This window comes from Dysidea avara, chromosome 9, assembly GCF_963678975.1.
Source record: "Dysidea avara chromosome 9, odDysAvar1.4, whole genome shotgun sequence".
NCBI lineage: Eukaryota > Metazoa > Porifera > Demospongiae > Dictyoceratida > Dysideidae > Dysidea > Dysidea avara.
In genome coordinates, this window is record NC_089280.1 from 21620884 (window position 1) to 21765062 (window position 144179).

Sequence of the window (144179 nt, forward strand, 5' to 3'; positions counted from 1 at the left end):
GCAATATGTAATGAGTTACTTTTAAAAAGTAATTGCCCCAACACTGCTTGCAGACGTACTAGTGGACATTTATTCCCTAATTCAACCATGGGTATAGGCTGAAGTAGGGATTTACAATGCCCACTAGTATATCTACTTCTGCAGGTGTAGCTATAGGTAGGGTTGGGCGATATTAAAATTCACACATGCGATTGTTGCCTAACTCAATCAATGCAATTATTGCAATATTGCATCAAATGTGCAACACATTTACACAATATACTATGACACTATCACAATCACATATTGTACAAACTGTGTATACTATAAAGTACAAACTTAATTAGAAATAACAGAAGATTCACTTCTCTTTTAGATAAGAGTTATTAGAAATTAAAATGTTAACATGTAGTAGTATTTAAGGAAGGTTCTTTGCAAGAAAGGTAAGTGTGTTGACCTTTTCAGGTAATAAACGGCTCCGTAATGCATTAGTAATGTATCCTGACTTGCTGAAAAGTCTCTCAGAAGGGACACTGGTCCCACATATCCACAAGTATTTCTTTGCTAAGGCTGCTAGCACAGGTAAACGTTTTGCTTCATGTTTCCACCATTCCAAAGGATCAGAATCCATATCATCAACTACTGGTAAGTCTAAGTATCTAGTTATCTCAGCTTCTACCCTTTCTCGTGGACGCAGTGGTGCTCGACTTTGACCTTCAGAATCATTGCTAAAATTTTTTGTTAAAATAGCACCCAAGCCTTTTGCAACTGTGGTATCAATGTATTACATTCTCTGTTGGTAAGGGCCTTATAAGTCCACAATTTGAGATTAGAAAGTTCAGGAGCTTCCCTAAACAGCAGTGGAACACCACTCTCCTTTACTCAAAATTCTTTTGATGTGGTAACAGAATGTATATAATTAACAAATTGTTGTTAGCAAATCAACAATTCAGCACTCTACTTTATTATGCTTGGGGAAGCTCTAGCCAGAGAATTGGTGGCATGTATTATGATATACATGTATTGTACTTTCAGGTGGCCAAGCAGGAACAGTGATTAATAGAGGTTACCAACATGTCAATGGAGGACGTGCACGTGATTTGAGAAGGGCTATGGATCAAGGTGCACGCTTTTCAATCAGAACTGCTTGGACCAATCTAATCACACTTTCTAATGGGTTAAACATTGCAGGGGTCAGATATGATGACACTACAGTGCCATGGGACATTGCTTCTCTGGTCAAAGGTACATAGGAATATCCAATTGAATACTCTAGTTATATACTTTCCATAGATAAATATAAGGCTCAAAGAATGATTGAAGACTTAACGGAACATAAAAGGATGGTGCTTGAGATTGCAAATATATATTTGAGGAAGACAATTAAGCAAAAAAAGTTAATATAGTACTGTTTTTTATCACATAATATTACGTACTACTTACTTTATCAATATTATTATTCTAGTTCATTTTAATGCATGTATATTATTTGTGTGTACAAATCATTATTGATATTAAATAGTGTGAAGTTTTGCATATACTTTGTTACATAATATAGTCTGTGTATAATTTGGAGAATGGTAAAACAAAACACTATAAGTACTTATTTCTTACATTATACTATTATATTGGAGAAAATTCGACCACGTGTCTGCCCATTGTGCTGACCTCAGTTGGATTCCTATAGAACATTACCAAACGTTATGTGCTAGACCCTCCTATACTGTTTGGTACTTATTCAACTTGGTGTCCTTCAACATATGCTAATGTTGACAGACAAAATTGATGTTAATGAAATAGATAGTACTTCAATTTGACTATTATACACCCCGTGCACTCAGCATACATATGACCAAAAGTTCTTATCATTGTTTCTAGCAAGAGTCCAAGGAGTGTTGAGTATATATGTATAAACTTGTTCTGCACACAATAGTATATAAGTCAATAATGAATTGTCTTGTTAGAGGCTTGGTGTGTTTACTACATAGCTGTGACAGCAGCATGCATGTAGGGGTGGATTTAACAGGTTCTTTATCCCCCCTCCAAAAATTGTTCTTTATCCCCCTCCAAAATTGTTAGTATGTCACTTGTGATGTAAATATCATGAATTAGAATATCTCATCATCAAAGGACACTTTATCATCCTATATTCGTGCAAATTAGCTACACAGATGTTATTTTATTAATCTTTATCATGTGATTACTGAGCACATGTGCCATATTTAATTAGTTAACTTTATATATGAATAATTTAAATTTTATTGCTTATATACCGTGAAGTGTTGGATTATTCACAGCTACTTGGACCTTTTTAAAGAACATACTTTCTATTGAAATAGAACATCATGTAGTGACTGTACAAATACTATAGGTTGGTAGTTTAATTATTTATAAATTGGGAGGGTGTATTTTGACTCTTCCTTTCTGGATTGGCAGTTACACTTCTTACCTCACCATCAACATGTCAACTAGCTATGTCACGAACCATCAGTGGGGTCCTCACTACAGTGTACCGAAATACTTATAATACAGAAAGTCTCAAATTTGATGAGCAACTCAAAAGATAATACAACAATACAACTATTCCTTGATCAGATTTTCCAATTTCAAATTGGAATTTTGGATACATGATATGGTGGATATATAGCTACTGGTTAGTGAGGGATAGTGCTGATAGTGCACAGTGGACATCTATCAATGTCATATCTTTAATAATTTCTTCAAACAACTTGTTCTGGGAGATCTATACAGATTTATATATAAGGGGGGATGTAGCTATGTTATAGCAGATTTTGGCTGAATCTATATACGTAGCTAGCTATATAGTTAAAAGTGACCACTCAGATTGGCTGTGTTCGTATTCACTCATTTATCTGTGTATAACAATAGGCTGGTGCTTTGGATTCATCTAGTAGATGTTATTTCCTAAACAAAAGTGTGGGCCATTACCTAACCTGCATTGATTTGATTTGATTTTTATTTTAACCTCACGGTAATCAACATAGCCGTTCTTCCTTACCAGAGCATTACACACATCCAGAGTTCACACAGTACAATTAACAAAACAGCTAAAAGTGCTATGACAAAGAGACAAGGTGACATATACAGAAATAAATTCCTATGTAACAACAGGTCAAAAACAGTGGTTGGCTGAAGTTTGAGCCGGATATTACACCTTTTTCTGCATCTGATAGAGTTATCATAAAGTGTTTAGCTTATAACTACCTGCAGTACAGCAGCCTTTACCAGGCTAGTGCAATGGAATTTGGCTGGAATAATTATAATGATTTTATTGAATTCGCAAAATTTATTGTCAGATTCGCAAAATTTAGCAGTACACGCACGTGATTGCAAAGGAGGCGTGATACCTCCGACGTGACGATACGAGATCTAGAGCAAACGACGAATGGCCAGACCTATACCTCAAGAAAGTAAGCACTGTACTGTCGTGTTTTTACCGGTGTATGTAACTAGTATCTGTGGGTGATCAGGCTGCTTGGTAAGCGCATACAAAATTACGAATTCTTTTCATTCCGCCGCCTACTACAGGTGGTATATATATATACATATATCCGAGCTGGTTTGGGCGAGAAAGCTAGTTTGGCATCTATTGAGTATACAAGAGCGCAGCCATGTTAGTGTCCACACACAGGAGTTCCCTGGCACTCTGATGCATGGTAACCCCAACATTGTTTTAGTCCAAATTGATTCTCTAGCTGTTTCTCATCGTCACTAATTCAAGGGGGTGACACACAGGCACTCACTGTAGGTAGATCTGCGACCATGGTCACTCCACCCTCATCTAGTACACACACCCTGCACCATACACATTCATATTGGTATGTAGCTGCCAAGCGCGGCTATCAGTTTACTTAATACCATGTAGAAAGTACCACTAGCTTACAAACCACAATATACGAAACTATGCCTACTACAAAACAAAGTCTAAATATAATAATTCCTGACCTAGTAGAGGGTGGGGGCCTGCACAGTGCAAAATTTTAGACTCTCTGTGCCCAAGTGAGCCTAAGGGAAAAAACCCAATGAGCTTTACACTTTTTTTTGTGCCCATCAGGAAAAAACCTAAGTGCAATTCCACCCTCTAAAACAACAAAACTGTACTGTATGCATCCAGTCAACAAATTCAGCACCTTGATAATCATAATGGTCGGTAAGGATACCAACAAACAAGTCAATCACAAGTACATTCATCATCTCTTACAAGGGCGGGTGGGTGGGGGTAGCCTACACTTTGAAATACGCAGTATAGAATTGACAAGCGTTCGCACCTTACACATTTAAATACCCTACTACCCGCACGTGCCAGGCACGTGCAACAACTTCCAATTCCGGTTGGAGGTTATTTTCTGTCTAATTCACTTTGTTCAACCGACAGAAAATATACATCTCTAAGTCAAAGGTCAAGACCACCAAATTTGTGCCAAGTCAACGGTCAAAGGTTTTTCAAGCCACGATCAAGAAGTACTGAAATACCATTGCTAAGTTGCAGGTCACACACTGGAAAAGGCTCTTAGTCACAGGTCAAAACGGAATTTCAGCTGGTCAAGACTTTGACCGCAGTTTCAGATCTACCTATAGTGGTTACCTACGTGACAACCCCTTGCTAATTTCAGGATGAGGCCGGGCCGGGATATTTCATTATGAATTACGCTCCTTTTGTACAAGCCAATTTAACTACATGATTATAGTATAATACAAAACATAAAATAACCAACTTAGTGTATTAATTGGATAGTTAGAGTAAGCTATCTGTTCTCAAACAACCCCTATTCTCGGATGCTCGTTCTCTTAAACTACCCTCCCAATTCTGATCCTTTTTGTGTTATACACTCCAAGTCCCTACAGACTCTGAAAAAAAAATCTTAATCCATTTAATTTTTCACTGAATGACATGCCATCCAAAGTGACCATTTGAAATTATCTGTTGTCGTACAATTTGATCTATTCTCAGATATTCATCCACAATCTTAATAGTGGAATAGCAGACTATAGTACTGTTAGTGCCATTTTATAGTCCTGCCCTCCAGTTAAGAAACTTGATCTATTCTCAGATATTCATCCACAATCTTGCTAGTGGAATAGCAGACTAGTGCTGTTAGTGCCATTTTATAGTCCTGCCCTCCAGTTAAGAAACTGAAATAATTTTGGAGTAGTGTAATGGAAGTGACAACGAAGTACACAAAGTGTATATTATCGGACACTTAATCAATAATATGACTGCATAAAATTGAAAATAGGTTTGATAGGTAGTAAAGTGATAGTAAAAAGTGTCTATAAAACTAATGACAAGTAAGCTAGATAGTCAACTAGCAGCTACATAAAGCTAGCTACAGTACAACCAGTGCAGATGTATGTAAAATCAAACTTTTTAGCTAGAGTATAATATATACTTTTATTCCAGCACACTAGTGTTTCCATTCTTTGCACCTCTCACACTGTACCCAAGTGGTTGATTGTGAATATTCACGCTATGACAGATTACATAATTTTTTCAGCCTTTCAGCCTTCCTGCAAGACCAGTTTTTTAAATACCAGTAGCCTTCCTAACTTTAACAGCAACAGCGTTTTGGTCAATGGGATATATCCTCACGGTTCTATAATATTCAAGGATGTCATGGTACCTGTCCAGGATTCATGAAGTAATTGACAAAATACAAATCAATTTACAACTTTTCCAGGGTTTTTTTACCATGATAGCCATAACACACATTTGACCATTGTGATTTTAATGGTCCAAAAAATCCTTTGTCTAGAGGTTGTGTGAAGTGAGTTGTGTTAGGAGGGAACACAACAAAAGGTTTCAGCTATTTCACATATTGTTCCAGGGTGGTAATGGGAAAGAATGGTCATCCATGAGTAAGAGAACTGGTCTTGCAGCAGGTGTATAATGCAAAAATAGTTATCAAACCATTTGTCAAATCAGTACTGGACAATCCATCCACTCTGACAGAATCCATAGATTGTACTAGGAATTTCAGTGGCTAGCTCAATAGGAAATGTTTGTTGATCAAATATTACCATTGGTGGTAGGCTATTCCCTAAGCATTCACACAAGCTAATGCATGCTGTAGTTGTCCTTTGTCTCCTGTACAATATGCAGTCAGATTTTTTATCCTCTTATCAAACACACCCTTTGACTCAAAGGAAATCCTAAATTAAAGATTTACCCTAACAAATTGTACTCTTGAAATGTGGCTTCCACTGAGCAGATCAAAGTATTGATCCATTACTTCTTCATCTGTAGCCCTTGGGACAAAGGCACTGGAGTCCAAGGGCGTAGGAGGTGGTGCGACAAGTGAGGCAAGAGCCTCACCACATTTTGATCCAATTTTTAGAAATATCCGGAAATCGTATTGCTAGTGTTGCGGAGCATAGCATACGCGTACTTTTGATTTATGCTAGAATACGCATCGGTAAGAACCGGTAGGATTCAAAACTCAAGGACTGTTAGGCAATATAAGTAATCGTTTGAGGCAAGAAAGCCTTAACCTTTACAGTCACGCACGAGGGTCACGCAAATGGTTTTCGATTCAACACGTAGCGTGATTACCTGGGAGGGATTCCCCAACTCAGCCAGGTGCGAGGCCGCCACGTGTACAAGGATGTCATTGTCGAAACTGACTGTTAAATGGTTGACTCCAATGATTGGAGAAGAACCTCACCACCCAGCGATTTCTTTTACCTTTCCCCAGTGCGAGTTTGGACAGAAGACGGTAACTAGTAGCAGGGAAGTATGCCCAGAAATGGTCCAAAATGCACTCTCAGATTAGCTAAAATTCAAAAATTTCCTGGGGGGGGCATGCCTCCAGACCCCCCTAGAATAAGCTGCTTCGGCAACTCTTATAGTACATAATTTACCTAATTTAAGCTATACGATTGCATGGGGTCTTCAGAGACTTGGATTTGCCTTACCACTTAAAAAAATTCTCCTACGCCCCTGGAGTCTGAGTGTAATATGCCTCTTAATTATGAGAACTAAACTTATGTAAATTTTTAGAATACAATTGATTTATAGAATAATGGAATTTTTGGCTTGCGTACAATACCCTGGATGAGACACAGGAAACCAATTTGGCAGGAATGGCCTTTGCTGAGGGCCTTTTAGAAGAATTTGAAATGAGGGATAGGCAGCAAGCTAAAATTGTCACATCAAGGTATACTTGTAATACGTCCATAGCCAAGTAGAGTTTATGTAATTTGTGCTGCCTTTGAAGGTATGACTTTCTCTGTTACGTCAATCCTTCTTTAAAGACATCATCCTGTGAAACATAATATTATTACTAGTATTTAAAAAAATGTTAATTTAAAAAATGAAATAGGGATCTATGCAATATAAAGTAGTGAAACAAGAGATGAATGATGGTTTTACAGCATAGCTCAGTGGGAAGTCCCTACTTTAGCATTGAACAAAATAATAAAAACTAATGTGCCAAAGTAGGGACTTTCCCACTGAGCTATGCTGTATTACCATCACTCATCTCTTGTTTCACTACTTTTTATTGCATAGATCCCTACTTCATTTTTAATTTATAATACTAGTTTGTTTAGTTTTTTTGTTGTGGCACAGTTAGCTACAATGTAACTTGTGCATTAGTCCAGGCAGATACCATCACTTATAAATATTTTGCCTATTTGCTCAGTGAGAAGTGGAGTTTCCCATATTCTGTGGTTATGGGCTGGCTTTGCTGTAGTTTGGAATTCTCCTTGCTGCGCTCTTTAATAGTGTGCATCAGGGGATCGCGTTCTAGATCCAAGCATCCCTGTGTGCCTCCAGCTGTTGACCCTGCTGTTGCTGAGGGGCACCTGTCTCTTTTAGAACAATAATGTTTTTATATTGTGCTTGCTTCTTTTTCTTATAAAAATATGTCTACCAGAACAATGTAACTTGTAACTGTTCTATCATACATGACTGTTGTATTAGAGTGACTGTTGTATTAGAGTGTATCTTGGGTCAGCTAAGGGGTGTGCAGCTAGACCAATAAGGGGGTGCAGTGATCTTGTTAAGTATAGCAAGATTGTTAAGGGGTGGGGTCTCCGTAATCTATTGCTATTAGTCCACCTACATCTTTATTTGAGGGGCGTGGTCCAAACCTATTGCGAACGAGATCCCGATCGTGAAGTTGCAGATATCTAGCTAGTGTACCTTTTATAGTAGCGTCAGGAATGAAGCGCTTCTGAAATCCAGCTCTGAAATAGTTCTGTGGAATCTAAATATGCTGCTGAAAGAAAGTGTTGATACGGAAAATTAATGCCTTGATATGGTTTCGTTGGATGAAGAAGAAGACAAGCAGTCTGATTGAAGATAAAAGAAAAGACAAGGCACAGAGGGCCTACACTTGTCGGAACCCCAAAAGGCACATCCTACTGGTGAGTTTGTTATTGTGGCGTAAAATGGTGGCCTTGCGCTGCTTTGTTTGGTCTCTAGCCTTGCGACTGTGATCAGGCAGTGAGGCAGTGAGTCTAAAATTCGAGTTTTAGTGATTTTTTCCCGGCCACCTGTAAGTGTTTTGTTATGTTTAATGCTGTATTGTATATTATAAGGACTAGTACTATTCCGTAAAGGTGAATTTCGTCACGTAAAATGTCTCTAGGATGATTTTTAAAGGCAGAATTTTTGGCTGCGCTTGAAATTTTCACCACGATCCCTACATAAACGGTACTACCGTACCTTTTGATATATTTCTGGAGGGTTGCCTCTGTCTTTAAGGGTGTCTGTACTGGTAGAGGAAGCAAGAGTGTCAACTGGTCAGGTTGACTCTGTATAATACTCAAAGAGGTGCTGATCATGAATGATAAAGCATCTTGCTAGTGTTCCTGTTTGATGGTCATGCATGCAACCATACTAAATTAATCATTTTTATGAGGCTTGCCATGCACACTCTTATTCTTTGTCATCGGTAGTGCTTGGAAGTATGTTCTCTGACCCAAACAAAATCTTTAGGCATTTTCATCTGTAAGGATTAACTGAATATGCTTTTCCCATTTAAATAGGGATTGTCCTATATAAAATTAATGATGTTAGCATGTTTGGCATTATTCTATTAATCTTCTTGTCACACTGGGGCTGACAGGGTGATGTTCTAGTTTTGTGAATAGTTAGAGTTTATATGTCTTCATAAAATGTGGTTTAAATTGTTAACCCTAATCAGTGTGCAGTTACTTAGGTATACAAAATCTCATGACTGTTTCTTACCAGTGGTTTAAGTATAACTATATACATTTACACATTTGCATACTTTTGCAGACAATATTTGCTAAAATGTAGGACTGCTATCAAGCTTTTCTGTGTTAAATTTTCATGCTGGCTTATACCTGTACAATATGTGGGCATGTCTCCTCATAAGCCTCCGGACAATAACACACAATGCCATATATTTATTACTGTTCATAAAATATCTTTTCTCTAGGCTGGCAGTTTACCATAAGCTTTCCCTTTATGAGAAAGTGCTAATCATTAAGCACTGGCATGGAGGAGAAGGCTGGACAACTTGTCAATAACTGTTTTGCCCTGCTTCCAAAATGGTGGTGTGTTATGCAACCAAGAAAGTTGGTGTGCCTCACTATGGTATATTTACAGGAAGAAAGAAACCGTGATTTTCATGCATGCATAGCTCTGTGATCCCCTCGTCACTTTTGCTGTGGAACTGCTTGACAGGTAGGGCATGCCACACAGCTAATTTAAGAGAAATCATTTCAGCCATTTCGAGTAAAGTTTCTTTTTTTCTTTCTTTATGAAGGAGGCTAAGATTTTTCTCCTCACACATTTCACAAAAAAATACCATACAACACATCTCTGCTTTAAATTTGGAGAAAATAAGAGACGTATAAAGCTTTGGTCACAGACTGCTTCTCAGAGTAACTTGATAATGGTTAACCATCATAAAAGTGCAGAGTAATAGCCACAGAACTTTAAGAAAAATACCAAACTAATGTATAATTGTGTATTTAGAATGATCCCAGAAGCAAAAAAGTGCACTAGAAATGTGCCTAAGATTTGAACCATACCTAAACAATCAAACCCTTGCCCATTACTTGCCTCCCTTAATATTTGTCTTTATAAATGCACATACTTTAAGCCTACTTAATAATAAAAGTTTATGATTAAAATAGACCTACTAATGGAAGTTCTAGATGCTTCTAGAGCATTCTGTGTGCTATGTATTAGAAGTATTCAGATATGTGCGCTCTATTGGAGTGCAAGAAAATTACACAAATAGCCAAATTAAAATGACTGCATTTTATCCAAATTGTGCATCTGGCAAAGTCAAAGTAAGTTAGTAGCAACGCTATATGACTATTAGTTTTATAACATTACCCCGTGCAAGTATGCAATGCTGGATTTGAGAGCTGTGTTTTTGGGTGGTGTAGCAATCTAAAATGGTGATTTTTGGCCTTGGTAAGGATCTAGTTTTACGGGAATCATTGGTGCACTGTGTGGATGGCTTACTATTGTTGGCCAAATGTTTCTGAGTTAATTTTAGCCACCAAGAGTAATATTCCTTTTGCCACTAAGAATCCATCAATTGTGTCTTGGGAGTTCAATCATAGCCAATAATCTTGACATGCATTTTGAAGCCCCCTTCACCCCTACGTGAGTGCTTGTGATACTACTGCATTCATCACATTTTCAATTATTTTTGGTGGGGAAATCTAAAAGCAGTTACAAGTACTGGGTGTGCTCTGAAAGGTATACAATAAATCGATGCATCTCTGGTGTAAATTTCATATGCATGCTCACTCATCTTGGTAAGTTATAATGGCTTGAATTCTTTAAAACTGTTTATGCCATGCAGATGTGCGATTTGGATTAGATGATGCAATGCAACTGCAACTACTGTCTTCAGTAATCGTCATAACAAACCACAAATCTGGCCAACTTCTGGGGACTTATAGAAAAAGAAGTGAAACCCTTACCCTTACCAAAAGCAACCAAACTGTGAGAAAACAGCCTCGTATCATTATTATAATTGATTATCATTAATGTCACTGCAGCAATTTCTTGATCACCACCTTCACTTTTTAATCCTACTGGTTTTAAAGGATGCACTCTTTTTTGGCTGGTGAAATGATCTTTTATTGAATAACAACTTTATAAAATACTTGATATGCTGGACATTGTTCATTTAGGTGATCAATCTGGTATAAATGTTTTCTACTTAATCTTCATGTTATATAGTGTATTAAATTTATATAGTGTAGGATATGTAGTTATAATTATGTGATGCAGCATTAATTTAATTTTAATGTAATAGGAACTGAAAAACCTGCTCGCAAGTATTTGAAGGATGTCAGATCATTATTTGCCAAAAACTGGTATGATCTTGGTTTGGAATTATTAGAGCCAGAAGATGAAAGCAAATTAGATGAAATACAAACTGACAAGGGTGGAAATGTTAATGATTGCTGTGTTGTTATGTTATATTTTTGGCTTCAAAAACAACCCAATGCAACCTGGAACCAGTTGATAGAAGCTCTGAGGTCACCTGGTATTGATCTGAATAATGTGGCTTCCAAGATTGAAGGAATGTTGAAAGGTGAACTAAGAAATCTTTATTATATGAATGCTGAAAATCGAGCCTGTTAAGGAAGAGTAAAATACTTCAAGCATCTTAGCAGTCTTTTAGCCCTATAATTTGTGTTTGCAGTTTACTTATTTGTAGCTACAATATTTCATTTGTATAGATTAGGTTTACTGTGTGACAGTATCTAGTCTGTTTTATGCCAAGCAGATACTTATACATACCCAAACATTCCTTTAGGCACATGTGACTATGCGAGATTATTTTGGCACAACTTTCTGCAATGTAAATGGTAGTTATTAGTCGCAGAGGTCAGGGGTCCATGTGGATATGTGACTATACATTAAATTTGTCTACGCAAACTTGCATGACTCTTGCTACAAGTATTCAATTACGTATCTGCTCATATGTTGAACGGTTAAATGGCTTTGTAAAACAAGTTACAGAATGCAGATATTCCATTCCAGTAGTGAGATAAAACCTGTTAAAAATGATGGAGTGTAGTTTGTACCCACATGCCCAGTTTTCACAGGTCATGTCATGTGTTATGGCAGGCTTAGGATCTTGTTGCTCTATCATGGTGGTAAAATCAGCCCTGACGTTGTAGATAGAGTTTGAAAAGGGCTTGTTTAAGCCTTGAACCCGCATAGTCCAGAAAACTGAATCTAAACTTTATAAATGCTCATGCTTTGCTCAAAATGCTGTAACTTTTGAAGCATCCATCCTGTATGGCTATGCAATTTGTGTCACTGCACTTGTGATGTAATAAGGATTAAAACGATACCTAGGGTTTGACCCTAACGCTAAATGGTGAGGCCAAAACTAGCCATGTAAATAATTTTTTGATTAGGAAACACGGAAACCCTTTACTTACCTTTATAAAATGATCCATAACTTGATGATGGTTGCCCCTATCAACTTGTGACACATTCTGTTTGCTCCACCACTAAATTTTCTATCAGGCCATAATTATATAACCCACGTGATTAAACCCACAGTCAAATTTAAACATGTGGCAAGAATTTTGAAACACAGAAATGTGAGTCTCTGTTGTTCATCACTTCATAACAAGTAAGTCGTTGCAGTTACAGTGTTCATTTAAACTTCTCCTAGTAGCCCAGTAAACAGACTTTCAAATAATATGTTGTTTTAGGCTATAAGAATTAAGTTACTCCACCATGCATGCCATTAACACCCATTCCCCAAAGTTCTTTAAGAGTTAAAAAAAAGCATGCATACACATTTTGCTTCCAAAATTTATTTTTCTTAAGATGAAGTTCACTCCACTAATACAGCCCAATAATTAGACACCACCAAGCCAGTAATGAAAATTTAGAGTGTGCTTTTAGTCCCACAGTCTATATATAGCTTAATATGTCTGACATTTCTTTGATATGGTATACACAGCATTCTATCCCACTGAAGCCCTACATCAAAGTAAAAAAATAGGAGGATATGGTAGCTAAACCCCAGGAATGGAAGTTATAAACCCCAGAGGTCAGAATCCTTAAATATGAGGGACAAGTTGATTTACACATTCAGTTGGATCAAAGGAAACAAGAAGCCATACCATATATTAGTTACAACAGAGCAAAATTGTACCATACACAGCTTTACTAGCCTCATTGTAGTTCTTTATGAAGTTAAATGCTAAAATTAAGTTAGGGTATTAAAAGGTATAAAAGGGTATTAAGCTATATACAGTGGTCTCTCGATTATCCGGCCATTGATTAACCGAACTTTCGGTTATCCGAACTGTAGCAATGACTGCTCTATTGGTGTGCGTTCTATTAGAGTAATTGAGCAAGGCTCTGTATATAAATGAATGGGCTTTGATTATCCGAACTTTTCGATTATCTGAACACACCCAGGGCCCAATGAGTTCGGATAATTGACGGACCACTGTACAGACAATTTTTTGAGTGAACTTTTTTCATTAATAGTGTACTTTTAATCCCACAGTCTGTGCAGTGGTCCCTCGATTATCCAAACTCATTGGGCCCTGGGTGTGTTCAGATAATCGAAAAGTTTAGATAATCAAAGCCCATTCATTTATATACAGAGCCTTACTCAATTACTCTAATAGAACGCACACCTTATATATAAAATACTCTAATAGAGCAGTCATTGCTACAGTTTGGATAACCGAAAGTTCGGTTAAAGTTCGGTTAATCAATGGCCGGATAATCGAGGGACCACTGTATATAGCTTAATACCCTTTGATATGGTATACACAGCATTCTATCCCACTGAAACCATAAATCAAAGTATAAAAATAAGAGGATATGGTAGCTAAACCCCGGGAATGGAAGTTATAAACCCCAGTAGGTCACAATCCTTAAAGGACAAGTTGATTTACACATTCAGTTGGATCAAAGGAAACACGAAGCCATATCATATATTAGCTGCAACAGAGCAAAATTGTACCATACACAGCTTTACTAGCTTCATTGTAGTTCTTTATGAAGTTAAATGCTTCAAAGTGTGGGAATGAAGGTATGTCATAAAACATTATCAACACCTCAATTTAGCAATTGTCACATTGTTCACAAAGTCAAGTGCTTCAATAATTCACCAATTGCATTTCAGAAAAGTTCATTACATTAATAATAAAGGGTTGTATCCATTCACTGGACTGGTCTACTGGACTCAAAAGTTTTTACTGTCTTATAGCCACAGAAGTGTTTTAGAAATCAACACCATAATACAAACACCATGTGCTGTTTACACTGCTAATGAATTTGTCCATTTTCTCTTGCCATCTTTTGTAAAATCAAACAATACGGTAGTACCGTTTTAGTAGTGATTGCCTTGAAAATTTCCCAAAATTCTGCCTTTAAAAATCATCCTAGAGACATTTTACGCAATGAAAATTACCTTTACGGAATAGCATTAGTCCATATAATATATATCTAATCCAAAACAGCCAAGCTGTAAAAAAAGAGTGCGGCCCTGAGAAAGGCTATGGTGAAAAAAGATGTGAAATCCAAGGTGGCGGCCAAGAAATGGCTGTGATGGTAGGTTAATGGTAAAAATTTTAATAACGACAATTCAGGTGAATTTTGCGCCAATTGACCAAGCGGCACCAAATTCACCTGAATTGTTGTTATTAAAATTTTTACCATTAACCTACCATCACAGCCATTTCTTGGCCGCCACCTTGGATTTCACATCTTTTTTCACCATAGCCTTTCTCAGGGCCGCACTCTTTTTTTACAGCTTGGCTGTTTTGGATTAGATTTCACTTCTTTTTGTATTTGTATACCCCAAAGCCGGCCTATGGCTGGCTTTAGGGCTTTTAACCTGTCATTTTTTCTTTACTACAGGAAGAAGAAAAGATGAAGCAGGATGATTTCTTAGTAGCTGACCTCTCTGCAAGGTGATCCTTCTAGCTGATCTCTCTACCGGATGACTTGCTTGTAGCTGAACTTTCTACAGGGTGATTTGTTTGTAGCTGAACTCTCTACAAGGTAACTTCTTCTAGCTGATCTTTCTACAGGGTGATTTGTTTGTCTCTACAGGGCACTTTGTTTGCAACTGAACTCTCTACATGGTAGTTTCTTTGTAGCGGAACTCTCTACAATGTAACTTCTTCTAGCTGAACTCTCTACAGGGTGACTTGTTTCTAGCTGAACTCTCTACAGGGTGATTTGTTTGTCAGGGGCGGATCCAGAGTCTGGAAAGAGGGGGGCACCTTGCTGAAAAAAAGTTGAAGAGCAAAAAAAAAAAAAAAAGGTCACAACAATAATAGCTAGTTATCCTTTACCAAATATATTATATCACGTATGTTATGTAAAATAAAATCCTATTTATAGCTTCCTAAGTAAGCTACACTTCCCCATGAACACTGTGACTGCTTTATTAGAGTGATTGGTGATTGACTCCTCTACTAGAGTATCTCGATCTTATATACATTTTTTTAAGGGAGGGGGGGGGGGCACGTGCCCCCCCCCCCCCCTGGATCCGCCCCTGTTTGTAGCTGAACTCTCTACAAGGTAACTTCTTCTAGCTGATCTTTCTACAGGGTGATTTGTTTGTCTCTACAGGGCAATTTGTTTGCAGCTGAACTCTCTACATGGTAGTTTCTTTGTAGCTGAACTCTCTACAATGTAACTTCTTCTAGCTGAACTCTCTACAGGGTGACTTGTTTCTAGCTGATCTCTCTACAGTGTAACTTGTTTCTAGCTGAACTCTCTACAGGTTGATTTATTTGTAGCTGAATTCTCTACAAGGTAACTTCTTCTAGCTGATCTTTCTACAGGGTGATTTGTTTGTAGCTGAACTCTCTACAGGGTGATTTGTTTGTAGCTGAATTCTCTACAAGGTAACTTCTTCTAGTTGATCTTTCTACAGGGTGATTTGTTTGTCTCTACAGGGCAATTTGGTTGTAGCTGAACTCTCTACATGGTAGTTTCTTTGTAGCTGAACTCTCTACAATGTAACTTCTTCTAGCTGAACTCTCTACAGGGTAACTTGTTTCTAGCTGAACTCTCTACAGGGTGATTTGTTTGTAGGTGAACTCTCTACAAGGTAACTTCTTCTAGATAATCTTTCTACAGGGTGATTTGTTTGTAGCTGAATTCTCTACAGGGCAATTTGTTTGCAGCTGAACTCTCTACATGGTAGTTTCTTTGTAGCTGAACTCTCTACAATGTAACTTCTTTGTAGCTGACCTCTCTGCAAGGTGATCCTTCTAGCTGATCTCTCTACCGGATGACTTGTTTGTAGCTGAACTCTCTAGAGGGTGATTTATTTGTAGCTGAACTCTCTACAAGGTAACTTCTTCTAGCTGATCTTTCTACAGGGTGATTTGTTTGTAGCTGAATTCTGTACAGGTGATTTGTTTGCAGCTGAGCTCTTTATAGAATGGTTTCTTTGTATAGCTGAACTCTCTACAAGGTAACTTCTTCTAACTGAACTTTCTACAGGGCAATTTGTTTGTGGCTGAATTTTCTACAGGGTGATTTCTTTGCAGCTGAACTCTATACATGGTGGTTTCTTTGTAGCTGAACTCTCTACAAGGTGACTTCTTCTAGCTGATCTCTCTACAGGGTGATTTGTTTGTAGCTGAACGATCTACAAGGTAACTTTTTATAACTGATCTTTGTACAGGGTGATTTGTTTGTAGCTGAATTCTGTACAGGTGATTTGTTTGCAGCTGAGCTCTTTACAGAATGGTTTCTTTGTAGCTGAACTCTCTACAAGGTAACTTCTTCTAAATGATCTTTCTACAGGGCAATTTGTTTGTGGCTGAATTTTCTACAGGGTGATTTCTTTGCAGCTGAACTCTCTACATGGTGATTTCTTTGTAACTGACCTCTCTGCAAGGTGATCCTTCTAGCTGATCTCTCTACCGGATGACTTGTTTGTAGCTGAACTCTCTACAGGGTGGTTTGTTTGTAGCTGAACTCTCTACAAGGTAACTTCTTCTAGCTGATCTTTCTACAGGGTGATTTGTTTGTAGCTGACCTCTCTGCAAGGTGACCCTTTTAGCTGATCTCTCTACTGGATGACTTGTTTGTAGCTGAACTCTCTACAGGGTGGTTTGTTTGTAGCTGAACTCTCTACAAGGTAACTTCTTCTAGCTGATCTTTCTACAGGGTGATTTGTTTGTAGCTGAATTCTCTACAGGGCGATTTGTTTGCAGATAAACTGCTGAACTCTCTACAATGTAACTTCTTCTAGCTGAACTCTCTACTGGTGGCTTGTTTCAAGCTGATCTCTCTACAGGGTGACTTGTTTCTAGCTGAACTCTCTACAGGGTGATTTGTTTGTAGCTGAACTCTCTACAAGGTAACTTCTTCTAGCTGATCTTTTTACAGGGTGATTTGTTTGTAGCTGAATTCTCTACAGGGTGACTTGTTTCTAGCTGAACTCTCTACAGGGTGATTTGTTTGTAGCTGAACTCTCTACAAGGTAACTTCTTCTAGCTGATCTTTCTACAGGGTGATTTGTTTGTAGCTGAATTCTTTACAGGGCGATTTGTTTGCAGCTAAACTGCTGAACTCTCTACAATGTAACTTCTTCTAGCTGAACTCTCTACAGGGTAATTTGTATGTAGCTGAATTCTCTACTGGGCGATTTGTTTGCAGCTGAACTCTCTACATTGTAGTTTCTTTGTAGCTGAACTCTCTACAATGTAACTTCTTCTAGCTGAACTCTCTACGGGTGGCTTGTTTCTAGCTGATCTCTCTACAGGGTGACTTGTTTGTAGCTGAACTCTCTACAGGGTGATTTGTTTGTAGCTGAATTCTCTAAAGGGCGATTTATTTGCAGCTAAACTGCTGAACTCTCTACAAGGTAACTTCTTCTAGCTGAACTCTCTACAGGGTAATTTGTTTGTAGCTGAATTCTCTACTGGGCGATTTGTTTGCAGCTGAACTCTCTACATTGTAGTTTCTTTGTAGCTGAACTCTCTACAATGTAACTTCTTCTAGATGAACTCTCTACGGGTGGCTTGTTTCTAGCTGATCTCTCTACAGGGTGACTTGTTTCTAGCTGAACTCTCTACAAGGTGATTTGTTTGTAGCTGAACTCTCTACAAGGTAACTTCTTCTAGCTGATCTTTCTACAGGGTAATTTGTTTGTAGCTGAATTCTCTACAGGGTGAATTGTTTGCAGCTGAACTCTCTACATGGTAGTTTCTTTGTAGCTAAACTTTCTACAATGTAATTTCTTCTAGCTGAACTCTCTACAGGATGACTTGTTTCTAGCTGATCTCTGTACAGGGTGACTTGTTCCTGGCTGAACTCTCTACAGGTGATTTGTTTGCAGCTGAACTCTCTTACATGGTGGTTTCTTTGTAGCTGAACTCTCTACAAAGTGACTTCTTCTAGCTGATCTATCTACAGGATGACTTGTTTCTAACTGAACTCTCTACAGTGTGATCTGTTCATAGCGGAACTTTCTACTGGGTGATTTGCTTGCAGCTAAACTCTTTGCATGATTGTTTCTTTGTAACTGAACTCTCTACAAGGAAACTTCTTCTAGCTGATCTCTCTACAGGGTAATTTGTTTGTAGCTGAATTCTCTACAGGGTGATTTATTTGAGCTGAACTCTCTACATGATGGCTTCTTTGTAGATGAACCCTCTATAAGGTACCTTCTTCTAGCCGATCTGACTACAGGGTGACTTGTTTGTAGCTGAATTCTCTACAGAATAACTTGCAATGTAAGATTACTGAGTAAATTATAAATGCAGCTGAATGCTTTATTAGGGTGACTGTTCTATTAGAGTATCTCGATCTCGCATTTGCTGCACGTAGTTGCCTTTCGAATCATAACTCAGTGATTTGTAATCCGATTCTTCTGTACTACTGCAAGGACTTTCTATGATGATTATTCCAGCTACATACTGATTTTCAGCTCGTTGATCTAAGCGGTTTGCCTGGTAGACACGAAAACTAATACTTTTTTTATTCATAAAAATCGATCGCGTAATTTTGACACAGGTTGGGTTTTGTGTCATATCTCCATGGTCTTTATCCCGATTCCTTTCAAACCACAAAAAGGCACTCCTACGATGGTTGCTCCATCTACACATCAATTTTCAACTGATTCCTCCAAGCGGTTTACCCTGTAGGCGTGACAGACCTTCGACCTTATTTTACGCAAATAATCGGTCATAACTCCGTGAATGTTCATCGGATTCCTACCAAAGTTGGTACGGAGATCCGCCTTAATGAGCCCTTTAAGTGTGCCAAATTTCAGCCCGATCCGAGCACGCATTCGTGTTTTATGGCGGATTTTGCGAAGTGTGCGAAATGAAGAAGAAGTAGAAGAAGAAAAAAACGAAGAAATTAAAACGAAATTTTGTTCGCTCGTATCTCGGAAATGGCTGGAGCGATTTTCTTCAAATTTGGTGTGTAGACTCCCCTAGCTGGCCGGCACCTCTCTACCAAATTTGGTTCCAATCGGATAAGGGATCACAGAGCTACATAGGTGTAAAAATTGCATTTTCTTTCTTCCTGTTAATATACTCACGGGTGGCACGCCGGCTTCTTGGGCCGCACGACACACTACCGTGTGTCTTGATTTCTTTCTTCCTGTTAATATACTCACGGGTGGCACGCCGGCTTCTTGGGCCGCACGACACACTACCGTGTGTCTTGATAAAACAAACATTAAATATAACAAAACACTTACAGGTGGCCGGATATAAAATTTTTAAAACTCACCAAAACTCGAATTTTAGTCTCACTGCCTCACTCACTGACCACAGTCACAAGGCTAGAGGCCAAACGAAGCAGCGCACGGACACCATTTTACGCCACAATAACAAACTCACTAGTGGGGTGTGCCTTTTGGGATTCCGACAAGTATAGCCCCTCTACGCCTTGCCTTTTCTTTTATCTTCAATCAGGTTGGGCAAAATAATTGTTATAGCTAATGTGCCTTTCCCACTGAGTTATGCTGTAACACCATCATTTATCTCTTGTTTCACTACTTTTTGTTGTATAGATCTCTACTTCATTTCCAAATTTACAATTTAAAAAAATACTAGTTTGTTAAGTTTTTTTTAGTTGTAGCACAGCTAGCTGCAATGTAACTTCTGACTGTTCTATTAGAATATCATACATGGCTGTTGTATTAGAGTGACTGTTGTATTAAAGTATATCTTGAGTTAGCCAAGAGGCTAGACCAATAAGGGGTGAGGTCATTTTGTTTACTGTTAAGTAAACAGCTATATAGATTGTTAAGAGGTGTGGTCTCCATACTCTATCGCTATTAGTCCACCTAGATCTTTAATTGAAGAGCGTGGTTGCGAACCTATCGCGAACTTAACTTCCATGGCTCACTGTACTACAAGAGTGCTTACCACACAAAAACAGCCAAGCTGTGAAAAAGTGGTGCAGCCTTAATAAGCTTGGGTGAAAAAAAGTTGTGAAATCAAAGGTGGCAGTAAAGAAATGGCTACAATGATGTTAATGAAACTAAATTTTAATAATGGCAAAGGCTGCACCATTTTTTCACAGCTTGGCTGTTTTTGTGTGGATTTCACTTATTTTTGTATCTTATAAGGCCCCTAAACCAGCCTATGGCCAACTTTAGAGTTCGTTTTTACTCCGCATATTTCTCTTTAGACACAATGATGACTACTGAAGGCAGACTTGTAAATGTATTTTTATTCAATATTTGGTAATATTCAAATAGAGTACACATTTTGAGGACTTCTAATAGAACGCACATAGAATGGTTAGAACAACCTAGAATTTCCATTGGTAGATCTATATGAAATATGACCATCTCAGCAAAAACCCCACTTGTTCGCACAAGCATGCGTATTGAGAAAACAAAATTTAAAAATAATTCATAAAACTACGCATGCTACAAAGAAAAAATACACAAGTTTTTATTGGGCTAGTGCTCAAAGAAGGAAGACTCAAATCAATTAAAGCTATATACCATCTTATTTGCCTGCGCATGGAGAGTTCGAAAAGTTTTGTTTCGTTTCTGTAGCCTTAATAGTATGCATGTCACGTGCGTTTGTTTATGATGCAGTAAACATAAACAAGATCGTCATCATTTCTTCTACTAAAACGCCTTCATATCCATATGTGCAAGTGACTACAGGGCTAGTACTATACCTTGACTGATGTACTAATCCATGGTGAACATTTTAAGCCAAATTGCAACATTATAGACTAATCCAAACAGACGTTATGGCTGCGAATGTAAGTACTTGTAGTTTATTTTCAGTATAGTCACTGTACAAATTGATTATCTTGCTCTTCCTACTGTCTAGCACTATAATTCCAAAGCTACTCACCACAGAAGGATGAAACTTTAGTGATCCACTCCTTGGACACTGCAGATAATGCTGAGAAAAATTCCAAAGTTGTGTGAGCAAGTTGGGTTTTTGCTTAAACGGTCACAAATTATAAATGTTTACCAATATAAGCAGATTTAAACTAGAATATTCATTTATAAAATAGAAGTAAACAGGCAAGATAGCAGTGGTTCAGTAGTTAGTTAAAGATCTAGGTATGCAGGTCCCTTGTTCAAACTCTGGTAAAGAGTTTTTTGACATTTTGGGGACCTTTTTACCCCGCAGTGAATAAAAAGGTCCCCAAAATGGACCTCTAAAAAGGTTACCTCTATTAGAGTATCTTGATCCCATGATTTTACACTTATTTAGTTTTTGCTTATAACTCTGTAGCTATAACTCCACTGTTTTTCAACCCATCAAAAGGTACTGTTACGATGATCAGCCTATGTACACACCAATTTTCAAGTTATTCCTATGCTCAGTTTACTCTGTAGCTGTGAGCAAATTTTGATCTCTTTTACGCAAATAAACGTTCATAACTCCGTGGATATTTATCAGATTCATAGCAAACATAGAATGTTAATTCACCTTTATGCACTCTTTATTTGTGCTGAAGTTTGCAGCAATTGAGTTACATATTTGCTTTTTATAACAATTTTTTGCAAAGTGTGCAAAAAGAAATCAAGGCCCCGGTAGACCCCCTTTGGCTTAAGAAGAAAAAAACGAACAAATTAATTGAAATTTTAAATGTATATATCTTGCTAATGGCTGGTATGAATTTAATCAAATTTTCTGTGTGGCCTACCCTACCTGGTGGACAGCTATAATGCAAAAATGGTGTGCTGTGGAGAAGGGGCCATGGAGCTATGCATGTTTGAAAATGCTATTTTCTTTCTGTGACATACTGGATTTTTTGGCCAAACAACACAATACTGTGTGTCTTGATTTGCTGTGGCATTCATGTGCCCACTAATCAAGGACAACTCTATTCATTTAACTGAAAGTTGGTCACATCCTTATATGCACAAGCCGACACAATATGTGAATGGCATTGGGAAAGGATACCTTTCCACACATTTTACATACCAGCAAACAAAATGATGTAACAGTTGACTCGTTATACTGATTAACTTGTTCTTGGTATCAAAATTCAGCCAAATACTGTAGCTACACTCATGAACAATTATATGTAATGATACAAAGGTTATGTAGCTTCAAAGGTTTAAAAATGGGTCAAAATGTTGGGCCTAATGCATTTCGTGGACTGGAATCACAGACTGGACTCGCGGACTGGACTCATAGAATGAGCTGGAAACAGCTTCTTAACAATAATCCAAGCATTATCTATCTCTTGTAATGCTGGGCACACCATTATCGAGCTATATCTGCTGGTACTGCTCTTCCTCAAAGGCTGTGCGTGCACTAATTTATTAGAATATTTTAAAAACTTGTGTACTATATAGTAGTGATAGAGGCTATTGTTGTAGCGTAGGTTCATTCTGTTGTTGCTCCAGTACTTAGCACTAGTGTTAAGCTTCAGTAATGAGCCAGTAAATATTCTTAGTGTCATAGCCACACAGTCTCGTGCCACCCACCTACTCAATATCAAATCAGTAAGTTTATACCAATCTGCAGTTGTGCATTCACCATAAATTATGGCTAAACTGTGTGCCTACAAAGCTATGGTTCACCTACTGTCATGCGTTTTTGTAAATATTGTAATCATTTAGGGCATGCATAACCAGCAGTACCAGCAGATGTAGCTTGATAATGGTATGTCCAGCATTACAAGAGATAGATAATGCCTAGATTATTGTTAAGAAGCTGTTTCCAGCTCAGTCCGTGAGTCCAGTCAGTGAGTACAGTCCGTGAAATATATTAGGCCCAAATTTTGTATGTGAAAAGGTACCCTGTGAATGTACATTGTTCTCAAAAAGTTGGCTTTGTGCAATCAGTACAGTATACATTGTATTAAAGTGTGCATGATCTTTCATTATGCATTATGTTGTCCACAACAGAGCCATCACCTATCCAGGTTCTCCAACAACCTCCACAATCATCCCAAGGACCATTTCAATCTTCCCAAGGACCATTTCAATCATCCCAAGGACCATTACAATCATCCCAAGGACCATTACAGTCGTCCCAAGGACCATTACAATCTTCCCAAGTACCATTACAATCATCCCCAGGACCATTACAATCATCCCAAGGACCATTACAGTCGTCCCAAGGACCATTTCGTTTATCCCAAGGACCATTTCAATTGTCCCAAGGACCATTACAATCACCCCAAGGACCATTTCAGTCTTCCCAAGGGCCATCACAATCACCATATCAATCATCCCAAGGACCATTTCAATCGTCCCAAGGACCATTTCATTTGTCTCAAGGACCATTTCAATCATCCCAAGGACCATTACAATCATCTCAAGGACCATTACAGTCATCCCAAGGACCATTTCAATCATCCCAAGGACCATTTCAATCATCCCAAGGACCATTTCAATCATCCCAAGGACCATTTCAATCATCCCAAGGACCATTTCAATCGTCCCAAGGACCATTACAATCACCCCAAGGACCATTTCAGTCTTCCCAAGGGCCATCACAATCACCATATCAATCATCCCAAGGACCATTTCAATCGTCCCAAGGACCATTTCATTTGTCTCAAGGACCATTTCAATCATCCCAAGGACCATTACAATCATCTCAAGGACCATTACAGCCGTCCCAAGGACCATTTCAATCATCCCAAGGACCATTACAATCATCTCAAGGACCATTACAGCCGTCCCAAGGACCATTTCAATCATCCCAAGGACCATTACAATCATCTCAAGGACCATTACAGTCGTCCCAAGGACCATTACAATCATCCCAAGGACCATTTCAATCGTCCCAAGGACCATTTCAATCACCCCAAGGTTTTTTACAACTTCCTCAACAACCTCTACAGTCACCTCCTCCAAGTCCAGTGAGCTTTTCTCCAACTGAAAATATTCAAACAGCATTTACTAAGCTCTCAGCAGCAGTGACCACAGCAATCACAAATACTAATTTTCTGACATTACAAAGAGCAGCTGTGGAGACAGCGCAATCTCCATACATGGCTCTCAAATCTCACCAGATTATTCCTATTCTTATGGAAGCTCAATCATTTCAGAATCTTTGCACTTCATTGGCCAAAAGTCCTTACTGGAACTTCCTGGACACTAGAATCTTGGAGGCAATGGCAGCTGCTTCTTTGATACCTGCTGTACAAGAGTCTATTGAGAACTTCAAGAAAACATTTTTTGGCATGACCTTAAGTGAGGCAGCTCCTTATTTTCCAGTGCGTGTACGTCCTAAACCAGATCACACCATAATGAGAGAAGTTCTTGACAAGGATCCTACTAAAATAACAATTGGAGACTTACATAAACATAGATTCTTTATAGAGATGGAAATAACCAAGAAACCAGATTCATGTAAAATATCTTGGATTGTAATTGGGTCAGTAATAATTGAATGGCAAATTCATGTTGATCTTGTATATCAAGCTCATTCTGCCTTGGAGAGCAAACTATCTCAGCTTGCACTGCAGTCAGTCACTCACTTATCCATCCCTGAAGTAATACGGTGGGCAGAGCTACCTATCTTTTGGCGTGGACAAGAAGTTACACATATTGGACCATTTGAGGACCTCATGGGAGTACCATCGTACACCTTGCCAGAGGGACTAGAATGGACTACACTTAGTTTTGATGACATTGACGAAATTATGAACTTGTATGACAGCACTTATAAAATTATGTACCAAAATGCTCTTCCATGGAACTTTAAACATCCTGACTATAAAAAGGAGTTTGTGTTTGGTGTCAGAGAGTCTTCCAGTAAGAAACTAGTGTGGGCAATCTGGTGTGTACCATATCACATAAGTATCAAAGAACAATCACTACCAGTAGTGGAACTACAACAACAAGGAATATACTATGGTGGTAAACAGGATGAGTTGTACAACGCTGTGACCAGAGAAGCAATGAAAAGGCTTAAATCAGTTGGAATATCACAGTCTGTAGTATCACTGACAACACCAGAAATTATTAGACCCACAATTACTTTTACCCTCTGGGTTTACAATTTTTCACTCCCATCACATCCTCCTCTTCTCTACAACTCTCCACAAACAGCTGGTTTAAGAAAAATGACACCAGAGGATGTTCCCAACGCTTTAACCCTCACCAACCAATATGCTTCAAAGTTTGAGATTGGACAACTCTTCCAAACTGAAAAAGAGTCTTTGCACTACTTCTTGTGCCCATCTATCCCAGATTATATGGTCACATACGTTGTTGAGGACCCTGTCAATGGTAACATAACTGACTTGTTTGGATTTAGGCTGCACACATTTACTGACATGAATAACACGATGATGAAAAGTGCTACAGTGTCAGCCATAGTAAACACCAAGTCTCCTACAAGACAACTCATCACTGACTTACTATTGTGTGCAAAGCAAGAAGAAGTTGATCTACTTGGAACTCAACAGTACGGACTTGCTAGTAGAAATTTTGAGAACTTGTTGGTACATGATTATCAGTATGAATACTGGCACATCTATAACTACAGTTACCCTGAAGTGGACGAGGAGAGCTGCTGTGTGTTTAGCTACCAGTAACAGGTTAAAAGGAGTTTTATTAGTTTTGCTATATACTATGAGAATTAATTTTGATAGCTAGTTTTGCATGTTTGTAGTTTTGATTAGTATTATATAATAATAGCTATTACTTTGTGTGGGCATGTATTGTGTTTAGCTAAATATTGTAATCCCTCCTGTGCACTATTTAGGCCTGTGTCAGATATGCCAGCATAATGCTAGCATATTTCAAACTATCCAATGAAAAGAGATTAATACTCCCTAATAGAGCAGTCAGCAGAAACTATTGTACACCAGACATGGGTCAAGCCTTAAGCACTTGTACTTATAAGCATCTTAAACACTTGTTTTGAGGTGCTTAAAAGTATTTGTTACTGTGCAGCATTTGTGCTTTGTGCTGGTACTTAATTCAAAGTGCACATTTTAAAGCACAAAAGCTGCCAGCTCTTATCAAAAGTCTTTGATCCAATGAGCTTCTCATTTAACATCCATAAGGTGCTATCAAATGTGAATAATTGTTCTATCAGGTGTACTTGTAGAACAATTATTCAGTGTAGTAGGGAAAGTCTTCAGGCCTGAGAGGTGCAGATTGAAAGATGAAACTTTTACCGATTGATGTTTGTTCATTGTAAAAATAGTACTTAAAATGCATGCATCATTATGTATGTTGATATAAGTTTGTTAATAAAGGAATTAAGTAATTATATCAAGCACTTAAATAGTGCTTCACATAATTGTACTTGAAGCATTTACTCAATTGCAGCATTTGTGCTTGAACTTGTACTTAAGCATTTATACAAGTGCTTGAAAAGTGTTTCAAGCCCTTGACCTACCCCTACACACGTAGATACTCTCTAATAGAACAGTTATTTTGTAGTGAAATACTCTAATAGAGCATTCACTGATTAAAATTATAATTGTAAGAAAAGTTGTTAACCTAGGAGCATACTGCAAGTATAATGGGAATGCTGAAGAGTATAATAGGTGAAAATGTTTGGGAAATTCCCAAAAGCAGTTGAGAAAAAATTTTGAACACATTCGACTCAGGCCTACTACTATTATTGCTGATTGTACAATCATGATTCACTGTAGTACAACTACAACAATATTCATGTCCACTGCATCATGCTATGCAGCTATGACAAAGTTGCAGTTGGATTGGATGATTTAGTTGTTTCATCATCACATGCATTTTTGAGACACAGAGTGTGGGGAAAACTACTACAAGATTTCATGCTGTCTGTTTAATTTGATAATAGCACTAGGAACAGAATTATTAGTAAACCCCAGGACAACTGTCATTGAAGTTGGATTGTGATGCCAAACTATAATTTTGTTGGAAATAAAACATGACTGCATGTATAGCTACTCTTTATGATCTTGAGTGATCACTTAATTTAATCCTCATTGCTCCGTGTGGTGTTGAAGTCCTATATAATCTCTTATGGCTAATATCTTGAGGAGGCCTTGCCAGACTATAACTAGAACAGATTACTGATGACAAAATCTGTGACAGTACTAGTATATACCAATGCATAGTGAAATCTCATTAATAGGGCCACCTTTGGGACCCACAATAAGTTGCCTTATTAGTGAGGTAGCCTTAATAACGAAAACCTCATTAATTTGGCCATAAACAAAGCGGCCTTATTATCAAGGTTTTCATCACCTGGCTATAGTTGCTGTAACAGCTACATACCGTAACATACGTATACTACAGGTTTCATCATAACACACAGATAGGATTATTCATTATTTGAGGGATAATGGCTGCTAAAAGCATGAAGCACATTGCTAAACTATTGGCATAGCTTTTGGCAGGTACTCAGGAGCAGCAACACTTGCAGTGATACATTGACTGTCAGTTCAGCTGGCTCCTGTATTAAGGGAATATTGTTAGTTTTACCAGTTTGGTCTTGCAGTATGTAGCCACTGGCCTTAATAATGAGGTGGTCCTACTCAAATCAATGGAATATAGTATGGAAGATACATCTGGATTTTCTGGGCCTGGTCACTATAACAAGGTGGCCTTACTAATGAGGTGGCCACTAGGGGGGTTTCATTGTATAAACTTTTATATCTCTACCAGCTAGCATATCTTCAGCCAGGCATAATTCAACTGTGGTTAGTATTATACTTACCTTTGTCCTCTTTGAGGTATGATCCATTTCTTTCTCCATGCACTCAACAAAGTAATGTAGAAACCTTTTGGTTTAGAACACTTACACTTGTGCATCTCGAAGTTTGATGAATAGTTACAGGTTGATGAGGTACTCTTATTATGGTATATACACACTATCAGTTACCAGTATAGTTCTTGTTGGAGGCTCTAGCTGACACCGAACTTTCACATATACAATTATAATTTTATAACATCAAGGAGAAATTATTTTGGTTGGAAATGCTTAGTCACTCTGAAGATGCATTTGGGTTTGATTATGGCTGTCCAACACTTACTGTTGCAACAGAATAATACTGTAACATGATATGGTAGAGATAAAGTGGAGGCAATAATTGTATAGTTATAACTGTCCAGTTTTTGTGTTTATTAACTTCAAGCAGTCTTCAGTATCATCCTTTGTAATCAAATAAATGTCAAGAATTTGAAATTGTTCTATCTAATGTTTACAAAATTACAATTACATGAAACAGTCAAATCAAGGCTTGTAATATAGTACAAGATAGTGTATATAATTTATCACCTAGATGATAATACCAACTTGCAATTGAAATTGCTAAGAAATCAAGCACATAGCTATTGCCTAACCACAGTCGAGTAATGCATTGCTGAAGGAATCAGTTAGTCATGATCAGTTAGCAGAAAATTCAGTTACATAAAATTCTACAGAAATTTGTTGAAAGGGTTTGGTATCACTCTACGTGTTGACTATTTTGGCCTATACCTAACCAACACTTAAGGAGGCTATTTTAGGGCAATGGTTGTGGCTAGAAAGCCCATAATATATGCAGTGCCTTATCCAATTGCAACTTTATTATTGCTGCAGAGCCATTGCTATATTAGGCAGTGTAGCCATGTGACTTCTAACAACATACAAAATAACTACCTTACAGTTTTCATTTTTAACCTAATCCCTTCATACGCTTTGTATTAAAAATAATAGGGCCACTTGTGGGACCAAGAAACATGGTCTCAGTAATAACCTGGTTTTACTGAAAAGTTGTATTTGAGACATGACTTAGCTAGTCTCAACAAAGATATAATAAAGTTTCACTAAATTAGCTGCAACTGTCAACAAAAAAAATTTCAAAGTAACAATTGTTGTGTCTGTCTGCAGATTTACACAGTTAATTAATACAAAATGTGCAAAAGAAACAACTGGCTGAGAACCTAAATCAAATGCAGGTAAACACTATATACACACAATTCGAGACATAGTCTTCTCAGATGAACAGTAATGTCAGTAGACTCAAGGACATCACCATCAAGCTGTAGGCCATCATTGCTGCAACACCTCCGCCACCTCCTCCATTATTATTATTGTCACCAGTATTGGGGTCAGTTGTACCATTCAGAGTTGCAGGTATCTGTAGGTCGCACGTGTCACAGTAATATTATGCTTTTAACACATCATACACATGAACATTCTGGAGAACAATGGATCCTCAGTTATCTGAATACCTTTGTTCCTAAGAATTTTTTTTTTTTTGGGATAAGCCTGTTGAGTATTATGCTAACAGAATGCACACTTTGATAAACACCCTATTTGAACAGTCATTCTTTGCAAGTTGTGTAACTAGTGTTTGGGACGCACATTTTAAATTGTGTACAAACGTCAATAAAATGTTCAGTTCATCTAACATATAAACAGAGACATTGTAATTCCATGCCTATATAGATAAAGATTACTTAATTGTGACCGGTTCTACTAAAACCAGACACAATTGCACATTATTAAAAATTCTTGTATATTAAATATTTACAATCTACTTAGCCAAGTGTATGCTCTGGCAACGTTTCAGCCTCATATGGAATAACTTTGGGAGTTATAGGTATCCCAATAAAGCAGCACCAGAAAGATCAAATTTTTATAGCAAGTATAGGGAAAAACTCACAGGGTGCTTGCTAAAACAGTGTAACTTATGAGCAGAATGACATATGAAGTGTAAATTGAATTAAAGTCTATAATATAGCTGATATCTAGAGAGTTATATACAAGAACCAATGTACAAAATTCTGTGAAAACTTTACAATAAAGCTCCTTTGACCTCCTTCAAGGTATGTACCCACCTACTGGCCAGATCTATAGATAGTAATCATATACATAAGGTAGAGAACACAGTGATCATGTTTTAAAGCTTCTTGTGTACCGAGTTAAAGGTTCAGGAACACTTCTATGTACATATGTACATCTATATGGAAACGCATGCATAAATTAGACCATATAAATAGACATGTTTATAGCTTAGTATACGGTGGTCCCTCCATTATCCAAACTCATTGGTGTGTTCAGATAATCAAAAAGTTCAGATAATAGAAGCCCATTTATTTATATACAGAGCTCAATTACTTTAGTAGAACACACACTTTAGACAAATACTCTAATAGAACAGTCACGTTCACAGTTTGGATAATCGATGACTAGATAACTGCATTTAGGTTCTATTAATATCACTTACCACATCACACATTCCGGGATTATCAATGCCACACCCCTGAAACACATCATCAACAGAAATTGGCAGATTAATGACTTGCCTGGAACAACAATAATATAACTCAACAAACTATTTTTCTATGTGACTGGATCTGCAAAAAACCCGACACAATTGCACATTTTCCAAGTTCCTGCAATGTTTATTAAATATTATAATCTACTTAGCCAAGTATATGTTCTGGCAGTTTCAGTCTCACATGCCAATAGCTTCCTGAGTTACAGCTCTATCAAGTTGCAAAAGCAGAAAAATCAATTTGTACAGCAAGTATAGAGAAATTAAATTACATATACTTACTAAAACAGTCATAATTTACAACCAGAATGACATATGTAGTTGAAATTTGCTTTGCAATTAATAGGGGAATTGATTACTGGGTAAGTTTGTCCTTGAATAGCCTATCTTCACTACAAAGATGAAATAAGTGCAGAAAAGCTAATCGCACACTATCGTTTCAACATAAGTAAATGAACGTCCATAATTTGCGTATTCTTGGTGTATTACAATGAAACAAAGATTTATGAAAGTAGACAAATAAGATGATATCCAGGGGGTTGCCTTTCTTCACTATGAACAAAGCATTTACAGAATTTTTAAAAATAATACACAAGTATTTCACACATTGTACTGTAAATTTAAGCTTGCATGAATGTGCCAGACTCTTGCAGACCCAGTCACTTATTGTGTATAATGTTATACTTACAGTCCAGCATTAGCTAGTTCAAAAACACAACATCCAGTTCGGCTGATAGCACTTCGGATCACCTACAAAAATACAATTATAGCAGTAAAGCAATTATTGGGGCGAGCCTGAGCGAGCCCCACACTAGCGAGTCGCCCACGTAACTTTCGTCTCAGCGACCATGCCCAAAAAACCACAAAAGAAATCGGAAAGAGACCCTGAAATAAACGGACTTAGCGTGAAATAAACGGCGTAAATCACAGCACTTCCATATATGTTCGTCTCATCGACCATGCCACGGAGAAATATACGACGTAGATTACAGCACTTCCATTTATGTTTGTCTCATCGACCATGTCACGGAGAAATATACGACGTAGATTACAGCACTTCCATATATGTTCGTCTCATCGGCCATGTCACCGAGAAATATACGACGTAGATTACAGCACTTCCATATATGTTCGTCTCATCGACCATGTCACGGAGAAATATACGAAGTAGATTACAGCACTTCCATATATGTTCGTCTCATCGACCATGTCACGGAGAAATATACGACATAGATTACAGCGTATGAAACACGTGTATCAGCGCGTGAATATGAAAATCACCTAAGGTTGGCTAAATGAATGCAGAAGAACGGCTTAGAAGAAGGAGACAGCTGTACAGATTGAGAAGGGACCGAGAAACACCAGAAGAAACTGAAGAAAGACGATGGAGAAACCAAACAAGATATGCTCGGCAAAGGGACACAATCTTGCAGCAGAGAAGGCAGAATTAGTATGTAAAATAATGAATCAATCACACAACAATAACATTGTTTGCTTGCTTATGCTTTACGTTGTGTTATCAGATTTGTATATGACCACTATTGCTGCTATGCATACTCCCATTAAATATGTTCAGGCTCGCCCCACGATGCTGTTTGCATCTGTCTAGTTATATTATCTGACGCCATTCACATGGGGTTGCAGGACAGGTTTAAAGAGTACGAAAGACTAACATGTTTGGCATAGTAAATTGTGTTGTTTAAATTATTGCATATTTTGATCTTTTGATATACAAGGATGAGGGTTCCTATTTTTGTCACAAAGACCCTTCTAAATTTGGTAATAATTTTAACTAAAATATATTAGAAAATGCATCAGAAAGTATTAACCCTTAAAGCCGCATGGGTTAATCTATCGGCCATTTTTTTAAAGTACGTAAAATGCATAAATAATACTAGTAACGCATGCTTAAAGAATGGCTTCTAAACAGCCAATACAGACAAGCTTGTCTAATGTTATTAACTGAAAATTTTATATCAATGGATAGTTTATTCAATCGGCTCCTTAGACAAGTGTAAATAATCATTTTCTAAAGGTATTAACAAGTTGCTTTCGTGTTTTGTGACAGTTTATATTCACAGTGAGTTTAGACCTTTCGCTTTTACCAAAGGGTAAAATCCTAGGTACTGTTTTATTCCTTACTGGCATCATGGATAGAATGATACAAATTGTGTAGCGCTTACTGTATGGAAGTTACAGTGCTTTTGTTTACAGTAATGCATTATGGTAAAATTATTGCCCTATGCATTTCCAGTGCATAGACCAATATGGCTTTAAGGGTTGAGTACATGACTGCTCCATTAGAGTATCTTGTGGGGCCCTCTCCTTAAACAAAAAAAAATGGAGGGGCTCTAGTCCTGTTGGCCCCTGTTACTATGGCTATGGTGGCACAACTTTTTATAATAATAATAAAAAAGTGACTATTGGGAGTTCAGGCATCCCCAGCAAGTCAGCTTTGACATCGTAGACAAAGCGGTTTGTTAAATTTAAAAAACACTAACTGCAATACTGGTTTTAGAATAAAATACAAAATTCAGTCCAGTCCAGTGATTTGACTCTACCAGTCAAAGGAACTGGACACAAGGGATGTATGCAATCCCATGCATTGTACCTACTGTGGTATGTCACAACAGGTCAGGCTGTACCATACGATAGAAAAGTTTGACGAATTTGACAAATTGGTTACACTTGTCGAATTTTATTTTGTCAAAGGTCAATAATTGCTCCCAAGTCAGTTTCTATGTAGATATGTGATTTCTTGCATTTCATCAAATTTTAATTCGTCAAAACTGATCAATTGTGAATTTGTCAAATTCTCCTTTTGCAATATTGTCTGTCGTATGGTAGTGATGTCAAGCCCTTAGCATTAGTCATCATTGAGTTACACTTATCTTCTAAAGTCATAAGTCAGTCACTAAAAAATTCCACTAAATACAAATTTAATTTAAAAAAAGACACATTTAGGCTTGATTACACTTAAACAATATTGCAAGGTGCCATGAAGCAGGGCTCGAAATAACATTAACAGCTCTATGTATCAAGATCACTTCAATCACACAAGTGCATCATTTATGTACACACTTCAACCCAAAGGTGAACAAAAACTAAAAGCTTTAACTTTATCATACAAACAGAATACTGTACTTCCTTGGTTAAATAATTGGTAGCTGCACTTGAGTGGTACTACAATCAATTTTACATTTGAATTCATTGCTTTGGCATTAGAATTTGGCATTAGAATAAGTCCGAGATGTAGCAGCTGCTACAAGATGTTGTTCAGGTACAACTGTCAACAACTCTTTATAAGGTGATAATTCTTCCACTACAACTTCTTTAGCATTAGTAGCAGCTGTACTTCGCCATTAGTAATGGGCGTGGTCACTCGCTAAAAAGCTAATGAATCTGCCAGACAGCTATCACCTTGGTACGTGTAACCAGCTTCAATTACCTTCTGGTGTCTCAAGTGTAACTCGCCATGGCAAAAATGATTCACTTTGTGGTGAGTGGTTGTTTTCTTGAAGACAACTTAATCTAATCAAAAACAGCCAAGCTGTAAAAAAAGGAGTGCGGCCCTTGAAAAGGCTATGGTGAAAAAAGATGTGAAATCCAAGGTGGCGGCCAAGAAATGGCTGTGATGGTAGGTTAATGGTAAAAATTTTAATAACGACAATTCAGGTGAATTTTGTGCCAATTGACCAAGCGGCACCAAATTCACCTGAATTGTCGTTATTAAAATTTTTACCATTAACCTACCATCACAGCCATTTCTTGGCCGCCACCTTGGATTTCACATTTTTTCACCATAGCCTTTTCAAGGGCCGCACTCCTTTTTTTACAGCTTGGCTGTTTTTGATTAGATTTCACTTCTTTTTGTATTTGTATATCCCAAAGCCGGCCTATGGCCAGCTTTGGGGCTTTTTAACCTATATATTTTTCTTTACCACAGGAAAAGAAAAAGATGAAGCAGATTTTATAAATAGTTTAACTCATTCTGATTTTATCAGTAAATGTACACATTATATATATAATGCATATATCAAGAGTTCATTATATTATGAACTCTTGCATATATTTATTACATGTCAATTAATCCCCACAGGATAATTTGCAGCTGATCTCTCTACTGGGTGACTTGAAATGTAGCTGAACTCTCTACAGGGTGATCTGCTTGTACGTAGATGGACTCTTTACAGGATTCTCTCTACAGGGTGACTTGACTCTAGCTGAACTCTCTGCAGGGTTATCTGTTTGTAGCTGAATTCTCTACAGGGTGATTTGTTTGCAGCTGAACTCTCTACAAGGTAACTTCTTCTAGCTGATCTGTCTACAGGGTGACTTGTTTCTAGCTGGTTTCTCTACAGGGAAATTTGTTTGTAGCTGAATTCTCTACAGGGTGATTTGTTTGAGGCTGAACTCTCTACATGGTGGTTGCTTTGTAGCTGAACTCTCTAAAAGGTGACTTCTTATAGCTGAACTCTCTACAGGGTAATCTTTTCATAGCTGAACTCTCTACAGGATGATTTCTTTGTAGCTGAACTCTCTACAATGTGACTTCTTCTAGCTGAAATCCCTATAGGTGATTTGTTTGTAGCTGAACTCTCTACAAGGTGATACTTCAAGGTGATCTCTCTACAGGATGACTTGTTTCTAACTGAACTCTCAACAGGGTGATCTGTTCATAGCTGAACTTTCTACTGGGTGATTTGTTTGCAGCTGAACTCTCTACAAGGTAACTTCTTCTAGCTGAACTCTCTACAGGGTGACTTGTTTCTAGCTGATCTCTCTACAGGGTGACCTGTTCATAGCTGAACTTTCTACAGGGTGATTTGTTTGCAGCTGAACTCTCTACATGGGAGTTTCTTTGTAGCTGAACTCTCTACAATGTGACTTCTTCTAGCTGAACCCTCTACAGGGTGACTTGTTTCTAGCTGATCTCTCTACAGGGTGACTTGTTTCTAGCTGAACTCTCTACAGGTGATTTGTTTGCAGCTGAACTCTCTACATGGTGGTTTCTTTGTAGCTGAACTCTCTAGAGGTAACTTCTTCTAGCTGATCTTTCTACAGGGTGATTTGTTTGTAGCTGGATTCTCTACAGGGTGATTTATTTGCAGCTGAACTCTCTACAAGGTGACTTCTTCTAGCTGAACTCTCTACAGAGTGATTGATTGTTTTTGCAGCTGAATTCTCTAAATGGTGGTTGCTTTGTAGCTGAACTCTCTAAAAGGTGACTTCTTCTAGCTGAACTCTCTACAGAGTGATTGATTTTTTTGCAGCTGAACTCTCTACATGGTGGTTTCTTTGTAACTAAACTCTCTACAGGGTGATTTGTTTGTAGCTGAACTCTCTACAGTGTGATCTGTTTGCAGCTGAACTCCCTACAAGGTAACTTCTTCTAGCTGATCTTTCTACAGGGCATATTTGTTTGTAGCTGAGTTCTCTACAGGGTGATTTGTTTGCAGCTGATCTCTCTACATGGTAGTTTCTTTGTAGCTGATCTCTCTACAAGATGACTTGTTTCTAACTGAACTCTCTACAGTGTGATCTGTTCATAGCGGAACTTTCTAATGGGTGATTTATTTGCAGCTGAACTCTTTGCATGATTGTTTCTTTGTAACTGAACTCTCCACACGGTAACTTCTTCTAACTGATCTCTCTACAGGGCAATTTGTTTGAGCTGAACTCTCTACATGATGGTTTCTTTGTAGCTGAACTCTCTATTAGGTATCTTCTTCTGGCTGATCTGAATACAGGATGACTTGTTTGTAGCTGAATTCCCTACAGAATAACTTGCAATGTAATATAATTGAGTAAATTATAAATGCAGCTGAATACTTTATTAGGGTGACTGTTCTATTAGAGTATCTCGATCTCGCATTTGTTACACGTAGTTGTCTTTCGAATCATAACTCAGTGGTTTGTAATCCGATTCTTCTATACTACTGCAAGGACTTTCTATGATGATTATTCCAGCTACATACTGATTTTCAGCTTGCTGCTCTAAGCGATTTGCCTGGTAGACACGAAAACTAATAGATTTTTATTCATAAAAATCGATCGCGTAATTTTGACACAGGTTGGGTTTTGTGTCATATCTCCATGGTCTTTATCCCGATTCCTTTCAAACCACAAAAAGGCACTCCTACGATGGTTGCTCCATCTACATATCAATTTTCAACTGATTCCTCAAAGTAGTTTACCCTGTAGGCGCGACAGACCTTCAACCTTATTTTATGCAAATAATCGGTCATAACTCTGTGAATGTTCATCGGATTCCTACCAAAGTTGGTACAGAGAACCGCCTTAATGAGCCCTTTAAGTGTGCCAAATTTCAGCCCGATCCGAGCACGCATTCATGTTTTATGGCGGATTTTGCCAAGTGTGCGAAATGAAGAAGAAAAAAATGAAGAAATTAAAATGAAATTTTGTTCGCTCATATCTCGGAAATGGCTGGAGTGATTTTCTTCAAATTTGGTGTGTAGACTCCCCTAGCTGGCCGGCACGTCTGTACCAAATTTGGTTCAAATCGGATAAGGGATCACAGAGCTACATAGGTGTGAAAATTGCATTTTCTTTCTTTCTGTTAATATACTCACGGGTGGCACGCCGGCTTCTTGGGCCACACGACACACTACCGTGTGTCTTGATTATGAATTCTTATGGCAACGCGATGAATTCTAATGTCAAAGTGACAAATCCAATTGCCAAAATGATGAATTCAGTTACCAAGGGGACAAATTCATTTGCCAAACTGATAAATTCGATTGCCAAAACCTGTAAAAATAGGGGCATAAACATTGTTCTTGAACATTGAGTAGTTGAATACAGTAGTTGTTGCATCAATTTTAAACCATGTGGGCATGTGCCTGGTTTATTGAAATTGTTTTGTAAAAAACGTGGTGTGTGTGTGTGTGTGTGTGTGTGTGTGTGTGTGTGTGTGTGTGTGTGTGTGTGTGTGTGTGTGTGTGTGTGTGTGTGTGTGTGTGTGTGTACCTACCTACGTTTGTTTGTCCGTACGTACCCACGTGAGCAAAAACTTTTAAAATGGTAAAAAGCAGTCAGAATGCCAGAAAAGAAAGTTAAATTAAGCCTGAATTAAACTCTTATGAGATACGGGTATGGTAACTCTTCATATACTTTGTGAATGGTCTTCTCTTTCAGTTTTATAGATGTGTAACAACTGTAAAACAACGTTGAAGGCCTCTTAGGCTACCAGTGATAACGTATCCTTCGAGTTGAAAGGGGGCATTACCTGTGCTTACGTGAACAAAAATTAAAGGCAGCTTTGAGGCTTTCTCTAAACAATTCACGTGAGAAAACACAATAGACACACTATAAAACAGTTTAGAAGATACTTCTGTGTGCAATTTGTGGTTTAAAGTGGTTTGTTATAGTTACGCTTCCTTAGCAGTGCATAGGAACATAATTACCGAATTACAAAATAATTCATGAATTACAAAATAAGCTAAATTACAGTATTTACAAATCTAACTATCTAGCTGAATTAATAATAACTATAGCATGATATAAACTAAATTATATACATGGTTGATTAATTATAACCACAAATATGCTATACAAAATTCTAACTAGCTTAACTACCAAACTAAGTACTTTAACTACAAAACTAGCTACCTTAACTACAAAACAACCTTAATTAATAACTTAGTTCAACAAGTCTGTGCCATCTTCTGGGCATAAGCCATAATGCCTCAGGATCACTTTGGCATTATATCGCCAGAGAGTAACTGACAAGCGCTGAAGCAATTGTTTCCTTGCTAACTGTCTGGGAATACCACTTTTAACAGTGGTACGGTCGGCAATCGTGGATAAGGTTGATAAAGCAAAGGGTGTCCAAACACCAAACGACTCGCAAACCAGGGGAAAAAATTCATTACCATGGTTGTTAACAGTTTCCAAATAATGGTCATCCTTAGCCTCCTCACCGGCAGCAGCAGCTATCCCAGCCTTAGATGCAGCAGCGGAAATAAAGGAAGGCTGAGTTGTACACCTGACAGAGAGGTCAAAGTAAGCAGGACGGCCTAGAGTAAAATCAGGATGGTAAATGTCCCTAGGATGAGATTGATCAGAGGCAATGCTTTGCTCACGGAGAACACCAGGGTGATTTTGCAGTAGAGCATGATGTACTATAGAAACAAGAGCATCATGGCGTTGGATACATAGTGGGCCATGAGAGCAACCAAGAAGATGGTCACTAAACTGATCTATGACAGACAAACATGTACAAAGTGGTAACAATGGGAAAAGAGGAACACCCAACCATAAACGGACAGCGATAACCAACTCATGTGAAGAAAAGGCCAAACCCAATGTTGGTTGAGGGATGGCCTTCAGCCAGCCACTGCTGACACCATAAGAGTGAGCAACAGCACGTAAACGAGCCTGGTCACGGATTGTGGAGGTGTTGAAAATGCTTGCAAATAATTGATCATCAAGGGAAGTCTGTAAGTCATTTTGGGAAGATAAGTTAGAAGGCAAGATGGATAGACTTTGGAAATAGGAGATGGCATAATTTTCACCTGGAAAAAAGGAAGTCACATCAAAATTTGGTACTAAACGGGACACCAAAATCTGGGCTGAATTACAGGAACCCAAAAAAGGCTGGATGTGAAGAGCGTTGGGACTCACGCAAACCCAAGCCTCCTAACCGGAATGGCAAAGTAGCTTGAGGCCAAGCATTATCAGAGATGCTACAGCACAAAATCCTACTAAGACAGTTGTGTAGGTTGATTAATTATCGATTTAGTTAGAATGGGATAGTATTAATTGCATGGGCGCCTGGTTTTTAGAGGTAACATAATAAGGTTAATAAATGCCACAGCATTTAACCATGGTATACATACTGCATACAGATTATGTCAGTACCTGTTTACATTGATCACTGCATGACAAAGTAGCTGAGGCACAAATACCAACTGGATCTACTAAAGACTAAAAGAAAACTATTATCATTAACATACTTGAAAACATAATGCTTGTGTGCTTGGTGCCTTCTCTGTGTGTGTGTGTGTGTGCGTGTGTGTGTGCGTGTGTGTGTGTGTGTATGTGTGTGTGTGTGTGTGTGTGGTGTGTGCGTGGTGTGTGTGTGTGTGTGCGTGGTGTGTGTGTGTGGTGTGTGTGTGTGGTGTGTGTGTGTGGTGTGTGTGTGTGGTGTGTGTGTACGTGGTGTGTGTGCGTGTGGTGTGTGTGTGTGTGGTGTGTGTGTGTGTGGTGTGTGTGTGTGTGTGGTGTGTGTGTGTGTGGTGTGTGTGTGTGTGTGGTGTGTGTGTGTGTGTGTGTGTGGTGTGTGTGTGTGTGGTGTGTGTGTGCATGCGTAACAAGTACAGATTAAGTCACACAGATATAGAAATTCTTACAAAGGAATCCTCAAGGGCATCTAGCACTCCAGTTTGCTGAATAGCAAGGCAGCTTCCTCTATTATTCCTAGCACAGCCAAACTCTGAGACGAACACCCTTATCTGAGTAGCATCTTCTTCCTGTGCACATGGAGAATACAAGGTAGCTTATAGAAGTGATACATGTGCAATACATGAGTGCCAGAAGGTAGTACCTTAGATAAATAATTGTGTGGAGTGGGCAATCTACTCCATTACTGTAGTGGACAGGACTATTGACATAGCACAATCTCATGAGTTAATTAACAGATGGATAAATGAAGTACTGTATTTGACTAGTTAATAGCCATGGGTACTATAAGTTTCAGCAAGGAAAATTCTACGGCTACTATGGGTTTGTGCAGTAGCAGCCCATGGCATTTATGATTTACCAGTAACTGACTTGTTTAATCACCCTTTAATACTATCATTCATTTTTAAACTTCTTTCAAAAATGGTATTTCCTGGCTCAATACAACTCCTTTGCCTGGTTTCTGCTTCAAACATGTCTTATCAACACTTGCATCAGTATTAACCTTATCAAGATACAAGGCGGGGCTCTTATGACAATAATTCTAGGCAGTGGAGCGGCTACTATCTGGGGGTGGCTATTATACGAGCCGTGACTATTAACCAGTCAAATACAATGGTAGGTGAGGCCACATTGGCAAATAGTACCTGTACATGTTAGCTACACGGCTGTTAGTTACTGCTTTGAAGCTGCCTGTTTAATAGCCTACCATAGCCATAGCATTGTACAGCTATAAAAATAAAATAAAAACAGTTCAGGCTATAGTTAACTGACTCTATCAATCAGCAAGTCCAAATCAGGCCAATTAAATGAACGGAAACTGCTGAATTCAGATTATAGGTGTACACCTTATAAAGTGGAATGCCAAGCACAATACAGCAAATTCATTGAGCAAATTACTCCCAGTCTGCTTGCATTGTGTATAATAGAGTGGCTATACTGGCTCCTCTGCCATTAATAACCTATACCACAAACTGAGTTCTGCATATTTATATTTATTTACACAATCTGCATTCTCGTGAAAGTTAAACAACTTTATTAGTCATTCAAATCTATTGTAAATCCAGCTATTTTGTATCCATGCAAATCAACTAACCATGCAGCAACTTGCAAACGTTAGCGTTGTGTGCATGTCAAATTGCTTATCATTGCATTTTTGATTGTCTTACTCGGTAATGGGATTAGCCAGGCTGCTTGTATTACAAATATTTTCAGTACAATAAAACCCATCTAATGAGATCACGGTATAATAAAAGTTACCTTTTCAAATTGGTATGTAAGGACAAACCAGTAAACGTGTTGTCACCTGGCACTACGGATCTGGAGATATGTTTATTCAATTTCCCTGAGGGTTTTGCACAGTAGTGCTTCATTGTAAATGTGCATAATAGTGATCTGCGATTTATTGCTTGACAACTTCAGATGGCTACATTTAGCAGGGCAATTTGTAAAATTATTATCACGGTTATTCCCTAAACCTAACTCTAAAGTAGGGAAAATATAATCTATAGTCCCATTTTCTATAGCAGGGCCACAAATATTACCTTGATTAGCACACAAACCAGGTATAAAAATGAAGTTTGTACCTAATGAACAACTTAAGTAGCTTTGACTTCAATTTGTACAAAACAAGGCAGCAGTGAATAGCTGTGTAGTAACTTAGTCTTTGTGTGACAACATGTGGACTTTAGGCTATCATTATTATAGTACAATGCTTGTTTCCTGTCACCCAATGGAACAAAAACTGATGCAGACAGGAGGTGGCTAATTATACACTTCACTCTCGTTATTTCAGGCTCTGACTACTGATCTTGAAGGCTATACCCTGTTTGAATAAGACTGGAGGGACTTCCGCTCTTATGTTTGTATGCACAGTTAATGTATTTACCGTAAAACTTGGCCACTCCTCCTTCTATCATGAAATAGCGCATTCACATGATCCAAATATAGTCAAATTAAAATTTCATCAAGAAGCAAGGAAGGCCAATATTGCCCATAACAATTCAATAAAGAGCTTGCAGAACAACTCGCATGTTTCATTGGTTAACTCATTAAGAGTTATCTCATAGTTTTTGCCCTATGGTGAATGCAGTATGCAGCAGCTAAAGTGATAACAACAAATTCGCACAGAGCTGCACAAGACAACTACAGCAACCCTTTGGTACTCCGAGGGTTAATGAAGCGATTACTTATAACAGATATATTACATTACTAAGAACTATACTGCATCGCATTTGTCCTTAAACTCTAAATAAACATGCATCAAGTAGAAACAATGTCATTATTAAAAAAACACCGATGATCAAATGCACCACACACACACACACACACGCTCACTTACATTTAAACATGTTGTTGAGTACCTTTCCAGACGCTCCCTACATCCAATAATACCACAATACGATAATAAAAGATTATTCGCCTCTCTGAAGCTGAGTCTTGCATTGCGATCAGTAAGGTCAGAATTTAGAATAACAATTGCAGCTTTGGAGCAGAAATCTTCAGGTCCAAACAGATTCACACTTTCCAAATCACAAGATGATAGTTGCTATAAGAAGTAGATATACACAGTGTATAGCAATAAACTATAAAAGGATGACTGCTACACCTACAAGTGTGTCATTGATAAAACTGCAGTAACGGATAACCGCAGTGACACGCCGAGGACATCCTGAAATGGCTGTCATTGGATCAAAGATATTATCAAAATCAGAATTAGCAGCTAATTCCATTCGTACTGCACTTGCACAATTATCATTTGGTCCATACAATGCTTGAACAGCTGCAGAGCATTGATTAGGAGGTGGAACAGTTCCATTCTGTAATGAAATATTATAGATGTATTGACAACATGCACGCACACGCACACGCACACGCACACACACACACACACACACACACTTACCTGACAAAACATTGGGGGTTGAATGCTACAAAGTTGAAAGTAATCTCTAACAGCAACTGCGTATCCAAACTGTATAAATTCGCTACAACAGTGAACACTGTAACAATGGCTTCTCATAATACTTTGTAGAAGTACACACAAAGGATTTGCAATTTAATATAGAAACTTTTTTGACACATGAATATAGGCAAACAATATAGGCAAACAATGCTTAGAACTTGGCTAATGCAGTTTCAGGGTAATTTCAATTGGCCACAATGCAATGTACGTATCTGCTATTCGGATATTAAAAAAAAAAAAAAAAAAAAGGATGGACGGATTCACCTCAAATTTGGAATGGGAGGTGCCCTACCCTGTGGGAGTTTCCACAGCAAAAATGGTTATTTTCCATCCTTCCATTATCGAGCTATGGATGCATGAAAATGGCCTTTTCTTGGTTCCTATAAAATACACACTTGCCTGTCGCACATCCGCACTAGCTGTACTTGGCCGCACGACACACTATGGTGTGTCTTGATATATCCTTGTTTACCTAGTTGTACAAAACCTTCTTCTGCATTACGTCCCATATCATGCCATATCTCACTGCCATAGGTAGTGATAAGTATTTGCTATCATACACTTCAACAAGTGACTAGTGATAACATTGTACATGAATATTTGAATTGCACCTCTTTCAAGCACTATGCAATTGTTTGTTGCTGCCACCAGTGTTGATTGCAATCCTTTCTTACGAGGACACTTTGAATAAATTTTGCTTGGGGTACACAGAATTTCTCCTATCATACAGTATGATAGTAGCTGTACTAGAGGTGTACCGATAGGGAAATTTTGAACCGATCCGATATACCGATATAACTAAGTGTAGCTATTTATATTTGATATGCCATGTTCAACTTTATTTACTACTGAAGAGACAGTCTTAAGATTATTGGCTATGCTTGGTTACCCATGGTGGTGTGGCCTCTATTGATAGCTCAGACTATAAGGCACCCACAAATATTTTAATGGCTTGTAGAGATGGCTAGTTGTTTTATGCTGTTCTCTTGGTTCATCTTATTGCTGTTCCCCAGGCCCACCACTATGAGTGTTTGTTGTATGATTGGTAAGCTTTGTGACAACAAAACAGCAAGTATCCATGCACTTAGATGGCTTCGCATTGCGTACTGCTTTTAGACAAGGAAGATAACTACTGTTTCCCGCCCTTATTAGCTAAATAATAGAGTTTATAATGTGGCTTGATCATTGGACAGTGTCCTCAAGATGGTTCAGTTGTATATCGGTGTATTGTATCGGTTTTTAGCAGCAATATCGGCTCCCACCAATATAGTAGAAATGTCTGTATCGGTATATCGGTACACCTCTAAGCTGTACAGTAGGGACCACAAAGGAGTAGGCGTGGCCCATGGAATAATATCACCCAAAAACCAGCCTCAATTTTCCCTTACAACAATGAAGCAGTATTGGTGAGGTAAAACTAGCCCAAACAAACTTTCAGATTGACCCAAAATGCTTTCAACAAGTTGCTACAGAATTTTAAATTTTTTTTATTCAATGGAATTTTCTACTGACTGACTGATGCCTTCAGACAAGCGTAACTCGATAACGGCTAAGGGCTTAATTTTTTCACTGTTTGACATCGCTTCGGCCTGACAGGTGTCTTTTGGCATACCGCAGTACGTACAATGCATTCTTCATGGACTTACCAGTGTTCTCCTTCGTGTCCGATTCATCTTTGCTGACAAGGAAAGGTGTCAATTTGGCACGAGCACGTGATGGCTTCCCTTCGAAAGGGAAATCATCCTTAATTTTCATCGTGGCTATTTTGATTGCAGAGGTGCTTTTCAAACAGTTCTTGATTCGTACTGCTGTGTAATGGGTTGAACATAGCTGACAATGAAGCGTAATGGATACTTCACTTTTCAGATGATAATTGATATAGCTGGGGCGCACAGTGCCTTTTCAGATGCAGTATGCATGGGTTCACCATTCACAATAAAATTATTTACAAAAAAAAGTTAACAAACAAGTACACAAAAAAATTTGGAATTTTCAACTAGAGTAGGGACCATAGCACATCAATAAAAAGTACTGAAACAAGTTGGAGTAGTCCATGATATTAAATCACTGTAAAACAATAAGAAGTCTTATATCCCTACTGTGCAGATAACACTTCTTATTGTTTTACAGTGATTTAATATCATGGACTACTCCAACTTGTTTCAGTACTTTTTATCGATGTGCTATGGTCCCTACTCTAGTTGAAAATTCCAAACTTTTTCGTGTACTTGTAATATGTATATGGGAAACATTTGCATACCCTATGCAAAATTTCTCCTATAGTATAAAGGGATGTTGCTTTGATGTAGGGGTACACTATTTTAGTACAAGCACTCCTCTTTGTATAGAAGAATATTTTGCATAGGGGTACGTCTATATATATATATATATGGGGTGCGATTTTTTATATTTACCCTATTCAAAACACACATCCCTTCCCACATACACAAGTTGACACCAACTGAAGGTACACATTTTCTAGGGATGGAATGCATGTGAAAAGGAGAATGACAACTTACTTATCAAGTGTTGAATCAGCAAATCTAAGATACTCACTGTAGCAGCATCCCAACTGATCGATCAGCATAGTAAGGTTCTGAAAGGACAACACAAACTCTGTATTCAAGGGATATGAACATATGTCACGATACAGAACTAACTGTAACATTTGCAAATAAAATGCATTTTATTACTGCGATGCAGTTGAAACAGGGGGTTATGAAAACCCGGACTGGACCGGACCGGACCAACAGTCAATTCTCCAGGTAAACAAGATTAGCCATGTTATAAATATTTACTGCTATTTACATCCTCTATAATGCTTATATACCACTCACCTTGCAGCAACTCTGCCAAGCATGCGATCGTGATGATTGAGCAACACAAAGTATCCACTGTAGAACAACTAACTAAACTAAAACACTTACTAATGTGCTTTACTACATGATCGCTACAAAGCTACGTGTTCTGCTGCTGCTGTATTTGCATAGAACTGGCACACACGAGTCGCTGTCCGAATTTATTAGAGTCGTGTTGTGCAAAGTGATTGAAACTAAACTAGCAGTTAAAATGTCAAACTTGTCTCGAAATCCATTTGGCGATAGATAACACATGGAGTTAAGCAAGGTAGACAGTACTTAAATTATTTCAGGATAGATTTCTAGAGTGAAACGCATGACTCAAGTGGCTGGCACTTCATACAAACCTTCAAACCTCAGTTTACTTTGGGGTTGGCATGTCCACCACTAAACCATCAACATATACCTTAATTAAATTCCAAATACCATATGTCTGGCCTCCCCCACATCATTATATTATATCATGATACATCAATATAAGTGATTGGCTATATCACCACCTTGTTATATCGATACTATCAATATAACGTGGCAGCACTAATATATATATATATATATATATATATGTGCACATACATACACTGCATGTACAGACATACACACACATGCATGCATATACAAACAAACACAATACAAACAAATACAATACACACGCACTAGGGCATGAACGAATGTCGAATGTTCGTCGAATGATTCGAATGTAGTAAAATTCAAATGGGCCGACTAAATTCGAATGGAAAAGCCAAGATTCGAATGTTTGCAAGCGCGCGCGTAATCGAAATCATGACATCACTATCAAAAAATGTGACGATGATAAATGGTGGAAGGCCACGAAAATAACCTTGAGGAAAATGACACCTCGAATGACACTGATACCACCAACTTCAGCCGAAGAAAACAATCAGATGTACGGGAATTCTTCGTGAAAAGGGGGCAGAAAGCCTTGTGTAAAGTCTACGCTTATCACGGAGGAACCAGTAATTTGTGAGACCACTTGATCCATGCTCACCCTTTAAAGTTGCATCCACTAAAGGATCAACCTTGTCTAAATGTATATTTATCAAAAGCTAAGTGCCCGGAGGGTCGTGCAAAGAGAATAACAGAGCACATCGCTGACATGGTTGTACGCGATCTTCGCCCAGCTGCCATGGTAGAAGGAATAGGGTTTTAGGTTCTTATGAAATATGTTGAACCTGGATATCGTGTGCCATCCGCTACACACATTGCTGTAGTGGCAAGAAGGAAGTATGCAAATGGAAAGGCTGCCATCAAAAATTACCTTCAAACAGAGGTGGAGTTCTTTGCTTTTACAACAGGTATTTGGATCAGTCGAGCCTATGATGCTTATTTATCACTTACCTGTCACTTTATTACCAGCAGATGGAATATGGTTACCTGTGTTCCCCTGAGCACCATACAGCAGACAACATTGTTGAGAAAGTGCAGCAGGTGATGGCAGATTACGGTTTGGAGAAGAAACACCTGCTACCAGTGGTACATGACCAGTGCTCAAACATGGAGTTGGGTGGTGACAAATTGCATGAAGAGACTGGTAACTGTCAGAGCTACAGTTGTGCTGCACATCGGTTGCAACTTTGTATTGAAGAAGGCTCGAGTCTCATTGCCATTTCACAAGCTTTAGGTGCAGCAAAGAAGCTAGTAACACACTTTCAGCACAGTGCTCTTGCCACTGCTGAACTCAGAAGACGACAAGAAGCAATGTCTGTTGAACCGAAGAAGTTGCAGCAGGCCTGCATTACTAGATGGAATAGTACATTGTACATGATACAGAGTATACTGCACAACAGGTGGCCTCTGACTGCAGTGCTTGATGATGAGAGTGTGACAAAATGTCAGTATCGATACCTACAGTTGTCACCAGCACATTGCGTCATTCTGGAGGATTTGTCAAAGGTGTTGAGCATCTAGAGGTTGCTAGTGTTCCTTAGTGAAGAAAATAATGTGTCAATTTCTGGTGTGCTGCCAATTGTACATGGGCCGATTACGAAACTGGAAGTCAATCATGATGATTCTTCCTGCATTAAGGAATTCAAAACAAAGGTTTCTATTGCTTTACGATGAAGATGGGGGCTCGACTATTTAAACCCTACTGAAATACTAGTGCTAGCAAGTGCTATTGATCCAAGATTCCGTAACTTGAAGTTTTTGGATGACGAGCTGAAGGTTGATGTTAGATTTGAGATTACAAGGCTGATGAAAGAATTGACGGAGTCAGCAGACTCAATACATGTTGCACCAGTTTAGTCGCCAAGCAAGAAGACTAAAACTGCACTTGACATCCTTCTTGGTGAAGAAAGAGATGACAATCCTTATGATGATTGTGAAGATGAAGTCAGCCAGTATTGTGCTGAGAAAGTGGTTCCCAGGAATACAAATCCCTTGCAATGGTGGAAGATGAATGAACTTAGATTCAAACACTTGTCTAGAGTGGCTAGGTCTATTTTATGTGTGCCGGCTACATCAACAGCAAGTGAAAGGCTGTTTTCAACAGCTGGGCTTACAGTGATCAATCTACGAGGCTGTCTTAAACCTGAAAATGTAGATGCGTTTGTTTTTCTAAATAAAAACTTCCAACTGTTGGCTGACTTGTTACTGAACTCTTGACTCGCGTACAGTTATACTACCTTACCTTTTTAAGATTTGGACTTTCTGTAGACTTGATTGTGACTTGAAGTAACTATATAAGAGGTGTCTACTTGTACATGTCTTTTTTATCACTTGTCAAAATATTTACAATAACTATCACAATAAATTATAGTACTGTATATTACAAAAATTGACGTGTGATGGGTGTTTGGTGTATTTGGTAGAATTTTAACATTCAAACATTCGTTAAGGATTTTGAGAGAATGTTCGAATGTTTAAAATCAACATTCGTTCATGCCCTAATATGCACATGCACGCAATACATGTAACACACACATGCACACACACACGCACACACCTGCTAAGTACCAATAACTTACTTGCATACAGGATGGTGAGCACATCCCAAATAAGTACTGTGAGCTACAAGCTGTTTGAACTCCCATCTAAACATGAATCATAACAATACACTAAAAATAGTGAGTCTGATGAGTGTCACACTTAAGCGTTATGTAATAGTTGTATCATGGGTCTGAGTGATTTACCTGATATGTACACCCAAGCTAGAGGGCAATCAGGGCCGCGAGCATGGGTGCACATATCAGGCAAATCACGAGGGCACGTGATACAAGTGATATGTACCATGCCAACTGCAGGCTAAGAGTTTGCAGGCGAGACTGACCACTGAATGTATTATATAGACCAATTTGTGAAATTCATTTGTGAAATTTGATTATGGGACAGCAACTAACGTTCTGACTACGTTTGTTAACATGAACAGTCAAGCCCTAAGGGTACCACAGAAAAGTTTAATTAAGTGATTTTACAAGTACATTACTACCCAAGTGCAACATCGTGAGCACTAATTAAACGTGATTAAAAAATTGCTTGAAAACGGGGCATGGCAGCCATTTTGCTCGCAAGTTTTCATCCTTCCAGTTGAGGGATGAAGACTTGCAAATGAACTGGATGCCACACCCCTTTTCAGTGAGTTTTTAATTGTGCGCAATTGTTGATCACGACATTGCATTTGGGCGGTACCGCATTTTAAAGCCACTGCATTGTTTTACAGACTGTTCACAACATTTAAGCTCACTGTAGTGCATTTATCTCATGTTACTTGAAAAGTGGGCGTGGCCCATATTCGAAAATGCTGTGAACCACTTGTGAATATGCTATAGCATTAGTTCTCACCTTAAACCAACGTTTCTCAACTCATAGGATGGCAAGGGTGACAAATCGCTTCCGCCTGAGTGCTGTAGGATGCAAAATCAGATGCATGGTTTTCATCACGTGACCAATAATTAATTCCCACAATCTATTTCAACTAGAGTTTTATATAAAGAAATTAGCAGTACTGTTCTCACATCAAGGCCATGGTACATTTAAAATGTACTACAGCCAGCCATTTAAATGCACCATGGGTTTATAAGATGCGTACCCTGAAATTTGCCTTTGAGGTTCGGTGGCTTTATGGTACATAAGAAACAGTGTCCTACTCTCTCATATAACTTGTAGAATTATATGCAGTATAAGAATAAATAAAATACTAATTCATGTGGTTTTTGCTGTGTAACAATAAAATCTGGCTTGCTTGACACACACACTACCTGACAGCTAAGCCTTCACTGAAAACAAGAGCATGAATTTCTAACTCTGCTGTGGGTTAAGACAAGCCATCCTCACAGGACATTCTGTAAGTTTTATATCTGTGAGATAGTGCTAACACTAACAATTGTTGTATTCTGGAGGTCATAAACTACATGTCTTTTCCATTACAAAATAACTTGATGCTACAGCACAATTCTATGAGAGTAGCCCTTTTTCTCTATGTCCAGTACCACACTTACCAAACTTTGGAGAACTTGCATGTGACCTCCAGCTGCTGCCACCCTATCAAAACATCGTTCCGTCATATTATCCGGTAGTGCAATACATCCTAACAGTATTGCACTAGTTTGTGCTGTAATCTGAAATAATTTTATGTAAATAACACTTGGTACATGTAATACAAAAACCTTAATATTGTATGGATACTAAGTAGTTCTGTGTATAGTAAGGTTAACAATATGTATGTAACATAATTTGGCGATTCGGCCAGTAGTCACCAGCGTCAATGGGTTAAATTAATTAAACATAATCACTCCATCCAACTCATACATTAGCATGCTCAGCTTTGGTTGAGAAAACATCCAAGTGCTTAGTGACAGGCTTCTCAACATCACATACTACAGTACCAAAACACTCAGTAAATGACCCTAAATGTTAAACATGCTTTATAGTTCATGGAAATAACACTTCTTTTGTAAATGTGAAATAATTTTACATCATCTGAATGTTGTCATTGTATCAACAACAGCTTGCATAATGACACCACAAACCGAAGACACATCATAATTCAGCAACAACCACAAGCCAAAGTTGATATTGAAATCAGACCAGTAGTGGTGCACCTGTTGATTTAGAGTCATTTTACATGATCAACAAACTCCTACTAGTAGGGACATCAAACTGTATGCCACCAATACTACACCTAAAAATGTAGTTACGTGTAACCAGCCATTATGTTTTATGAGTAGGCAGGGAAAACATTGAAAGTAACTCCAAACTCCAATAGCCATCTTATAGTAATTATGTGCTTAATGGATCAAATTCAAGTGCATAAACATATTATACATCAGTCAACAGTCAGCACCACACACAAGTCTTTAAAAATTGACCCCAAAAATCCGCTGTAAATACTACTTTGATGTATTTGATCCATGGGTGGTTTGTCTGTTTGCCCAATAGGCTATGCCCAGTTTGTTTGCACAAAGGCGCCAACTACCGTGTAGATCAACCAAATGACCACAGCCATATAAGGCTACTAATTCAATCACTTTTAAACACATTACTATTTTAAGTTTGTACCAATAGGTCAACTTTGTTCCACTGAAAATGAAACTTTCGCTTTACTTCTAACCGAGTTTCAATTTGACCATTGACATAATATAACCTATAGCTACGTATAACACTGTACTTCACACTCGCTTACCGTTTCGTTTGATTGACAAGCGGCAGCATAATGCATTAGGTCGGTTCGACAAGTCTCATTTACGCACAAAAGTTCAATTGTATCATTGTCCACCATTCCACCAGAAAGAGTTTGTACTGCAGCATTTACAAACGCTACGTAACAATCGAAATTGTTGGTTTGGAAATCAATTGTGGCGTTTTCGCAATTGAGTAGTCCATTGGCCACTATCGAATAAGTCAACACACCAAGAAGAATAAGCAGCTTCATGTTTCGCAAAAGCACTCCAGCGCAAACAAGCACAACTGTAACACAAAGCAAAAAAAAAAAAAACTGCTGATAAAGCACGTGTTATAAAATTACTCACGTGACATTATGATTTAAGTAATTACTTCCTGCGTGGGGAGTCACCCGAATTTGGTTTCCTAGCAACCCAGTGACAACTGAACTGAAGAAAACTACTGATTAATTTCTACTTATGTGTGGTGCCAGACTATGGCTAAAGGTCACATAATTATAGCTTTTATTCCTTAAGCTTCCCAGCAATTCTCACATTTCCTTTTTTCACTACATGCACCATCAAAGATGGAATGAATTAATTTCATGTTTCAGATCAGAAGTCATAATTATGTGAGTGGGTGGTTCATTTAATATTCATACAGAGAGATAGTAGCTAGTTAATGGTGAAATTGAACTTGCCGGCTTGACATTAGATCCTCCTACTGTCTTTACGTGTCATGCATGTGATCATTTTGCACACCCTATACAATCTGTGAAGCATTTTCATTGCAGTGCTTCCACTTAACACACTTGGTGGAATCCATCAGCTCAACAGTACGCATATGGATCCTTATCATGTTTTCCCATTTATCGTTCCATTTATATTTGTTAACTGATCAAGTGTCCCCAGACAATGTTACCATATTCCTATACAGGCTGAATGTCAGATTTGTATATATACATATATATATTAGTGTTTGTATTACTTTAGTAAATTAGAATTATAGCTTTGTATACTGTGTTGTATAATTATTACACTGTAAATTACATGATCAGTGATATACCGTATAGCCTAAATATTTCAAGGTTGAGCAATGTTGCTAAAAATAAAATTTTCACAGATTTGCAAACACTTCCAAAATGTATTAGACTATATGGAGGTCTAAATGTTTCAAGGCTAAAATTTTCAGATAACCCCAAAACTGCAAAATCAACAAATATTTCCCCCCTCAAAATATTTAGGCTATAAAGTACATACTTCTGAGTATGGTGATCATACTGTATACCATTGGTATATGATTAATTCATATACTTTTGTACTTGTTTGTGATTTGCATTTGTATAGCTAGTTGCTCTGATAAGGTCACAAGGAAGAAAGGGTTTTGCCGATTACCAAGAGGGTAAATAATACAAAACAGTACTGCATGCCAGTGCATGACAGAACAAGCAGTTTTAGTGACATTACATAGTAACTTGAAGTCATAGCCTCTGATATGTATGTACACACATAAGCTAGCACATGTAGGAAGCTAGCATGAAATACAAAAATAAAACTTTACAATTTAAAACATTACATAAGATCGATGCTAATTTTTTGCATCAGCCTGACATGGTACACCATAAAGGTTTTTGTCAACATCTTCATGAACGACTGGGGATATGAATTCTGAGGAATATACCGGGTTAGTATAGGTGTCATCATCATATAGAACTTTTGCTTTAGCTGCTGCTGCAACTGCTTCAGCATTATTGGTAGCTGCAGGAAGTTCTTGTAGAGAAAAATCATATCTTTGTTTCCTTCGATACCTTCTCACCATCACAATCACTACTATTACCACCAGTAGTATTAGCATTAGCACTGTATAAAGAGTACAAGGATGGTATCATTTTATGTGGCAAGTACTTACCTATAATGGCTGAAACTGTACTGATAATCGGTGCTGTATTTGAAGATGAAGAACTATTCTGTGAAGTATTAAAAAAAAACAAGCACTACATAAATAATGAAACATTTAATCAAATGTGTAAAGTAGTTGCTATGTGAGTTTCAAATTTATTGTAGGTAATGTAATTTTTCCACACAGTCACACTTCCATTATAAAATTATGGCAATTAATTTGTCCTACATGTGGTTTACACAGCAACACAACCATATGCTTTGGGGTAGAATATGTGTGGCCATCAAGCGTAACATTTCTTGTGTGAACTGAGTTGTATAACAACATGTTATTATTCAATTTGTACATGCAATGCTTATGTCAGGAAATGAGGCAACAATATGTACAACAACAGACTTATATACGTATGTATCATGGCATGCCAATGTATCGTGTACATGTCTACAGTATGTACATGGCTGCCCATTACTTTAAAGAGCAACACAGCATGCAGTACATTAACTAGATGAAAAGATAATCAACTGGCTTCTCATCTATAAATTATAAAACAGACACATGACCAAGTTACATGTTATGTGCTATACGCACGCACGCACGCACGCACGCACGCACGCACGCACGCACGCACGCACGCACGCACGCACGCACGCACGCACGCACGCACACACACACACACACACACACACACACTTATACGTCATTACTAGGGAAGAAGCTAGCACAGAAGAGAATTATTTGAAAGGTTTGCAAGCCCAAATGTGCAACAAGTCAAATGAATACAATTTGTGAATAACAAATTATAAACTTGTAAGACCAATTCTTAGTTTGTTTCTAGCTTTACACATGCCACATGCTATATACATGGTAGAGAGATCTCATTTCGTTTTGTACTAGTTCATTATTCATTAAGATGGGAGAGAGACAATACTCTGCCTGTCTATTATACCTCTCACCATGCAAAAGTTAAACTAGTCAGGTTACCATGCAGTATTCATTTTTTCTGGTGAATTAAAATGTATATATTCACAACTGAAACTATCAAACTGTCAGAACTTTACAAAGATTTCAGATCACCCTATGTACATATGCTATAATATGATCACATGTGTTTTTTGCTTTTGAATAGAAGCAAATGATGGATAGTCTGTTAAACAGTACAAATCTAAATGTTCTGAAGTGGCAATATCAATTTTATGGTCAATGGTAGTGCAATTGAATGAAACATAAACCATAAAAGCAGTCAGCATAGACATGTATAGACATAGACATGTCTATACATGAATAGCCAAACCAAATACGTACATGCCCTTAAAAACCTTCCTTATGTTTTATGAACAAGTACATGTGACTACAAAATTCACTATCTTGTTAATGGAAATGACTTACAAAACAAATAACATGCTGACTATGTGTAGCCACCTCATGTACTTAACACAATAGAAATATATAACATCTGTACTTATATGGAGCCCACTATCAGCAAGATATTGTCTAGAACAATGCCATTAGTCAATACACTTTTAAAAGCTCTTCAGCCCATGTAGTCATTTAACCAAACAGCCAAGTAGGTGCATGGGTGGTCAAACAGGTAGGTAGGTAAGATACACAGCTAGTGTACTATCAAGGTTTAAAATTTAATAATCTTACCATGAATAATGGTCTTTAGCTTGAGTTTTCCAACTATTAAAAGGCAAGTGAAGAATGCAAACTAACACCCTTTGTCATTTGCTGTACAAAGGAAAACATGCAACTTAAATATTCAACATATATAATTTTTCTCTGAAAAAGAATTGTTTGATAGTATACCATGTAAGCAGAAATATTGGTGAGCAGAATATTTGGTATTGCTTAATAATTTGTATTTGGAAAGAGTTTGATTTGACGAAATGCATGTCTGAGTCCCATGTGGTGGCAAATCATGTAGCTAGCTACATGGCTTCTCATTTACAAAGATGTATAGATGCTACCCTAATTGGTCTGCATACTGGAGAGACTCTTTCATATAACACAGAGGACAGAGATTTATTCAATGTATAGCCAGGACAGCAAAAGGAAACAAAGTGATTGGGATCTTTCTCTGTGCAAGTAGCTATGACCTCTGCTGCATGTATCTTCCCTTCCTTCCAGCAAAAGAGTAGGACTTTTAAGGTTACGGAATAGTTTAAAATGCATGGGCGGAACAAATTACAAAACCTGCTTTAAACCAAGCAGGGATAAATAATTTCAACAACTGTGTTGTGTTAGCAATACAACTAATTGTGCTTGTTTGTTTTTACTACAGAACAACGACTGTTCTTGGGTGTGTGGTCCACAATAGAGCGATGTTTATAAAAATGCGCCACCAAAAATCAGACTAACAGATTACTGAATCCTTATAATTTCAACACAAGTGGCTAAACAACTAAAATATCTAGGTCCTGTGGAAGCGATTTTTAAAGTTACTGGTAGTATAGACGTTTTATTGAACTTTTAGTAGTTTTTTTCGGGTGAAACAAGCTCTTTGAAGGCTTGTAACCGAGTCACTGGGGAGAAACACGCCAAAAACGCTTCCACAGGACCTAAAAAAATTAATATACAGTATCACTATGCCCCAGAAAAGCCAATAGAGCCTACAGCTTTTGCTGTATTTGGCGGCGGAAAAACATGGTAGTGACAGCTGGAGCTGAGCGATGTACGGGCTGGCTTACTTGTGTTACTACAACAAATTGTAGTGTTCCACCTGCCTCAAACTACACTGTAGCTACATAAAAACATTAAATATGAATAGTTTCACCTTCATTTAAAACTTTTCATGCTGCTAGACTGGTTTTATGGGCTTCTCAAAAAGTATCGATAGGTATTCAAAATTTTAAATGATTGCCTGTGACTATACCGTAACCTTAACCTGCGACATTACAGACAGTCATAGAAACCACAGGCTGAGGTTCAGTACATCTAGATACAGCACCTTGCTTCTTGCTTGATCTCTGTCAATAGTGGAGATCATAGCTACTTGCATGGAGAATGTTCCCAATCACTTTGTTTTCTTGCTGCACTGGCTATGGATTGAATAGATTTCGGTCCTCTGTTTCACATGAAAGTGTCTCTTCAGTATGCGGGTCAATGAGATAAGTATCTATACATCTTTGTAAACGAGAAGCCATGTAGCTAGCTACACAATTTGCTACCATATGGGACTCAGACATGTATTTCATCATGCCAAAATATGGTATACTAACAAGCGATTCAGAGAAATTATATTGCATGTTTGTCTTTGTACAGCAAATAACAAAGGCCATAAAAATAGTTTACATTTTTCACTTGCCTTGTAATAGTTGGAAAACTTAAGCTAAAGAAAATTAAAGATAATAAAATATGGTGAGATTTTGATTTGGCGATTTTGTAAGAGTCTGCCAATTTAAATTCCACACCAAAAGTTCTGTCATACGGTATATACATAGATCTGATTCTACTGTTAGCCTTTCAACCACAAACACTACCTTTGAACAAACAACCATTAATGCAGCGCACATTTCTATTGACTCGGTATTAACAACCACCACCACAAACGACTGCAATAACTCAAGTATCAGACACATAAGTTGTGTCAAGGCATAAGCTTTTTAGGGCATAAAGCATCCATTTCACCAAATGTGACCCAGTCTGGGAAAACTGGTCTCATCACCTATTTAAAAGTATCAAAAAATTCCGGTTTTAAATATTTAGTGTGTTGTAGCTAATTTTCACATGTTTTACGCCAATTTTTTACCTTCCAGAGCATCCACTGTGCAAGTAGCCAAGAACTAAGTTTCCCACCATTTTAGATAGTTTATAAACCAAGGTTGACTGCATCAGGTGAGCTGCAAAAGGGGTGGGGGGCGGGGGCCTGGAATGCGGGCAAGATGGTGTTCAAAAATTGAAAGGGAAGGCATAGGGATGAATTAAGCCAAGTTTTGGCCATTCAGGTCTCAAAATTAAAATGAAAGGAAATTCACAGCAGAGGTACTTATTCAACACCACAGAGCTGTACAGCCACATACAGTCATCCCCAGGCTGACCAGAGCTCCATTAAGGCCCCACACCGCACGTACGGATCGCCACTGGGCTTGGGAAAAGCAGCCAGCAAAACCAGACCACTTAAGTCTAGCTGATTTTGATTGTGAAATTAGATAGTTTATTTATGTAGTTTTGTGTCTTGGGTGAAAAATTGAATCTGCTGACATGGGCAATAAGACCAGTTTTTTCAGACTGGGTCACAAATACAGGTCAACCCTAGCTCACAGTAGATACCTTCCCTTATTCAGATATCATTATGCTATGTTTAACAGGTAAATCTTAGAGTCGGGTTTAGCGCTTGTAGGGTAAAAATTAGGGTGGCAGCTAATATTAGTAGTAAGAGTAAAATAACGGAGAAGTGGCTTAGTAGGTAGTTGCCTGCATGGACTATAGGTCCCAGTTCGGACTCAAGATTTATCCAGACTGATTTCACCAGTAATCTTAGTTTTTGTTGGTCGGCGTCAATAGCTGTTTTGTAGCTTCTAATTGCCATTGGTTGGTACCAATATTCTTACTGTTATCAGTAACGGTGGCTTTGAATAAAATCATAACTACTATTTGAAAACGGCTGTTTGGAAAGAAAAGAATATTAGGCATAACCAAAACTTTTGGTTTTTACAACTTGTAATAGCTCAAACTTTGTAATTGTTCGTTATTTATAATCTATAACTTAACACAAAAAGATATTCATAGACCAGTAAAGTTACTCTAATACAATAGTCAACTACATGTCTTCCAGTCTTAACAGGGGCTGTGAAAGTGGTAAGGCTCAGTCCAAAGGTAGCTTGTCTAGGGGGATCTGGGGGCAAGTTCCCCCAGGAAAATTTTGAAGAATTTTACATTTTAAAATGCTAGCTATTTGGAGGCAATTTTGGGCTGCAATACTGTGAGCAAGGTGCCGGCTAGCCGCAACCTGACAAGTATTCAGGGGATAAAACTGGATACTGACCAAAAAGCACCACACTGTTTAAATCTTAAAACTTATAACTATTTGAGTTTATTAATTAAGAGAGAATGTTTCCAAAGTAGTCACAAGAGAAACAAAGCCAAAGATAAATATAATGGTAATTATTTTTATAGGCACTTCATACAGATGATGTAGACATGAAGCGGTTTTGGGTGAAAGACAGGTTAGATGAATGTTGTTTCTGTCAATTGTTGCCATTAAATAAATGCTATATAAGTATTACTTAAGTTTTGGTTTCATCAAGTTTGAAAGTGTTTTTTTTTTTTTATTTCAGCCAAAAAGTGATCAGGCTCTGGCCTCACTGGTCACACCTACTCTGACACCCTTGCTTCCAATACTTAGGCAAATGTAAATTGAAAGCATCATTGAAGATAAAAAAGCAGCATTAATCCACATGTTCAGTGATCAAACCAATATCATTCATGCAATGCAGCCCTACAGATCACCACATATTAAAGCTGCCGTATATATAACCCAGATTATAATCATATGACTTGATTTCTACATCGCTTTGGCCTGAAACTTGCCTTTTTGCCATGGTAATTGTATGATGAGTCCAAACTTACATGCTATGAGTATGTCACAGCACTTTCAATAAACATACCAGACATGTGCACAAAACGGTACATGCACAAAACTGAAGCAAAAGCAAAGCATTCAGCTGCCATATAAACGGTCATGCCCACTCAGTTGACTGGGCAACCTGTACACCATTCAGGTGCCTAAGAGCTAATAAGTGCTGGCAAATCTTGCTAGGGGCCAGAACTCGTACCCTGCAGGAGGCTGTAACATGCTTCATAGATGCAGGCATGTGTGCCTAAAGTCCCATCTGAACATCACCTGTTATGCGAGACATGGACAGTTGGCATTTGCCTTCCTAGTTAATACCAGGTCCCCATTTAAACAGTTGGGTAGAAGACTGGAGCAATGTGAGTAGTATGGTTCAAGAAAACAACAACTACAGCAACTGGGCATCAGGAAACTTGTGATTACTACCAGGCCGACACTTTACCACTTAGCCGTGATGTCTCACATGCACGCACATGCACACTACACTACACACACACACAACATGCCATAGAAATCTTTAGCAGTGAATAACATGCAACATGATAATCCTACTCCATTTCATGGGCATTACAGCAGCAGATTAATGCATCATGAAACATCTTGTGATCTCCAAAAAAATTTCGACCCATCCAATCCCAACACCACAACATCAATATTTTAATGCACAGATCCATGCATCATGCCTCCTAGGACCCTCAAAAACCTTCTTTGATTATGCCAGCACATTGTGTGACTCTCACACTGCAAGGTTTGTATTATCCATACTTCCTGTGATGTGACAACTAGGATTTTGTACCAATTCTAAATCTGAATTCATCTTTGGCTGACAATCATGCAGACCTATACATTGCAGGGTAACGATGCACATGCAAACAAGTCCCCCTTTTAGCTAATCTTTCAGTCTTACGAGTACACAGTTATTGTCATATGGCTACTTACAGTGATGAAAATTTTGATGCCAAAATGCATTGCAGTAATTTGCCATACTGTTTAGATTACCTTATCTGTGTTAGCTCCACTGGCTGCTGTATCAGGCAGAGGGGTACTGTCACTTGGAATTTCATTAACTAAAATTATAAATATAAGTATTCACTTAATTTAGTTGCATACAGTATTAAATTTAGACACATCAGCAAAAAATTGCTACATGTGTTTATGGTCACATTAATAGAGATAACATACCTATGCCTGTGCAGCTGTGACCATCATCATTGAGAAGATAGCCACCTGCACATGTACAGTAATGGCTACCAATTGTATTAGTACAATTGTGTTGACATCCTCCATTGAAGTCAGCACATTCATCAACATCTATATAGTCATAATGAAATCCATGGTTAGCATGTGTACATGTAATCACACATATTATACCATACACATTACACACAATGGCTCACTCTCCACACAGATACACACGCATGCACACATGGACACAGACACACCACACACACACACACACCATTACAGCTATGACCATTCAATCCCAACAAGTGACCACTATGACAAAAGCACTGATAACTGCTGACACTGTTCTTACAAACATGCTGACATCCTCCATTAGAGTCTACACACTCATCAACATCTCCATGGTAAATAACAACATCACAATGACATCACCTACACTACTAATGGTCACATACCAATACAAAAGGTTGGATCATCATGATGTAATCGATACCCATCATCACATGTACAAATGAAGCTTCCAATAGTGTTCCTGCACCCGTGATTACATCCTGATGTATTTTGTAAACATTCGTCAATATCTGAACAAAAGACAGCAGAATCTTATAGTTGTAAACTAAATATTCTGTCCTTTGAACCTTCACAAGTGACTCCATCCTCTTGTAGCTCGTATCCAGGGAGACAGTCACATTCAAATCCTCCAGGTAATTCTATACACTCTTGTGAACAGTTATGGCTTCCAATGAGACATTCTCCAACATCTACAGCCATAAATGGTCAGGCATAAATCACCTAAAAATAGCCTCAAAATTCCTCTACTGAATGACAACGAAGTGTGGGAGTTAATTGTTTGTTTGCTTAAAGAAAATGAAGCCATTGATTACTGAACAACATACTAAGTATGGCTACAGTCTAATTATAATAAGCTGGTTATATAATTACATACCAGTACAGGTGTGACCATCTTCAGTCAACTCATATCCATCCCAACAGGAACACTGATAAGATCCATCAGTGTTATCACATGTTTGTGTACATCCCCCATTATCAGTTTGACATTCATTAATATCTGAATACATCATGATATGTGTGGTAATATAGCTACTGTACACACTATCATATTAACCTTCACAAGCTGTGCCATTAGATTGTAACTCATATCCGTTGTCACAGGAACAGTAAAAAGATCCAACAGTATTATTACAAGTGTGTTCACATCCATGAGGACCATTACATTCATCAATATCTGATACAGATAATAGTGAAGTAGTTTACTGTTGCGTGTTTAGTACCTTGTTCACAGTTGTTACCAGTCCATCCGGGAGCACATGTACACACATCTGGTGAACTGCATGTTCCTCCATTGAGACAACCTCCAGAACAGAGAGCTATAAAAAACATAAACACATGGCACTTGTAATGTCTCTGATTATAATACATTTGTCTTGATTTGTAATGTGAAACCAAATGTGTTGGGTGGACAATTATTCAATCAATACCTTGACATGATGGGGGTTCACCGACATAACCAGAACAACATCTTGACTCAGCAGAATAAGATGCTAGTGGATAATATGAAGTGTATGCTTGCCTGAAGCTGGCAGATCTAATAATCACAATATGTTCACATAAAACATTACAATAAATTCTACACTAACTCACTTGCTACGACTACAGCGTCTCAACCAGAGAAATCCACAGCCATACGAGGAATAGACAGCACGATATGCAACACGGTATGTAGTTCTTGAAGTTACAGTATAGGAGGCTACACTTGTGTAGCACACTCTAAATAAAAACCATCCATGATCACAGTAAATAGGTATAAAAAGTATTGTCCATGCATGCCTTTACTTCACATACAACTTGTGTCATTATACGCATGTGTGTAAATGTTGCTATTCCAGATTACAAATTATAACCTGGATGTGACCTTATGCAACTAAAAACGGTACCATGTAGTAGTTACAGCCTGCCTTGGCATATTAACTTAGGAACGGTTAGAGCTAACCCATACCTTAAGACATCAGTAAGGTACTTATAAAGTAGGCTAGAGGGCTGTATAGTAGCTAAGTGGTTCAATTGTAAAGAATTTTAGAATACCTGTTTGCAATGCTATAAGTATAATTTGAATCTGCTATAGCTACCCAAGCCCAAAATAATCATGTATGTCACACTTGGGTATTGACAAGATCTACAATCATCTACTTGACAGGGGCTATTTGTGGCTCAAAAGCTGCACAGAAAAGGATAAGTCAAAGTTATGTAATGTGCATTTTAATTTATAGCCTAACTGATATATCTTTAGTAGCTATTTCTCTTTTGTGGTCTACCATTTGATTAAAATTGGCTTACAATCCAATCTGTAGTCATAGCTACCATTAACTTTCTGTCTGAAAAAAAAGCATTATCAAAACTGCTCCTAAATCCAATCTAGGCTTGCACAACTCATGACCTTGGCAGCTATACCATGTGCATACTAACTTGTGTGTAAGTGTATATGTGTTGTCATGTAGCTATGTATGGTACTGCTCAAGTGTAATGTTGTCGTGCGAGAATGTGAGTGATTAAAAAATGAGCTAATTAAAGGGCGTGGCACCCATTTCGCATGTGAGTATTCATCCCAAACAAAACAAGATGAATACTCACAAGCAAAACAGGTGCCACGCCCTTTAATTAGATTTAATTGCTTGCACTCTTGCGAGATGACATTACATTTGAGTGGTACCATACCTACTCAGTATATTAATCATGCAATCCCTAGTAATAGTTTGCTTGTACTCGTATAATAGGCACACAGAGTTCACTCCATAACTCTACAACGCATGGTGCATGTGATCAAAGTATTGCTTAGCAACATCACCTCTATGTGCATTGTTCCTATTTTAATTTCAACGAGAAATTCAACCACTAGCTGCTGGAATGTATGAGTTAGCCTCTTCTTTTTAGTTATACGTGGCCCGCTGAATAAAAAAACTGACTAGTTTGCATATATCTGTTATTTAGCAAACACACTAAGTAAAAAGTACGAGCATATTTGTGACCGGGCCTGCAAAAATAGGGGTCGTGGGCACAAATTACTGAAATGGAATATTTCCATTCTGTATCTTAATTGTATCATATAGCCAATTCAATGCTTAATAAAGGTGAAAAATTGTTTGGCCAGTCATAAAAAGTTTGAAAAAGCTGTGTGCTCACATGCCCTATTTTTGCACGCCCAGTCACATTTTACGCATGTTTTAATTGCTTCTGTAAACAATAAAACCATACTCTTCATGGGGAGTAAGAATATCTGTGTACCATAAAGCAAATGTGAGTTATGTGTGTTTGCTTGTATAGCATAACGTTATCGTTGCCATTTCTTAGCTTGAACAGCCTGCTTGTTTGAATGCATGGGTACATATAGGCCAAATATTGTACCTTGATGAATTCCCCAATTCATAGTGAACACAATGAGACAAGTTCCAACTCCATAGCCTGTTGTACTTGTGACATAGGAGCACCTTATGGCTGTAAGTTTATGGTTGTAAGTTTATGGCTGCCACTGTACAAATTATGTTTTGCTCTCCCTGCTGTCTACCACTATAACTCCAAAGTACTCACCAGATAAAGCTGAAGCTTTAACAGCCCCATTGAATTTTGCCTCTAGACAACAAAGAAGTCAGAAAATGAAGTTTGAGAAAAATGCGAACTAGTTGGGCTTTTGCTCAACAGGTCACATCTATAAAACTGCAATACATATAGCTAGCAACGAGGGGTCACCAACAGCTTGGGACTCTCGTACACTGTCCAATTAGAAATCCATTAAATATTTAGAAATCCTGATATATGGAATCATCTATTAAATCGGATATTTTTTGTTTCCGTTTGCTCACAATGGGTGCAAGTGGATGTAGCTAAGAGTTATGGAGTTATTAAAATTACTGTATTAATTAATGACTTGTCACGGCAACTAAAATCAGAACAAAAAAGGCTTTGACGATGACAGGGGTAGCTACAACAACTATTTAGAACAATTGACTGCCAAGTGTTTCTGCACAAAGGACACTTGTACTCTTTTCAAGGTTCCCGTGGTCCCCCGTTGTCTACTGTCCAGTTTCATGCACAAGTAGAAGTGAAAACATCTTAATAAAGACTGGATTACTGGACTGGACTACTGGATTCAAGTTTTTTTGTTTTCTTGCCTTTTATCACCAGACTTTAAAAAAGCGTCTTAGAAACTGACACTATTCATCATGAGACATAAATCTTGTAGCTATATTGATCACACGCTAAAACCTTAGTGCAGTTTGTTGTCGAAAATAATTTGCCTACTGCTAGCAATGTTTCAAGCACTGCGCAATGTTAACACTTAACATTGCTAATGCATGTCCGTCTTCTCTAGCATTCTTTTGTAAAATAGCACATCATATATACGTCTAACCATGCAATTAAATAAAAATTGCTTGTAGCCTGTGCATTCATTCTAGGTTTGCCACTTGTGTAAATAGCAACGAGTATGCAGTGTTTCATAAAAATAATTGCTTCCCAATGCACACACTTTCAAACAGGAAGGTAAGGTTATACACATTTGCAAAAAATACAGTGAGTATAATAAGAGATCAAACCAAAGTTATAGCACCTTTTTTCAAACATATATACTTTAATACAACATCTTTAAACAGGCTATAGGACTATATAGGTGTCCTACAGACCTTTGGCACTTGTGCTGTAAATTAAGCCTTAATGAATAAATTTAAAAAAAATAGACTACAGTTAGCTGTATTTGCCTCTTTTTCTAAAATATGCAAGACAAGACATGAAGAGCCCTAGCTCTATGTGTGGCATACAACTAATTATGTAATCACTTGTAGTGGTTGATAAATGAGTTTGTGGTTGAAAAAATGTGTTTGGGCAAATTTTATGTGAGTCCAGTAGTCCAGTCCAGTAGTCCAGTCCAGTAATCCAGTCCGGTAGTCCAGTCCAGTGAATGGATACACCCGACCAGTAAGGCATACATAGCTATCTAAAATGCTAGTCTTGCAAAGCCAGAAGGCTACCCAGGTCCAGGTCCAGTCAAGTATTTTTTCTCCTTTCTGCAACCTTTTAGCACACTTTATATAAATAACATCTTTAAACAGACTGGTGCCCTACAGACCTTCAGCACTTGTGCCGTAAAGCCTTAATAAAAACTAATGTCCGTTTGATTCCACATGGGGTACTTAGAGATAATAAGTCACTTTCTAGGGTTCCTATGGATACAAAAGCATGAAATTAACGAGAAAACATCCTGACTACATGGCAGACTCCTGTAAGCGTTCGAGCATAAATCTGATGGCTGCAGGATAGAGGCTGCCCAAGTCCAGTCATGATTTTTTTCTCCTTTCTACAACATTAATTGGATGGCTGTAGGTTTGAGGCTGCCCAGGTCCAGTCATGGATTTTTTCTCCTTTCTCCATCTTTTCAAACACACTTCATATAACATCTTTAAACAGGCTGTAGGACCAGGTGTCCTACAGACTTGTGTCGTAAAGTATTAATAAATAAACTTTTAATATGTTGTGTAGCAGGAAATCAGAAACATGTTTTTCAAGCTTGTTGAATGCAGAAAAAATCCCAAACCAGATGATGACTTCATCCACAAACAACTTGCAGTCTATGTCTGAGGAGCCACATAGCCCTGGATCCAGGATTTATAATACAGAATTTTAAATCTAGCTGGACATTCCAATACAGTAATGCATTACTTGCCATACATGGCAGTTGTTCTCCCACCTAAACCGCCGGCAGTAGATCAGCCCATTCGATAGCGAGTGGCATGGTGTGATTGCATGACGATACATAGTTGGACAGCACGAAAATTTTACATGTTCAACTAGTGAAGCTATAAGCAAGGCTATTATTGAGTATACAAGTGTTGTAACAACGTACGAACACATAATAACTAAATTAATACACTCACTGTGCAGAGACGACGTAGACTGTCCCTACAAGGGCAAAAAGAAGCTGAAAAACGACTGACTTCATCCCGAGCGATAGCGCTCTTTGTCAGATCATATACGGGCCAAGTCACTGAAAGGACTAAAAGGACACCACGCACCAAAATAATCACAGCGTACAAACCGGGTACAGACACCTCACACTGCAGCTCACACTCAAACTTTATAAGGTTTCCCACAGGATTTCACACTGTAGCTACACTGCTACACACCTCGCGCATTTATTGACGCGCAACATAGATATGTGTACATAAATTATTATACTATTGTTGTAGCTAGTAACTTGAAAAAGTAGCTTTGCATATAGCTATACCAACGAGTTATGTAGCTATACGTAGCTATATGCTTACTAGCTCAGCTGTAGCTGGACAATTCATTAAATTTCATTTCAATGAATTTGCAATGGGATTACATAACTAGTTTTTTCATGGCCGGGACTTTTGATGGAATTTTACTGAAGTATAGCATCTAATTTCTTCAACTCACTGAAATTTGTCCATGATATACATGGTTGCAGAAAAACTCAATTGAAGATTAGCTATGTGATATCAATGGTTTTTGAGCTTGTATATGTCGGGGTACTGCTATGTCCTGAATTTTGCAGCAGCCACCATACTGCATGCATATAGCTACATATTATATGTTTCCATGACCACAGTGTTGCTGTCCTTCTGGAGCAATCTTAATTAGTTAGGAAAGTCTGTGTTAACAGAAAGCTGGCTATAGCTACACTGCTTACACTTTAGATTATGATGTAAGTAAATTGAAGTAAGAGATGGATACAAGCTGCTTGTTGCGATCTTAGCTGCCAGGTTAATAGGAAGTACCATGAGATGGTACTATAGTTCGCTTTAGAATCCATTAAATCTGTGATGCCTGTGTATTATATACAGGGCCGCCCAGAGAAATTAAGGGGCCCAGGGCAAAGAGTTAAAGTGGGGCCCTTGACCCAAGTTGTAAGGTGAAGACCAAAAAAAAAAAAAAAAAAAGGTCACAACCTGCTGGCAATGACAATAACTACCCATCACCAACCATATCTCCTTATCTATAAGCTTGCTACACTGCTCCTCTGAAGAATACTGTGACTGCTCTATTAGAGTATTTAGATCTGACTGCTCTATTAGAGTATATCGATCTTTTAAACAGGTATTCAGGGGGCCCTTCATGGGGCCTCATGGGGCCCCTTTCAGGCTGGGGCCCGGGGCAAAATGCCCCAGTTGCCCCCCCCCTGTGGGCGGCCCTGATTATATAATAGGTATTTGCCTAGACTGCAAGCTGTCTGTGGATCAAGTCACTGCCTGGCCTGGGATTTTTTTTCTGCATTCAGCATAGTTTTCAGTTACAGGTTTCTGACTCCCTGCTTCACAGGCTTACTGTTAGCCTCCTTGCCAGGTCCCTAGAGGGATAGTTGTCTAAAATAATAACCTACACACTTTGGGACCAAGCAAGTTTGGCCCAGATTTTTTTCCTATTCAGAGATGCATGAAGCCAAGCTTGAAACTTTTCACCCAGTAAAATTTTCCTCCACAAAAGTTTGGTGCATTGTGCATGTTCATGCAACTGATATGTGACAATTAACTGGATTTATTTTGCAGTCATTAACTTCAGTGCGTAATACCCTAAGCTTGTAATTTACTTAATGATGTGACTAATAAAAATTATTTAATTCAGTCCCTACATGCATTACCCCACATGATGTTCAAGTGTTGTTGATGGCCAGTGAACATTGATTTGAAGGTGTCCTAATAGATAATAGTTGATCATTTTGTATAATTAAGAGATTACCTCAAAAGATAATCACGTTTTGTCACTGGACTTGACCACTCCATTAAAAGAGTATTGCACACTTCTGACTGTTCTGTTATGATTAAACAGTTTACTCTCAATAATATTTACTGTTGCAGCTTGTTAAGCAATCAAACAATTTACAACATTTATGTTATTTCAAACAGATATAAAGTTTGTGGTTTTTCTAACAAACAAAATCTGCATAACAGAAAGTTCCCAACACAAGTGTTATCATTCTAGTTGTAGAGGGCATCATACAAGATTGATACCAATGATAAAAAAGTGGGTTGGTCAAGTCTGAACAGTAACCCATCAAAAAGGTTAAAGCACATTTGATATTGAGAGGAATCTTTATATCACAAAATTAAATGAAATTATTACAAATCATGCAATATTTATCTCCTAAAATAATTGATCTTTCATTGTTTATGATCGGTCATGTGACCAGGAGCATGTCCTGAATTTGGCTGCCACCAATGCTGTTGTCCCTGAGGTACGTTTCCATGACTACGCTGTTGTTGTTGAGGGGCAGATCTCGGTTGAGGTAGTCTATGTCGACCTAAAGCTCTTCTAACCTATACAGAAGACATATTGAACTCAAGATGAAGTTAGAGTTGGATAAGTGTACTCACCTGTTGTGATCTTGGCTGTGGTTGATAGGTGGTAGGAGGAGGAGGAGGAGGCATATGCTGTTGGAAAGAGAGGAGGTTCACTGTATCACATTATCTATTGTATGTAATATTTAAATGGAAACACAGATTGGTATGCTACTACTTGCAGTATGTTTCCACATGTGTGTGTGTGTGTGTGTGTGTGTGCGTGTGTACTAAAATAATATGTAACTATATTATTGGACATCAAGTTTTATTGCTTACATAAGTGATGTATTATGTAACATGTCACTATGTTTGAATGCGCACTTGTGTATGTCATAATGTCAACATGCGTATGACTATTACCTGCATACCACCAGCTGACATGTGTTGATTAACTTCTTCTGATAATTCACTAGTGGAACTAGTCCTGGATAACTGTAACAGTGAGAATGTACGTGAACAAACAAATTGGACTTTAATAATCACTTTACAGAGAACAGAAATTTCAAGAAATATACCTATTTGACCGGTTAATAGCTGCGGCTCGTATAATAGCCGCCTCCAGATAGTAGCCACTCCACAACCTAGAATTATTGTAATAAGAGCCGCCCTCAGATAAGAGCTGCGGCTTGTATCTGAACGTACTGTTGGCAAGTGTTGATAAGACACATTTGAAGCAGAAACCTGGCAAAGGAGTTGTTTTAAGCCAGGAAATATCGTTCTTGAGAAAAGTTAGAATGAATGACAGTATTGATAGATGATTAAACAAGGTCAGTCATCCGTGAATCCGTATAAATGCCGCGGGATGCTGCCACACAAGCCCATAGTAGCCGTCCTCAGATAGTAGCCGCAGGATTTTGCTTGCTGAAAGTTATAGTAGCCGCAACTATTAACTGGTCAAATACGGTGTATGTGACTCACTGAGCGAAAACCAGCCATTTTTGCAACATTCTATTTTGCTATTAAAACGTATTGAATAAACTGGGTAAAAATATGCATGCTAGTTCATTGGGAGTAAGAAAATCTTTGTTTTGAGTTTGTACAGCATATGGCTCATGAGTTATGGGCGCTTATGTACGATGCGGTAGAAATAAAGTTTATCATCGTCATTTATTGTTGAAATGACCTTCTTTGCCACACGAAGACGTACAGGGAAAACACTATACCTTGATCGATGTACCAGTTCATGGTGAACAGACTGAGCCAAACCCGTCTTCATAGCTCGTGAGTTATGATCAATTAAGTAAGCGCCTGTAATTTATTTGCCGTATTGTTGCTATATAAATCAAGTTTATTCCTGTCTCAACTGTCTATCGCTATAACTCCAAGACTATTCATCACAAAATGCTGAAACTTTGGCTGTCCACTCCTTTGTTTCTATAGATAACAGAGAAGCAATAAAACGGAATTTAAGGAATTTGGGAAAATGGTCGGTTTTTATTCAGCGGGTCACATATGTAATCAAGAGTTCATATATAAATGTACTGAGGAAAGTATCCTACTCAGGGCATATCATGAAGTTATGACGTAATGACAAGGTGTTTCGGCTTGTGATGTACATGTAGCCATAAAAGTACAAGAATTGTTAGTATTTTGCCACACTCACAAGTCATATTTGAAAATGGCCTGACAAGAAATGCCTACGCAGTTGTCTAAAGGTACTCTCATAGTTCATTGAGAAATGCTGAGAGCTCAAGTTAGTTCAGTTGCTAGCAACATTGTTATGCTGTTCTATCAATATTATGTACAATTAATGACACCATTTTCAATTACACAGCATCATTACTTCACGATATGCCCTAATAGGATACTCTCCTCAGTATATATATATATATATACACTATAAACCCTTGATGTAATTAAATGTATAGACTTCCCAATTGGTTAATTTATGCACCCACTATGTTTTCATATGGAAAATTTGTTTGATGCCTTATGACCTCAACACGTGTGGGTGAAAAGTTCCCAAAATTGTTCCTAGATAAAATTAGAGACTTATGCAAGAAATTTTTATCCCTCAAAAACCAAATCAGATTTTCAAAAAATTTTCCCGTACAATACACACGAATGGGAATTGATCTCTACACTAAAGAAACCTCCATACCATAAATAAATGAATACAGCGGAACCTCTTTATTAGGGTAGGGCTCTATTTTCTAAGGTAAAATGTATTAGACTAGACCTGTTGATACTACTTCCAATATTTTGTTAATCTTAAAAAACTAACCGACTGTTCATCACCAGTTATATTAAAGTGTGCTCCACTGGCTGTGTTGCTACTGAACATTGATGGATTGAAGAACTAAAAACCACAATACAATGATGCATGATAGATATACTGTATAGATAGTCATATCTCACCTGAGGCTGTCCATAACTGCTTGTGTCACTGCTACTATAGGAAATACAAATAATAAGTACCATCCAGTACAGTAGTACAGTATAGTAGGGGATCACAAAGACGTATGCTTTCCTGCCATAAAGTATCACTCAAAAACCAGCCTCACCTTTCCTCACGATGGCTAGGTAGCACTGGATAGACATAATCATACCCAAATGTTCCTTCAAAAGTCAACCCAAAACGCTTTGATGAGTTACTGCAGATAAATTTTATCCAACAAAATATTCTACTGACTAACTGATACTTTTAGCTCGGCTATGATAAACACTACGGGCTTGATTTCTTCACTGTTCAACATTACTTATGCCTTATTTTGTCCACCACAACAGTTACAATTGCATCATGGACTTAGGTTTGTCCTTCGTGTCCCATTTCTTTCTCCACAACTGTGTGGGTGTTAATTCGTAGGCAGCAATTATGGCTTCTTGGGTTGGCCATTACGAGAATCATCTGCAATTTTCGTAGTGAGTGGAGAGGTGCTTCTTGTACTATTCTTTATTTGTAGCGCTTTATAAGTACAAGCAATTTTAAACTAAAGTTAGGGACAAGGTAGTATTGCTGTAATAAAAAGTACTGGACCAGAGTAGTACGTAATGTCCAGATACTGTAAAACAATAAGAAGTGAATATCCCTACTGTGCATTTTACACTTGATTGTGAATCTTTTTTGTCCACTATTAAAATGCTAGCTAGCATCACATATGTAATACAATTCAGATATGTAATACAATTCACATATGTAATACAATTCTAGTTGATCATATTCATGAGTGAGATCATGAACTTCAGAAATCATGATTCTAATAATTATATTCACAAAAGCACAAGGGCTGTCTACTTACATTCCAGCTGCATCTACTATGATACACATCAATGGCATCAAGGTCTGGCGTAGCCACCACTAGACTATTTCACTTACATGCAGCTACGCCAGACTAACTCACAACAATAGTCTACTTTCATACATACATACACTTTCATTCTATAAGCAGTTAAAGCAGGCAACATCTCATATACAACAGAGAACAGCTCACTGAACTATGTATTCCAATATGTTGGTGTAATAATATTGTGAAACATGCACACCAGGAGATCGAAGCCGTACTGTGCTATGGCCGCCATAGTATAAGGGAGGATAAAAGTAAGACAATAGCACACGTACTGTATGGTTATCAATATGTCAAAGGTTTCTTATTCGAAGCATTTCTGTGAAAGAAGTAGGGCCACAGCTGTAGCCACTTGTCCACTACGCTTGACTGTACACATCAGGTAGGCAGTAGAAAAGTTAATATGTTGTTTTATAATTCTGCAGCAACTTGATGAAACTGTTTCAAGTTGATCTGAAGGCAATTTTGGACTAGATTTTACCTAACCAATACTGTCATGTCGTCGTCATGAGGGGAAATCGAGGCAGGTTTTTTGGGCTGTTAGTTACACATACATTGGTAAGCTTTAATATCAGGTAGGCATCCAACTTCATTAGCAACCCAGTGCATAATATGTACAGTATGCTTTCTTACCTTTTATCATGGGCCATGCCTACACCTCTGTCGTCCCTACTATACAGACAGTACTATCGTACTGTATGATAACAGGAAGAACATAGCTGAAAACAAAATGGCCACTTCACTATTCAGTAATTGAGGGTCAGGGTGCATGTTCAGTTGCACAATCAATAAATCTAGCGCCATTCTTTCCTTTGATGCAGTATGCGTTGGTTCACCGGTAAATGAACAAACAAGTACAAGAAATTGTACATTTGAGAAGGGATGATAAAAATAAGAAGTTATGAATCAAGGGAGGCCATCTAAGTACTTCACATGTAATCCATGACCATACTATTGACAGGGTGTATTGACTGAAAAACGTGCACTGCACATTAGGGCTGAGCGACACTGCCATTTTAGTATCATGATCAATACTAAAGCCACTATTCATGATACTGAATAGTTTACGATACTTACAAATAAGTCAATCATAGCTGGTGCTACATAGTGTATTCCTCAGTATTCCTGCAGGAAGTCTTTAAAAGTAGCATCAAACTAGCCACTGTCATCCTTGTTTACAGTAACAGTTATTGTAACACATGCTTTGAAGTTAAGTTATGGTGTTCACACCTCTCTTCAGGGGTAACCAGGTTATGACTTACAAGGATTCTTGAGCCTAGTACAGCATAACAAATGGATTTTTAATGACAATAATGTACAGGCATGGTATCACGATAGTTAATAACAAAATATGGCGATATCAATACTTTCAAAATATCGCGATATATCGATAAAACGGTAGTATCGCTCAGCCCTACTGCACATGTACATGGCCTCTCACTAGTTTCATGACTTTTATTTCAATGATCCCTACTCAAAGTGAATTAGTAAAGAGAACATTTGGCTTGTTTCAATTGTCTGTGTGTCTCGATTAAACATAAGAGTGTCAATGTGAACATGCATATGCATGCATTTGTGGTGTGTGTGTGTGTGTGTGTGTGTGTGTGTTGATGGCTTGTATGTGTGTGTGTCCATAGTGTGCATGTATGTGTGTCCATGACACATGGAATCAATTATGAATATGACAAGGAACAGAATGAAAAAAAGAAAGAACACAAAGTAACACAAGTTTTTGCCCAGTACACAGTTTAATGTACCTTGGTTGGCTGCTGCTAACACCAAACGTGTAGGATGTTTGTACTGAGGAGGAAATGGCTGTGCTTGGTAGAGATTGTTGGTATCCAGTAGACAATGCAACTTGCTGTACTTCACCAATAGGTCCCTGCTGTTGCTGTTCTTGTGGATGGAGAAAGTTTTGATGTTGCTGCATTTGATTTTGTTGCTGAATATGATTTTGCTGCTGCTGCTGCTGTTGTTGTTGCCACATGTAATCATGGCCACCTAACTGTTGTCCAGCATTTAACGGACCATTTGATTGTTGTTGTTTAGCTGGTTGTGTGTCATCCTGCGTCACTTGTGTTGTTCCTTGAGGAGCACTTGGTTGTGACTGCATGTTGCTATCATCAAGTGTTTCTAGACTACTCTGCGTTGACCCTTCAGTGAACTCTGTATTAGTGGCAGCTGTAGGACAATAAACATCATTGTGTTAATACATGCCACACGAACACACACACACACACACACACACACACACACACACACACACACACACACACACACACACACACATGGTGTACTAGGCACAAAGAAGTTCCCAGAGAATACAGCAGTGTTGTTAGCAGCAATTGGAGGTGCCATCGGTAACATGGAGGCGGGAGGAGGTGGAGCATTACCAGAACTACCAGATGGCTTCAAGATGTTCACATACTCACGACCACCTGTAATCAAACAAAATAACAGTATCCACAAGCTTCTCTTATTTAATTTCAAGATTCTTTATTGGTACACAGCAAACTAAAAGTCAGACTATTCTTGGATGCATGTAATAGAGTAACCACTTAGTAAGCATGAGGTAGTTCTACTGCGCAGTCCACACTGCTGTCATATACAAACACGGAGATTCGTATTCAATAGCCTTACTTGATTTTTTCACCCTTCGTGAATATTTATTCTGATCTGGTGAAACCATAGGAGGAGGATTACTGCTAGTATCATCAGTATTGGTAGTAGTGGTAGAGGGCACGGTAGGTGGCATTCCTGTTGCAATTGGCTGATTGGTGCTGGTTGCAGGTGTTGAGCCACTCCCCCTCAGCTCAGTATCACTGGGTGGTGCTGCAGGACCAGCATCAACCTGTGAATATGTCACATTAAATGGACATAGCACTAGAACCACTTTAGTTGATTGTTGGTTCAGATTGCACGAATAAGTTATATTTCATGACCTCATTAATTAAGCCATCTCAATATAGTGACAATGACAAGTAGGTCCCAATATTATAACTAAGATGTACTTCATGACCTCATTACATGTCAAGTGAAGTCCCAAACATAGCTGACATGTATTTTGTGGCCTCATTAATAAGACCACCTTATTACGGTGACCATGTCAAGTAAGTACCAACATGGCTAATATAGCCCCATTTTTGTTCCATGGTATGTTCCGCCGGAAACCCAATGGTAGATTATCCATTTCTTGTAAATAAAAAAGTCGAACTAGACTCACCTCATCATCAGGGTCTGTATTAACCCACTGTTTGCTGGCCTCGTCCCATACAATCTATGAATGTGACATGTACTGGGTCTATACTTTGCCATCGTATGAATTGACTGACCTTCTTTTTTCGATCATCCGGTAAGTGTATTTCGCCTTTTCGTTTGGGTAACAAGGAGGAGATAAAATTTCCAATTCCCCAACCACCACCAGTGCCGGGCTTTTCCTATAATAATTAGCTTCTTAAAAAAACAACTACTAAAATGACATTTATTTAGTTACTTTGGTTTCATCTTTCTTTTTCTCTGTCTTAGCATCTTTATCTTCTGTTTTGTTTTCTAAAAAGTTAAAATATTACAGTATACCTACAATTTAAGGTTACGGTATAGTCACGGGCAATCATTCAAATTAATTTGAATGCCTATTGATACTTTTTGAGAAGGCCATAAAACCAGTCTACTGAGTCTAGCAGCCTGAAAGGTTTAAAGTGAACACAAAGCCCATGTTTTTATGTCACTACATTGTAGTTTGAGGCAGGTGGAACACTACAAGTTGTTGTAGCAAGACAGGTAAGCCATCCCGTACATCGCTCAGCTTCAGTGGTCACTACCATGTTTTTCTGCCGCCAAATGCAGCAAAAGCTGTAGGTTCTATGGGCAGTTCTGGGACATGGTAATACTGTACATTAAATTTATTAGGTCCTGTGGAAGCGTTTTTGGCATATTTCTTCCCAGTGACAGAGATACAAGCCTTCAAAGAGCTTGTTTCACTCGAAGAAACTACTAAAAGTTTAAAGAAATGTCTTCACAAACAGTAACTTAAAATATCGCTTCCACAGGACCTAGATATTTTAGTTGCTTAGTTACTTGTGTCAAAATTATAGGGATTCAGTAATCTGTTAGTCTGGTTTTTGGCGGCCGTTTTTGAAAAAAACATCGCTCTATCATGGACCACACACCCAAGAACAGTTGTTGTTCTGCAGTATAAACAAACAAGTACAAATAGTTGTATTACTTCCCAACAGGTTGGTGAAATTATTTATCACTCGCCTGGTTTACAGCAGGTTCTGTAATTTGTTCCGCCCACACATTTTAAAGTATACTATAACCTTAACTTAACTGACTATCTTTACCAACAAAACATTTAGTAACATATCACAGACAAGGCACCTTTACTTATCTCCTTTTCTGATGATAATTTCTTTTCTTGTGTGCTAGGCTGAGTTGGTGGTTGAAATGGTACAGCTTGAGACACACCAGCTGTAGAATGGGTGACAGCTGGCTGCATGGGACCTGAAGACGTTAGGAAGCTGTTTGACATAGGGTGTCCTGTAGGAGGGTACAATCCGGCAGGTTGTTCAGAAGTAGCAACAGCACTGTAGTTATACGAGGCTTCACTAACACTTGGTACACTTGATAAAGTCTGCTCACTACTGTGACCTGAGACTTGGAGGTTAAAGTTTTCATTAGCTGGAGGAACTTTGGTGTCTCCATGAGAGAAAGGTGGAGCACTAGTAAACATCTCTGTATTGTGTGAAGTGATATTACTCAGTTGTCCACCTGTAGCAAACTGATTGGTGACATTATTATCAGTGTACATGTAGTTGGAACCACCAAACTGTGGTACTGTGTTACCAGGTGGAGCAGCATTAGTTGCCTGTTGCGCATATTGACCTCCAGACCACTGAACGGTACCATCATCGGCAGAAACAGCAGCAGTAGCTACGGTACCTGTAAAGTTACTGTATGGTGCCATAGTTGTAGTAAGTTGATTAGTAAACTGTCCTCCAACATTGGATGACATTGGATTACCCACTGACAAAGGAAACTCTTGCTGTTGCTGTTGGTGCTGTTCCTGTTGTACTGCATTAAACTGCATGTATTGATCTTGTGCTAATGTAAGATGAGCATTGTCTGGTTCATCTACTCCTCTATGATCGACAACATCACTTGATACAATTCCTTGAGCACTTGCAGTAACTATTGAGGAAGCAGCAGCAGTAGACATTGTTTGTGTCTGGGTGATGAATGCTTGGTTAGGATGAAGGAAGTTGCTACTACAAGTTTGGATGTTAGGTAGTCCAACTGTTGGTGGGTTTTGTTGATGGCCACTAGCTGTACTGAAGGTTGGGCTGACTTGTGAACTCCGATTTGAAGGTGTCCTGATAGCATAAGTCTAAACAATAAGCAAATAAAAATAACAGCAAACAGCTGTGTGTGTGTGTGTGTGTGTGTGTGTGTGTGTGTGTGTGTGTGTGTGTGTGTGTGTGTGTGTGTGTGTGTGTGTGTGTGTGTGTGTGTGTGTGTGTGTGTGCATGCGTGTCTGTTTGGGCTAACCTGTCCTATCCGCGGGTCATTAGCTATTCCCTGCAGTTGCACAATCCACGAAGACACTTCATTCTCTACCAATCCAGCTGGACTATTCCAATGATGCAACTTGACAGAAAACTAAAACCAGAAGAACAACAGACACCATTATATATACGTTTCAACATGACTCCTTGCATACCTCGGTCAACAAGTGAATAAGACTTGCTGAGAAAAGGTCCGGCTTCTTGGACACTTGTTTAGAAATAGACTCACAATATTTTAATGCCTATGGTAGAGACATGAAATGTACAAACATCTCTTGAAAATGGACAAGGGCAAACCTTATCAACAATGCCTGCTTCCACAAGTCTGAAAGCATGAAGAAGTTTAAGAGTCTGAAAGTGGACCAGAGTACCTTCATGTTTCCCCAGACCCAACGCATACTCATAAATCTGTAGAACACAAATAAATAAATAAAATAACAGCACACACAGTCCACATGGTAACAAAAGATTATGTACAGTGGATACTTTATTATCCAAACTATTCCTCAATTGAAGTATTTTGTAGCCAGTATGTTCTAGAGTAAAATGTAATGTAGGTGGGGGTTACTATTCAGTGGACTGGACTACTGGACTGGAACACTGGACTGGACTACTGGACTGACATATTTTTGGTTTTTGCACATTCTGTGGTTGGATTTACGGAACCTTGCTAGTAAGCACCCTTAGGGCACCTGCAGCCCACTTCTAAATGCTGAAGACGAACAGTGGAATACGCGAAAACTGTCTCTTAATAATTTCGCTGCTGTTTATTATGCCACTATACAACACTTATTCCTTACCCTGGTGTGTAGTAATTGAATGTGACAGCAATAGTTAACCAGCAATCAACTAGCCAGTAGACAATAACTTTCAAGATATCCTTAGAGCAAGCTTGAGGAGCAAGCGAGCCTCGCCAGCATGGCCAGACCTCTAGACTTGCCTCTAGTTCGGTGCAGGGGAGTACCAATTAGAGATTTTTCAGTATAGGCACTTATAATCTTTAATAGATAAGCCCCTGCACTGAGACAGAAGTCTGGCAGCGAGACTAGCTTGCTTGCTCCTCAAGCTTGCTCTAAAGATATAACTCGAAGGATACCGTCTACTGGCTAGTTGATTGCTGATTAACTATTGCTGTCAAAATCAATTCCCTGCACTGCCTGCAGCATTACTACACACCAGGGGGGTAAAAAATAAGTGTTGTATAGTGGCATAATGAACAGTAGCGAAATTATTAAGATAAGAGACAGTTTTCGCATATTCCGTTGTTCGTCTTCAGCGTTTAGAAGTGGGCTGCAGGTGCCCCAAGGATGCTTACTAGCAAGACTCCATAAATCCAACCATATAATGTGCAAAAATCAAAAATATGTCAGTCCAGTAGTCCAGTCCACTGAATAGTAACCCCCAATGTAGGTTCTGTTTTACATACCTACAACAAAACAGCCAAGCTCTAAAAAAATAAAATAAAAATGGTGCAGCCCCCCAAGAAGCTATGACAAAATCAAAAGTGGCGGCCAAATTAACATCATTGCATACTTTTGCTTTCACAAAACTTTTCACCATGGCTTTTTTGGGGGCCACACTTTTTTTCACAGTTTGTTCATTATGGTACAGATTAGGGCTGAGCAATACTACCGTTTTAGCGATATATCGCGATATTTTGAAAGTATCGATATCACGATATTTTGTTATTAACTATCGTGATACCATGCATGTACATTACTGTCATTAAAAATCCATTTGTTATGTAGTACTAGGCTAAGAATCCTTGTAAGTGATAAAGTCCACCCACCTGGTTTCCCCTGCAGAGAGGTGTGAACACCACAACATAACCTCAAAGCATGTGTTACAATAACTGTTACTGTAAACAAGAATGATAGTGGCTAGTTTATCACCTATAAGGACTTCCTGCAGGAATGTTGAGTAATACAGTATGTAGCAGCAGCTATGATTGACTTACTCATAAGTATCGTGAACTATTCAGTATCGTGAATAGTGGCTTTAGTATTGATCGTGATACTAAAATGGCAGTATCGCTCAGCCCTAGTACAGATATCACTTCTTTTTGTGTGTGTAAACCTCCTATCTTGCCTATAGCTGGCAAGGGGCCTTGCTTTTATCTGTCTAGTTTCTCTTCTACAGGAATAGCTAAGTGGGATAGAAGAGAAACAACTTGTTGTGCTAATTGTCAATTTTTATTATGAGGTAAATGTGTATTTGTTCACTGAACATTCTATAAGGGTGACTGTTCTATTAGAGTGATTGCTCTATTAATTACAGTATCTCAATCACATTAGTGTAATAAAAAATATTAATTTAAAAATGAAGTAGGGTTCCAGTGATAAAAAACAGTGGAACAAGAGATGATGGTAGCTATGAGGGAAGATGCTTAGCTACTTGGCATTGTAGCAATGCGAGAAAATCCCTACTTTGTCATTTTTTAATCGCTGGAACCTTTTTTCATTTTTAAATTATTGCACTAGTTTGCTAACTTTTTGTTAGAACACAGCTATGAAATACACATGTGGCTGTGACTGCTGTATTAGAGTTCTCGCACTGCTACTGTAATGGATGTGGCACAACGCCTTGTTTTCCTATGGAGCTAAACTGTTGTCGTGACATGTTCTGATTGAAGGGGAATGCAGCGTAGCTGTTACAGTCTCAGCTTAGCTGCTACAGTCTGTGAAGCGCCTCAAATAGTTTCATGGCATTTAAATATGCTCTTCAACAAAAGTGTCGATAAGGAAAATTAATGCCTTAGTATGGTTTCCATGAAGAAGAAAATGACCATTTAACTGAAGATAAAAGCAAAGTGCAGAAAGCAGGCATTCGTCGGAACTACAAAAGGTACATCCCACCAGTGAATTTGTTGTTGTGGCATAAAATGGTGGCCGTGTGCTGCTTCATTTGGCCTCTAGCTTTGCGACTGTGATCAGGAAAGCAGGCAGGCAGTCAAACAAAATTTCAAGTTATGGCGGTTTAAAAAAAAATTCAATATCCGGATGCCTATAATTGTTTTCTTGTTTTTAATGCTGTAATTGATGCTAAACAGAGCACGACTATTCCATAAAGGTAATTTTTGCTGCGTATGATATTTCCATGATGGTCTACCAAACAGTATGACTGTACTGTTTGATACACATGTTAGGCTTTTGCATTATAACTCCATACTGTTACTCCAATATATTTGCAACCACAAATGTGTTTAGTTATGGTGAATCAACTTTGTTACTATTAGCTATTTCCTGTAAAATCCATCATTTTTTATGTGTCTCCATCATTGTGCTTTGTTTTTTTTTTTGTTATAACTTCATAGCTGTTACTTTGATTTCTACAAAGCCACAAACGGTTTGAGGTTAACTGGTTTACCTATCCATATACTGATTTTCAGCTTCTTCCCATAAGTGATTTACTCTGTAGTATTAGTGTTCGTTTCGTGATTAATTGCAAATAACTCCACAACTGTTTATCGTATTCAAACCAAACTTGGTACCAAGATAGGCTTTTAATCACCCTTAATGTGTGCCAAATTTCAAGGCAATTGAACAATATGTTTAAGTTTTGTGTCAGCTTTTATAAGTGTGTGAAGAGATGAAGACAAAAAAAGGAAAGACATAAAGAAATTGAGCTGATTTTTGAAGGTAGGAATGCCAGGAGCAACTATACTAAAAATTGGCAAACTGGACTAATTCATTGAGATTTTTTTGGCTCATACAAATTGAGTACCACTGCATTGTACAGCAGAAAAAGATTAATAAAAGAAAGTGAAGAAAATGCAAATTTATACCAACTTATGTTAAATTTTCCATTGGAAGTTCAAGAAGTAAGGGAACATTTCAAAATCTATCAAACTCCCAGACAAAAATTTCCTTCACAAACACTAACTCAAGGTTAACCATTTCTTTATAAGGACCCTCCAAATGAAGACTATAAATGTCTTTTTAAAGATTTCTATATAACACATGGACAGTCATATCAATGGACTGACTCAAGGACAGACAGACAAACACAAGGATATACACAAAAGGGTGGACAAAGTCAGACATACAGTACCCGTGTACACAAACAAAAGGACATACACACAAACACACAAGATGGACAAGTACTGACCTCAGTTTTCCACAATATTGATGGATCTTGTGAGGACATGATTGATTGGTGGGTATGGTCAATGCCAAGGAGGGAAAATTTACACTGGGTGTCGTCCCATTGGCTGAGTTGAGCCCCACCCACATGGTAGCAAATGTGAGCAGCAGACAAGTGAGTTCGAGACACTAGGAAGATAGGTTATATACGTACAGTGAGTAACAGTGACATGTACACACACACACACACACGCTACACTACACACTATGCATGCACTACAGTACATCACACACCACATACACTTACATAAAGAATCTCCTAAGGTGATAATAGAATTATTAACATGATCTGGTGAAGATGAAAGAGACTGGTTAGACATCATCATAGCAAGATGTGACCGCCAATTGCCTGCCCTCACCAAGCCCTCTGGCTGTAAGGAAACATAATGTTACTAGCGCACTGCAATTGTACTTTTTTTTCCCAAATGACTGTTCTATTAGGGTGTTTTGCCACATGCTATGACATGCACTCTACTAGATAGTAAATTTGTGTTATGCACTATATAGGATACTTTGTATGTGTAGTGTATGTGTGTGTGTGTGTGTGTGCGCGCACGCGCGCGTGTGTGTGTACGCGCGTGTGTGTAGTGTGTATGTGTTGTGTGCATGTAATCACTGTGATGAAATAGGAATGGATGGTATTGCATTTTTGAAGAATGGTACGGTATTAGGAAAAAATACTTCGGTATCACTAAATACCTTTTAATTTCACTCTTAAAAACATGGGTAAACTATTATTTACACTTATACCCACACTGTGCTAGTAGTAAAAGTTATCTTAATTAAAAGGAAGTATCCCAAAAAGTAAAATAAATAAATAAACAAACAAACAAACACATAGTCCGTAGTGTAAATTACCATGGTTATATGGGGCTTGACTTCATGTATAGCCACTAAACCACCAAAATTTTAATTATTACTTTAAATGTGGCATTCAGTATTTTTAGAAAACCCACATTGGTATCTGAAAAATGCCTTTATTAATCGCTAATACCTAAATGCCTCCCAATCCTATGATGCAGTACAGAAGTGTACAATAGTGGGTATACATGCATGATTACAAATGGCAACTACACAGTACACACCTTAACTGCTGAAGGTGTACGTCCCAACATCAGAGTGTAGTAGGTGTTCAATGGATCACTAGTCATCATACTGGCTGTGAATCTGTTGACTACGTATGTCCGACCTTGTTCCTCCATGCCGCTAGCCAGCATTAACGCGTGACCCCACAATGACCTGCTACAAGCATATTCCAAAGCATCCTGTGATGGATGAACGAACACACGTCATCACAATACATTACACATACATACTACACAAACACCTACACACTTCTGGGTATACACATAGTGCACAAGCATGACATACATATACACACACAATGGCACACTACTCACCTTTCTTCTTCCTTCCAGCAGAAGCTTACGGTAGCCATCCAAGGAGGTAGCAGGATCTGGTGTGGGTTGAATAGCCAGAAATTGTGAAGAAGGCTCCTCATGGAGTAACAGATCAGTGATATCACTTGGTACCACCACCTGGTTAGCAGACACATACACACAGTACATGAACAGTGGAATAAGTGTGTTGGACTATTATATATACCAGGGAGTGCACTTTTACAATGTGTAAGGAATAATATGCTGCGTTGATGAGCACGTGTGTGTAGTGTGTGCATTGTGTGTGTGCACGCGTGCGTGTGATCTCAGGATAGCTGGCTTCAAGTTCAAGTGTGTGTGTGTTGTGTATGTGTTTGTGTGCGTAATTCTTAGAACATTCACTATTCCTCTTACCCCATTTTGCCTACACAATAACACCAACAGCTTCCACAACAAAGCCTCATCGGGATCATGTACTGTTGCCACTATAGACAGTTCATCAGTTTGCTGTTCATCTTCATCCCTACTGCATGACTCAGCCTGTCTGGTGGCAAATCGGACTACTTCACTTTTTGACGTATCTCCACTGAGAATAGATAACACATGGAGAACCACTTGACCACAACATCAGACACACCAATATGTCACACTATTTATTACAGCATGTACTATCACAATGAAATTTATGTACACACTACAAAAAAAAAAGAAGAAAAAAAGTGAAGATGTATTGAAAACTTTGTACACAAATATTGGGATATTCTACTTGATGAATAGTGTGGAATGAACACCCACAATCAATTCTCGTAAGTGAGCATACATAAGAGAACACCCAACAATCAAACCCTTGAACATTCATAAATTCAAAGGTCTGATCTGTAAAGAACAATGCAAAGTTTCACAGTGCAAAACTTATCAATATAGCAAGGAATTAATGGTAGGCACAATGTGTCCTTTATAAAAGTACTGTCTACAATTCATGCAGGAGTGGTGGTACTCTCAAGTATCATACTGTTGAATTGAACATTTTCAATTGTCAAAATTTTCACTCCCTGCTATACAAGCTTTCGGTAGGCCCCTAGCGGTACAGTAGTCAATCAATACTTACACAATGAGAGGGCCTGGGAAGGACTGCACTGCCTGACGGAATGACACCAGCTCTGGTGTATTGACCTATTAAACAGGACACAAGTTATGACACATACAGACACTGTTACATAGCATGAGTCACACTAGTTACTACACAAATAAGACAACTACTTTATATTCTCTGCCAAACAATTTGCTAGAGGGAAACCTCACTAGCTACCATGTCTTTAAAAAGTGACCATGAGCAGGTCCAGGTGTACTTCATGAACTAGACCACCTCATTATAAGTGACCATGTCAAGTAGGCCCAACATCACTAAGATTAACTTCGTGACCTCATTACCATGACAACCTTATCATTGTGAGGCCACATTGCTTGGTGTGATATGTGGTTGAAGTTTCACTGTAATTGTATACATGTGCCACATGTATTCACAAAGTGATGAAACAAACTTATATAAACAAAGCAAAACAACATATTAACACTAGAACTGTAAACACCACTGAAAAGTTTCATAATTTCATAGGATAACAGAAGTACACAAACATGACACACACTGCATTTACACATGTACTATGTTATGCTACACACACACATGCGCGCACGCGCGCACACTACACACATAGACAGACACACTACCTGTACACGGTTAATCTCAACACTGCGGTGATCATGAGATGGTGTTACAGATATTAATTGACCTGCTCCACTAAACCGAGCCACCACATGTGGGTGAGCAAACATTAGAGGTGTCTCCCGTGCTGGTATGACAGCTACAAAAATCACCTTATTAAAACTGGTGTGTTATGAGCACACTACAAACACACAACTATTTCTCTATAGGGTACAAGGGTGTGAGCAGAATATGCTTATCTGTTGGATAATTATATTAGGGTAAAGAAATTATATTAAATAGGCTCTTACATGACTGAAGCCAAATCACTACACACGAACTATATTATTATGGTTAACAGGTGGTACTATGATGATATTATATTATTATTATTATTAAAATGGAATTATGGTGGTCTTTCAGTTTCTATACTTAGTCTATAGAGAACAAAGATTTACTGGGGAGTGCTTAATAGTACAGGGAGTCACCCTTTTAATAAGACCACCTCAATGTAACTGTGTGTGTGTGTGTCAAGTAGGTCCCAAGTATAGCTTAGGTGTACTTCAATGACCTCATTATAGTAACTATGTTAAGCAGGTTCCAAACACAACTAAGGTGTACCTTATCAACACATCATTTAGTCTTAACCCTATTAAGAACCCATAACCCTGAGGTTCAAACTGACTTACGTTCAGCTGGTTGAACTGGGAGCTCTGGTTGCTGCTGATACTGATTGTAGTAGTAGCTAACTTCACCATCAGTATAGCCACCACCGGTCTGGTTTGCATATTGCTGCTCAGTGGGGTATGCCTCAGGATACTGCTCTGAATACTGGTCAGGATATTGTCCATCATACTGAGTGGTATCAGGGTAAGGAGGATACACAGGTAAATTCTCATCACCATAAACATTGCTGGCTTCAAAATGATCCCTCGGGCCATAAATAGCAGATGCCTCATGAGTAGTGGCTGTAGTGGTAACATGTGCTTCTGTTTGCGGTTGCTGATGTGGATATTGTTGCTCAGTTCTTTCACCATATTCTCTTTGGTCTGTGTAGTGCGAGGTGTCATCGTGATAATACCTCTGAGTATTGCGATCTTGGTAGTACATGTATGAGTCTGCATCTACTGGTCTTCTGTCATAAGCATCTCTACTGTGCCTTCTATCTGGATAGTCTTGATATTCACCATAAGACGCAGGGGGATATCTACGACTATCATGATAATGTGGCTGCTCCCTTCCATAATGTTGATCCCTTTCGTGATAGTATCTGTCATCTTCATAGTAGTAAGGATCGTCTGTGTACCCTCGTTGGTGGTATCTGTGTGGCTCAGGTCTACCTCTGTAGTAATAGTAATCGTCATGAGGGTGGTAGTAATCGTAGGGCATTCTGCTGTGAGGTCTAGATGGGGGATAGTAGCCTCTATCATCTTCCATGTACTGCCCACCACCTCCACGGTGGTATCGATAGTCATAGTCAAACTGTGATTGTTGATCCGCATGACGATGGTCTTGATAATGGTACGGTTGTTGATGATCATGGTGCGGTTGCAGATGATCCCGATGCAGTTGTGAATGATCATGATGTAGCTGCTGATCATGATGTAGCTGTTGATCATGCAAATGTTGACTCCTCTGTTGATTTCTCTCTTGTAGTTCATCCCTACTAATGGCATGTTGTTGGTGCTGGATTTCTTGTTGTTGAGTTGAAGATGTCACAATAGGAACAGATGAAGGTAAAGAAACATGGCCATCTTCTTGTTTAGGAGTGCTAGTCAATGTTGCTTGGGTGACAGGCAACCTACTCACAGCTGGGTTAGCTCTAGGGGTAGTCAGTATTTGATTGTCCATACTGGTTGTAGTGACAGGATCACTACTAACAGAAGTTGTAGCTTGAGTGAACAGTGCTACAGGTGCTTTAACTTTATGCTCCAGTGTGCTGGTAACTGCTGGCAGAGATGTCTTCTTCTCATCAAAACTTTTCGGTGATGGCAATACTATCTTGTATGGTGAAGTGAGGATTGCAGCATCGGGGCTACCCAGTAAAGATGAAACACTCTGAGCACCAGATGAACCATGCAATTGATGCTCCTGTCTCTCACTACTAGTTGCAGGATACTCAACAAAAGCAGATGTTGGAGACTGTGTCACGGGTGATGTTAAAAACTGCCGCTCGATGGCATCCCCGGCTTGCTCCATGGCAGCATTATTTACTGCAACAACATTACCACTTTTTGGCTGTCTTTGAGTGGTAGTTGTGGAGGTGTGCTCGGCAGCAATAGATTGTGGAGCATTTGACTGTGACAAGGAGATGGATGATTGTAAAGATGGTGCAACAGTTTGTGACACAGCCGCTGGATTAGAAGAATATGAAGTAGGGTGTACCACAGTTGAGGACACAGGATGGGAAATACTTGACTGTGATGGGGGGACAGAATAGGATAAAGTTGTCTGTGGTGGGGGTATATTATTTGGCATGATTGGCTGCGATGTGGACATAGTCTGTGACACAGCTGGCAATGACGAGGACACAGTATGTGTCATAGACAATTCTGGTGACAGTACAGGTTGTGACACAGTTGACTGTGGTGGGGGCATAGTGAATGGCATAGATGTGGACTCAGGATTTGACACAGCTGGTAGTGAAGAGGACATAGTCTGTACCATAACCAACTCTGGTGAGAGAATGGGTTGCGACATGGTTGACTGTGGAAAGGACAAAGGATGTGACATAAACGAAGATGTAGGGTATAGCGAAGTTGGTAACAAAGATGATGCAATGCTTGCAGTAGACACTGGCAAAATTGGTGGCTGTGGTTCCGATTGTGATGTGGACACAGGATGAGACATAGCAGGGAGTGAAGCGGACATGAGTGGGGGAACAGTCATACTTCCTACCACACAAGTTGTTGGAAACATCTGTGCTCCAGTTTGCAAGCTAGCAAACAAATCAGTGACTTGTGCAACATTTGTGTTTACCATCTCATCACTAACAGGCTGTGTAGCTAGTGTCTGAGGTATCCCACCAGCCATACTGCTCACATTAGAAGGATCTGTTACCGCCAAACCAAAATCTGCATTAGTTTGTAAAGTTGGACTAGGTTCAGACGGTTGAAAGACATCAGTGGCAGACACGGTTCTGCTATTAGGCAGCGTCATGCCATGAATCTTGGACTGCTCCCCATTGGCATTAGTTAAATCAGCATTAGTGGGCAGAGATGAAAAGTTGGTGGGTTGGGCTGCAGCAAGTTGTTGCTGATCAATCACAGCATTGGTAAAACTGTTAGTAGAGCCTAGTGATGAGTAATTTCCACCAGCACTAAGAAATTCATCGGCAGCCTGCCCAGAAACTATATCAGCATTCGTTAATACATTAGTGTGTGGCGTATCTTGAATGTAAGTATGAGCATTTGTCTGTGGAAGAATACCAGACTGAAGAGATGCCAAAGGAAGGTCTGCATTAGTGAGTGCATTAGTTACACCCTCTGGATGATGTTGTGCTTGTGAAAAACTTGTTAAACTTGATGGTGCACTAGTTGTAGGGGAGGAAACACTCACAGAAGACTCTGGACGACTACTTGGGCTAGAATAAGAAAGACAATTAAGTTGAGGATTTAATAACGCATTTGTCATCTGTTCTTTGTTAGTATCAGACAAGGAATAACTCTCATCATCATGAAAAAGTTTGTTGTCAATTCCAGTAGTTACATAACTAGGAGAGAATTGTTGACCAAGTTCAGTACTCTGTACAGCAGCAGTATTATTGCCAATGGTAGTGGTAGCTTGTGGTTCAACAGTGCTATCTATTAAAGAAGGATTATTATCATGTTCTAGAGGTGTCTGTACATTTGTTACTCCTGTTGATGTAGCTACTACAAAATCACTTTCTGTGGTCGATGGTAGTGTAACATTTGGAAAGGACTGTACAGGTAAAGATAACGGAACTGACATCGGATCCTTTGTCGTTGCAACCATAAAAGGTGTTTGCATGAAACTGTCTACATGAGGAGTTGTACTGGCGGTTATTTGGCTGTCAAATACATTAGATGTTTGAGTTGCAGCAAACTGAAAAGGATCATTTTCATTCCCACCACCAAAATATGAAGCAGTCGATAAAGAAAATGTTGATGGTTGAAATGATGCAGCAAGTCTCTTGGACTCTTCCATTACCGCTAAAAGTTTCAATGCATCAAATAGTAAATGCAAGTGTGCATTAAATAGAAACACACTAATTACTTTTATTCATTGATTTTTTTTCTTTTTACGCTGACCATTTTAACAGTTAGAATGTTAGGTACACACTCAAGACTAACCTTACGCGACTGGTTTTGTTTCGCTTCAGTGGCAGTCACTGTTCACGATGACAAAGAAGCCCCTTGACTACAACCGAGTATCCAAGTTACTTACTGATAAATCAGTTGATATCAGTTTAGGAAGCCTAGGAGCTCTCAGCGTTTATTTCCTCGGCTTTTGTGCTTAGAGGAACTCTATCTTAAACCGATATGAATTTCTTGAAATATCATGACGTGTATAAATACCATGACGTGTATAAATACCATGACGTGTATAAATACCATGACGTGATAAATACCATATCCCGCATGTCCGTGTTACATCCGTGAATCCAATACAATAAGTGCCCACGTAAACTCTGTCTTTTCTCATGCTCATGGCACGAGTAGCTATCGCAAGTCACTTTAGATCATGATCAGCAAATTCAGCTACTGAGACTTAGCTAGTTGGCACTGTAATGCACTTGTCAATTTCATGCCCCACCCCGGGGGAACAGGGGATTTGACAAATCGTGGTGTCAAATTCCCCACTACTGGGGCTAAATCCGGCTGTCAATTGCAAATCCCCACTATGTCCCCACCCTCATAGTAGGGTATTTGACAGCACCTCAAGGATGACTAAGCTCATATTTCATGCATGCGACTAGTAATAAACCTGCCCTGTAGCTAGTAAAATTATAGCAAGTGCGATTTTATTGTTTAGGAATGCAACTACCGAAAATCGGTCAGTGAATTGGACAACTGTCAATTGCCCCAGGGGTGGGGACAAGAAGCAATTTCAAATCCCCACCTGGGATGTGGGGCATGAAATTGACAAGTGCATAATTATTAAACACATAATCATGAATAGCTATATAGCTATATTCCTCGAAACACTGAAACCTGTCTATCACTGATGGCATAAATTTTGTCTGTAGTCTAGATCACTATGCATCAAGAGAATGCATATGTGTCTGCATGTAGCTACTAGTAAACTCAGTGATTTATCATGATGAAACTACATTACACATATAGACATGCAGGGGCGGACTTTGGGGGCTGAAGCCCCCCCCCCTTCATATTTAGGCTTTACTTGATCAATATGCTGAGGATTATAATGAAATTTTGTCTTAGCATAATTATATGATCCCTAATAATACAAATACTCATAAAACCACCTTATAAACATCTTTCCAAGGTATTATCAGTGGATTTATGCTAAAGTTTATGCAACAAGCTAGGACCCGGATCAGCATTGGAGGTGTACAAGATCGAGATACTCTAATAGAGCAGTCAGTTAACTACTCTAATAGAACATTCACTGGAAACATGTAGTTGGTTCTGTTATGGAATTTTTCCAAATCTGCCTGCACAATGAAGTGCATTGGTCTGTTTAAAGGGCTTCATTCATCTACTTGTGTAGTTAATATGTATGGCAATACTTAATTCAGGTACACAATTGAAAATGCTCTCAGATTCAATCTTGTATTGTTCAAATTTCAAAATTTTCCACTTTCAACATTATTATTCTAACATGCACCTATTCAGTGTTGTGCAATTGTGAGAGGGGTGCATCATGTACTTGGTTGTCTGTACCTACCCAAACTTTTCCATTAACAAAATGCTTCAGAGAGCCATACCTATAATCTAAAGGCAGTATATAAAATATCTACAGGCAGAAAATATTATGAATTTTATGTGGAAATGTCTCCAAATTGCAGTATTTTAGCATCTATTTTCAAAATTTCCCTGGGGGGGCATGCTCCCAGACCCCCTAGTTCCAGCATGCTTCACACACCTCTACCCAAGAGATTAGTACCTTGAGCTAGCCCCCCCCCCCCCCCCTTTTATAAATCCTAGATCCACCCCTGACATGCCTATATTATACAGTCACTAGAGTGCATGTCCATAGCTACATGTTGTATACATAAAAATAGTCATTTTAGCTATACTAAATAGCATGAAAACACACTTTATAGCGGCGTTCCAGGCCATAATATTATGCAGTAACTCCTCCATCAACAGGCAACACAACACCAGTGATGTAAGATGCTTCTTTGCTGCACAGAAACAGCACAACTTCAGCTGCTTCTTTCATCTTACCAGCACGAGCCATTGGACAACCCTGCAATAAACAGTGCACATCTCATAGTATTATAACGTTTAGATACATTAAGCACTGTTATGAGATTGCATATAAAGCATGAGAGCATGGGCAAAGTATAGAGAGTGTGAGGCAAAGCCAAGTGGCATTTTAGTTTTACTGAAAACCTAGCCACAACTGTTATATTTTCATACAACCAACATTACAATTACAAGATCTTCAAATTAATCGGGTAGCAATGTCATTATATATGTACATGCAATCTAGCTAGCTTTTTTTAAACTGTAAAAATTTTTAATCCAAAGCACACAGCAGAAAATTAATAACCAGTTGAATGTGTTGTCAATCTTTACCTCAGATACAGTGTCAAATTCCTTCTTCCCAATGGTTTCATATGTTGCAGTTTCCTTAGTGATTAATGATTAGTGTTTTCTTAGTGATTAATGTACACAACATAAAAGCTAAAGCTGTATACCTACCTGAAAGATAGTCGGATAAGTAACCTTAATTTTTACTGTTCACATGCATAGTGTGCATATATTAGGCAGATATGAGATGGGGGAAGAGGGGCAAAGGAGGGCTTTGCTCCTCATTGGTTTTTTTCCTTATTATAGAGTACCATAAGTATGGGTTCTCAATCTGGTGTTTATTTCCCTCAATGTTCTAATACCAGGGGGCAAACAGAGAGGTTAAGTCAACACACTGTACAAATGCTTACCATGTTCTACAAAAACTTGAATACCAGGCATCACTCGGACATGCAGTATACAAAACAAACACCTGGCCTCCTGCATCAAATAAATCCCCTATTCATTACAGACTAGGTCAAAAATCCTAGGAAAGAAACAAAAGCCTGGCCTTTTATGTACAAGGAAATACGGTACAATAAATTCATCAGTGCATTTACCTGGACAAGTCTACCCATTATGGAAGCTTTTATTGCCTCTTTTTCTTGAGGTCCAGCTTCAGCTCCTATGCAATTTGATCATAAAATAATGGTAATTCTTTAACCATTTGCATTACATACACGCGCGCACGCACGCGCGCACGCACGCACGCATGCACACACACAGTGCATATACAGTATGATATTAGGGATTATGGAGGTTTACACTCTCTCACAAAAAACCAGCCTCACAAGCAGTCACCAACATTAATGGTAAGACTATCCCATGATGTAGCTATGGGATCTGATAGATAATTTAATTGAATGGGACAAGTTAGTGTTGTATACTGCCCTACAACTGTTCTTCTCCACGGTGCCATGGCAGTACTGGTTAGGTATAATCAAGCACAACAGTGCCTTTAGTGTGAGCCGAAATGCAGCTGTTGTAAAAAAAGATTTTGTTAGTGGAATTTTCTGCTGACTGATTGACTTCATTCAGCGCTCAGATCAGTGTACAGCTAAGGTTACAGGCTTGGTTTTATCACTATTCATATTCATTGCTTTAGCCCTACAGATGCCTTTTGGCATACGATAGTACATATAATGCATACATCACGGACTTACTTTTGTCCTCCCAAGTCCAAAACCAAGCAAAATTACATACAAGATTCTGATTTTAGCCAAGATATTAGGTTCTGGTAAAGATTTCAAAAGACCAAGATCGTGTCTGCAAGTGAGGCCCTTGATGTAGTTACAACCAAGTCTTGTATAGTATTCTCGGCTTTCACTACCTCTTGTGAGTTTTGGTGGCCTGTGTTGCACCTCCAAAAGTGCTATGGAAACACATGCAGTGTCTCGTGTAGTATCCAAAAATTTCCGGAAACTTTAAAAATTCAGATTTTAGAATTCCAGACATTTCTATATCTATTATTTCAATGACGCCTTGTGACCTCCTTAGCGTCCTATTTCTCTTCACTGGCAGCCCAAGGTGTTGACTTACCTGTGGCTGACAGTCTGTATGTGTTCACCTAAGCCCATAGTAATATCAAAGAGGTGAACATGGGTTCACTCCCAATGGTTTTGTACTAGAACAAGTATGTTGTAAACATGTTTGCATGCTTGGTTTTTGATAAACACTGACTTTTTAAACAGTTCTGGAATTTAAAGGGTTTCACAGTACTGTTAAATGTTTGGGCAGCTGGCCCATGTAACAAGGGGCTCAGATGAATGCACACTATAGTACATTTAAATAAAACGGGGATTGTACATATTTTCTGTGGTGACTGGATTGATTGCAGAGGCACTTCATGCATAGGCAGTGGAAGGGGAGATTAGGAGGCTGAAGCCCCGCCCTCTCAGAATGATATCTTGCCAAAATTCTTCTTCTTGGAAAAAGATCGATATAGTCTAATAGAATACTCAAATATCCTAATAGAGCAGTCAAAGTGTTGCATAAAAACATGTTCCTAAAAGTAGTCTAAAAATGGGAAAAAAAATCCTACAGTGGGAGACCTCTTACTTTGAGAGTTGGTGTCATTTTGTACAGCTTTCTAATCATTGTTTGAGAGTGCAGTCAGCAGGGCCACAAAATTGAAGGCATCAAGCCACTGAATCTTACCAAGACCGGACAGTTTAGTGAGTCGTATGATTATTGTAGTGGAATTACAAACTTTAACTTTGTGTACATAGCCATGCATTAATTTGTTGTTACTTTCTATGCTAATGTTGTCGACAACTTTGTTAGTAGGGGTAATTGTGGTCATTCCAGTGTCTCCGTGTAGTCCGTGGGCTGTGTTTATGGTTGTGTTACATTCATACAAAGTGTGCTTTAGAATGTTAGCAGGTGACACAACGTGGCAGACCAATTGATTCTGAGTCATTCAAACATTACATCCTACTTCATTATATTCTAATTAAAGTTCCTACCCTAATACAACAATCATCTAATTTATAATACTTACTAAACATTAGTCTGTCACATCAACCCCTCCTTTATTGAAAGCTCGCCTCAAGCTTGTCATGTAAAGCGAGCTGGAGGTTGTAGCCTGGGGTGAAGAGAATAAGGAGTTACATACTGAAGATTCATCTTTCTCATTTTGTTCAGTTATTCCTGCTTTACTATGATCCTTGTCAGGTTCAGGCTGTCTTTCTAACTGGTTTTCAAAACTTTCTGATTCCATTTGAATACTTCTCTACATCTCCAGTCACACTGGGTGATCCAACATCACCTTATAGCTGCTCATTGTCATCAATTTGAAGCCGTCCACTCTCAAGGCTATTGTCAGTATTTTGCTCATCATTCAGCAACAGGTTCACCCACCCTGGAATGCAGTCTGTCGATTTTGAATTATGTCCATACCAGTAATATCCAGCAGGGAATTCCTTGGGACATAGGGATACCCTTGTTTGATGCACATTTATTTGGCCATCCTGCGGTTTATAGACTTTCACCACTGTAATATCAGGGATTCGACACTGCACTACACAATATGACCCATGCCAAAGCCTGGATAGCTTCCTCTGAGCACCTGTTTCTTCGTGAGGGAATCTAACCAGAACCCAGTCCCCTACTTGATATTGCTTATCACAAACATAGTGGTTGCGGTCATAATGGTCTTTAGATTTCTGCTGCTCTGCATGGATGCTTTGTGCAGCCAGTTCCCTAGCAGAAGACAGTGACAAAACCAGATTTTCTCGATAATCTTCCTATCCCACTGGGGACAGGCTGGAAGGAGGGGACAGTGCTGCTTCAGAAGGAGTTCGCAAGTCAGTGCCAAACAGCAAGAAGGAGGGCTTTTCCCCAGTGGTGTTGTGATATGCCCACTGAACACCATAGAGAAACTGATCCCACTGGTTCCCAAATCTTGCCATATGCTTCCTTAACATGGCCTTTAGTGTCCGGTTGTATCTCTCTACCAACCCATTACATTGTTGGTGGTAGGCAGTAGTGTTCAGTTTTTGTATTCCTAACATTGCACACACATCTAGCATCAAATGGGACAACAGGTTGGTGCCCCGGTCTGATAAGAGGGCCTCTGGGACCCCAAACATTGGGATAATCTCTTCCACTAGAATCTTCCATATGTGATGGGCACGTTGGTCAGGAAGCGCATAAACCATAGGCCACTTCAACAGAAAGTCCTGAAAGATCAAAACATATTGATTTCCCTTGGATGTCTTTGGAAGAGCCATGATGTCTACTCCCATGATCTGCAATGGCTGTTGTACGGGGTGGTGTTCGCACCTTCCCTCCTCCGGAAACTATAGCACACTCAGGGCAGCCACTAACAATATTGTCAACATCTCTATACATTCCATCCCATTACCATTTCTGTGCCATTGTCTTAAACACCCTGTCTATGGAGAAATGTCCTGCCATCTTGCCCCTATGGTGTTCCTCAGTCAACTGTCTACGTAGGTGCTGTGGTACCACCACCTGCTTACTCCGCTTCTTTAGATCGACCCTGTACAGGATACCACCTAACACAATAAACATTGATTCTTGTAAGCTCAACTTACGGGCTCGACTGTCATTTTTGGGAAGCTCTCCTTTTTCCAAAAACACAATGATCTCACTTAGATTTGGGTCTTTCCATTGCTCCCTCCCCAGATAATCTTGTCCAGTGATACAGTCTGGTGCCTCTACCATCAGCAAAGTGGGAATGTCTGTTGTAGCATCCACAGAGCTCACTTGTATTTCAGATTCTTCTTCTGGTGATACTGCTGACTGTAGGGGATTACGAAACAATGAATCCGCTCTGATATTCAATTTTCCTGCTCTATGTAGTATAGTCAGTTTCTTTATCCCTTGGCCATAGGCCTTGTCCACCATCTAGCATGTTTTCCTGAGAGCTGCGAATTCCCAAGAATGTCTTTGACTGCGGTGTGGTCCGTGTACTATGTCACTGACTGATTATATAGATGAAAATGTGACAATGCCCAAATAATTGTTAGCATCTCCAACTCAGTTGTTCCGTAATTCCTTTCTGAGGGGGCAAGTGCCCTGCTGGCATATACAATGGGGTGCAGGTGGCCATCATCTTGTTGTTGGGATAGTACAGCACCCAATCCTTCCAGGCATGCATCAGTCTCTAACACAAAGGGTCTTGTGAAGGATGGATACGCCAGAACAGGTGACTCTATCAGCTTCTGTTTCAAGGAGATGAAAGCAGTTTCACAAGAATTGTCCCATCTGAATGCCACTTGATCACGAGTAAGATTATGGAGAGGCTGTGCTACCTTAGCAAATTGTGGTATAAACTTCCTGTAGTAAGAAGCAAGTCCTAAAAACTGTCTTACTCCCTTGATCCCATCTGGTGTGGGGAATTCTCTCACTGCTGCCCCAAGTCGTTGGTCTTCAATCCATTTGGAGTGACTAGGTGATCGACCTAAGTATTCTACTTCCTTTTGAATGAAGTGGCACTTAGCCGGTTGCAACTTTAGCCCTACTTCATGTAGCCTCTCTATCACCAACTGTAAGTGCTGCAGATGCTCTTCCAGTGTTGAAGAGAACACTAACACATCATCAATATAAACAGAGACAAAATCCGGTCCCTCTGCTGGATTCTAGTCCTGCAATACCTTGTGCATTAACTGCTGGAAAATGGAGGGGGCATTGGTCAGCCCAAATGGCATAACCTTGAATAGGAATAGTCCTTGTGGAGTGATGAAAGCTGTCTTCTCTGTCGACCTGGGGTGTACACGTATCCTGTAATTGCTTGGCCACCTCTTGTCTCACCGAGTAGGGCATTTGTCTCACTGGTTGCCTTTTTGGTGCTGCATCAAGTGTGTCAATCTCCATCTGCACTAAATCCGTTTCTCCCCTTTCACAAGTTTCAAGGCAGAAGGCTTGGTGGTGTCTCACTAAACATTCTCGGAACTTCACTGTATCCTCTTCTCCCAGCTCCTCTGGCATCTCCACTAGTTCTAATAATTTGCCTATTCTGAGCTCTGCATCACCACTAACCAATCTCACCATGGTAGACTCTTCTTCACTATTCTCTAAAACTGGCTCCACCATATCCACTGGCTGGGCAGTACCTAATATTGTGTCAGCATCCAACTTCTGCGTGAACCCCGACATGTTAGTGAGCCTGACCTTGGCCTGTTTCCATCTACTAGGGTCAAGGAGAGAGTCTTCCATTTGCACTCCTATCCGATCACTCAGTTCCTCTGTGCTGGACTCAAGCAACCATGAATTTCCCACTGGGGTGACCTTATCAATCTTCACTATGGCTGTGGTAAATTGCCCATTGAAGGACTCTGACATGTTTGTCTTGCCTTAACTACTTGACTCTTTGATCTGGTACCAGACAATATTAAGTTGTCTACAGACTTCCTCAGAGAGGAGTAACTGTTATTGAGCATCAGTCTTGATATATATAGGGGTACACATTGTGACCCCCTCGAAGGTCACGTCTAGGTCCATCCTACTGTTTACTGTGAACGGAGTCTGGTCATAATTGTGGGGTATTTTGTCTGCCTTCTTCAACTGACTCTTGCGCAGCTTAGCTACTGCTGCTATCTTCTTAAACACTACACCTCCCATAATTGTAATATCTGCCCCGGTATCTATAACTCCATCCACTGGCACCCCCTGCACCTCTACTGTGACACAGCGAGAACAACTATCCTTGTCAGTTATCTTAACTGACCAAGTTCACACCATCAGAATCGTCTGAGTACAATAAATCTACCAAACCTAATGAGCCATCACTTCCTTGACTGTCAGTGCTGGCTTGTACATGCTGTAAACCATTGTCTTGATGCCCTTGCCGGCTTCCCTGACCATGGCTTTCACTGGGTCTAGATCTGCAGTCTTTTGCCACATGGCCCAACTTGTTGCACACATAGCATTGGATGGCAAGCCGGTTCTCTCTGTCTTGAGGGCCGCTAATTGAAAATCTTCCATCATTCCTCCTTACTGATGAATTTGGTTGAGGAATCACCATCCTTGCGTGTTGCACCTTGGTATATGCTCGTCGTTTCTTCAGTTCTAGTAGCCTTTTCTCCTCATTTCTTGCTGACAAGCATAGTTGGTCATAATTCTGTGCCCCAGAAACGGCTGGAGCAGCCATAAGCTCATCTTTTAAACCATTTTGCATCAGTCCAAAGAGAAGAGCTGCTCTTGTCTCCCTTAACATTGGATCTCTACCATAAGCTAACTTGAAGGTGTGTTCAAGCCTGTGGATGAAGTCAGACACATTTTCATGGTCTTCTTGTCTGAGATGGCAAAAATCTTGTGTAGCCAAAGCCTGGCATCCAAAATCCAACCCGTTGCGGAGTGATTCAATGGCAACAGAGTAACTTTTCTTAATGTCTTCACCTAGCAATGTCCATTCTTGTCTTGCTCTTCTCCTGAGATACCCTGCTAATTGTAATAATTTCTCCTCCTCCGTCCACCCATTCCAGGTTGCAGCCCTCTCCAACAAGGGGACCCAATCAGCAAGGAGGGTCTCTGGTGATTCTCCTGTAAAGTAGTCAATGGGTGGGGCTCGTCCAGCACGTTTTCTTGTCTCATGACTAGAACTGACCCCATGGTGCTCTCACTGAGCACTGATTGGGAATCACTAGACTGTAGCTCAATGGCACTGTGTGCTTTCCTCAGCTCTGCTATTTCTCTATCTTTTGCTGCCAGTTCTTCATCATGCTTGAGGAGCTCCTCGCAGCTGGTACACCATATCTCTTTAATCCTTGCTTTTCCCTGGCTTACTTGAGCTTTTAGATTATCTACCTCCAACTGTAATGCTGCTATCTGTTCGTTCACTTTCTTTAGTGCACCATGGAGCTCCTCAACTTCACCAACGTCATTGGGTTGCAATGGACCTTCTTCATTGTGGTGTGGTTCGGTCTCGGCCACTTCTGGCTCCTCCCTAATGAATTCACTGTCTTCGTCAAGTAAAGCCATTGCCCCAGACGTTCGAACACTACCTGAACACCACTAGGCTCGTGGCCAATACTCGATAACTTCCCTTCTATAATCTGACGCACCTCATCTGTAGAGGCTGCTGTCGGTAACCCCAAAGCTACTCTAACTGCAAAGCAGTGAGGCGCTGGGAATTAAGGGGGAGTCTTATTATTTGTCCCTCCTGGGATTCATCAGATATCACGTGGGTCGACCCATTTTCCGCGGCCATGGCTGTGTCACGTGCACTGTATGGTATGCTGGTATACCCGTTCTCACCCCACAAAAAATGTTCAACAACAGTTGCAACACTACTATACTTAACAACAATACTGCTCTGCTTTGTCTTCGTAGATTTCCTGGTCCGTATCACTTCCTTTAATACGCAGAAACCGCACCTCAGATGGAACTGTCTCCAATCTTCCACAGGCAAGGGGTATGACACCTCTACAAATCACCTACGCCCTTCAGTTCCAAATCATAAATCTCCAGTGATTCGCCCACGTAAGTAATTAATGCTGCTTGAAAACTAGTCTCGAAAACATATTTATAAACAATACAAGCTTACAGTGGTACAATACTAGTTCCCAATCAAGAACTAATGTCCTTCAGAACCCAGTAATGGCCTTAGAAATCACACTATGGCAATCACGCATGACGTTTCAAATCAAGTTACAAATCACAAATCCAATTTCAAATCACAAATCAAGTTTCAAATCACGTACAGATTTATGAAGGTGTCGCACCCCTCGTCCATAGGACTGTAGGTTTCCTCTCAATGTCCTTCAACGCCCTCAACTCCTGGATTGCCTGGCTTCCGCGGATCTCGGTAGGACCTCCAAATGTTAGCAGGTGACACAACATGGCAGACTAATTAATTCTGGGTCATTCAAACATTACATCCTACTTCATTATATTCTAATTAAAGTTCCTACCCTAATACAATAATCATCTAATTTATAATACTTACTAAACATTAGTCTGTCACAAGAATATAGCACATGTTGGCACATTATAGTAAATAAAGTGCACTATTTCCTTTGAACTCAGATGGTATCTCAAACATTTAAAAATATAGTATCTCATACATTTATAGCAGCCTTAGGTTTTACATAGAAAATCTGCATAAGAAAACACAATAACTATAGATAAAAGTATTTTGTGTGGGAAGATTGAATTCGTATTTTACATAAAGTGTTGTATCTGCCCATACAGTATATTGCTACAGTTATGTGGATACTCAAATACGGTACAGTTATCAAAAGAATTTTATGAAAACAATCTCCATTCACATAACATGTATGACATTGTTACCGCTAAAATTAGCCAACCTATTTGTTCTAAGACTAAAATAGGTTACATAAATGTCTAGCTACTGATAGTCTGATTGCAGCAGCTTGAGTACTCAAGATGAACATTCGGACAACTAAAAGTACAACATATCCTTTAAAGTACTGTCTTTGCTTGTATGTACAAAAAAACAAAGAGAGGGGAGTCTTGACACTAGTACAGCATTTGGCTTTGCTTCGTGCTGTACTAGTCTCTTGACACTCCACCTCGTGCTATATTTTCTGTACACAACATACAGTAGTAATGATGAGACAGTGGTTTAAAGGCAACAGTTTCTTAAAGTTGCACTTCTTCAGCAGTGCATAGCAATCTAATAGCTGTATTTCTGTATTGCTGTACAGATCAAACCATCACTGCATTTCTTAGCAACTTCTAAAACACTGGAACACAAGAAAATTCTACTTTTATTGTGCCTATGCTGGGTTTCCCTGAAGGCACTTATTACAGTACATTGCATAAATCATAAAAATCTTATTGTTAGTAACTATCCTGCAAGGAAGTTATATGCAGAAAGCAGAAGTAATAAGTTGAAATTTAAACCATGACGGTAGTGACAATACAAACACTGCATGGCTAACCTTTCATCATATCTGCTAGAGCTTCAAGACCATCATCTAAGACGTGTCCTTCAAGCATATATGGAGCAACTGCACAAACACGTATGTTGTGTTTAGCAAGACTCTTCGCTGCCGCTCTCGTCATCCCATTGATTGCAGATTTTGAAGCAATGTATGCAAATATGGTTTCATCTGATTTTATTCCAGCATAACTAGATGTGCTAACAATGACACCACCCTTGCCAGCTTCAATCAACTTAATAGATACATACTTCATCATCAAGAAGGCACCGTATACATTGACATCTTGTGTTTTTTTGAAATCTTCCTCGCTTGTTTGCTGTAATGAACCTGGTAAAGCTATACCAGCATTGTTAAACAATATGTCAAGTCCTCCCAACTCGTCCACACTACGCTGTACTGATTTCTTCACATCTTCAACATTGGTGACGTCACCACAAACATATATCACAGCTGGACTACCCAGTGATAACAGTTCTATTATTAGCTGCTTTAGTTTTGGTTCTGTGCTGGGGAGATCAAAAAGTACCAGACGAGCTCCTTCTTCAGAAAACAGTCGTGCTGTGGTGCTTCCTAGGTCTCCAGCCGCTCCTGTGATTAGTGCAATCTTTCCTTCGAACCGTTTAAGCCTATTTTCCTTAATAACTGAAGACATTGTTGTCGTCTCTACACCTTGGCGGGGGAAAACTTTGGCGAATTACTAAGGTAAGTGCGGGTAATTCCGGACAGCGGCTAATTCCGGACACTTAGATCGTTCTCAATAATGGTAGAATCCCTGGTAGTCTCGCGTGGCCAGACCGCTTTTTCTCAGCACGGCGCTTATCGATTAAAATTATAAGCGCCTGCTCGAGTAGGCGCTTATAATTTTAATCGATAAGCGCCGTGCTGAGAAAAAGTCTGGCCACGCGAGACTAGAATCCCTGGGCCTATAATTTGGTATGCTAATGCAGTGTTCTCATATGGCCTATCTACAAACCAAAATTGAAGCGCATCCGTTATTCCACCTTGAAGTGTGACATGTAGCTATTTGTTGCAAAATCACGGGTAGTTTTGTTCAAAAACTTTGAAAATGTTTATCTAACCAGGCAGCCCAAACTCTTATTTTCGATTTTCAAAGATTTATATGAAGATCATACTCTAGGCTAATAGCATACTAAAAATCCATGTAGCACAGGCGGAATAGCAGTCGATTTTTCAGCAGCTGCTCGGTTGAAATACAAAGAAAATATTCGCGAATTACATAAACTTTTAAAAATACTCGCTGCTGCTTTCTCCCAAAAGGTATGAACTTTCTACTTGATTTATTATTTATTGTTAATCAGCAGGACCCTCCAGGGGTATAATGCTGATGTGCAATTACATGTGTACAATTTCCATTAGTTACTTAACTATATAAGTATGTACAATTACGACAAGTTACTTAATTATATACACATGTACAATTACAATAATAAACTATAAAAATATATACAATTACGATAAGTTACTTAACTATATACATAGAAGGGGCTAATTTTTGCTTAAATTCTTCAACACAGTCAGTCTCAATAATCTCATCATCTAATCTATTCCATTCTGGTACAGTTCTTGGGAGGAAGGAATATTTATATACATCAATTCTTGGTTGGTAAGGTACTAGTTTAAAGTTGTGTGAGTGTCGGGTCCGTAATTTATAAGCTGCAGATGAGTTGTACTTTAGTCTCCATACTTTCAAGAGGATTGTTATAACCTGTGGAAGGCGCTACTTGCTTGTTATTCGAAGTGTCCGGAATTAGGTGCATGTTGCATTTTTACACGCTGTTAAATTTTGGTTCATAACTCCTCAGCAGTTGATTGTATCGAAACGAAAGTTGTACTGCAGATGCACCATGAGATAGGCTTTAAATAAATTCCTAGAGTTTGTCTTAACTCGTTGTGAGTGCAGTGTTATTATTATTATTATTTGTTAATTGGTATAAGGAAGACAAAGTCTTATAAAAACCAATCTCAAGTACATCTAAATAAAATCAAACCGGCGGTCATATAAAAATACATCTAATTTAGTCTTAAAGATCAGTACATTAGGTGCAAATACAATTTCATGGGGTAAGGTGTTCCAATCATTGATGATTCTCTGTGAAAAACTATGACCTCTAATAGCAGTGTTGAAGCGATTTTTGTAAAGTTTGAGTCCATTAGATCGGGTGGGGTTGGTATTAACAGTAAAAAAATAGTCTTTGTCCACAGATACTAAATTGTTCAGGATTTTGTAAGTCATAATCAGATCCATTCTGGTTCGACGGTAAAGTAAGCTGGGTAGATTAAGTTCTTGGAGTCTTTCAGAGTATGTCAAATTATAGAAGGAGGGTATAAGTTTTGTGGCTCTTCTTTGAACTGCTTCTAATTTACGGATGTTTTTCATAAGATGAGGGTTCCAGACAGTTGACGCATAGTCCAAAATTGGGCGAACAAGAGTAACGTATAATAATCTTATTGTGTTGGCATCCCTGGAGGCAAAGGTACGTTTAATAATTCCCAATACCCTGTTAGCTTTCATTACAATTTGATTAACATGATATGTAAACTTCAAATCTTTATCAAATACTACACTCAGATCTTTTCCCTCCACAACCATGGAGATCATATTTGCTTCATTTTCGGATGAGAAATAATACTCTGTGTTTGATGAAGAATGTTCAATTGTGCTGTAGTGACATTTAGGAAGGTTAAGGAAGGATAGCCATGTGTCACACCATTGCAAAGCGGAATCAATGTCTTCTTGCAGAATGGAGGAATCTTCAGATGAGCAGATGGGGCGATAAAGTTTTGTGTCATCAGCAAAGATACCCAAATAGCTCTGTATACAGTCAGGTAGGTCGTTGACATATATAATAAATAAGATGGGACCGAGCACACTACCCTGCGGGACACCACTAGTGACAGTAGACCACTCAGAGAGTTGGAACGATTTTACTAAGGCCCCTATTCGGTGATTATTAGTTTCTCATCCAGCCTTTCTAATTGTTATGATGCGGGCGGGAGGGTATTACCATTATGCCATTATTTTATAATATTAACACACTGATGTACAGACCTTGTCCAAATTGTCTTTCTTTCTTACTACAAACATTTCCTTCACCAGCTGATTCTACTTTTCGTGATCGCCAACTGTTTTTCGACAGTCAACTGAAAGCCTGCTTTGATGAAGTCGATAGAACACGATTGCAACTGGCACTGCAGCAATTTGATAAGGAAAACAACAGTTCTCTTGACGATATATAGCGCATTGTAGCGTTCATCAACAAAAATTATAACAGTTTGGTATCACGTGTTCTTCTGAACATGCACTGAGTAAATAATGGCTTACCATGCGGTAGCTTAAGGAGGATGCGGGCGGTGGATGAGAAACTAATAATCACCAAATAGGAGCCTAAAGAGTGTCCGGAATTACCCTCAGTTACCTTACACATTCGCCAAAGTTCAACCCGCCAATTACTCGTAGCGCCTGAAAATAGCATCTACCTATAGACTGAGCTCGAATTCGCCAAAGTTTCCCTCCACATGCCTCGCCACATGCTCCATACGATAGTCTGGTGGGGGCGCTTATAATCTCTAATCGATAAGCGCCACCCCGGAGATTGATCTGCGAGGGCGGGCGTTGCCAGATTAACCATATGCATAGAGAGACGATTTCACCAAGTTTAACCCGCCAATTACTCGTAGTGCCTGAGATTAGCTATAGGTTAAGCTTGAATTCGCCAAATGTAATTTAGCTTGCTATTAGCCAGTTTCCCTCTATACGGTATGTCTTCTTGGCGGCCGCCGCACCACTATACCGTACGCAAGGAAATTTTGACGTCAAAAAAATTTGACGAATTCAGACTTCAGCAGATTTGACGAATAAAATGTTGACGAAAATGAAGAAATTGTAGGCAAAACCTGTACTTTTAAGGGCGCTTATAAACATTTGACGATTGACGAATTAAACCGATTCGTCAAATTTCCTTGCGTACGGTACATCATTTGCAATGTAACATGTGAGCAAAGCCGGGTTTTGCGAAGGTGCGGGCGTAATCTGGGAACAAAGACGGAGGAGCATTCTAAAGGCCAGCACGACAGTCTTGTGGCATGCCAGTCCCAAGTAACATAACTGATTAATGAGACTATGAATCCGCAACAAAAGAATTATAACAGCTTAAATGTTACAAAAAAAAAAAAAAAAAGTTAAGCTTCATAATTACAGCTATGAAAATCGGATCCCAATGAATAAATTGACATACCAATTATGCTATCACATGATGCAGTGCATAGCTAAAACTATCAAAACACACACAAATATTATGCAATAGCTCCACCATCAACAGGTAACACAACACCAGTGATGTAAGATGCTTCTTTGCTACACAGATATAACACAACTTCAGCTGCTTCTTCATCATACCATTACGTCCCAATGGACAAGCCTATAGTAAAATATTAAGACACATGCAGAGTAGAGAATATAGTGCATTTTGGTGGACAATATGCAGACAAGTGTTATACAAGAAACAGAAAAGGTAGTGCACTTTAGTGTCATGGCAAAGTCAGATAATATAGTAACTCTTCTTGTATAGTTCTCACCTTTCAGGTTTCTGAGGTTTCCCGCAGAAACCGCTAGAGTGGTAACTAACCTACCAGCTGATATACCAGGGGCGTAGGAAGCATGGGTGCCATGTTGGGCACCCATAAATATTTCCAGTGGTGTAACTAATGGGTGTCAGCACATTGTACTATATATATTACTGAAAAGATTGAGATACTCTAATAGAGCAGTCAATGACTCTAATAAAGCAGTCACACTCGAGACCGTTTTTTTTTTTGTCTTCAGCTTTACTACTGGGCACCCATAAGTTAAATATCTTCCTATGCCCGAGTGTGTTGAATTTAGGTACAAAACATAACTGCTCTATTTTAGAGTGACTGTTGCATTAGAGTGCAAATATTTACAAATACTGCTCTGCTGTAAAAAAGGGTACAGCCTTCTGGTGTGAAGTGATGTGATGACAAAGGAAATGACTGCAGTGATGTACTTTTATTGTACCACCATTTCTCACAACAATTTTAAAGCTACACTCTTTTTACACAAATTGGTTAGATTATATGTATGATATATACTTGCCTGATTTAGACCATCACGTATGAAAGCCTTTACTGCTTCTATGTCTTGTGCTCCAGATCCTATATAATGTAATAAAAACAACACAATGGCCATAGAAACAAATACAGTCTAAATGCTTGATGACAAGTAGAATTACAATGGTGAATGTGGTTATGAGGGATAAAACTGTAATTGGGGCGAGCCTGAGTGAGCCCCAGTATTGTCAAGTGGCCATGGTACGTACGTCGCGTGCACAAAAATTTCCTATACAAATTGGAAAGTCCCCACACTTGGTAGTGGTCTCAGAGCTACCTCACATGCATGCACATGGAAAGAGATGAGAAATTAAGGAGAAGAAGAGAACGTAATAGAGAAGAAGAGCCCAAGAATCACGAGATGAAAGAGATGCAAGGTTTATCACTAAGGCCATGACAAATTAATCTTATGTTTCACGGATGCAGTGGGTCAGTGCTTTGCCAAACTTGAAAGCAAAATAAAAATCACTGATTGGCTAAAAAGAATGATAAAAGACTCTAAACTTATTAATAATGTGGCTAAGGAATTGTGAAGTAACTGAGAGTGACTGGGGACACTTAATGACGAGAACACCTGCTCACGTTTCTGATTCATCTAGCTTTAATAATGCCCTTTATCTTTTCCCAACAGTTGAAGCTGTAGTAGAGCATAACTTCAATAAACTGTATGCATGTGGTCAACCTGTTGCCACAATTAAAGCTGTCCACACAGGTCCAAATGCTGCATGGCTGTGAGCAATGGAAGTAAAGTTTCTTGCTCAAGGAAGCAACAGTACAAAACCCAGCCTGAGCATCGAACCTGCAACCTTTTGATTAGCACGTTCTTAATTTCATATAGCTACATTTTAAGCATGCACGCAAAACACACGGTTTACCTTTGGTTGATAACTGCTATTTTAGGCATATTTGATGTATTAACAAAATCACTAATTTTTGTATACCCATTAGCTATTTTACCAATGTAATTATGAGATCACTAACATATTGCTAAATTTACTCAACTTAAGCTATATGCAATCAAACATCAAATAAAACATAGCTCAGGCTCGGCCCCACATGCTTTAGCATCTGTCTAGTAAAGTGTACTGCCCAAGGTACTGTCATACTATTCTTTCAGACCATGTATGAACTTCAGTGTGTTCATGCTTTGCTGTTTTTTTGTTTGTTTGCTTTTGGCACGCGCATTGCTCATTGTAATTAATAATCTTGAAAATGGTCCTATCACGCTGGCATAATGCTTGATGCTTTTATTATGCTTGAAAATATGTGGCATAATTGGTGCAAGCCTAGTTATAGCATTAGCAGCTATTTATTGTGATCACTACTCTAATACAACAGTCAGGACCATGTAAGATTGTAATGAATAATGAGCCACCTGTCCACAGGGTTACCTGATCTGAAACATAAAATTAACAATACTGTACGCAAGGAAATTTTGACGTAAGAAAAATTTGACAAATTCAGACTTCAGCAGATTTGACGAATAAAATGTTGACGAAAATGAAGAAATTGTAGGCAAAACCTGTACTTTTAAGGGCGCTTCTAAACATTTGATGAATTTAAATTAAACCGATTCGTTAAATTTTCCTTGCGTACGGTAAGTGGTCTTAGGTTGGTTGGTTTAAAGCTTTAACATCGCTAAAAATAGCCAAAAATGTCACAACTTCTGGAGGCATGCCCCTGCTGTTTTATCTACTAGTGAATGTAACACGTTTTTAAAGAGATTAACTTTCAAAAATCCTATAGATCCACCACAGCACCTATGTAATTTATGCCTGGCTGGGTATATATATATATTTCCATTTTGTAAGCAGTGGCTGAGGTTCAGTTTGTAAGCAGTGGCTGAGGTCCAGACACAAGCCAAAAGGATCATATGTGTAACCTTCAAATATTTTCTTACTCTTGCAGTGTGTGAATGATTTCATTTCCAAAGCTCAACTGAGTATATATATATATTGAACACTGAGTTGAGCTCAACTAGCTCAAGCAATTATTTCCTTTAGTAGAACTTTCTGTTTAGTACCATTCACTACAAATCATAACAACTGAGCTAGTGTACCAGTACAAAAAGCTCTGATTGATTTTATCAAGACCATAACTGAGCAATATAGGCAACTTTCACAGGCAAATAAGATTTTGAAGAAAATTTCATTAGTCATATCACTGTAATCCAGTGTTGATGTCAATTTACTATTCAGTTAACATTTCATGGCTTTTCATATTGCACTTTTGGCTTCTTCTATGACTTTACTAGGTGTCTAGTTTTTATTAGCTAATTGTGTAATATGGAATTCAGAGGCTTCTGGAATCAGTTACTCATAATTGAATTTGTGTTGAAGAATTACATTGTGAATATCACTTGTGAGCAAAATGAGTACCTATAACCACTTATTTCATTTCCCTTTGTAGCCATTAACAACTTTATAAGTAAACTTCCCTCCCTTTTAATTATGCACATTAATGATGTTGCAACTATTTATACTTTCATAGTACAATATTGACTGTTGTAAGGAAAGCTTATAAAGCTCAATGGTATTTAAAGGCATGTCCACACGAATTCGAATTAGGAACCGGATGCAAAACGAATTCAGGCAATGCGTATTGAATCCGAATTGAACGTGTTCACACGCATTATCGCGTAATGCGCATTATTGAATTTACTAGTGTGATAAACGGATAATTAAACGGTTGAGAAAACACTCATTTGCGCCAACCAAGAGAACAGTGAGTTTAACGATAGACTGAAAGGAATAGCTCGTAGTAACGCTTATACTTTTGTTTATAACGTACCGGAAGGATTTCTACGAATAGAAGCTGTAAACCTAATTGCATCCCACAGAAGCTGTAAACCTAATTACAACCTGACCTCTACATGGCTGGTTGTTTAATTTCTAAAGTGTAACCATCCTTAGTTTAACCAATTACAGTGCACTGTTGTATCACTAACCTGTAACCTTTGCTACCCCTTCAACACACTCGTTGGCCATGTTTCCTTCAAGAGCCCATGGAGCAAGTGCGCATACTCGTATGTTGTGTTTAGCAAGACTCTTTGCTGCAGCTCTCGTCATGCCACTGACTGCAAACTTTGAAGCACAGTAAGCAAACGCATTTTCAAATCCCCTCAATCCACCAAAACTGGACATGTTAATAATGACACCTCCTTTGCCAGATTCAATCATTTGATTTGATGCATACTTCATTGTCAAGAATACACCATATACATTAACATCTTGCACTCTCTTGAACATTACATCGTCTGTTAGTTCAAGTGGAACTGGAAGTAACATGGCAGCAGTGTTGAACAAGATGTCAATCCCCCCAAACTCATCCATACCACGTTGCACAAATTTCTTCACATCTTCGACATTACTTACGTCACCACAAACATATATCACAGCTAGTCTCGCGTAGCCAGACCCTATTTCTCCGCACGGCGCTTATCGATTGGAAATTATAAGCGCCTGCTCCGAAAGGGTCTGGGGACTCTACAATAGAAAAGTTCTGCCAGCAAATCACCTCTGGATGGGTGAGCGTTGATTGGCCCTAAACCACTTTCAAAAGAGGTGTGGATGACCACAGTTGGCTTCATCATCAACTCAGTAAAGGCAAGGCTTGCCTTCAGCCTGTTCAGACTCTACAACAAAGGTAAAAGAGCTGACGAGTGTCTGATATGCGCAATCTTACCTCCATGCAGACAGCTTGTGCAAAGAAAATGGCAGTATGCATAGCTATAATAACTTTTACCTTCCCGGCTTACCAGCTACATCTGTTGTTTTCTCTGCGAGTTGCATGCCAGTCTGGAGGCAAAACTGTATATTTCACCTCGCATCTCAGATACGATCACGCTCGTTACAACAAATTTAATAGCTCTTATTCCTTCGTTGTAGAGTCTGAACAGGCTGAAGCCTTGCCTTTAGCTGAGGATGAAGCCAACTGTGGTCATCCACACCTCTTTTGAAAGTGGTCTAGGGCCAATCAACGCTCACCCATCCAGAGGTGATTTGCTGGCAGAACTTTTCTATTGTAGAGTCCCCAGACCCTTTCGGAGCAGGCGATTATAATTTCCAATCGATAAGCGCCGTGCGAAGAAATAGGGTCTGGCTACGCGAGACTATATCACAGCTGGTCTACCCAGTGATAACAGTTCTGTTACTAACTGCTTTAGATTAGGTTCTGTGCTGGGGAGATCAAACAATACCAAACGAGCTCCTTCTTCAGAAAACAGTCGTGCTGTGGTGCTTCCTAGATCTCCAGCTCCTCCAGTGATTAGCGCAACTTTTCCTTCAAACCGTTTAAGACGTTTCTCTGAAGACATACTCTCTTAATTGTAGTGAGCTTGTAGTTACACACCAGGAATTAACAGGAACACTGGATACACCAGGAACTCGCTGTAAAACCTCGTGTAAAACGCAAGGTAAGTAACTGTTTCGCGAAATCGGGGCCTCGTGCGAAATTTAGAACCTAACATCAGTGTATCCGGCATGCAGTACAGTAGTACTGTATAATAGGGATCATGCATATGGAGGTTTGAACTTTTCTCACAAATTGACCAGAAACCAGCTTCAAAATAGCTACCTTCATGGCGCCTTGGGCTTGGCAAAAGTGCTTATTATTTGTTTTTACTGTGCAGAAATCACAAATGATTATTAGGCCAATGAAACTTGATTAGCAGTTTCGCGTCATCGCCCGCATGCTTTTGATACACCCGCATGGAATTTCATTATTGGTATTTCAGATCGAAATACTCTAATAGAACGGTCACTTTTACTCTTATAGAGCAATCAGCTATACTCTATTGGAAAAATCACTTGTTATAGATTAGTAACGTACCTTAGCTATTTAATACAAGAGTAATCAGTGTAGATCTCACTGTTTTTTGGCAGAAATCTTCATGTTTGGATGTGTGTTGTGCTTTTGGAACAATAATGAATAATGAATAATAACCGCCCGCCCGCATCAAATTTTCAAAAATCTGAGCAAGAAACTGGTAATCAAGTTTCATTGGCCTTATATAGTTATACAACGGCCACGAGTGCTCTGCCTGATATAAACGCACGAGCCTGAGGGCCGTTAGGCCCGAAGGCAAGTGTGTTTATACAGGCATAGCACGAGTGCACGTTGTATAACTGTTATGTACCACTCACCTAATAGGTGGGGAGAGTCTCACAAGACAGCTGTAACACTTATAAAGGCCAGGTTTCTAACATCGATTGTGGGTAACCAAGCCGGACGTTGCGATGACGTTCCCCTGCAGTACTGCAGCCCAGGGGCGGATCTAGGATTTATAATGAGGGGGGGGGGCTAACTCAAGGTACTAATCTCTTGGGTATAGGCGTGGCAAAGCATGCTGGAACTAGGGGGGTCTGGGGGCATGCCCCCCCCAGGAAATTTTTGAAAAATAGATGCTAAAATACTGCAATTTAGAGACATTTCCACATAAAATTCATACCTGTAGATATTTTTATATATACTGCCTTTAGATTATAGGTGTGGCTCTCTGAAGCATTTTGCTAATGGAAAAGTTTGGGTAGGTACAGACAACCAAGTACATGATGTACCCCTCTCACAATTGCACAACACTGAATAGGTGCATGTTAGAATGTTGAAAGTGGAAAATTTTGAAATTTGAACAATACGAGATTGAATCTGAGAGCAAATTAAGTATTGCAATACATATTAACTACACAAGTAGATGAATGAAGCCCTTTAAACAGACCAATGCACTTCATTGTATGTATAGGTGCAGGTAGATTTGGAAACATTCCATAACAGAACCATGCAACTACATGTTTCTAGTGAATGTTCTATTAGAGTAGTTAGCTGACTGCTCTATTAGAGTATCTCGATCTTGTACACCTCCTGATCCGGGTCCTTGTATAAACTTTAGCATAAATCCACTGATAATACCTTGGAAAGATGTTTATAAGTTTTATGAGTATTTGTATAATTATGCTAAGACAAAATTTCATTATAATACTCAGTATATTCAATCAAGTAAAGCCTAAATATGAAGGGGGGGGCTTCAGCCCCCAAAGCCCCCCCCCCTGGATCCGCCCCTGCAGCCACCTGAGATATTGAAAGCTAGTATGCTATGGGTTATATCACTAACCTGCATTTGCTGTTTATGTAGTGCTCAACATGCCAGCGTGATCACTCAATCGCCATATAGACTAAGCGCCAGACTAATCGCCATAGTGATTCCCTCGAGCGAAAAAAAGTAGCTAAATAGACGTTTTAAGTAAACAAAACCCAACTACTAAACGATACTAGTCTAATTCTTACTATTCACACTGACTAAACTCGAATCTGGTGGCATGACAAAACTGGTTACCACAATCGAACGTAAAGGTTAGTATTATTTAAAATATTAGTTTTGTTGAGTCATTGTCGAAGTGGACTACAGTTTAATCTGGCATCAGACTAGTAAGGTGTATATATATATGTAGACTAGAGTTGTGGTCACCCGTGTTGGCTTTTTCGATCGCCATTGGCTGCTTGTAAACATTATACGTATTGGTGACGTTATGGCCCACAATCGACCTTTACATGTCAGGCTATAAAAGAATTCGAGTGATCTGTGAAGTGTCCTTCCACCTACTAGGTGAGGTCGTAGTGGTCTTCGCCACCGGCACTTGTGCTATGCTGCATAAAACTGCAGCCAGTGCAATATCTGTATATTGCGCTGTGGTCGGTGCATTATAACTTATAATGCACTCGTTGTGGTCTACAAAACCGCAACCAGTGCGTTATAAGTTATAATGCACTCGCTGCGGTCTGCAGCAGTGCAATATACAAATTATGGCACTGGCGGTGCCTTTGAACTGCCCACGCAGAGTGGTACATAACGATATAATTACTTAAGTTGTTACAAAAATTATCCAGGGAAGGGGAATTAACTATATAGGGGGGAAGGGGGTTCCAAAGTTTAATTGCAGAGGGGATAAAGGAAAATTTATATGAGTCGATGTTTGTCGTCAGTTGCCTGTAGTATCCTTTTCTTATGCTTTCACTCAGTGAAACCATTCCTTCAACGATTTCTAAGTGTAGCTAACTTGATAACAGCTAATTAAGGCTAGGGGCTTGATTTTTCACTGTAGGTGCCTTTGCAGTGGCAGATCTAGATGGGTTTGAAACCCCCTTGTAAATTTAGCTCAGTGGCAGTATAAGGCCCCTATATGGTGATTATTAGTTTCTTATCCACCATGCACCCATATCCTTCTTAGGCCACCCACATGGTAAGCCATTAGAAGGATATGGGTGGTGCATCTACAAAAATGGGTCTAAGGGTCTGAGCATGCATCTACAAAAATGGGTCTAAGGGTCTCCTAATTTCCAATAACTGTTTATGATTTTAACCTATATTGCCATAAAATTACACAAAGCTGAAGTGATATGTTACTATAATAAAGTCACTAAATTGCAAGTTAGCTAGTTCCTTATTCACCAGTCAAGTTATGGGTTGTCAGGTACATGCAATTAGAAAGGCTATAAGATCCCTTTTCACAGATCTAGTCTCATAATTATTATTATAAGCTATAACAAACCCACTGTACTCAATTTTAAGGATGTATATAGTCAGTATCAAAGCAACTAATTACTTTGCATATTTTAATACAAAGACTATATAATCACTTACAGATTCTATAGATAACAATGTAGTCATTATTAATCTCAATAGTGTGGCACTGTACTGTGGCCTCTCCTGTGAGCAAACTACATCTGATATATAGCTGCCACCACATCCTTAACCCTGTGAAGTGCAGAAGTTAAGCTTAGGTCAAGCCAAAAGATGATTTCTAGATTCTCATCTGATTCCAAACATTAATTGTAACTGACATGTGTGAGCAGTCGTTATTCATCATTCATTACCGCTAAAACCTTGAACAAAACACAAAAGCAAATAAATAATATTATGTACAATAAGAAATTTTTAAGAATATTTCAAAATTAGTGAGGTGGAAATAGCTATAGCCACAAAAACACTTCCATTAAAGTATGTGAGCGGAAATAGTATTCTAGCAATCAACTTAGTGGTCCCAGAACAGAATTAGAATTTACAGAGTGGATGCTCCTTATGATTTCCAACAGGAATGTTTTAGACTGGCTTTATTGCACCTTGATTACCATTACCAAGATGTGAGTAGCTATAGTCATAGATTTACCCGGAGAGCATACAGAAGATCTATATTCAATGCTGAGATGCAGTCACATACAAATGTAATATATAAAAATAAAACTATCCACTCTGCACTACATTGCAAACACATACAAAAAAGTAAAGTCCACGACAACTATAGAGTCTTTCGAGCAAAAATATTATGCAGTAGCTCCTCCGTCAACAGGTAACACAACACCAGTGATGTAAGACGCTTCTTTGCTGCACAGAAATAACACGACTTCTGCTACTTCTTTCATCTTACCAGCACGAGCCATAGGGCATCCCTACAGTAAATAGCAAAAAATAAACTATATGCACCTACATTTTTATAAACATGAAATTCTATACCAATAATACACTGTATTTGTACTTGCCTGTTTCATAACATCATATATGGATGTCTTTACTGTTTCAATGTCTTGTGTTCCAGCTAAAAGCAAAGGTCATAGACACACAGGAACAACAATACCATTGTGTCAGACTATGTAGTCTGCAGAACTTAGTCTGAAACAGCTATTTTGCTATAGACCACTCCAATTGAATTCCTGGTTCCTATAGTGTATCCATGACTTTTGTGTCAAGAAATTTCCATTATTCCATTAAGCCACTGTAACATGACTATTTATCACCTCAGTAAACATTTGCTTGGCTAGGATGGGTAACAGGAAATTAATTTGGAGTGGCCTCATTAGCAGTTAGTATGGTGTGTCATACAATTCATTACTGGAAGAGTTCTCATGAAAACCCAATGAAAGCAATTTTGAAAACCCTCTGAAAATGTTGAAAACCCTCTGAAAAGTCAAAATTTCAATGGGTGGCCAAGAATTTTCATTACATTTTCACATATATTAAACCTATGACAATCCATTGAAACTTTACCATTGAATACTCCAAGAAATTATTTTTCATAGAATTTTCATTGGTTATTTTCATTGGATATTCATTGATTTGTTCAATGAAAATACTATGAAAATAAAAATTCATTGGGGACACCAATGAAATTTAGACTTTTCATAAGTTTCTTTGAAAATTTCATTGGATTTTCAAGGCCAAATTGTCCAGTAGTGATTATAGCCGTACGTATAGCACTATTCTTTCCTTATATACAGAAGGGGGCATGAAGTCCACTGCAAAATAATTTTAATCCCTAAACTTTGGACATGTTCTATTGCTAATTATGTGGGCTAAAATTCCCTTCTATATTTTTATTGCAGTGATCTTTACTAGCTTATAATATTCCTTACACTCGTTGATAACACACCATCAATCATTTGTTTTATTTTGCAGTTTTCTTATCTGATATACCATGGAAACATATAAATAAATATTTCTGAACTTTGTTTATCATTATACAAACATTTTCAAGTCATATTTACAAAAACTGCCCTCCATTTTTTCTGCATGGATGAGTGAGACTTGTGACACGCCTCATCCTGGTCATTGAGGCCAGTTGCATGCAAATGGTTTTTCAATATTCTGTATACTTGTAGAGCCTATCACTTACACACTTTCAGCAACTTGCTACACCTGTGTTTAAATCAATAAGAAATCACTGCTCCTGTGTCTAAGTTTTCAGCAGGCTTAGCAATGCCACAAAACACACACATAAATGACAACCATCCTATTCATGAGCAGAACAGTTTTCTACGTGCCTACCATCATCTCCATGCATTTTCTAGATAAAGAAAAACTAATGTCGGAGTACTTAATCATATGTTTTCTCACTCTGATCAGGCCAACACTGCAAAACTGAAACATCTACCAACTACAGGAGGCACAACCCTTTCACTGTTCAATTTATGGATAAAAATCCATATTAATTCTGTGGAGTTTTGACATCCCTACTACATATAACAGTCTATTAAACAGTACAATATCTTTCTTGCACATACACAGTGGCGTAGCTACCATTGAGGCAACCGAGGCAGCTGCCTCGGTAAAAATACTCAACAACAGGCTGAGCAGGCCTGAATTTTGGCACCCCAGATTTTTTTACTCAAAACGTTACTAGACAGCATTACTGTACCACACATAATAGAATCTATGGCTGTAGTACTAAACAGGGCTAAACCCATGGTGATACAGTGCTGAACCACTTTACAGCTACTTGAAGTTGTAAAAAGATCGAGATACTCTAATAGAGCATTCAGTTTACAGGTTATAGCCACTGTTCTCATTACACTGCTTGGTCTAAATCATTTACATTTATGTTAATTGTCTTTTCAAAAGTTCCAATCAGTCAACTGCATGGCATTTCACTGAGCTAATTGATCATGCATATCATGCATTAATAGCAGTTACAATAAAAAAAGCCTCCACATGCCATTTCAAAGCATAGCTATGTTTTTAAAATTTTCCTTAAGGGAGCATTCCCCCAGACTCCCTAGCTTGACATGCTTAGCACATGCAGTTAAGCATCACAGGAAAGAGATAATCTTTCACTTAAACATCACATCAGATAAATAAAAAGTTTAGTGTGCATGACTATGACATCTGTTGCATTAAAATATCTCCAGAGTAAGTTGTGTTGAGTGCAATTAAACTAATCTACAATAATTGTAGCATGGTAAACTGTAAGCTGGAGCATTACTTATGACATATAGAAAAACACTAAGTCTTCTGAAACACTTTCTGCCATCCAACCAGATAGTCAACCTCCAAATGCTGCACCACCCATACTTGAAAGTATCTGTGTATCAGTTGAGTCAGAAGCAGACCTTCTCAATTAGGTCAATGTATAAACTTTGCCTCGGTAAAATTTTTTTCCTGGCTACGCCACTGCATACATATATATGCACATGTGAACATACCCCACATAACCAACCTGCAGCCTTTGCCATAGCTTCAATACCCTGATCTGTCATGCTACCTTCAAGAGCATATGGGCCAAGTGCACATACTCGTATGTTGTGTTTAGCAAGACTCTTTGCTGCAGCTCTAGTCATTCCACTAACAGCAAACTTTGAAGTACAGTAAGCAAATGCAGCATCAAATGCCATTAACCCAGCATAACTAGACATGTTAATAATGACGCCTCCTTTGCCAGATTCAATCATCTGGTTTGACGCATACTTCATCATCAGGAATACACCATATACATTAATATCTTGTACTCTCTTGAACATTGCTTCATCTGTCTGCTGCAGTGGAGCTATTGGGAAAATACCAGCATTGTTAAACAAGATGTCAATTTCTCCCAACTCGTCCACACTACGCTGTACTGATTTCTTCACATCTTCAACATTGGTGACGTCACCACAAACATATATCACAGCTGGACTACCCAGTGATAACAGTTCTGTTACTAACTGTTTTAGTTTTGGTTCTGTGCTGGGGAGATCAAACAGTACCAGACGAGCTCCTTCTTCAGAAAACAGTCCAATTTGTGGCGCTCGAGCTCGTTGTGCTTACGGCCTTACCAGAAGCCATAGATAATAAATAGCTATTGCGTAATCACTGGAGTACCTATGGCGGATGGATTGCCTTCTTGAAAAATGTTATTATTTGGCCTATGCTTATAGCCACAAGTCTATGAAACTAGTTTCATTAATGTGGTTATGGTCTAGGGATAACTGACAAGGTCAATCAGAGCCTTGCTCATTACTTGTATGGGTGCACTCAGTGGTATAGCTTGGCCATACTAACACTCCTTTATCCCTGTTAAAGCATTCTGCAGGCATTGCAAATACTGGTTTACATCAGTAAGGGAAACCATTGAACACATAATAGCAGTGTAGTCATAATGCTTGCTGCACTGTGATCATTTTGATTAGAGGTGTACCGAATACTGATAAGGATTTTTCAGTTGTACCAATATCCGATTAATCTGTAACCAAAAGATCTGATTATTGTATCTTCACCACAACATGTACTACATTCTTGAAGCCATATCTTCGCCTATGAACATGCTATTTTCACTCTGTTTGTGCTAATTGCTAGTTCTATAGGTAGTAAACCCTGTGTCCAAGTTTCATTTCAATCCAAGGAACTGTAAGTCTGTGAGACACTTTGAAAAACAAATTTGTATGGGAACCAATGTGTGGTTTAGAAAATATGTACTTCAGACATTGCCAATTAATCCTTAATTAAATTCCTCATGCCTTTAAATAAAGTGGTCTATTAAGGGCGCTTTACCTTTTCATCATAATATCACATGTATCACCAGTTGCTGTGAAAAGGTTAGTCTCCACAAGATCTCATTCTGAGAGTGAAAGAAAAATCTTTTTAATAGCTTGGAGAGTGTTGTGTGTGTGCGTGTGTAGAGGGGGGTGGATGGGATGTTTATTGCCATATTTATATGTACCTATCATTGTCAAGCCCCAGGGTCCTGTCATGCTAGAGCTATGCACCTACTGGGGATGTGACATCATCTTGCCTCACCCGGCCCATGGGGCTTTTGACAGTGCAGTTTGCCAAACCAAAATAACCTCCTATAGTAATCACTCTTTCAAGGTGCATGGGAATGGACAACTGAGCTTGAACTATTTTATGTGCGACAATGATACTCAGATAATGATGAGCTATAGATGATCTGTTGCCCTCAGCATTTGTTGGCTTGCATATACTAGAAAGACTCTGTATACTCTTACTGTAGGTGGAATCTCAGAGTAGCCATTGACCTGCAAATTGCAGCTTCCACCAGAGGTGCCAAACTCAAAATCTTGTCTACTGATGTACAGCCTGTAAGCAAGGGTGACTTATTTCATCCTTTGTGCATGTATGTTTCAGTATCGCTTAATTTGGTTTATAAAACTATACTTCACTTACACCATTATTAATGTATACCCACTTATAAAATCTTTCTCCATACTGCAGATACATGCAGCATGTTTACTTACACGAGTATATTGTTTGCAACTACAAGTACATATACAATACTCACTTGGCACTTCATTATTCTGAATGAGGCTTGGTGCTTCAGTTACTACCCTAGTGGTGTAGCCTTTCACCATAGTATCCACACATGCCTTCATCAACTGGTGGACAACCAGACAAACATTATTTACTGCGCTGCATGGCATGTGCAAGACAACTCTGCACGCATCCACGGTAACCACAATAAATTTGAGGTACATGACCCATGAAAATAAAATTGTGAACAATCCAGTATTGATATGGAACTATGAAAATACACACCTACATGTACTTACACAAAACATGTGTGAAAGACACCGAACATACTGACAAAACATATATACTTCACATCAAAGCCATGGCATGAGAGGAATACAGTTTGCACACATCAGTAGTAAACAAATCCAGTAACTACAAGCCGATATAAACAAGATAGCTGGTGAAGTGACATTTTTAGTTGTTCCACTTTCTTCTCCATCACCATCATGACATCACATGACATCATCATTGTTATGTTTCGTCTTCTGATGATGAACTGTATGATATACCCAGCACTGACCTACATAAATATGTACCAATGTGTCAAGTAGTTCACAACAACACATGCAGGAGGTACATATCAAACAGTACACTAGTACTGTTTAAGTAGGGATCCCTCCTAAAAATGACGTGCACCGCCTAAAATGATGCCTTTAAAAAATCATTCTAGAAACATCTTATGGTAGTGCAAAGCCACCATTTTATGCTCTGATAACAAACTCACCAGTGGAATGCGCCTTTTTGGGATTCCAACAAGTATACACCATATGCACCTCCTCTTTCTTTTTATCTTCAATCAGGCTGGACCTACGTCCTTCTTCATGCAATGAAACCACATTGAGGCATTAATTTTCCCTATCAACACTTTCCTTGGGCAGCACATTTAGATGCCTCAAATACATTTACACTTGGTAGATACCTGTAACTTCACAATAGGTTCAATACCACACCTATTAACATGATCTTGGTTGATTAATAGCAATTGAGCACTGAGACCACACCTCTTAACAATCTATCCCAATGACACACCCTGTTATTATTGTATTCGCTAGCACAATGAAAATATGAAATAGTGACACGCTCCCTGGTACTGTAGGTGAAAGGCTGACTCAAGATACTCTAATACAGCAGTCACCCTAGTAGAATAGTCACACATGTATAGCTGTACACTACAACAAAAAACCAAACAAACTAGTTATATCAAAAATTATTAATTTAAAGTGGTCCAAATGATAAAATACAGTGAAACAAGAGATTAATGATCGCACTATAGCATAGCACCCCTATTTTGACATCCGTGCCTTTTCCCACTGAGCTGTGCTGTAATACCATCATCCATCTCTTGTTTCACTACTTTTTATTGCTTGGATCCTTATTTCATTTTTATATTAATTTTTAAATACTAGTGTACAGCAGCTATTATAAATCTCCACATACATGCATCCTCTCTATATACTTGAACAGAACCCTTTTAACTGTTTGAATCCATTGAACATGAAATAATGTGTAAGTGCATATTACATAGGCAGAGCGTCAGGTTTCTGTTACTGTACAATGAGATATTCTTATACATGACTAATTTCATGCACTATAACAACAAGTAACACTTTCACACCTCAGATCAAAGGAACCGCCCGGGCTACATTTTGTATGTAGCCGGGCTACAACTGGGCACTGATTACATAGATGTAGATGCCAAAATCAATTGTGGGGATCGAATAATACTCATGTGATTAGGATTCACAACTTGGATTTTGCCATGAAAACCACACAAATGGAGAGCGTTTTGTTATCCTCGCCATCCTACAAGTTGAAAAACATTGGGCTAAGGTGAAAACTAGTGCTATAGCTTATTCATTCGATCGTTTCCACACAATTTTTGAAAACAGATACACCCCCATCACGAAGCTACCACTCTGCACGGAGTAACCACTCTACAAGCAAGGTAACTTGTCTAGGCTTTTAGTGAACTGTGTAGTTTTCCCATAAATGATTCAATAGCACTGCTTAAAACATTAAACTCGTGTAACGGAAATTCTCTGTGATATCTCTAGGATATGTCCGTTCAGCATAACCGAACGTAACCAGATCGTACTAGCTGCTGACCCATAATCGAAAATTTTAGGTATGTATATATAATACATCCAGTGGCTGCACTTGTATTGGTTTGGGTGATTGATTGCCCTGTACAGGCTAAGTGTTACATATTAGTTGTAACATGGGGCATTCGGGCTTTGCCTGATATGTATGCCCCCATGCCTGTGTTACAACTATTACATGTACCATGAAGCCACCTAACTTCAAAGACAAATTTCAGGGTACAAATCTCATAAACCCATGGTACATTTAAGTTAAACCATGGTACATTTATGTACCTAAATGTACCATGGTTTGATATGGGAGCAGTACCTTATATAAAAACTCAAGCCGAAATCGATTGTGGGAATTCATTATTGGTCATGTGATGAAAACCATGCTTTCGATTTTGCATCCTACAGCACTCAGACAGACAACCTTCCATCCTATGAGTTGAGAAGCACTGGTTTAAGGTGAGAACTAGTGCTATAGCTTATTCATAAGTAGCTCGCCACATTTTCAAATATGGACACGCCCACTTTTCAAGAAACACAAGATTAACACTCTACAGCGAAGCTTACCCTTATAGATGTTTAGTAAATGTAGTAAACAGCCTGTAAAACGATGCAGTGATTTTAAAATACTTGTAAAATTGCTTAATAGAAATTTTCCATGATATTGTGAGGACTTTTCCATTCATGTTAACAAACGTAGTCCCGTTAGTTGCTGCTGTCCCATAACCAAATTATGTTATATAATGAATCCAGTGGTCGGTCTTATATTGGTTTGGGTGATTAATCACTCGCAGGCTCTTAGCCTGCATTGGCATGGTACGTATCAGTTGTATGACGTACCCTTGTGATTTGCCTGATATGTACACCCACACTCTCAGGCCTGACGGCCCTCGAGCTTGGGTGTACATATCAGGCAAATCACTTGGGTACATGATACAACTATTACATGTAATATACAACACTAAAGAGTACTTTTGATATGACGTGATGAACAGCAGACATTGCCTTTGTCAGAACTTGATGCCATGATATGAACTTTCATTACAAGACCACTCGATCTACTGTATACCATCAGATTCTTTAGCACATGAAGATTCTAATGACTCTAATGGCGTTTAGTTTAAGGCCATAGCACCAAGTACAGCAAAGGTATTCCTTGTTTAATGAAGCAATGTATAGTCATGGCAGACATTTGATGCAGAAGGCTGTTTTCTAACTGATATGATGAAAGGCGTTTTACCAAACTGCATCAATGCTTGGGGGCCATTACATTGTGGAGTTCATGGTAAGTAATGCAGTGGCTGTGCAATCATTCTATTGTTAGTACTTGCAAAGTTATTTTAGTTTGTATAGAGGCATGTGTCAAAGCCTAAATATAGGCTTACTGGATTTGAAGGGATAATAACAGGTTCCTACCCATTGTAATGACCACTTAATATTATAACATGTCTAACGATTACATCATATACCTTTTACTGGTAACCTCCTCTTTCTTTTCATCCACACATTTGTTTCTCTCTGCAGTCTCTTCCACTAAAATTCTCTTAGTATCTTCCACTACATGTTGGTCAGTTAATGGTCTCCTCTTCCTACTGTAAGCTCTCGAGTTCCATGGAATAGCATCAGTGGTGGGGTCAAGGGTGTACACCTTCTGTACAAACCTGTACAGTAAGTAAGTACAGCAATACAATATTACACTATACATACCAGAAATTTACTGTATATGTTAAATATATATTTACGAAATGTTGTTGCTACAAGATGATTGCAGGGTTCTCAAATTATCCAAACAGCTCACTGTCAATTGAATCTCAGCACTGTTCCTAAAATCCATGCAATGAGCCTTATCCACAATGACGTTTTATGACATCACAAGAACAAAATGGCCGCATTAGTAGGGGGACTGTTATACAGGTGCCTATGGAGATAAATTTTTAATCCTCATGTTTCAGCTAGGCATGGAGATATCGACCATTAGCTGACAGGTATGGTTATAAAGTAACAAAAGCTATTGTAAATGTACGTTATTTAGTAAAAAAATTGAACCGCGACAAAACTCGTTTATCGTAATGTCTTATATAAAACTTAACTGTACCTGTTTACAGCTCAATATCTCTTTTCCTGGCTGAAATATGAACAATTAAACAAAGAGGGATCAGCATATAGGTGGAAAAATCACTACATTGACATGCATGATATTATTTAGAGCCGAAGAGAAAAACTTCCCACATAGCTAATTTAACTATGCTGTACACCATCACATCTACTTTAATCATGTGGGTTTCACTAAAATAATTTTTCTGCTATACTTGTAACTGCTGTTCTATCACAACATCATACATGCATGGCTGTTGCACGGCAACTGCTATATTGATATCTTGATCAATATTTCTGTCAAAAATAACCTATGTGACAGGTCATTTAAGGAAATTATGATTGTGGGTTTAAGTCCATTGTTAATTGGATCGGGCCCAACCTTCAGTTCACAGTACAAATGCTGCTCAACAATTGATCTGGATCACACTGAAGTAAACTCATCCAGAGCGATCTTCTAGTATAAACCAAAAACTTTGGCCTCCTGTAAATTACAAAATGACTTCTGTTCTAGATATATAACTCCTTTGCATGTGTAACAACAATGACTAAGCATTTCTATATAACAGTTAGACTTCAAACACAGGGTTATACGGAATTTAGTAATCTGAAGCCCCTGTAGTGTGGTACATCAACAGTCTAACTAATTTAGACTTCAACTTTTGACAGCTGCATCTAAAGAAGAAATGTAGGTTTTCAGCCTATAAAATTCAGTATCAAACTTGAATGAATTCAATAATAGCCTAGGGATTTATGCCACAATCATGTGTGCAGGTAAAACTGGTTTTGAGATTCTTCTATATATTATACCTTCAAATATGAAACATGAAACATATATGTGACCCAGTCTGGGAAAACTGGGCTTATCGCCTATTTAAAAGTATCGAGAAATGCCGGTTTTAAGTATTTAGTGTGTTGTAGCTCACCAATGGTTGAAACTATGTGTACCAAATTTTCACACATTTTACACCAATTCCTCACCTTCCACAGCATCCACTGTGCAAGTAGCCAACAACTAAGTTTTCCGCCATTTTAGATAGTTTTTAAACTGAGGTTGACTGAATCAGGCGGGATGCAAAATGGGTGGGAGGTGGCTGGAAGGCAGGCAAGAAGGTGTTCAAAAATTGAAAAAGAAGGCGTAGGGATGAATTAGGCCAAGTTTTGGACCATTGAGGTCTCAAAATTGGCTAAAACGAAAGGAAATTCACAGCAGAGGTACTTATTCAACACCACAGAGCTGTACAGCCACATACAGTCATCCCCAGGCTGACCAGAGCTCCATTAAGGCTCTACACCACATGTACAGATCGCCACTGGGCTTGAGAAAAGCAGCCAGCAAAACCAGATCACTCAAGTCTAGCTGATTTTGATTGTGGAATTAGATAGTTTATTCATGTAGTTTTGTGTCCTGGGTGAAAAATTGAATCTGCTGACATGGGCGATAAGACCGGTTTTGTCAGACTGGGTCACATGTGAGTTGTAAAATGCATCACACGTGCCAAACAGTAAGTTACAACCACAGAAAGCAAAATAATACTGTATTACATCATAGGACTACACAACTATTAGAATACCGTACGTATTTATCTGCATTAAAGCTGGGCTTAAATAAATGCTGGGTCCTAAATGAATACCAGGAGGTGCTACCTTAATACAACGTCTTGTAAGTTTAATTTGTAGAACAAAGCTTACTACAAGTAATGAAACTTGACAACTTGTGACTTGTCAAACTGATGTCAACAGCAGCTGCAACAAGGACAAACAAAAAATTTTAGGTGCCTCAGGCATCTATACAAATGAGATATGCAAGTTGATATAAACTTTCACAAAGTGGCAATTTACCGCTAACAATCATGTGTACAATTAAAGTGTTCTACAATGTCTTTCCATGCCCATTCAAAACTACACATGGTAGAACATTGTGGTGGGTCTACTGCAAAATATTATTAATATTTATCACTGATATAGTACGCAAACTGTATTTGATTCAACACACAGTCTCATGTTATGAACATTCAGATTCTATAGATAGCCTAACCACACATTATATGTACCCTCTGTATTCTCTTTTCAGCCTTTCCAGCCTCTCCTTGATAGCTTCAATTTTCTGTTCAGAGTAATCCTTACATGTCATTTGCTATGAAAGACAAACCAAGTCACAAATTATTAACTTTCAACCTTTTTTAAAAACTAATCCACAAAACAAAAACAAAGCACGTATGTTGTATTTTTACAACCAACGTTTCATATACTTTCAACCACACATAATATATGTAACAATCATTTCAGTATTCATATATCTGGTGTCCAAATGACTGAGATTACACTGTATTAGTTAGACAGCAAACACAGACAATCTACGTATTAACATGAGGGCCTTTAGCTTTGCTGTCAAACCTTAAAACTTCAGTGAAATTATTGTGCCTTTGTCGTCTAACAAATTAAAGTTCTGAACTTTACAAACTAAACTTAGCACCAGCTGTACCACACACAAGCAATTCATCAAGGTGTGTTACGGAGAAAACTACATTGTTTTTTAAAGCCATAGAGAAAGGTCACTATATTTAGAGCTTCACAAGTGAGCAAGCTAGAGAACAACCTACTAAATTCTAATACAAATATTTGGTGCAACTAAACTTTACAAGTTTTGGCAATCGAAGCAAATTTGCCAATTAGCCATTGCTCAATATTGGCTGCATGTTCGCCAAACTTTTACCCATCAACTCCATGCGTGTGCTGCTTAAGTAATATATTTCACTACACAAAAGGAAATAAGGAATGCTAGAAATTCTGGTATACTCAAGCTGCACCAAACTTTTGATGTTTACGATTAGCAAAAGGGTCATAATACATGTATGACAAGTTTTTTTTGCCAAAACTCAATTTGTATTCCTTTCTTTCACAATTACCCAGGCCCTTTTGTGTGAACGCTGAAAGCAACAATTTCCCTGCATGGAAAGGGTCTGGGCCTGCGATACACTAACTTGTATGGTGTACTCCATCTCCCTTTTGATATCTGGGATCCATTTCTTTACATCTTCCACCTTAGTGAGCACATGCTATAAGAACAAGTTTACAACAAAATAGAACGCTTTGATTCAGTCATACCAGTGGTGGTCTCCTGGATGGCAATTTTTCTGCAAACAAAAAATAGTACTCCAATTAAAGCACATATCAGCGATGTAGCTATAGACTATAACATTTGACGCTTTTTTACCTCTTTCCTTAGCAAGTACGTATCTATTTAAAGCTCCGTACTGCTTCTCGTGGTTTCTAGCCATTGGAGAAATAAACCTGAATAAGCGCCACAAGATATCTATAAGCGCCTATAAAAAGTAAATTATCTATAAGCTTGTATTGTGGGTTTTAATTTAAGTTCAAGGGAAATGATGAACAAGCCGCTCTGTGTAACTAGTGAAGATTTTGTGGTGGCAGTGAAACAGTTTGCAGTGGTAAATAATCAATGGTCTGTGAAATCAGTAGTGGCGCCTGGAGATAACAAAGAAACGGTTTACTTATCTCGTCAGATTTCTAGGTCATCGGCTGAGCCTTCAGGTGCAAGTGTCCCTAATGAAGACAATATTGTTGAAGACGATGACGCTGCAACTTTGAGTACTACAAACACCCAATGGATTTGTTACCAGTACAGTGTTGTGTATAGTGAGTCATATCAGGTACCTGTCATGTACTTTACTGCAAGCTGGCCTGACGGGAGACAGTTACAGGTTGATCAGGTTTGGGAACAGGTTAATCCAGAATCGGCACCAGGTGTTGTTGACAAGTTATCAACGCTAACACAAACAGAACACCCACTATTGGGTATACCTTGTTATCACGTCCATCCATGTAACACTGCTACACTGATGGCATCTGTTCTCAATGATGACACTAGCTCTGATGAACTGACAATGAAGTGGCAAACTAGATATCTTATAATGTGGTTGAGTCTTGTGTCACCCTTAGTGAACCTTCCAATAATGCCACCATAATTGCTTTTGCAGTGCAGTGTACATGGCTATTGGAATATTAAGACAATCATAAGGTGCTGTGACTATGTTCTTAGGTGTATAGAATTTTACAAGTTTAAGCATCTTTTATCATAATCTGGGTGTCATACTACATACATACAGTGAAATATTGGAACATCAGTTGTTTGAATAATAAAATATATTCAGTTAGAGTATTTTGCCAACAGCTGTACACTCTATTAGAGTAGGGAACATATTAATGAACTGTTTGATTTTACACACAAAACACAAAAAAATTATTTTTCCTTTGTTGATGATAGTGTTGACCTACATAATACAGTGGTCCCTCCATTATCCTTCCATCAATTAACTGAAATTCCATTATCCGAACACTTACTAGAGCATTTAGTTCTAGTAATCTGAACTTATTGAATATCTGAATGGACGCAGAACTTAATGAGTTCAGATAATAGAGGGACTATTGTATGTGGTGTGGATTTGAATAAAGTTCTAACCAATACTGCAACAGAAAGGTATTCTTGGTCCTGCATGGTGAGATATGCATTTTCCATTACCAAAATACCTGGCTGTTTTACTACAATGACTTGATGACCTCCAGGGGCTTTTTAGTACTGTAATACCTATTGTCTGGTGCAGTGGAATCTCAACACCAATTAACCAAACTCGATTATCCGAACACCAAACTGACTGCTCAATTAGGGTATTTTGTCAACAAGTGTATGCTTTATTAGAGTAGTTAAGTAATGTTCTGTATATAAATGTATGGAAGTTTGATTTTACGTACTATTCAATTATATGAGCACCTTTTCCCCTAATTAGTTTGGATAGTTGAGTACTATACTGTGCTGTAATAGGTATGGTGCTTATAGCTAGCTAAGCTTGTTATCATCTTCCCAAACACCTATGTGATATACATTCTGTATACTATACCTGTCCAATTAAAGTATTTTAGTTGACGTAGCAACTCCATCCTCTGGGTACATGTATTCTAGGAATGTACCAAAGAGTCACACAGTTATTGGGACCTGGAATTCCTCAACCTGTTACAAGAGGGGGTATGGTTGTACCAAGAGTACATACTATTATTATGTACTCTTGGTTGTACCACTGTGATCAACTTTGTAATGGATAGGCAAAGAGATGGTATACATAGTTAACTGGGTTGATACAACTAGTACAGGGTGAGAAACACACTCCACATACTCTATCTAGTAGCATGCCTCTACAGGAACATTTTTGAAATTTAGCCTTATTAGACTGAATGATTTGGAAACAATTTTGACTCAATGAATAAGAATCACTTCATGCTGAAAAATATGGTTATCATCATTCGTGTATAGTAGTGATAAAATTGTGTTGCGTGGATGCAATATAAATACCACAATTAACGCTAACAATGGACTAGACTCAGTGATAGTACTAATACATGTGTTATAATAATATATATTTGCTAATGATCATTTAACATGACTTGCTAGTGTTATGTCTTGTGTGACCGGTATATAATACTTTTGTTATGAATGAGTTTATCAAAGTGATATGGCCTATTGCTGCACAATCAGTGTGTTTATTATCTATTGTGTAGTGAAATTAACTCTTTAAAATTATACATCAACTGCATGTGTAAAGGTGTTACACAGCAGTATACAGTGGCTTATAATTATCACCAATTTAAAAATCACACTTGAATGTTCTATTAGAGTTTTAATATGGATTTCTTGTAATAAATGTAAAGTACTAATCCAGTATCATATGATAAATATAAGCACCATAAATGAGATGGGATTTGTGAAAAGGGGTCTTGCACATACATCCAATTAACCAACTTTGACTATTTATGACTTCAAATGTGACCATGCAGATGACTGTGGCATATTCACAGATGGGTTGGACATATGTTTGATAGCATTTGATTTTGATATCTTGTGAGCACTGACCAAAATTCCCCCAATTTAAAAAATGCCAATGTAGAATTTGCTTGACCTGAAATAAATGCAGACCAAAACAGGCTATGTGAAACTGTTAGACCAAGATACTTAACAGATTGTACATACTCTGTAATACATATTTGCAGTGGCACACAAGAGGAGATGGCTTGTTAGTAACTATGAGGTATTCACATTTAGTTAAACTGAAAGGCATTTGTCAAATGGTGGAGCAGTGAGCTAGCTTGTTGAGATCATTCTGCAGTGCATGATGATCACTATAGAGCCATTGACACTCCTATATATATTAAGACATCATCATAAAGCTTAACTACAGAGTCAATACTACAAGGTACTTAAGTCGTTAATGAATAGCAAGATAATTTCATCTATATTTCATTAAAGAATCACCTAGAATTTAATATAATGGATTGTTTTGTCAAACAGCTAAAAACTTATAAATGTATGTGTATGTACTGTGGTTCATAAGATACAATTACTAGCAGCTTATAAATGCAATAATTTTAATAATTACTGTGTGACGTTACACAAACATGACATAGCATACAGCTGTTAAACAATACATTATGCTACACTATAGCCCTGCATATCTTTTAAAACAGTTCTCCATCTTTTGCTCTCAATCTCCTTGCATGCAGTAATATGTCAGCTGGGATCATCAGGAAGGCTATGGACCTGTCCTCAAAACTTCCTACAGCATGGCTCATACAATAACATCATTGTATTTGTGACCAGATTTGTGAAAACGAATCTTCCACACATATACTATTCTATGAACTTCAAAGATCATAACTTATTCTGCAAGAAACACACAAACTTGAAATTTTCTCCATCCATTAAGTTATGTCGGTGTACCATAGAGCAATTTTCAAGTCAATAGCATTTTCTCCCCACTCACTCACTAATATTCACCAAATAGAGATGATTCAAAGGAAGGCTGCCAGATTTGTGTTTGATGATTATTCCCAATATTCTAGTGTATACAGCTATGCTGAATCATGCAATTTGATTGGCAATCATTGGAGAGGTGAAGAGGTGATTCAACTTTAGTTATGTTTCATAAATTATCAATCAGTATGTAGACATATCCCTTGTGATCAGTGGCTAAAAAAACTCATCTAGCCCAAACCTGAGACTGGGGGACAAAATGTTTCTTTGAGGTTGAATTACATAATTATTGTGTTCTATAATATCATTGTCACAATTGTTGTGTAGCAAAATGTCAGTGAAGGGAATAATTGAAGGGATTTCAGGGGAGTGTGGGAACATATTTACCTAGTTGAAACATAGTTGTGGCAAGATTGAATCTGGAAGCAATTTGAGATAAGTGACTGAGACCTGGAACTAGGAAATAGCAAACAAAGTTACAGTGATATACAAGCCAATTCTTTAGATCTGCTATTGTTTTATAAGATTTTAAGGAAATTATTTTATAACAGTAGTGGACTGTGCAAATGACCATAACTATAAGTTGCAATTTTAGTGCATGGACCACAAGTGGAAAATTTTTGAAAATGGCAATCTCAAGACTGGATCTTGAGGTACATTTAGTCAAATCCCGGTTGTTTCTTCATGTAAAACTGAACTCACGAAATATGAATTATATATTTATATACTGCATTTATAATTACAAGTGTATTGATGCAAATCTGTACAGCATGTAGTACTAATAGTAGAGGTTATAGTAGTTGTAGTGCTTGCAGTGATTGTACTGGTTGTAGTGGTTTTGTAGTATAGTTGCAGTGGTTGTAGTAGTTGTAGTGGTTGTAGTATAGCTGTAGTAGTTTTACTGGTTGTAATGGTTACAGTGGTTGTAGAAGTTGCAGTGGTTGTAGTGGTTGTAGTGGTTGTAGTAGTGGTATTGCTGTAGTAGTTGTAGTGGTTGTACGTAGTGGCTGTACTAGTTGTAGTAGTTGCAGTGGTTGTACGTAGTGGCTGTACTAGTTGTAGTAGTTGTAGTGGTTGTACTGGTTGTGGTAGTTGTACGTAGTGGCTGTACTAGTTGTAGTAGTTGCAGTGGTTGTAGTAGTTGCAGTGGTCACTGTAGTTGCAGTAGTTGTAGTAGTTGTGGTATAGTTGTAGTGGTTGCACTGGTTGTACTGGTTGTAGTGGTTGTAGTAGTTATGGTATAGTTGTAGTGGTTGTACTGGTTGTACTGGTTGTAGTAGTTGTGGTATAGTTGTAGTGGTTGTAGTGGTTGTACTGGTTGTAGTAGTTGTGGTATAGTTGTAGTGGTTGTACTGGTTGTAGTAGTTGTGGTATAGTTGTAGTGGTTGTACTGGTTGTACTGGTTGTAGTAGTTGTGGTATAGTTGTAGTGGTTGTAGTAGCTGTACTGGTTGTAGTGGTTGTAGTAGTTGTGGTATAGTTGTAGTGGTTGTAGTAGCTGTACTGGTTGCAGTGGTTGTAGTAGTTGTGGTATAGTTGTAGTGGTTGTACTGGTTGTACTGGTTGTAGTGGTTGTAGTAGTTGTGGTATAGTTGTAGTGGTTGTACTGGTTGTAGTAGTTGTAGTGGTTGTAGTGGTTGTACTGGTTGTAGTAGTTGTGGTATAGTTGTAGTGGTTGTAGTGGTTGTACTGGTTGTAGTAGTTGTGGTATAGTTGTAGTGGTTTTACTGGTTGTAGTGGTTGTAGTAGTTGTGGTATAGTTGTAGTGGTTGTACTGGTTGTAGTAGTTGTGGTATAGTTGTAGTGGTTGTAGTAGTTGTGGTATAGTTGTAGTGGTTGTAGTAGTTGTAGTATAGTTGTAGTGGTTGTACTGGTTGCAGTGGTTGTAGTAGTTGTGGTATAGTTGTAGTGGTTGTACTGGTTGTACTGGTTGTAGTAGTTGTGGTATAGTTGTAGTGGTTGTACTGGTTGTAGTAGTTGTGGTATAGTTGTAGTGGTTGTAGTGGTTGTAGTAGCTGTACTGGTTGCAGTGGTTGTAGTAGTTGTACTGGTTGCAGTGGTTATAGTGGTTGTACTGGTTGTAGCAGTTGCAGTGGTTGTAGTAGTTGCAGTGATTGTACTGGTTGCACTGGTTGTAGTAGTTGTGGTGGTTGTAGTGGTTGCAGTGGTTGTAGTAGTTGTAGTGGTTGTAGTGGTTTTACTGGTAGTGGTTGCACTGGTTGTAGTGGTAGTAGTAGTAGTAGTTGAAGTGGTTGCAATAGTTGTATAGTTGTAGTCATTGTATAGTAGTTGTGGTGGTTGCAATGGTTGTAGTAGTTGTAGTGGGTGCAATAGCTGAGTGGTTGTAGTAGTTGTGCAAGATGGGATACACAATATCTGGTATCTCACAAGGCCTGTGCTGTGTTTTTGCATTGCACTCTGGTATACAGCCATACTCTTTTCATTAAGTTGAATTATTGCTCCTGGACAGCACAAGAAAGCACTAAAGCTGCTCAAGGTAGCTTGTGAACATGTTGTGCGCCAAGCCACTGCATGGCAAGTTTTTGACTTGAAGTGGCTCAGAACATGTATTAAAGTTTTTACAATGGTTGGGAGCTCTCTCCACAATGAATCCAAAAGCACTCTCCTGGCTGTGCATGTAGGGAATGTCTAAGATAATGAAATGCACTGTTCTATCTGCAACAAGTTGATTTTGCCATGCAAAAGGAAGAGACACCCCCCTGGCTGGCTGTGGAGCATTAGCTTCTACCAATTATCTTCATCAGCACAATAATTATGGTTGTCAGAGGTGATGTACTCACACCTTCTAAGTTACCTTGAATATTCCCTAAGTGCTACCAGCTGGATGATCATCAACCACTGCCAGTTGCAGAAAACCATGAGGTCAAACTGCTGTGGGATTTTGGGATGATTATACTGACCTCACAGTTTGTCACAGCAGATTGGACGCTGTTTTGTTTTGAAGGAGGACCAGAGGAATTTTATTTCGATTTCTTGCCCTGTAGATGTGAATACATGTTGGATAAGGAACAAAAATGGTGTCTAAGGAAGTGTTCGCCAGCTACTAGCAATCTGTGGATATTATTCCTATTGTTTTTGGGTATTCTGGTGTAGTATCATACCATTAACCCAGACACTTGAAGAAGCTGCCATGTTATTTTGAGCATCTCTATCATCAATTTTGCAGCAAGCTTCCATCAGAGACAATTTCCATAAAACTTAATATTGGTTTTACTAAGCTGCTTGTATTCCACTTATTCTGTACAACAGTATGTACAGGTGTATCATTTCAATAAATTTAATTCCCATTTCAACAGCCCAAACTAGTAAGTCAGCATTGAAACTGAGGGGTCCACAACTCTTTAAAATCTCTCATACAGACTCTGAAATTGTTTTGAAATCTCAAATCATAGCTCATTTAGAAATTTGAAACGTTGTAAAATTTCATATAATTTTATGTGTTTGTCCATGTATGCAGCATAAAGTGACTGTGTTTGTATCCTTGAGAAGTGTCTGCAACTCTTGTATGGCTTCAAGAAATTATGGAGCTTGTATCCTTTTTCTGAAAAATATTTGTGCATCTCTACATGCTACATTTGATAAAAAAAAAATTTGTGATCCACGGAACTGATATTTACAAACAAGATTAAACGCAGACACAAACATGTATGTAGTATGGCAGGAAGCAGGATGAAGCATGTGCGAAAATGACTTTAATGCATTGTTAACTTGTCCAGGTTTTAGCATTTTGAATTTTACAATATACGTATAGCAACAATAAACTGGTAATTATAGCGGTAGTAGTTAAAACAGTTAACATGATGTACATAACAATTGTTCACTATATAAAACTGTGTGCAGCATTATATTTTATTTTGCTGTGAATTTGGGCACTAGTTTTATGTCGGAAAACCATATTGTCTTGTAAAAGCTGGGTGCAAAACTCACAGGTGTAATAGTATACAATATCATTATACAGTTCATGAATGCCTGACACATCTTCTCCCTCACAAGGATTTACAGATTTCTCCAAGCACAATGTTCTCAAACGATGACCAAACTGCTTCAGATATCTCTTCACTCTGTCAATAGCAAATTTTTTTACTGGGGGGATTACTGCTTGCATGCCATGATGATGTCGGGTTCTTTTTTTTGGCCAAGTGTGTTTGGAGACTTTGTACCATAAGGGTTTGTACATTCTTTGCACCTGCACAAAAGAATTGTATGGCAAGCCTTTTTGGTAACATTTACTATGTGTTGCATAAGGGGTTTGGTGAACATGAAGATTTTGATTTAGTAGCATTAATTCCACAACTGCAGCTTATCTTCATATTTAATGGCTTCATAGGGGTAGAATTATGATTAACTGCTTCATAAGAGCAAGGAATGGCTGCATCGTAATGACCAGTTACAAATGGATGGTATAGCACAAAAATGGTTCCATCAGGAGAGCCAACTATGGGAACAGCATACAATGGATCAGAATCCGGATTTGTTGTAATAATAACAATAATTGTTTGCAATGCTGTAGCCATTGCTACAGGCATTAAGTCTCCTAATTAATATTGTAAAATCCATCTCACAAAAATTTTTCTGCTTCTGTCTTATAATCACTGACTGGTTGCACAAAGTGTTCATACATAGCATGGTGATATCCAAGAATTTCTTGTACAAACAAATGATGCAGTTTAGAGGTCAGTTCAATCATTGCTGATGCATTTTTATCCAGTATACTTAGATGGCTCCATGCATCGGGATTAGAGTTTATATTTGTTGCTACAGAATGAAAAAAACAATTTCCATTTGCATCAGATGGATATATTGTAAGACCACAATTGCTTAAAGATTCCAATTTACTGTCATCACATGGACAGTGAATTTCTGATGCATTAAAAATGTGAAAATATGTTATTTTCTGAGCTAATTGTGTATTGTTTAGTTTCATTAATCCACTATAAACAAAATATTTTTGAAAAGATCTTTGATATATCGGGATAACTAAACCATAGTCTATGTTTCTTTCTGATGCATCTGTCTCCCAATGCATGGTCCTCATCAAACTTCTTTGGTTTATCTTTTGGAATTATTCTCATTGGTTGAGCTACATGAGCTGATGTCAGTGTTTCCCTGAATTGGCTAGCTAAAATTGGTCCAGTCACAAGCTTCCCGTTTGTTCTAGTTGAAGTATTATGGGTATACAATATAACACTTAGCAGAGCATATGCTAGAAGAACTCCAATTTTACTTCAATTGAAATAGTTGCCAATATATTGATATAGTTGCTCATTCCTCCCCCAAGGGGTATATCAGACAAACACCCTAACAAAATGTGCTGCTTTAGTCGTTTCAAAGCAGAGAGTGCATGTTTCTGGTTTAAAAAGTGTAGTCTTTTCATGATCAGCTTTTTGCCACTTTATCATAAACTTGTCCAAATTTTTCTCTAGCTGTTCTGGTGGCGGTATAGAAAATAATCTCTTGTCACCAATGTCTCCATCTTTTCCAAATACAAGACTTAACTCTTGAAAACACTGTCATGTATGTAGATGATTTTTGTAATCCTCTGCACTGCACGGAATAGGTCTAACTTTACAGATACATTTTGACCGAGTACACCTTTGATCTTGTTACGAAGTTTGCAGCAATCATCTACATAAACAGTTCTTAATTGATCCCGGCATTGATCTTTCAGTTAATGATTGCAATAACCATTCTACTTCAACAAAGGCTGTTCCTTTGGTCAATTGCCATGTTAATACCCACCCTTTATCATTTAAAACAAAAAAATGCTGAATAATACTCAGTTATCCATTTTTTATCTTCTCTAGTGTAGCCAATATTAGAAGCAACTTTTAGAAGTATGGTCAAAGCTAATGCTTTCACCAACAGGAACGTTTGCCATTTCATGTAAATACAACCTCTCATATGACAAAAATCCTGTAAGAAAGCATTTTGCTAACATGTTATCACTGGGAACTTTTGACATGGGGGATTTCCAAAATTCACCTTTGTCACTAGTATCTGACAGCATGTCCTTTTTTGTATAAAAGCATCCCAGCATTTTTCTAAAATTAAGGACTCTGTGTTATAGAAGTTGATCCCCTTTTGCACAATGTTGTACACATGTTAAATAATTCCTTAGTAAACCCAGTTTGATGTGATAAAATAAATGGAATTAATGATGTCAGTAATTGTTGGAGAATGCTGTCATCATGAGCCAGTAACTTGTGTCTTTTATCACACAAACACAGCACTCACAAGATTGACAATATCATTAAATCCATGTATCATTCGTGGCTGCTTAGCAGCACTGGGGCCATCGTTCCAGTAAGAGTGGCTGATATACGATCCACATTGATTGTACTTGGGTTCATTTTGAGCCATGACCTTGGCATACATGAGGTAAGGGTTCCAAAGGATCATTGCTGGTAAATCCACTCCACTGGATGATATAGGAGGATGAATCACATCATGAAACCCTTTACCTTTCAGCAATGATTCAGCAATGGAATTTGTATTATGGTAGCATACCTTGTTTAGCAGTGAACTCAGAAATCTCTTCATGAATATACCAAGAGCATTTTTCAGAAAAGTTACCAGAGGTAAATTGGACCACTATCCCAGAATTACAAAATACAACCACTTGTCATCCATAAGCATCTCTATACAGTAATGGAGTTTGTACTATGCTCAATAAGCAATTCACATTTTAACACATTGTGGTGTGAAATTTAAGGACTATGGTTAAAACATGAAGTGAAATGGAAAGATTCCATGGTATTGTAGCCATGACATGAAATACAAAAACAAAGAAAATTGCTAATGTTGAACAGACATTTGTACATTGTGCTTAAATAGCATGCACACTTTAACATCTCGTAGTTATACCAGGAGTTTATAAGTGCCACAAGCAAAGGAGCATGACCCACGTCTCTAACAGCCACTACAACCTCTATGACTACTGCAATTGCTATAGCCTCTACAACCTCTGTAACCAATACAACATTAACACCTATAAATACTACAACCAGTACAACTACTACAACCACTAGAACAACTACAACCAGTGCAGCTACTACAACCATTACAACCACCACTACAACCAGTGCAACCACTACAACCACTACAACTACTACATCCACTGCAACTACTACAACCACCACAACTACCACAACCACTGCAACCACTGCAACCACTATGTACAACTACTAAAACCATTACAACTATTGCAACCACTGCAACCACTACAACCACTACAACCACTACAACCACTACAACCACTACAACTACTACAACACTACTACTGCTACAACCAGTACAACCACTACAACTACTACAACCACTACAACCACTGCAACCACTACAACTACTACAACCAGTACAACCAGTACAACCACTACAACTACTACAACCACTGCAACCACTACAACTACTAAAACACTAGTACTGCTACAACCAGTACAACCACTACAACTACTACAACCAGTACAACCACTACAACTACTACAACCAGTACAACCACTGCAACCACTACGTACAACTACTACAACCAGTACAACTACTACAACCACTACAACCACTGCAACCACTACAACCAGTACAACCACTACAACTATACCACAACTACTACAAACACTACAACTACTACAACCACTGCAACTACTACAACCACTACAACTACTACAACCACTACAACCACTGCAACTACTACAACCACCACAACCACTGCAACCACTATGTACAACTACTACAACCAGTAAAACTATTGCAACCACTACAACCACTACAGCTACTACAACACTACCACTGCTACAACCAGTACAACCACTGCAACCACTACAACCATTGTAACCACTGCAACCAGTACAACTATATTACTGCCATACTACAACCAGTACAACCAGTACAACTACTACAACTAGTACAACTACTACAACCACTACAACTACTACAACCACTACAACGACTGCAACTACTACAAAACCACTACAACCAGTACAATCACTGCAAGCACACAACTACTATAACCTCTACTATTACTACATGCTGTACAGATTTTTTAAATGCATCAGTACACTTGTAATTATAAATACAGTATATAAATATATAATTCATATTTTGTGAGTTTTACATGAAGAAACAACCCAAATCCCTGTAAACATGCATGCACAGCACATGTATGTAATTTTTGACTTTATTCTTTTCTGCATGTGGTGCAGCTTGCTATTTAGTGTGACTTTTACAACTAGCCAAATCACCATTCACAACCAGCCAAAAGTCATTTACAGGCTAGCTTTTTGGCCACAACTATCCCCTTTTTTTAGCCCCTGCTTGTGATCATATCATTCATAAAGTCCCCAGTTTCACCCATAGTATAGCAGCATGAAATTCCTATACCTTAAATTGATTCTTCTATGTAGCTACTCATTTTTCCCAAGAGCAATCCGATTATGGAATCATTTACCCAATCACTTCATTTGTGGTAGCTGACATACTTATTATTTAAGCTATAGTCAGGTTCACTATGTACTTTTGTTCAAAGTTTATGGAGATTAGCAAACCTATACATTTTTGGAAAGCTTATAGAGCATGAGGAATCTGAAAATCAATGTTTATACATTTGTACAGATTCCTGCAAGGTCAGCATTTTTAAATTTCAAAATGGCAGCCAACAAAGTAAGAAATTCCTGATATATCAATTATAATTTGACATTAATAAACTCAACAAATTCTCTGGTGACATTTTTACATCTCTATTTATTAGAGGTGATAGTTAACTCAAGAATAGTTCTAAGTGAAAAGAATGTGGAATATTCCAGATTAATTTAATAAGATCTATGTATAACTGGAGCAAAGTATAAGTTTGGCTTTCACTGAAACAGTTCAAACCTACAAACAGCAGAAAAAATTGAGTTATTCTAATAGAGCAGTCACATACTCTAATAAAGCAGTCAACTTTGAGTCCATATTGTTAATGTAGCAGTCACTTTTATGAAACTCCTAGCTAGTGTGCTTATGTTAGGCATAAATTTTAGGAGATTAACTAATACTAGGTTTGAAAGAATAATCGTAATTTGTATGAACTTTGTTAATTGGCAATTGGCAACTATGATTTCACCCTGACCAGATCCAAGAGCACTTTTCCACATACCATGCTTTGACACAGTTTACCATGTCAAAGATAACTTTGCTCAAAATTTATGGCCCTACATAATTATTATTAGACAGCTTAGAGCATGGAGATCAATGCTTATAAGGTCATCTCTAGTGAGAGCTGGTTGTTTTTTAGACTCTTTTTCCAACTGCTCAATTTTTACAGTAAGGTCATCTTTATATTTCTCTAGTTGGCATGTTGTTAGTTCTTGTTTAGATGCAAGATCTCTTTCTGTTTGCTGTAGTCTCTGTATTAATCTATCGATTGTCTTCACGGTGTCAATTTGAGTACTGGTAATTTAATCTGTTGCTTGGTAGTAGCCAGGTCTTTCCCTATCTGAGTAGTCTTTGCAGTTAGTTCATCTTACTTTTCACTGCCTCAACTTGACTACTAGTTAAATTATGTTGAGCATTAATGAGTCGATGTGTGGTAAAAGACAAGTGCTCTTCCATCTTCTCCTTGTTGTGTTTCTTCTGATCCTTGTGAGCCATCCTGTCCTTACAGCCCACCACGTAATATTCACACTGGATTACCTCTAGTGGACACATCTTCTTGTGTTCTTCTACCTCATCTCTTGGGACACTACCAACTTCACACTTGTTGGGACACACGATGGAGAACTTTGGACATTGTTCCTTGTGTTCACCCTTAATACACTGTTGTTCTCCTGTAATGTGACAATGCTGACATTCAAGCAGACACTCCATCTTGATGTGGGTTATATCGTCGTTGCAAAGTTGTCCCGCAATCATTAGGGCAGGTGGCTTCCTCAAATTGACACATCTTCCTGTGTTCATCAATATCTTCACGAGGTATATTATCAACTTCACATTTGTTGGGACAGGCTATGGGGAATTTGGGACACTGATCCTTGTGTTCACCCTCTATGAACTGATGTTCTACTGTAATGTGGCAATACTGACAGTCAACCATACGACATACACACTCATCCTCAACATGACTGGACAGATATTGTCATTGTACACACATTCCACAACCATTAGTACATATCACCTCCTCAAATTGACAGCTGTCACTGCATGTTATCATAAGCAGAATATGCATGTATATTAGCTGCATCGTCAAGAGTCTGTCGAATGGAAGATTTGGTGCATGGCCTTCTACTTCTGTTGTTCACATTTTTTTTTTAGTTTACACTATTCTTAACCTTATTGTGCCCACACAGATCTCTTTATGAAGTCTAATTGTGGTTGCTCGAAACTGAGATCTCATCCTAATTATTACATGTTTCCTCAATGATGATTTTCTCTCTCATAAGGCAACTAACTACACCATATGGATGTATGATCTACCTAGCTATACACCACTGTACATATGTAGCTACTGGTAAGTATAACTATAGGTGAATGAAACATAATCATGTTTGCTCAGTAGATGAAGCTCACTGATATACCAATTGACCTTACGCAAAGTTATGGCTTGAAGTAATTGCAATTTGAAGCTATATAGCCTATACTAGATGGCTGCCTAATTTAATTACAGGGGCGGATCTAGGATTTATAAAAGGGGGGCTAACTCAAGGTACTAATCTCTTGGGTGGAGGTGTTTGCATGCTGGAGCTAGGGGGGTCTGGGGGCATCCCCCCCCAGGAAATTTTGAAAAATAGATGCTAAAATACTGCAATTTGGAGACATTTCCACATAAAATGCATATGCAGATATTTTATATACTGCCTTTAGATATATGGCTCTCTGCAGCATTTGTTAATGGAAAGATTTGGGTAGGTTCAAACAACCAAGCACATGATGCACCCTCTCACAATTACATGCATGATAGAATAATAATGTTGAAACTGGAAAATTTTGAAAATTGAATGATATGAGATTGAATCTGAGAGCATTTTCAATGGCAATTGTGTACCTGGATTAAGTATACCAGTATACAGGTAATAACTACACAAGTAGATGAACAAACCTTTTAAACAGATTAATGCACTTCATTGCATGTATAGCTAGGCGCAGGCAGATTGGAAAAATTCCATAAGACAGAACCAACTTACAGTGTTGGGCAAGTTACTCTGTAAAAGTAACTAGTTACATATTACTTGCAACTGAACTATTTAGTTACAGTTACATATTACCCATGAAATAAAGTAACTGTAATAATATTACATATTATATTACTTTGTGTCCACAGCCTTAAGCTGTCACGTGTGAAACTACCACTTTACCACGTGACATGATTACGTTGTTGGAAAATGTGTAAATCTTGGTTATAAGTAAGAAGCTGGTGAATAAGCTTCATTTAGTAGGCTTCGTTACTTCGTTGTGGCTAGGCGTTACTCAGAGGATAACAAACGAGATTAATAACTTCGTTACTTGTAGCAAGAGTACATAATAATACTCCCTCTTCTATTGTTATGTACTCTTGCTTGTAGTAATACTATTACGTAATATTAGACTCGTTACAGTAACTATATTACTTAGGTAACGCGTTACATTTGTAAGTGAAATAACTTGAGTTATATTATCTATCATCATAGCATATATCGTTATATTACTTTGTTACCACAAAAGTAATAATATTACGTAGCGCGTTACTTATGTAACGCGTTACTCCCAACTTATATGCTTACACTGAATGTTCTATTAGAGTAGTTAGGTGACTGTTCTATTAGAGTATCTCGATCTTGTACATCTCCAATGCTGACCCGTTGCATTAGTCTCGTCCTCGCAGACCCATTCTTCGGGATGGCTATCCGGGGGCGCTTATAATATCTAATCGATAAGCGCCATCCCGGAGAATGGGTTTGCGAGTAGGGATGCGGCGATTATGCCGGCATAATTTCGGGCATAATAGATATGTGTGGGAATCAAGAATTATGCTAGCATTTTCAGGTGATTATAAAGCTTTAACAGTAGGAAAATCTTCGGCATGCACAATTCCGTTTAACTTGAAAAGATCGAGATACTCTAATAGAGCAGTCAGAAATTCTAATAGAGCAGTCACTGAATATTATTTACTCTAATAAAGCAGTCACATTGAAACGAAATACTCTAATACAGCAATCAGCTAAAGAATTCAAGACTATTTGGATCTTAAACATCAATAAAATGGTCTGATACAGCAATAAACTGGCATTATTAGTCAATTATGGTGGCATAATTTTGGGAATAATGGGCAATTCTCAAAATCATAATAGGTGAATTTTTGAGCACTGCTCAAAAGCATAATGCTCAATTTTTGGAGCATAATAGCCTCATGCCTATTTGCGAGGACGAGACCACTAAATAAAGCCTTAATTGGAAAGATTTTATAAGGTGGGTTTATGAGTATTTGTATTATTAGGGGCCATCTCCAAACTGATTTTGGTACGCTTAACGTCATAATGACGCTTACTTCAGACTCCCCCCCTCCTTAACGTCACACTGTGAAAACAATGCATTGGTAATAGAAGCACAAAACGTTATATTCTTTACCTGAAAACATAGTCTACTAACAGTATAATCACGTCACTTTCTCTGTTCTATAGCTGTTTACACTATAACTGCTTTAATAATATTTCTTGGTAGTGACTTTAATGCTTCTGGAATTGATTGGCAATGTAAATCATTAACAGAATCATATGTACCTGTATCCTTTAGGGAGAAACTCCTTTCAATTACAGAAGATCTTCATTTCGAACAGTTGGTTACCTCACCTACAAGGGGTACAAACATTTTAGACTTATTCTTTGCTAGCCACCCAGATCTAGTGACATCCTGCCAAACTACCCCTGGCATCAGCGACCATAATGCAGTTGTAGCGGATATCTCCACTCAGGTTAAATTAGTAAAGAAACCTCCTAGAGAAATCTTCCTATATCATAAAGCAAACTGGGACCTTATACGAGAAAGAATGTTAGACATCTATGAGAGATATTTTGAACTAAACTCTACCACCCAGAGAAGTGTGAACGAAAATTGGGAATATATTTATGAGAAATGCTCACAACTAATACAAGAGATGGTACCCAAGAAAACTATTGGTAGTAAGTTCCACCTACCCTGGATGAATGCTACACTAAAACGACTGATCAAGAAGAAACAGCGAACTTATAATCGTGCAAAGAAATACCAACGTACAGAGGACTGGGATGAATATAAAAGACTACAACATCAAACTAAATGTATGACGCGTCAGCAGCACAATCAATATCTATCTAATATTTCAAACCCTGAATCTGGTAATAACAAAATGAAACGTTTTTGGCATTATATTAAAAGTAAACGTCAATACAATATCGAAATTGGCGCCTTAAAGGACCAAGCAGAGAATATAATTACTGACCCACTAGAGAAAGCAGAGATCCTAAACAACCAGTTTAAATCTGTATTTACCTCCGAGGACACTAGTTGTATTCCAGATAAGGGTAATTCTCCCTATCCATCCATCCCAGACATTCACATTACACTAAATGGTGTGAGAAACCTTCTTGCTGAGTGCGATACAACTAAATCCCCGGGTCCTGACAACATACATGCTGCATTTTTGAAACAAGTTGCTTCTGAAATAGCTCCTCTACTGACACATCTCTTCAATCAATCATTAAGAATTGGCACTGTGCCTGATTCCTGGAAACAAGCTAATGTAACCCCAATGTATAAGAAGGGTGATAAGACTGATCCCAGAAACTATCGCCCAGTGTCTCTTACATCTTTGGTCTGTAAAACATTAGAACACATTTTAGTTAGCAAATAATGAAACACCTCGAGTCAAACAACATATTAACTGATGTACAATATGGATTTAGATCAAAGCGATCATGTGAAGCCCAGCTGTTTCTTGCAGTTGATGATTTTGCCAGAGCAGTTGATAACAAAGTTCAGGTTGATGTAGCTATCTTAGATTTTGCAAAAGCTTTTGATAAAGTTGCCCATGCTAGGCTAGCTCACAAGCTGAATTTCTATGGTATAAGAGGTGAATTGTTACAGTGGCTACAATCGTTTCTTACAAATCGTACACAAAAAGTAATCATTGATGGTAGGCAGTCTTCGCCTTACAGTGTAACATCAGGTGTACCACAAGGATCAGTGCTCGGTCCAGTGTTGTTTCTGATATATATAAATGATATTGTAACTAACATCCACAGTCAGTTGAGACTTTTTGCAGATGATTGTTTAGTTTATCGTCCTATCTACTCACCCGAA

At 38.5% G+C, this 144179-nt stretch overlaps 10 protein-coding genes across 13 annotated transcripts in view; 3 read left to right on the top strand and 7 right to left on the bottom strand.

The window, feature by feature from the left end:
* The window catches only part of LOC136266758 (uncharacterized), a 5939-nt gene extending 4488 nt beyond the window's left edge, over window positions 1-1451 (top strand). Inside the window, exons 2-3 of the mRNA XM_066061780.1 lie at window positions 1015-1224; window positions 1273-1451. Coding sequence (XP_065917852.1) covers window positions 1015-1224; window positions 1273-1385 — 323 coding nt within the window. The 3' untranslated portion in view covers window positions 1386-1451. The remainder of the gene's footprint in view (window positions 1-1014; window positions 1225-1272) is intronic.
* A 1862-nt stretch (window positions 1452-3313) lies between these two features.
* Window positions 3314-26122, top strand: LOC136266759 (uncharacterized). The gene is made up of 3 exons (XM_066061782.1): window positions 3314-3410; window positions 11253-11534; window positions 23307-26122. Exons 1-3 carry the CDS (start codon window positions 3386-3388, stop codon window positions 25949-25951), a joined length of 2952 nt encoding a protein of 983 aa, XP_065917854.1. The 5' UTR covers window positions 3314-3385; the 3' UTR covers window positions 25952-26122.
* Window positions 26123-29193: 3071 nt separating this feature from the next.
* LOC136265781 (uncharacterized) lies at window positions 29194-51835 on the bottom strand. The gene is made up of 12 exons (XM_066060699.1): window positions 51507-51835; window positions 50323-50442; window positions 48853-48918; window positions 45527-45603; window positions 42948-43029; window positions 42655-42861; window positions 42384-42590; window positions 39994-40113; window positions 39503-39568; window positions 31308-31369; window positions 30569-30647; window positions 29194-29476 (listed from the first exon to the last, which is right to left on the bottom strand). The coding sequence occupies exons 1-12, from the start codon at window positions 51753-51755 to the stop codon at window positions 29333-29335; spliced, it is 1479 nt and encodes a 492-aa protein (XP_065916771.1). The 5' UTR covers window positions 51756-51835; the 3' UTR covers window positions 29194-29332.
* A 1111-nt stretch (window positions 51836-52946) lies between these two features.
* LOC136266128 (multiple epidermal growth factor-like domains protein 6) lies at window positions 52947-66338 on the bottom strand. 2 transcript variants are annotated; one of them, XM_066061092.1, is made up of 13 exons: window positions 66083-66336; window positions 61803-61928; window positions 61640-61746; window positions 61433-61528; window positions 61267-61386; window positions 61087-61209; window positions 60779-60901; window positions 60596-60721; window positions 60415-60537; window positions 60138-60266; window positions 59955-60022; window positions 53393-53450; window positions 52947-53343 (listed from the first exon to the last, which is right to left on the bottom strand). In XM_066061092.1, the coding sequence occupies exons 1-13, from the start codon at window positions 66145-66147 to the stop codon at window positions 53072-53074; spliced, it is 1536 nt and encodes a 511-aa protein (XP_065917164.1). In that variant the 5' UTR covers window positions 66148-66336; the 3' UTR covers window positions 52947-53071. The 2 variants fall into 2 exon arrangements, with proteins under 2 accessions (XP_065917164.1, XP_065917165.1); XM_066061093.1 differs by lacking the exon at window positions 60415-60537 and having other exon boundaries at window positions 66083-66338.
* Window positions 66339-68238: 1900 nt separating this feature from the next.
* LOC136265600 (protein transport protein Sec16A-like) lies at window positions 68239-89097 on the bottom strand. Of its 3 annotated transcripts, none has more exons than XM_066060478.1 (24): window positions 88891-89097; window positions 85267-88749; window positions 84604-84737; window positions 83984-84048; window positions 83290-83461; window positions 82897-83034; window positions 82582-82761; window positions 81744-81867; window positions 81462-81625; window positions 77652-77762; window positions 77510-77596; window positions 77338-77448; window positions 76171-77176; window positions 75284-75339; window positions 75123-75227; window positions 75014-75067; window positions 74431-74641; window positions 74088-74228; window positions 73548-73971; window positions 70865-70898; window positions 70731-70805; window positions 68867-68938; window positions 68540-68596; window positions 68239-68482 (listed from the first exon to the last, which is right to left on the bottom strand). In XM_066060478.1, the coding sequence occupies exons 2-24, from the start codon at window positions 88742-88744 to the stop codon at window positions 68327-68329; spliced, it is 7155 nt and encodes a 2384-aa protein (XP_065916550.1). In that variant the 5' UTR covers window positions 88745-88749; window positions 88891-89097; the 3' UTR covers window positions 68239-68326. The 3 variants fall into 3 exon arrangements, with proteins under 3 accessions (XP_065916550.1, XP_065916549.1, XP_065916548.1); XM_066060477.1 differs by having other exon boundaries at window positions 70865-70895; window positions 74079-74228; XM_066060476.1 differs by having other exon boundaries at window positions 74079-74228.
* A 1645-nt stretch (window positions 89098-90742) lies between these two features.
* On the bottom strand, window positions 90743-101439 carry LOC136265860 (uncharacterized oxidoreductase TM_0325-like). Its single transcript, XM_066060793.1, has 3 exons — window positions 100671-101439; window positions 91860-91924; window positions 90743-90973 (listed from the first exon to the last, which is right to left on the bottom strand). Exons 1-3 carry the CDS (start codon window positions 101323-101325, stop codon window positions 90848-90850), a joined length of 846 nt encoding a protein of 281 aa, XP_065916865.1. The 5' UTR covers window positions 101326-101439; the 3' UTR covers window positions 90743-90847.
* Window positions 101440-105738: 4299 nt separating this feature from the next.
* On the bottom strand, window positions 105739-110136 carry LOC136267581 (galactitol 2-dehydrogenase-like). The gene is made up of 4 exons (XM_066062741.1): window positions 109942-110136; window positions 109338-109455; window positions 108769-109257; window positions 105739-105866 (listed from the first exon to the last, which is right to left on the bottom strand). Exons 1-4 carry the CDS (start codon window positions 110134-110136, stop codon window positions 105739-105741), a joined length of 930 nt encoding a protein of 309 aa, XP_065918813.1.
* A 3853-nt stretch (window positions 110137-113989) lies between these two features.
* LOC136267582 (uncharacterized oxidoreductase TM_0325-like) lies at window positions 113990-118931 on the bottom strand. The gene is made up of 4 exons (XM_066062742.1): window positions 118862-118931; window positions 116804-117385; window positions 114354-114409; window positions 113990-114263 (listed from the first exon to the last, which is right to left on the bottom strand). The coding sequence occupies exons 1-4, from the start codon at window positions 118929-118931 to the stop codon at window positions 114138-114140; spliced, it is 834 nt and encodes a 277-aa protein (XP_065918814.1). The 3' UTR covers window positions 113990-114137.
* A 140-nt stretch (window positions 118932-119071) lies between these two features.
* Window positions 119072-126392, bottom strand: LOC136266360 (uncharacterized). The gene is made up of 6 exons (XM_066061379.1): window positions 126274-126392; window positions 126165-126193; window positions 126041-126115; window positions 125111-125193; window positions 122432-122623; window positions 119072-119392 (listed from the first exon to the last, which is right to left on the bottom strand). The coding sequence occupies exons 1-6, from the start codon at window positions 126335-126337 to the stop codon at window positions 119344-119346; spliced, it is 492 nt and encodes a 163-aa protein (XP_065917451.1). The 5' UTR covers window positions 126338-126392; the 3' UTR covers window positions 119072-119343.
* Window positions 126393-126442: 50 nt separating this feature from the next.
* Window positions 126443-127045, top strand: LOC136267583 (ubiquitin-like-conjugating enzyme ATG10). The gene has a single exon (XM_066062743.1). The coding sequence runs from the start codon at window positions 126443-126445 to the stop codon at window positions 127043-127045; it is 603 nt and encodes a 200-aa protein (XP_065918815.1).
* Window positions 127046-144179: the final 17134 nt, after the last annotated feature.

Excerpts from the sequence above, each read along its gene's own strand:
- LOC136267583 (XM_066062743.1), top strand. The coding sequence starts at position 126,443 with ATGATGAACAAGCCGCTCTGTGTAACTAGTGAAGATTTTGTGGTGGCA.
- LOC136267581 (XM_066062741.1), bottom strand. The coding sequence starts at position 110,136 with ATGTCTTCAGAGAAACGTCTTAAACGGTTTGAAGGAAAAGTTGCGCTA. Across the intron at positions 109,258-109,337 it reads CAACGCTCACCCATCCAGAG|CGCCGTGCGGAGAAATAGGG; the intron begins GTGATTTGCTGG and ends CCAATCGATAAG. Across the intron at positions 105,867-108,768 it reads AGGGGTAGCAAAGGTTACAG|GATCTGGAGCACAAGACATA; the intron begins GTTAGTGATACA and ends TACATTATATAG.
- LOC136266128 (XM_066061092.1), bottom strand. The coding sequence starts at position 66,147 with ATGAAGTCAGTCGTTTTTCAGCTTCTTTTTGCCCTTGTAGGGACAGTC. Across the intron at positions 61,929-66,082 it reads GTCTACGTCGTCTCTGCACA|AGTGTGCTACACAAGTGTAG; the intron begins GTGAGTGTATTA and ends GTTTTTATTTAG. Across the intron at positions 61,747-61,802 it reads AGACGCTGTAGTCGTAGCAA|ATCTGCCAGCTTCAGGCAAG; the intron begins GTGAGTTAGTGT and ends TGTGATTATTAG.
- LOC136265860 (XM_066060793.1), bottom strand. The coding sequence starts at position 101,325 with ATGTCTTCAGTTATTAAGGAAAATAGGCTTAAACGGTTCGAAGGAAAG. Across the intron at positions 91,925-100,670 it reads TCTAGCAGATATGATGAAAG|GAGCTGAAGCTGGACCTCAA; the intron begins GTTAGCCATGCA and ends CAAATTGCATAG. Across the intron at positions 90,974-91,859 it reads TAATGGGTAGACTTGTCCAG|GGTTGTCCAATGGCTCGTGC; the intron begins GTAAATGCACTG and ends TGTTTATTGCAG.
- LOC136265600 (XM_066060476.1), bottom strand. The coding sequence starts at position 88,744 with ATGGAAGAGTCCAAGAGACTTGCTGCATCATTTCAACCATCAACATTT. Across the intron at positions 82,762-82,896 it reads TGCTGGAAGGAAGAAGAAAG|GATGCTTTGGAATATGCTTG; the intron begins GTGAGTAGTGTG and ends CATCCATCACAG. Across the intron at positions 77,449-77,509 it reads TTATTCACTTGTTGACCGAG|TTTTCTGTCAAGTTGCATCA; the intron begins GTATGCAAGGAG and ends TTCTGGTTTTAG.
- LOC136267582 (XM_066062742.1), bottom strand. The coding sequence starts at position 118,931 with ATGGTGAAAGGCTACACCACTAGGGTAGTAACTGAAGCACCAAGCCTC. Across the intron at positions 114,410-116,803 it reads AGCTATGGCAAAGGCTGCAG|CTGGAACACAAGACATTGAA; the intron begins GTTGGTTATGTG and ends CTTTGCTTTTAG. Across the intron at positions 114,264-114,353 it reads TATATGATGTTATGAAACAG|GGATGCCCTATGGCTCGTGC; the intron begins GCAAGTACAAAT and ends TATTTACTGTAG.
- LOC136266759 (XM_066061782.1), top strand. The coding sequence starts at position 3,386 with ATGGCCAGACCTATACCTCAAGAAA. Across the intron at positions 3,411-11,252 it reads CAGACCTATACCTCAAGAAA|GAACTGAAAAACCTGCTCGC; the intron begins GTAAGCACTGTA and ends TTAATGTAATAG. Across the intron at positions 11,535-23,306 it reads GATTGAAGGAATGTTGAAAG|AGCCATCACCTATCCAGGTT; the intron begins GTGAACTAAGAA and ends TGTCCACAACAG.
- LOC136266360 (XM_066061379.1), bottom strand. The coding sequence starts at position 126,337 with ATGGCTAGAAACCACGAGAAGCAGTACGGAGCTTTAAATAGATACGTA. Across the intron at positions 126,194-126,273 it reads CGTACTTGCTAAGGAAAGAG|AAAAATTGCCATCCAGGAGA; the intron begins GTAAAAAAGCGT and ends TTTTGTTTGCAG. Across the intron at positions 122,624-125,110 it reads CTGAAAAGAGAATACAGAGG|GTTTGTACAGAAGGTGTACA; the intron begins GTACATATAATG and ends CTTACTGTACAG.
- LOC136265781 (XM_066060699.1), bottom strand. The coding sequence starts at position 51,755 with ATGAAGCTGCTTATTCTTCTTGGTGTGTTGACTTATTCGATAGTGGCC. Across the intron at positions 50,443-51,506 it reads CTTGTCAATCAAACGAAACG|ATTACAGCACAAACTAGTGC; the intron begins GTAAGCGAGTGT and ends AAATTATTTCAG. Across the intron at positions 40,114-42,383 it reads ACTCAACAACATGTTTAAAT|GAAGAAGATGCTACTCAGAT; the intron begins GTAAGTGAGCGT and ends CCATGTGCACAG.